Source organism: Momordica charantia, assembly GCF_013281855.1.
Source record: "Momordica charantia cultivar OHB3-1 chromosome 1 unlocalized genomic scaffold, Mcharantia_2.0 BLBB01000001.1, whole genome shotgun sequence".
Taxonomy (NCBI): Eukaryota; Viridiplantae; Streptophyta; class Magnoliopsida; order Cucurbitales; family Cucurbitaceae; genus Momordica; species Momordica charantia.
In genome coordinates, this window is record NW_028275157.1 from 4,722,185 (window position 1) to 4,866,363 (window position 144,179).

General features: G+C 38.7%; 5 protein-coding genes, 1 long non-coding RNA gene and 1 other non-coding gene across 20 annotated transcripts; 4 read left to right on the forward strand and 3 right to left on the reverse strand.

Annotated features, from left to right (window-relative positions):
- Positions 1-8,997: 8,997 nt before the first annotated feature.
- On the forward strand, positions 8,998-9,915 carry LOC148213142 (uncharacterized). Its single transcript, XM_088123301.1, has 2 exons — positions 8,998-9,130; positions 9,203-9,915. The coding sequence occupies exons 1-2, from the start codon at positions 8,998-9,000 to the stop codon at positions 9,913-9,915; spliced, it is 846 nt and encodes a 281-aa protein (XP_087979427.1).
- Positions 9,916-35,224: 25,309 nt separating this feature from the next.
- LOC148213143 (small nucleolar RNA R71) lies at positions 35,225-35,331 on the reverse strand. Its single transcript, XR_015793076.1, has one exon. It is a non-coding gene; the product is annotated as a small nucleolar RNA R71 (small nucleolar RNA).
- Positions 35,332-57,970: 22,639 nt separating this feature from the next.
- LOC148213144 (uncharacterized) lies at positions 57,971-58,381 on the forward strand. Its single transcript, XM_088123307.1, has one exon. The coding sequence runs from the start codon at positions 57,971-57,973 to the stop codon at positions 58,379-58,381; it is 411 nt and encodes a 136-aa protein (XP_087979433.1).
- Positions 58,382-62,120: 3,739 nt separating this feature from the next.
- Positions 62,121-103,301, reverse strand: LOC111025049 (uncharacterized). 13 transcript variants are annotated; one of them, XM_088125190.1, is made up of 8 exons: positions 103,160-103,301; positions 102,841-103,048; positions 100,273-100,297; positions 89,131-89,364; positions 73,780-73,845; positions 63,713-63,901; positions 63,091-63,638; positions 62,121-63,008 (listed from the first exon to the last, which is right to left on the reverse strand). In XM_088125190.1, the coding sequence occupies exons 4-8, from the start codon at positions 89,345-89,347 to the stop codon at positions 62,295-62,297; spliced, it is 1,734 nt and encodes a 577-aa protein (XP_087981316.1). In that variant the 5' UTR covers positions 89,348-89,364; positions 100,273-100,297; positions 102,841-103,048; positions 103,160-103,301; the 3' UTR covers positions 62,121-62,294. The 13 variants fall into 13 exon arrangements, 6 of the variants coding, with proteins under 6 accessions (XP_087981316.1, XP_087981325.1, XP_087981319.1 ...); XM_088125199.1 differs by having other exon boundaries at positions 103,118-103,259; XM_088125193.1 differs by lacking the exon at positions 100,273-100,297.
- An 8,269-nt stretch (positions 103,302-111,570) lies between these two features.
- LOC111025052 (uncharacterized) lies at positions 111,571-113,932 on the reverse strand. Of its 2 annotated transcripts, XR_002603445.2 has the most exons (5): positions 113,653-113,928; positions 113,188-113,465; positions 112,866-112,941; positions 112,080-112,146; positions 111,571-111,945 (listed from the first exon to the last, which is right to left on the reverse strand). It is a non-coding gene; the product is annotated as an uncharacterized LOC111025052 (long non-coding RNA). The 2 variants fall into 2 exon arrangements; XR_015789028.1 differs by having other exon boundaries at positions 112,080-112,941; positions 113,653-113,932.
- A 2,176-nt stretch (positions 113,933-116,108) lies between these two features.
- On the forward strand, positions 116,109-119,214 carry LOC111025051 (transcription termination factor MTEF18, mitochondrial). Its single transcript, XM_088119461.1, has one exon. It carries the CDS (start codon positions 116,483-116,485, stop codon positions 118,262-118,264), a length of 1,782 nt encoding a protein of 593 aa, XP_087975587.1. The 5' UTR covers positions 116,109-116,482; the 3' UTR covers positions 118,265-119,214.
- Positions 119,215-134,201: 14,987 nt separating this feature from the next.
- On the forward strand, positions 134,202-141,735 carry LOC148213145 (zinc finger CCCH domain-containing protein 52-like). Its single transcript, XM_088120916.1, is given in 4 exon segments — positions 134,202-134,372; positions 137,270-137,327; positions 140,794-141,411; positions 141,413-141,735. Coding segments are annotated over 4 exon segments (891 nt in total). The 5' UTR covers positions 134,202-134,299; the 3' UTR covers positions 141,555-141,735.
- Positions 141,736-144,179: the final 2,444 nt, after the last annotated feature.

Here is a 144,179-nt window from a genome sequence, read left to right on the forward strand (position 1 = left end):
ACAACATAGGGTTTGCATGTAACTTTTCATTATAGACTTTAATTTCTATTCGCCAAACTTTTATAACACTTATAAATTTAAAGAAATTAAAACTGTAATCATGCATCAATGACATATATAAATAATACAATTATACTTACTAAAGTAATGTCATGTTCAATGCAACTTTATTTTCATCTAATGAATACAACACTTATATTAATCAATTATGAAAATAAATGATGCTATCATACATTACAATTATTATGTACATATTGATGCATAAACATGCTTAACCTATGGTGTGAGTTATAGCTATATCACATACTCTTATGCAACATATATTTAACTAAACATACATTCACAATGCCTAATAATTAAATAGCAAAATAGACCGATTTTTGACATCCCATAGGAAATGGAAAAAAAAAACCCAAAAACAAAAACAAAATTTTGTTATCTCGAAGCCTAGGTAGTTGCTAGGTGCCGGGACCCATAAAACACGGTCCTAGATATAGGCATTTAGAGGCTTGCTCGCGGTCGAACAGATGGCACGTAGGTGGTCTGGACTTGGGGGCAGCCTTGGAACTTAGAATGTTATCATAAGCTAGGGAATGCGTCCGAGTGGGAGTCTTGGCTGGCTCCTCTACTCAGGAAAGAGCCTTGGGAACATTAGGTCTTCAGAAGCTTGCTCGCAGCCGAGCAGATGCTGTGTAGGCGGTCTAGAATCAAGGGCAGCCTTGGAATTTTGAGTATTCCTGAAAGGCTAGGAATCTGGGAGCTTAGCCGGAGCTCCACTACATGGGAAAGGGCCCTGCGAATATCAAGTCTTGATAGGCTTGCTTGCGACCGAATAGATGCCACGTAGGTGGTCTGGACTAGGGGGCAGCCATGAAAGTTAGAGTGTTCATGCAAGCTAAGGAATGTGTCAGAGTGGGAGCGTTGGCCAGCTCCTCTACCAGGAAAGAGCCTTGGAACATCAGGTCTCTACAAGCTTGCTCGCGACTGAGCAGATGTTGCATAGGTGGTTTAGACTTGAGGGCAGCCTTGGAATCAACGAACATGGTTGGATTTGTAGCAGTCATCTCACTGAAGGACAAAGCAGCCAAGGCCTTGGGGATCTCCTCGACCTTATAACTGTGATCAAACTCTTCTCACATTGTACAACATAATGGTTAAATTAGCTATAAATTTGGCATTGCATAGTTGGTTCCTTGATGTTTGAGTCCCTAATGTGATGTTGAGCTTCTCTATTGGTACGATAACTTTGAGGAGACTGATTATGTTAAGGTTTGATTATTGTGGAGAGTTTCTTGCAGAGTAGCATTCTCTTCATCTCATATCATGGTTTTTTCCTCGTCCCACAATTCGTTCACTTTGAACATAGAAGACTTGGTTTAGATTTCATTTCGATTAGATTTTTCTTCCTTTGTTGCCTCTGCTACGAGTTCATGCTGTAGTCCATGATGTTTAAGGGCATCATGAATTGATTGTAGGTTGCATAAGAAGTCTTTGAAAGCATAGAAAAATGGAAGACTTTGGTGGTGTCATCAAGTGACTTCTCTCGTGGAAGCCAACTTGTAACGGCCCGAATTTTTGGGACTCAAATTTCAAAGGGAAGTTACTTGCACGCTTTCAATATTTAAAAAAAAAATCTTTTAAAAAATTATAATAATAAACAAAACAAGACACATTTTCATAATATAACTTTATAAAATAATAATAAAAAAAAAACCTTATTTCGGATTCCATATAAAGTGTTACATAAAACATAATATTAAAATAAATAACTCTTTTATTACAGTAAAAGAATAATGTAAACTAATGTGGAAGTGGAAACCCATGACATAGACTACAGACATCTTCGTCATACACCTTGTACATCTTTGTTATTCCCTAAAAAAAATAAGGGGAAATGGACGAGTATTAAAAATACTTAGTAAGTAACCCAACTAACGAGGTTAGACATGCGTACACATACATAATATGTAAGCGGCCAAGTGGGACCTAATTAAATCTTTATTAAGTCAAAATCTTTTCCTTTTTCTTTCATTTTGGGTAATGTGAGCAATTAACTCAACACTACACAGACGATACTAAATCCATTATACATAGGTGGGTTTCTTGGGAGACTCTACCCTAACTGATGGTAGTTGGCACCCAAGTGAAGTCCCACCCAACTAGGTCCTCAATTTCAGTCTAGTACGTGCATTATAGATGGGTAATTGCCACAAACTTTATAAATATATATATATATATAAAAATATATTTTCACATTCACGATCATGGATGAAGTCCCATAATTAAACATTCTCTAATGTAGTACAACAATTCCACATAACATTCAATTTACAAACAACATCCATCATATAGCCATTCAAAACATCATATAAATTTTTCAACCTGACCCTAAGATATTCTGAAAGCCACTTACCTTCATAGTGATCCAAAATAAATGTTGGCTCAATCTATAAAATTTACTGACCCGACCTAAATCAATTTCTAAAAAAATAACTAAAATTAAAAACAATAAAATTTAATTAAATAAATTTAACACTTGGTACGAGGATCACCAAACAAAAAAAATTATTCGTGGCTTACTGCTAAAGCATAATTGATTAACGTTGAATGCGTGTGCATGAGGGAGGAGAAAAGAAAAGAGTTTTGCGACACGGAAAATTGAGATAGATCATGTAATGACCCCAATTTTTATATGTCATTAATAATATAAGATTGAGATAATTACTCATAAAACATAATTTCATTAAAATAAAATAAGATAAAAACTTGTATTTTTCATCTAAAAATGAAAACGATAACTTAATAAGACTTAACTTATAAATCTTTAGCAGAGGAAATCACAAAGTTATTATCCTTAAATAAAACAAGTAAAAATGTGGTATAGTCATAATTAAAAGTATAGATTATAAATAAAATTCAACTGTGTCTCATATCTCCTCCTCGTCAATGCCCAGGTCATTCTCGACGTTATTCTCGTCAACTATATAACTATCTGTAATAAAAATTGAAACAACATGGAATGAGTATAAAAAAATACCCAGTAAGTAGTTCCCATCATAAGGAACCTTTCATGCTCAAACACACACATCATGCTTATATGCATGCATACCTCAACCTAACATATAAACCAACGAACAACTTAACTTAACATACTTGTGCTTGCTAGCATAAACTTACATATCTAAATCCTTAATTTGGTGCCATGCTATACAGAAATACCTCATACCATAACCGTCAATTCCGCATGTAATATTTATAGGGTAATTACCCCCATAAATACCATTAACATGAACTAATTTGTTTCCTAGGGCTCAACTTTTAGCAGAAACCAGACATGTCATATCATACATCTAGCTGCATAACATAACTGCTTAATTTGGGTATTTCATGCATAACATTAATCTTACCTAAATCCATGACACATAAGACTACTAACTTCACTACGAATGCAATGCATCACACATTATGTCATGCTTACCTAAACATGATTTGCTATTAAACATACTTAAAATGACATGAGAACGCCATAGAATCGTAACATGCTTTGTAATACATAAAATTTAACCACAATCACCATTCAATAACAAAATATATTTGAGCAACATGAATAACATAATTCAATAACAAAACAATGCAACACATAACATAATTCACTTAGAATCAAACAATAATACAACAAAACATACAAGGCGGTAACTTATGATAGAATCCACTTACCTGAACTTCGTAAACTAAAGAAAATTCCTTAAAGCTTCCTAATAACAATTAACACAACTAAAATTAGGACTCAATTACCTAAACTTAGTTTTCTCCAATAAGTTCTCATATCTAGATATGTTCACTATTCTACTAGTAGAAATCCCCTTAATAATTAACCTAGTCCATAATAATCATAAAATATATATATACATTTGTGAAAAGTAATTTTAAATCTTCATATTAGCCTCTGATTTATATACTATAATATCGATAAAAATAATTTACTGATTTTGTAAATTTACAAAAAAACTAGAGAAAACACATAGCACTAGTTTTCACAATTTTAAACCGTAGGTAAAACTAATCATAAAAATCAATTTTAATGCATTCAAATACATTTTAGGTTAGTTTAAAGGTGCTGGTCATGGTCTCAAAAATTCAGAATTAACAATCCAAAATTTGATACTAAACAAGCTAAAACTACGAAAATAACATAAACCGTTAAAAACCGTTATGAAGCAATTTTATGAACATTTTTAGGACCTTTTAAATTCAGATTTTCAGATCTCAAATCAACAAAAATAAGGCCTAAACAGTACCTATGTTATCTTAATAATGAACCCTTAAAATAATTTACACAAGGAAGAATGATGCTTACCGTTGGTGCGTTTTCCTCTCTACCGTAAAGAATAAAAAGAGAATATTTCCAGCAACTAAAAGAGCTTGAAATGATGATGTAAACCTTAGAAAATGGATATGAACATGCTTAGGTTCTATAAAAATTATTAGGAAAAATCTACTTACAAAACTAGACTAAAAGAAACCGTTCTTACCGAAAAGACAAAACCGCAATGAACGATCCTTGAAGGGACTTGGAAAAGCAACCACATCTCCTCTAAGGTGTGATTTAAAACATAGGATAGATGATTGAGAGGAAATTTTTTAGATTTGTTTAGAAATGTTGTTGGAGGAAAATGAATGAAACAAACATAGCTAACTTAAGGAGAATGGCTTGGAAGATGAAACAAACATGAATCTTGGAAGATGGAACAAACTTCTTCTCTCTCCTCATGCATGGCCAATTACTTAATGAGATTGTTAGTGTTTTTTGGTCTTCCTAACTAACTTAATTATTACATGTGTCTCTTGGGTGGAAGGTGGGTTATATTGCGTAATCATGGTTAGTGGAAGGTGACTTATATTGTCTAATCATGGTTATGAGTTAAGTACAACTTTCTATATTCCCCCAATTAAGTTAATTTAATTAATGTAGAAAAATAAAGAGTAAAATAAAGGTAATATGGGGCTTTACTTGGTTAATTACCTTATAATAAAACTTTGGATAAAATGTATGAAACTTTATAAATACTCAAATAATGCTACCATGACAATTACCATAATTCACAACATTTATCTAATCACTAAAGTAGTATTGTTAATTTTGTTACTTAAATACAATTATAATCTCGCTAATCTTATTAATCTCTTATGCATATTTATTTTTGATTAACATACATAATTAATTAAACATTGATAAGATGAATCACTAAATTTTGTTGTAAATTTCTTTTTAATAAGTAAATAAAATTAACTTGAGCTTAATTAATTAGAGTATTAGAAGCCTACAATTATTAACTAGGATTGATTAAAGTTTATTGGCATAAAGCTAATTAGATTTGACTAACTTACCTAAAAAAACAATAATAATATAAAGTCATGAAAATACTCTTATAGGTAATGCGGGGCATTACAGATCATGATAGGGAATAACGTGTGATAGCTTAACAACATAACATAGGGTTTGCGATATTCTTTTTTTAACTAATTCGAAACCCTAGCCATCTTTACTTAATTTTTTTTATTTCTTTTATCTTTCTTTCCTTTTATGTTTTTTCTTAATCTACTTTTTCTAATTGAGAATTACCTAATAAACATTATCTTTTTTTTAGGAAAGATAAGAACAAAGAACAAAAAGACTAAATTAGAAAAAGCTCTATTATAAAGTGTTGACAGTGAATTTCGGTAGAGCGCCACGTGGTGCTCGAACGAGCATTCCTTCTCGAAAGCCAGCGGACTTGAAACCAAGATACTCGATGCCGGTGTGGTGTCCCATCTAAAATACTATGACGATCAAATGAGTGATCAGAATAGAAATTGGAATAAGAAATCGGAGGTATTAGTGACAGATTTTTCACTTGCTTGGTGAAGGTGAAGGTCCCTCATTTTATAATCTCTTGGGCCGATCGGGAAGGACGACGATTAGAAGTGGCAAGAACAACTTCTGTTGTACGTTTGGTCAGAGGGGCATGCGCTTCTAGCAGGTGCAGGGTGGCACCGCCACCTACAACTTTGGGTATGTCAACCGCGGATGTGGAATGTGTATGTCGTACCGACAGCATGCGTTCCGAGCTATGACTGTATGAGATGTAACCACCTATGGTCCCTACTCCTTCTGGGGAGATATCCGTCCTGCTCAGCGATGTGCTCCGGAAGGAGATAACCGTCAGTGGTCCCTTGCCTGCGTAGGAACGGACGCGTGTCCTGCTCGAGTTTTACTCATAACATAAAGAAAAATTAAAAAAAATAGTTCTCTTATATATGGATTTAAACTACTAAAATATCATATAAAAACATACAGGGCATTACAATCTACCCATCTTAAAGAACTTTCATCCAATAATGTAACGCCCCGAGTTCCTCAGGTTAGTTAGTCTCGAATCAAGAGATTTTTCATTTAATTTTAAATTGATTGTTAATTAAATTTATTGATCGTTAATTAAATTTATCTTTACTATCGGGCTATAAACTCCAACTTAAATTAATAATTACCGGACTCAGTGTGGTGGGTCTTGTTTTAAGGGGGATGGACTTCTTTCCTCTTGGGCTTGAACGCGTTGAGCCTCCATTGAGGTAATTTGGTTTTTTAAAACAGAACAAAAGGAAAAGAAAACCCTAGCCCAAAGCTCATTTTCTTTCTTCTTCTTTTTCTTCTACCCTAGCCATTTCCCCTGACTTCTTCTTCGTTCCCAATCCCGCCGCCCCTCCTCTCGTTTTCCGGCAGCTTCGCCTCGACGCAGCACGGTGCTGCTAGCCCACTCCGAACGGGATGACGACCCGTAGCAGCGGCGGACGAAGACACCACGAGCGGCGGCCACGACCAGCCTGTAGCAGCAGCGGCGGCGGCGCGACCCCGACGTTCCGGCGATCTGCAGCAGCGGCGGCGCTCCTCCGAGTTCTGCAGCAGATTCGGATACCCAGCGACGGCGGCGCGTTTCCCTGGCGATCTGCAACGAACCAGCGTGGCCTCCTCCTCGCTGCGGCGCACAGCGGACGGGCGGTACAGCAGCAGAGCGGCAGCGACTTACTGCCACGGGCCGACGAACAACAACTCCAGCGGCGGGATTTGTACGTTACAGCGGTGTTTAGGACGTTTGGCGGTGACCCACATCCATTCGAAACTCGATTTAGGCTACCCACACCTTGGCGAGTTAGATCTAGGTGACCCACATCTATACAAAGTCGGTTTTGGTGGTAATGCGTCATTCGAACCCTTTTAGAGTTAATTTCGAAGGATAAATAGCGTACGTAACGTGCTGTATTTTCTGTTTTGGTGTGCTTAGGGTGAGGTCGACGCAAAACTTAAGGGCACGGTTGTGGGTAAGTAGACAAGGGGCATGTGCGTGTGTTAATGTATGCTCGGTGGTCTCTAACGTGCTGATTTTGTGACGTTTAATGCTAATTTTGTGATGTCATTGTGCTAAATAATTTTCGTTGTGGTAGTCGATATACTTGGAATGGTGTTGGGTATTTGTCGATGAAAAATGGTGAGTCTTCTGCTTTGCAAAATTGTGAGTATTGCTGTAGTAATGTTTGTTGCCTGGATATGTTTGTTTTGTTCGGCGTATTTAGCGAGCTATTATTCTTAGTAATACTTGTTAAATAATGATGTTGGATATTGAGCATGATTGAATTGTTATTTCGTTATTAGAAAGTTGATAAAGTTGTGAAAGCATGCTGAAATGTACTTGTGAGTTGAAAGATGCAGGGTTAGTGGTAAAAGAAAGTATATAGTAAGACTCTGGTGAAGGTTCGATTTTTGGAAGGAATGAAAGAGTGGGTGTCAGGGCCTCGGGTATAAATGGTCGGGGGCTGATACGTCACTAACGGAGTATCGAGGCCTCGGGTATAAATGGTCGAGGGTCGATACGAGGAGTCCTTTGGAGGGAAGACTATTGGGGCCTTGGGTATAAATGGTCAAGGGCCAATAGATAGTGAAGTCATCAGGGCCTCGGGTATAAATGGTCGAGGGTCGATGCAGCAGGGTTGGGGCTCTGGGTATAAATGGTCAGGGGCCGACTTTACTCGAAGGAGATAGCTATGGAAGAGTAGGATAACTGTGATAAGCGTAGAGGTACTTGTGAGTTCCCCAGGTGAATCCCCAAGTGGCGTTGCTAGCTGAGGCATTGCAAGTATTGCTGGATAATGCGAATGGAGCCGGTGGAGCTCAGATGCAGCAGCCTCGCAGGGCACAAATTCAGCAAGAGGAGGTTCAGTTTATCAGGGATTTCAAACGCTTTGGGCCACCTGTTTTCAACGGGGTGAGTGAGAGGCTTACCGCGGCCGAAGAATGGGTCAGGGAGTTGGAAGCCCTTTATGTGTATTTGGGATGCTCCGACGAATTCAAGGTTCGGGGAGCAGTGTTTATGCTTCGGGGAGAAGCAGTAAATTGGTGGGAGTCGGTGGCGGCAGCGGAGGATCACGCCAACGTACCCATCACATGGGCAAGGTTTAAGGATCTATTCTATGAATACTATTTCCCCGTGACTGTCAGGAATGAAAAACGGGCAGAGTTTCTCCGTCTCACTCAAGGAAGCCTAACTGTGGCCCAATACGAGAGGAAGTTCACTGATCTGTCCCGTTTTGGAATGCAGTACATTCCTACTGAGCAATTAAAGATTGACAAGTTCATTGACGGTTTGCGTAGGGAGATCAAGGGGCAACTTGTTCTCAAGGAACCAACTACTTTATGCAGCGGCAGTCAAGTGTGCGTTGGTTATGGACAAATGTCTCGAGGAGCCTCAGTCTCAACAGGTGATGGGCTCCAGCTCGAGGGTTAAGAGGAAATTTGCATCGTTCTCCTCCAGTCAACCCACAAGAGGACACCAGCATCTTGTGCAAAGGCAGACTGCTTCTCCGGTGTGCCCCTCTTGTAAGAAAAGCCATGCTGCGCCATGTTGGGCGGGAAAAAGAATATGTTACAGGTGTCAGAAGAAAGGACATTTCGCAAGGGAGTGTCAGATGACCGGCTCGAATACCCAAGCTTTAGGCCAGAGGATCCCTGCGACGGCGACAGCTCAAGGTGGGACCCATAGGGCGCGCGTCTTTGCCCTCACCAGGGGGGATGTTGAGCATGCCGAGGCGGTGGTCACAGGTACCTTCTCTTTGCGAGTCTTGAGCTGTATGTTTATGCTTGTGTTTTATTGCATGCGTGTTACTTTTGCAGGGACTGTGTTAGTGCTAAGTATGCCTGCTTACGCATTATTTGACTCTGGGTCTAGTCATTCTTTCATTGCTTCCACCTTTGTTCGACATGCGGACCTAGAGCTAGAATCGTTAGGCTTTTTTTTGTCGGTATCCACACCGTCAGGATCTGTGTTGGTCACCAGTCAAGTGGTGAAAAGAGGCCAGCTCTCTTTCGAGGGTCAGACCTTAGAGGTGAAGCTAATCCAACTGGATATGCAGGATTTCGATGTGATACTAGGCATGGATTGGTTAGCTACTAACCGGGCTAATATTGATTGCTCGAAGAAGGAAGTTAGCTTTCGCCTGCCCTCCGGACAAAACTTTACCTTTAAAGGAGTCAAAGCCGGGGTCCCGAGGGTGGTGTCGGCATTGAAGGCCAGCCGTCTTCTCCAGCGTGGTGCCTGGGCCTATTTGGCTAGCGTTGTGGATGCAAGGAAGGTTGTGCCTAGCATTGAGGCGGTTCGTGTGGTTAATGAGTTCACTGACGTGTTCCCTGAGGACCTCCCCGGCTTGCCTCCGTCTCGCGAAGTGGACTTTTGTATAGAGTTGCTGCCAGGGACGGCTCCCATCTCGAAAGCACCTTATCGCTCCGACAGAGTTGAAAGAGCTGAAGCTACAGTTGGAAGAATTACTCGACAAGGGTTTCATCTGCCCAAGCGTGTCCCCTTGGGGTGCGCCCGTGCTCTTTGTTAAGAAGAAAGACGGCTCTACGCGACTTTGTATAGATTACAGGGAACTAAACAAGGTTACGGTTAAGAATAAGTATCCCCTACCACGCATTGATGACCTTTTTGATCAGCTTCAGGGAGCGAAAGTGTTCTCGAAGATAGACTTGGGTTCGGGGTACCACCAGTTAAGGATCGGGGAGGCCGACATTCCAAAGACAGCGTTCAGAACTAGGTTTGGGCACTATGTGTAACGCCCCGCGTTCTTTGACTCGTTTATTTTAAGAGATAAATAGTGTCTTTGGATTTTTCCCTAAGTTGATAACTTTAATTCTTGGATCTTCTAACTTCGAAATTAAGTTTAATTTCATTGGATTAAGATAATTTAAGTTCTCGATCGTGTAGGAGATTTTTAGTTAAATCTTAAATTCAGGGGTTTTAGGATTTTCCTTCATAAATTCTACTCTTCCTTGAATTATTATTCTTGGGTTTTAGAGTTTAAGTTAACTATTTTATTTCGGATTGTCATGGGTTTTATTTGATTTCTAAAGTGAAATTTTGGGCTTGTTGTTTTGGGCCATTGTGTCATCTATTTGGGGCCTTCTTTGAGAATTGGGGTTTGGGCTATAAGTGTTAAAACAAATTAAAGATAAAGGAATTAAAACCAATTAAAAGAAAACCCTAAATCATTTATTTTTCCCCTTCCTTCTTCTTCTTCTTCCTCCCCTCTTTTCGTGATGCCTTAGCCGCCACACCCCACCCCTTTGCCAGCCACCTCTCTCTACGCCGACCCCATACCCACGACGGTGGAAGTAGCGGCACACCCGTTCTCAAAGACCAACGACTCTCGCCGGCGGCCCGACTAAAGACCCGCGAATAGCAGCGCACGAATCCCGGTGGCGTGACTCGAACCTGCGGCGAGTTCCGTGCGACAGCGTGACGAGCAGCGGTGTTGAATCGCGATTCCGGCGCCATCAGCAACGTTCTCCACGGCGGTGCGGCGTTTCCCCCACGAATTTGTAGCAGTGTGACGTCTCGTCCACAATCGCACGACCCACGGCGTGGTGGCTCTCCGATGACCCTCCACGACCGGCCGGCACGCTCCACAAACCACGAACGGCGGCGGAACTGAACAGCCACCAGAATCCGATGCCCTGCAGCATTCCCTTCGACGTGAACAGTAGCCTTCTGGTGAAGTTCGACGCTGACTCACACGCAATCGAAGCCCAATCTATTTACCCACACTTGTTCGAGCATAGATAGGTGTTACCCACCCATCCTAGTGTCGGACCAGCGAGTTTGAGCCTTTTCGAACTTAGTTTTGAAGTGCCGAGCTCATTTGACATCGACCCACTCTCAACCCAAGTGGTCTTAGTGTGAGTTAGTAGGAAGTCTTCGACAAGCTTAAGAGCCTTAGGACATTTGTTTGTAAGTAGTTCTTACTTGGGGGATGTTTGTTGATTGAATATGTATGAATTGTGTGGTGCTTTCGGTTTGTTTATTATTTATTAATATGTAAGTTAATTGTGTCTTATGAATATTGGCTAGTGGTTGTAAGTAGTTTCTTACTGGAGGGATTGGTTGTTGTGTGCTGATATGTTATGGTTGTTTGCTCGTGTACCCATGTGTGATATTTGCATGTTGCTTGTCGTTGATATCATTTAGTAAACGTCATTGTTGATAAAGTTGTTGATATATCTTGGGAAAATTATGTGGTTGTGTGAATAAATTGTAGCCAAGTAATCTTGGATGACTATGATTGAATTGTTGTTATGTTCTAATTGGTTTGCATGATGAATTTGTATACCGGTACTATAATTTGTTGTTTCGAAAGCATATTGAATATTTATGAGAAGTCGGTTGTGTTTGATGTATGCTGGGTATCTATCAATTATATTTTGGTTAAGTTGTTGGTTGTGCCTTTTCTGTGAACGATGCCTGTTGGAGCTGTTGGATCATGCTGGACTATTTTAAATTGATTGGTCTTTACATATGATCATTTCGTGTATCGCATATTGGACTGTTATGAGATTGTTGATGCATGAGGCATGACGTAGTAGCAAGTAGGACTCTTGTGAGAGTTTTGAGACACAACAAAGTAAGTAGACAAGGGGCGTGTGCGTGCGTTAATGTAGGCTAAATGGTCTCTAACATGCTGATTTTGTGGCGTTTAATGCTAATTATGTTACGTCATTGTGCTAAATAATTCTCGATGTGTTAGTCGATATACTTGGAGTAGTGTTGGATATTTGTCGATGAAAATGGTGAGTTTTCTGCTTTGCTAAACTGTTGAGTATTGCTGTGGTAATGTTTGTTGTATGCATGAATTGTTCGGCGTGTTTTGTGAGCTATTATCCTTAGTAATGCTTGTTAAATAATGATGTTGGATATTAAGCATGATTGGGTTGTTATCTCATTATTAGAAAGTTGTCTATGTTGTGGAAGCATGTTGAATTGTATTTGGGAGTTGGAAGATGCAGAGGTAGTGGCTTAAGAAAGTATATAGTAAGACTCTGGCGAGAGTTGGATTCTTGGAGAAAGTGAATGGGTGAGTGTCAGTGCCTCGGCTATAAATGGTCGGGGACTGATACGTCACTAATTGGGTATCGAGGCCTCGGGTAAAAACGGTCAAGGGTCGATACACCAATATTGGATAAGGATGAGTGTCGAGGCCTCGGGTATAAATGGTCGAGGGTCGATGCGATGAGTCTTTTGAAAGGAACACTATTGGGGCCTTGGGTATAAATGGTCAAGGGCCAATAGATGGTGAAGTCATCGGGGCCTCGGGTATAAATGGTCGAGGGCCGATGCAGCAGTGTCAGGGCTCTGGGTGAAAATGGTCAGGGGCCGACTCTACTCGAAGGAGTTAATTGTGGAAGGCTAGGGTAGCTGTGATAAGCGTAGAGGTACTTGAGATGTTAGGGAGACTAGAGGTTGGTATTTAATGTGTTCCTGGTTGTGGTTGTCACCGAATTTTATAGAATGTGTCTATGTTTGAATGCATAATGTGATGAAAAGCATACTATGAATGTTTCATGATTTGGTTGAACATGATGTGTGTGTGTTTGATTCTTTAATAAGCATGACACGTTGTTCCTTGATAAGTATGCTGTTTGTGCGTGACCCTTCAGATAAGGGCTGCTTACTGAGTACTGTGGTTGTACTCATCCCCTCTTTTTCACCTCCAGTTTGTAGGTATCAAGCTAGCTCTTGGGATGGTGATGGTGAGGAGGAGGCTTGATCGGAAAGACCATTAGCTATGCCGCGTGCAATCAATTTCTTTTAGTTAGGGTAGTGTGACTATTTAATCTTGTAGTTGAGTTTTTAGTGGTTGGTTTTGTTTAGTTTTATTGTCTAAAGGATGTTGTAAGGTTGTCGATTCATCATTCTTTTTAGAGCATTAATTTTGTTAGCTTCTTGAATTACGGGATTGTAACCTACTTAGGATATTTATGAATACATTTGTTTAAGTTGAATGTACTTGAATTAGTTTTTACTTCATTGCCATTCGAGATGTTAATATTCATTTAGTGGATGGTTTATAGTTGGTAAAGGTTTCCTTGCAGGGTTTGTTTAATGTGAAGTCGGCATTAAATGGTTTGTCTGTATAGGATGTGACTTTCTCTTAAATCTTTAGTGTTGTTGTCCTAATTGTTCAAGCTCTCGTGAGTGTTGAAAATCAGAGTGGCGCAAGAGAAGCGTGGTAGCTTTATTGCTTAGTATTGTTGTGATGATAATTCTCTGGTTTATGTGAAAAATTATAGGTAGTTTTAGTAACGGTCCCTGTTTGGAAATGGTGAAATTCCTGGGGCGTTACACTATGAGTTTATCGTGATGTCATTTGGACTCACAAATGCTCCGGCAGCTTTTATGGAGCTAATGAATCGAGTCTTTAAGGATTATTTGGATTCATTCGTCATTGTGTTTATCGATGACATCCTGATATACTCCAAGACTGAGCAGTGTCATGAGGAGCATCTCAGACAAATTTTGACCATACTATGAGGAAACAAGTTGTATGCAAAGTTTTCAAAGTGTGAGTTCTGGCTGGACAAAGTGGCTTTCCTAGGTCACATAGTCACCAGGGAGGGTATTGCAGTAGACCCCGCCAAGGTGGAGGCAGTTAGCAATTGGCCAAGACCTAGTTCAGTTACGGAGATTCGTAGTTTCCTCGGCTTGGCTGGCTACTATAGGAAGTTCATCCAGAATTTCTCTCGGATAGCGGCACCGTTGACGTAGTTGACTCGTAAGAATGCTACCTTCACTTGGAGTAGCGAGTGTGAGGAGACCTTTCAAGAACTAAAGAAGCCTTTGGTGTCTGCATCGGTGTTAACTGTTCCCGATGGGACGGGAGGCTTGGTGGTTTATAGCGACGCCTCGCGAAAGGGCTTGGGATGTGTGCTGATGCAACATGGGAAAGTTATAGCCTATGCCTCCCGACAACTGAAGGTACATGAGCTTAACTACCCCACTCATGACTTAGAACTAGCAGCAGTGGTCTTCGCCTTAAAGTTGTGGAGGCACCACCTTTACGGAGAAAGAATTCAGGTCTTCACAGATCATCAGAGTTTGAAGTACCTTTTCACCCAGAAGGAGCTTAATTTGAGACAGAGACGGTGGCTAGAGTAGAAGAGGGCGCAGACCTGGTTCCAGAGGACGATCTTCTGTTGAACCTCTTTGAGGTGGCAACATTTGCCTCCCCTTCTTGTCCCTTACATTTCATAAGAGACTGGTAGGTTTGCAGCTCGTTTAGGAGCGTGGTAAGAGTGTACTCCAGCTTATTCATAACCGCATTGCTGCGGAATGGAAATAAACTCTTCGGAAGAGATTCCAGAATAAAGCTGACCTTACTCTGCTCGTCTATGACAGCCCCGTTCGACTCAGCCACGCTGAAGTAGACCATCAGGTTGAGAACGTGTTCTCGCACTGATGAACCCTCCTTCATACGGGAGTTGTAAATGAACTTAAGGGCTTCATGTCGAGCCTGTGAGGACGGTTGTCCAAACATGCTCTGTAGCGAGTCCATGATCTCCTTAGAGGTGACCGTGTCCTCATGCTTCTTGGCAAGCACATCAGATATGCTCGCCAAGATGTAGACCTTGGCCTTGTCATTGGCCTTGATCCACCTGTTATAGGCGTTGCGCACCGCCACAGTGGCGTTAGGCACAGGAGCTTCAGGACAATCCTCTTGCAAGACGAATCTAAGATCATCTATCACGAGAATAGTGTTTAGGTTTGACTTCCATTGTTTGTAATTTTCACCATTAAGTCTTTGCGCGGCTAAGAGTGCAATAATAGAAGTAGACATGCTGAAAGTAAAAACAAAATCTATATTAGTTTCATGCATTAGCCTTTTAAACCCAATCAAAATTTAGCAAAAGTAATTAAGCACCCTAACAAAATGGTTTTGCAACGACGCTTCAGTGATTTAGAGCAACAGCCACCGTAGGGCGGACAGGTACTCCTTCACCGAATTGAGACATTCTCAACTAAATTTTACACCAAAATAACTCTTATTCCTATAAATTTTAGTCATCGTTTATTTGGTTAGGAAATTGCTAACTAACTTAACAACTCCTCGTAAGTGTGACCCAACATTTTCGAACCTCAGAGATCCACCCCAATAATCCTGTCGTAGGGAAGGAAAAGATTGGAGCAAAACCTAAGAGACTCCTATCCATTTCTGGAGTTTGCCTTGATTTTGATTTCCATACAATGAACCCTCCGTAGGGATGGTCGCTCCAGGACGACATGCAGGTCATGTATGAAACCTCACAGTGCAAACCAATGGCGGAGACCACAGGATGTGTTGTCACACGCCCTTCTCCCACTTACTATGAACACCAGCTCCATTCACCTCTATATTGAACCATGCAAACACCTTCCGTAGGGAGGCCGCGCCCAGGGCGACACGAGGCCGAGCATGGAACTCACAGCGTGAATTTAACGGAGAGCATGAGAGAGAGAGTAAAGTATGTTATATATCCTTTGTATATCAAATATATACGCTGTATATTACATATTCTCTTTTGCTCCCACTTAGTATTCTAAGACTAGGGTATATTACTTAGATAAATCCCGACTAAGTGAAATTAATTAAGTGTATTTTTGTCGGCCCAATATAACTATTATATCGGAAGTTGTACAATAATGTTTTAGTTCGTTAAACACTTTAATAAACCAACGACATTATTGCTTGTATATAAAATATTGACTAATTCAACCCCCAGGTTGGTTCCCAGGTAGAGGTGTTTCCTTACGGTCAGCTTAAATACCTCAACCTAGACAGAACCTTCCTTAAACAGGGTTCCCTTATAGACAACATTTTATATTTAGTCTTTTATTATTTCATTTTAAACCTAGTTAAAACAAAATAAAAGACTACCCCCTAATCACATTAGAAGATATATCCTAAGGTCTAATTAATTTTAAACCCCTTTAAAAATTAATTAACTTAGACCTTATGTTTGCATGCAACTCTTTATTATAGATTTTAATTTCTATCTACCACATTTTATAACTCTTATAAAATTTAAGAAATTAAAACTATAAACATGCATTGAAAGCATACATTAATATAACAATTATATTATCCAAAATAATGTCATGCTCAATGCAACTTTATTTTCATCTAATTAATACAACACTTATATTAATTATGAAAATAAAACATGCATACATACATTATAACATTTATAACTATATGATGCATGACCATACATACATATTATACATCAAACATACATATTATGCATGTAACCTATGGTGGGATTTTAAAACTATATGTCACACAATATGCTATATGATTTTAATGAAAATATACATTCATAATGCATAAAATAATTAAATAGCAAAGTTGGAACGGTTTTTGGCACCCTAAGAAAACGAAATAATAAAAAATAAGAAAACTGACTGCATCTGCACTCGAACCGCGAACCAGAGCCTCGGAACCGCGTCGAAAACACCCGGGACAGCATCCGGCGCCTAAGGGCAGCGCCACGGTGCTGCTGTAGCAGCAGCGCCGCGGCGCTACAGTGCAGCGCCGTGGCACTCTGTGCTGTCCCGCAACGCCATGGCGCTGTCTGCACAGTCTGCTTCGTCTTCTTCGCTGTTTTCTGCAATTTTCGCCCAATCCGACGCCACGAACGACTTTCGAGCGACCCAGACTTACAAAAACAATACAGAAACTAAATGCCCAAAACACCGGGCCCTTACATGATCAAATCACGAAGTAAAACACTATCTAGGTGCCAAAAACCAGAAATTTTCCAACCCGCAAACCCATATTTCGAAAATATGAAATCACCCACCAAACTTAACGATTTTGATCCCAAAAAAAATCAGAACTGCAACCTGGCTCTGATACCAATTGAAAGGATGTGAATCCCGGAGCGGAAACGGATTTTCGTTGTTGATTTTCGGGATACAAAACCGAATTTTACAGAAGAAAAATACAGAGAAAACTTTACCTTTGAAGAACGTTTCTTCAACTAGTTTTCCTCGAACACCACCACTATTTCTTCCTCGCTATCCTCTTGGGTCTCGGGATCGTGCTGGTGGGAGCAAAAATTTGGAACGAGAGGGAGAGATCTAGGGATGCCTATTTTTTCACTATTATTGTTCTGTTTTCTTCAACCATTGAAGAATAAGAACAATGACGTGGGGTAACTCCCAACGTCATAGCAACCCCCCCCCCCCACTCCCCTGCAATTTTGCACGGGAGTTAATATTAATAATAATATTTTAATAATATTAATATTAATATTAAAATATATATATATATATATATATTTATAATATATAATAATAATTAAAAAATATATATAATAATATATATATATATATATAATTAATTAATATAATTAATTATTAATCTAATTAATAATTAATAAATATATATATACATAAATAATTAACACTTAATTATTTATTATAAAATTAGAATCATATTCTAAAACATTACTCTCGTATAAGCTATAGTTTTAATGTACATCTTATGCACATTATTTTAACCTATAGTTTTTATGAATCTTATTCATATTAATTTTATTTGAATCTCATTCAAATAATATCTCTCATAATATATAGTTTTAATTCACAATTAACTATATTTATAATGTATCAATATACATATAATCCCTTAAGTAATTTGAACAATTCAAATTCTTCCAAAAACTTGATCCTCGTTTTACCCGTTATGAGCTAGCAAGGGGACCTAATGGACCTACAGATCTGAAGCTCCAACGATGCAAGATTAATCGGTCAAACTCATTGACCGAGTTAATCTAGATTCGTTAACTACGGGTCATTCCACTAAAGACCCGCAGTTGCACTCTTCTCACTGCAAAATGTTTTCGTGTCCATGGATATATGACCATTAATGACGAGTCAATCCTTCACGAGTGTTCGTAACTCAAGTTGGGTCAAATTACCGTTTTACCCCTGAGTTACATCTTACTCCTTAAACCCCACTGCTCCTCTAATGAACAACCCGGTTATGGTCCAACCAATAACCGGAAGTCCCTCTCGGCCAATGAGAGGGTGGGGCCCCTTGTTCAAGTCCCGGAGTCAGCATCTAAGGAAACACTCATCTACTCCCCTAAAGTCGGGGAGGAGTGAATTCCATCTTGTGAAGTTATGTTCCCAGCTCCCCACTCGGTCTCGTCCCCAAAATGGTAGGAATATTGAGTCGGCGACTCGGGCCACTCTCACCCATACAGATCAAAGGACGAGCCCTCCGGGCAGGAGTCCATAACTCACTCAGGATTGAGAATGGGTTGCCTGGTCATCCTAAGAAATAGCAATCTATTAGTTAACGGTGTTACACCTAAAGATTGCCTATTTCGCGGTCCGGTCTTATACAAACTCATTGTACAGGATACCCCCACTCGCATGTCTCCACACGAACGACCTGGATCGAGTCGTCTGTAACCTTTACAGAGTGAGTCGTATCCATAGTGTTGCCAGGATAAGGTACCCAGCCTTATCCATATACTATAGACCCTTTAGGTTATTCACGGGATATTATCCATTCATATATCAGGGGTATATCAAATATATACCCCGTATCAACTATATACCAGTATATATACTGTCTCGATTACATTAAAAATAACCTTGGATGTTTAGTTTATTGGATTTTGGACAATGCAAAGCTATGATTCAACAACAAATTATTGAATAAAACTTTATTAAATAGACATTTGTTTTTACAAAATACAAACTACGAGTTTAGGGCAACACACCCCCAACAAAAAGAACCACAATACGAGAGAGTTTATGCTGTTTTTTGCCAAAGTTCTCAAGACTAAGGATATTAGCTAAGAATTTGCAATTAAACACTATTCATGCTAGTTATGACCTAAAACCGACACAATTGACATTTTAATGCACATTTTCACCCAAATAATCACCAAAATAACTCTCGTTTGGAGAGCTATCAGGAGGCCATAATGAAAATAAATTAGAAGAGTTCAGCAAGATCTAACTTAAAAAAAATCAATATGTGGGTGATAAAAGTTTTGATCTAGAAGAAAAAATTGCTAGGATTAATTGAATAATTGATATTGAAAATAAGAAAAGGAAGATAAGGGTTAAGGAGAATGATGATATTTGTGTCAAGATAGCGGACTAAATGAAAAATGCCAAAGATTTATGGACAATTCAATAAAATTGAGTGGAGAAATTGAAACAGCATTAGATGATATGAATAATCGCTATAGGTTGGGTTTCCCTCAAAACAACCCCGTATCTGAATCTTTAGAGTTGTATATCCCTCCTATCCTTCCAATATTGTTGCTATGGATGTAGACGACCAAGAAAAGGTTAGTGGTGATTTTGAGTACGACACAAAGCGATTGGAGCATTCTGATTCTGCCACGGTCGATATTCATTGCGAAATTACACCTGGCGCAATTTTGGAAAGCACTCCAACAACCACTCTACAAGATATGTCGTCTCCAAATTTTCCAGATCTTTGTTTTACTAAAAACCCTTTGGTTTTTTTATGATTTATAATAGGAAATGACAACGTAAAAAATGGCCGAAATTTTGGTGACCTTGAACAAATCAATGGGAAAGATCCATTGGAGAATGATGGAAACAGTAGGGAAGCTCAAGAGAGATTGAGTTTTGATGGAGAAGATGAAGATCTTTGAGATTTACCTCTAAAAGTCCATGGGGAAGAATGTGAGGACGAAGAAGGAAACGACGATATCTCTTCGTTTGAAGTGCGAATACATACTCTAGTGCATGAGTCACACCAAGATGAGGAGGACGCCCCTGTTTAAGTGCAAGAAGGAGCATCCGAGCGTCCCAAATGAGGCCACAGAGTAATCATCTTCATCTTTTTCAAAAGATATGACGCATTTTTTTTAGTATGAACATTTCTAACCCAAGTTTCATTGCTGTTGTAGAGAACTCAGAGGAAGAAGTCTGTTTGGCCAAAGTGGCGAAGAAAGCAAATAAAAAGAAAACTCGAGTCGTTGTAGCATGTTTGGTGACCAAAAAGAAGCTGAGGTTGGTCCATATAAAAAAGCCAAGAGGCGTAGGGCACTTGGAGAGGCAGAAGATCATCATGAAGAGGTTAATAAAGAGGAGCACACTAATAACGAGCCACAACCATCAAAAGCCAAAAGGGTGAGGTTGGAAGTGTAAATGGCCAATTTCACAGCCCATGGTATATTGGTTGAAAGGGGTTTTTGACGATGAGCAAGAGCTCATACCAAAGTATGTCAAGCGACAACTTGTAAAGAATGGTTGGGAGACATTGTTTGCCCTACCTATACCTGTGTCAGAGACCTTGGTGAAAGAATTTTATGCTGCCATCCACCCAAGCCGAGGAGATATTGTGAGAGTAAGAGGTAAAGTGGTAAGCTTTTCTCCTTCGGTTATTAACACTCACTATGGATTGTCAAATCTGTTTGATGCAGTAGGTAACAAAGTATTGGTGCATCCGATGGACGAACAATTGGAGGATGCACGTAAGCTCATCTGTAGGCCATACAAGTCATGGACAGTCTCGACAATGGGGAAGCGTTCCATAAAACCCCTGGCTATCAATGAGCAAGGCACGGTCTGGACGTATGTGGTGAAGAATTGGTTTATCCCATGATGCCTCCATCAAGCGCAATAGGGTGATGATGGTCTACATTTTGATGAAGAGTGTTGAGTCCAACATTGGTGAACTCATAAGGAATGAGATTTGGGTGTGCGCCGAGAAAATGGTAGGTCAACTTGTTTTTCCTGATGTTGAAGATATGGTGACGCCCAAGAAGTCGACCACATCCATAAGGATAGTTTGGGGATACTCAATCGTTCATGAGGAAGATTCTCCCACTACCGCTACGGGAGACTCGAGGTATGGTTACTAGAGAACAATACGACGAGTTGAGACACAAATATATATATGACTTTTCTTGACTGGAGCTTTTTTTTTTTTTTTTTTCAAGACGCCAGTGTGAGTTTTGGAGTTCTAGTTTATGGAGATGGTGCAATTTCTCTTCCTGATGAGCTCAAGGCCGACTTGCCTTCTTCTTCAGGACGTACCGGCAATGATTCTTCGGATGATGATTAGGGGAGTATATCTCTTTTTGCTTTGATACTGGATGTTTTGGATCTTGCTCCTGTGTGTTAGTTTGCTTTTTGTGCCTTTGGTTTGATAGGTTGTTTAGGTTAGTTTTGGTTTTAGGATAGCTTTTGTAATGCCCCGTATTTTTGTAATTTTTATATATAGGAAAATTGGTAATTTGATTACTTTTTAATTGGCTATAAAAATCTTTTATTAATTAAATTAGTAATACTTAAAACTATTTGGTTTAAAATTTATTTTTAAAGTAAGCAAAATATACTTTAAGATATTTCATAATTCAAAAAGAAATAAAAGAAAGAGATAAATAGAATATTTTTTTTAATTTGTATTGGAATTTGAATTTACATCCTATTCAAATAAAGGTTTCACATTTCTATAAATAGGATGCTCAAACCAAACCTAAATCGTATCACATCATTGTCCCCAAATATTTTCCTTTTTCTTATAGCAACTTTTCTTATACTTTATGGGAAATTGATTTAGATCGAGCAAGTAAATTTCGTAGATTGAACCAACATTTGTTTTGGATTGCTATTGAGGTAAGTGACACTGCTTCCGGAATGCCTTAGTGCAGGTTGGAATTTTAATGTTGATGTTTGTAATGGCTATATGATGATTGTTGTTTGTGAATTGAATGATATATGAAATCGTTGTGCTATATTACAAAATGTTTAATTATGAGACCCATGCATGATCTTGAATGTGAAACTGTTTATATATATACATACATATATAAAAGTTGTGGCAACTATCCTACTGTAATGGACAGGCTAGACTGAAATTGAGGACCTAGCTGGGTGAGACTTGACACTACTGACTGGGTGCCTACTACCATCAGTTTGAGTACAGTATCTCAGGAAATCCACCTATGTACCATAATGGAGTTGGTACCGTCTGTGTAGGGTTGGGTTAATTTGCTCGCTTTGACGAGAAGGAAAGGAAAGGAAAAGGAAAAGGAAAAGGAAAAGGAAAAGAATTTAACTGAATAAATATTTAGGTGCCACATGTTCATGTTGTATATGTCTGCATATCTGACCTTGTTAGCTGAGTTACTTACTAGGTATTTTTAATACTCACCCATTTTCCCCACATTTTTTTAGGGATTAATAAAGACATACAAGGTGTGTGACCAGGATGTCTGCAGGCAGTGCCATGGCTTTTTCGCTTCTGCATTAGTTTCATGTTTTTATTTATTTTTTATTGGATTAAGAGTCATTTATCTTAATATTATGTTTTATATAATTTTTTATGGGATCCCAAATAAAGTTTTTATTTTATTTTATAAGGTTACGTTATGAGATTATATTTTGTTTTATTTATTATCACTTATTTATTTAAAAATTGGGTCACTCCATGTCAGGTAATGACTAAAGTTTGTCCTATTGTCGAGTCTACTTACGTAAAGTTGACTGGTTCGCCTTATATCAATTGTAGTGTTGTCCTAATGTTGATTTATAGCAATGTGTCCTTCCCTGCCATATTTAAAACAATCTCTAGTTCGTAACAAACAACGCCCCCAATGACGTTTACCGCAAGTACTGCATACCAATTTTTAATAGTTTGAGCCTTGCTGTCAATTAGGCAGCTGTCTCGGACCATGAACTTGGTTCAGCATGGCACAATTATCCTAAAGTTGCTGTAGATTACAAGATGCTTGGTCAAAATTTCTTTTCTATCCTAAGGAAGATCCTAGTCTCGAAAGAACTTAGGGCTCACTTGCTGAACGATTATTAATCAATGTAGTTGCTCGAAGTGTCGTAGCATAATCTAGTGGGGAGAGAGCTGCCACGAAACCTTGAATATCATCCTTCAAGTCCATGATGAATTGTTCGGACTTCTTTACCTCCGTGTCTACTAGCTTAAGGGTAAGTCGAGACAGTTTTTTTAATTTTCTCTCATATTCCTCCATTAATTTGTTACCTTGCTTCAGGTTTAGAAACTCCCCTTTGATCGTTGGGTAATACTGTAGGAAGAAGGCCTCCTTAAACTACAACTATGTGATCATGCCTCCACTAACATGGATAGACCCCTCTGCAGACTCCCACCATAAAAAGGCGTCATCTTTTAGCATGAAGACAGCACATTGCACTTTTTGTTCATTTGGACACCTCATATAACAAAATATAGTTTTTATCGATGACAACCAAGCCTCTGCCAACGTTGGATCTATAGATAGTCCATCTAAAGGGCGAGGGTCGTACTCATTAAAATGTGGCAGATATTTAGCTTCTATTGCTCCCTCGATCTTTAGTTATTGATCCATTTTATTAGAGACAGCTGTTTGAACAAGTATCTATAAGGTCTCCGTCATCAAGGATGCGATAGTATGCTCTACCTGGCTAGAAGTTTGATCTACTAGTGGATTCTCCGTCTGACCGGTGGTTTGAACCACTGGAGGATTCTCTGTTTGTCCAGGAGTTTGACCCACTGGTGGAATCTCTATCTAACCATTAGGTTGATTGATTACCGTTGGCTTTCTTGTCTCAGGGTTTGCACCTCTACCTAATCCTCCTTGCCTCGCAGAACCCCGTCTACGTAGAGCCATAATCTAATAACCACAACATAGTTCATCTTGGTCTATCATCACAACCATCAAATGTAAAACATATTATTCACCACAATACAACATAATCATACCTGTTATTTATGCATACTATAATTTTTTAATAAATAAAAAAACATTGTTAAAACAAAAGGCATTCCTGATAATGACAAGATATATGCGTAACTGGCCATGGTGAACACATTAATGCTTAGGATTTAAGCAAGTCAAAAAAACCATGTAAATGGCTCTGATACCAACTACAACGACTCGACTTTTTGGGACCCAAAATTCTTGCGGAAGTTACTACATTCATGCTTTTAATACTTAAAAAACGTTTAAAAAATTATAATAATAAACAAAACAAAATACATTTTCATCATATAACTTTATAAAATAAAAAAAAAACGAATCCCATTTAAAGTTTTACATAAAACATAATATTGAAATAAATAACTCTTATTACAATAATATAATAGTGTGAAACTAATGTGAAAGTGAAAACTCATGGCACAGCCTATAGACATCTTCGTCATACACCTCGTACATCTTTCTTATTCCTTAAAAAAATAAGGTGAAATGGGTAAATATAAAAAAATACTTAGGTAACCCAACTAATGGGGTCAGACATGCATACATGTACATAACATGTATCATTAACAAGCGAGACCTAGTTAAATCTTTATTCAATAAAATTCTTTTCTTTTTCATTTTCCTTTCCTCTTAGCCAATGAGAGCAATTAACCAAATCCTACACAGATGATACCAACTCCATTATCGTAAATAGGTGGGTTTCCTGAGATACTCAATCCGAACTGAAGGTAGTTGGCACCCAGTCAACAGCGCCAAGTCACACCCAACTAGGTCCTCAATTTTAGTATAATATGTGCATTGCATAAGGGTAGTTGCCACAAACTTTTTATATTAGAAAAAACATTTTTACATTCTTGATCAGGCATGCGGTCCCATAATTATACATTATGTAATGCAGCACAACGATTTCACATAACATTCAATTAACAAACAGCATTCATCATATAGCTCCTCCAAGCTACTTCTAACCCATCACACTATGTTATTCCTCCAAGTCTAACTCTCTGAATCGTATCGGCCCTTGACCTTTTGTACCCAAGGCCCCAACACTTCTCTAAAGAAGCTTGGCATTTGACTTGGCCTTTATACCCAAGGCCTCGAACCGTGGATCGACCCTTGACCATTTGTACCCAAGGCCTCGACGTCTACTAGGCATGTTAGTCCTTGACCGCCACCACGTCAAGACCCAACACTGCTTATCAGGTAGACTCATCGTGCCGACCCCCAACCTTTTGTACCCGATGCCTCGACATTTATCTCTACCAAGACTGGCCTATTGAACCCCGACCTTTTGCACCCGAAACCTCGACACCTAGTACTGACGTAATAGCCTCGACCATTTGCCCACGAAGACATTAAACTCGTCTACCCACCTTTCATTACACGGTAGACCACAATTTTCAATCATGGTTCTCTGCTAAGATTCAATCACATCATTCTCAAGTCACCCACAATATCCACTCCGAACAACCAAACAACTAGTTGCATTATCACTATAGGCAAATCACAAAACAACAAGCCACTTGACCGTTCCATCACTTCAGATCATCCCAACCAATCCTTCTTAGGCGTCAACAAGCATTCACACTTCTAATCCCAACACAAGTATCCAACATGCTTTTCATCGTACAAAACAAAGAAAATAAGCCAATAACTTTCAATTAACAAACATATACTAAATAACATAGACTAACACGTGCATTTTAATCTCAAGACATGCTTTCTAACATCGAAGCTTAATCACTTCCAACAATACAAATCAGTAAATTCCCGAAGTTACAGACAGCAGTCATGGATACAAGTCATATACATATCCAATAAACAAAAACAAAAAGTTACAATAACAGTATCGACCTTATAACTATGTCCAACAATTAAAATAGCAAGAGAAACACACTTATAATAAAAATCAGTAAGAACAATTTCCATCACCACACATCAATGCACACACCCACCCCTGGTACTACTTACACACTGCTACGCTCTTAAATCTTGAATCGATTCACCGCCTATGCATAAAGCGATAAAAGACAGCAAGTCAACACCAACTTTTAGTTATGGAAAACAATTCTAAGGAGGTTCGAAGGTCCCATTACCACGTAATTGAATTCAGTTAAGAGCGGGCCTTGAATGGAAGTGAGAAATCGCCGAACACCAAGAAATATGCTTTTTTTTTCATTTTTATAGCAACAAAACACAACGCTGTCCGCCTGCTACGCTACCGTGGGGAGAAGAGAAGTTGTCGCTGAATGTCGGAGAAGGGTTGTGTTGCCACAAATTTAAGCTCGTTGGAAAACGCCTGCGCCGCCAATTGCATGTAGCCGCGAGATCTTGTCGTGAGCCACGTCATGGTGTTTCCCTATGAGCGGCGTCACCGTTCCGCCCGCCAGAGGACACCGCGCTGCTGCCGTCGTGTTGTCAAATGGATACTGCCGCCGAAGAAGAAAACTTAGGGGGGGGGGGGCTGCACAAAGAAGGAGAGGAAGGTGATAGAAAAACTTAGGGTTCCTTTGTTTTGTTTTTCTTTTAATTTCCCCGTTTTCCTTCTTTTCTTTCCATTATTTACTAACCTTGTTTTAAAACCAATAACCTAAGGTCTCAAATTTTAAAAGAGGTCCAACTAAATAAAACTAACAGCCCAAAACAATAAGTCCAAAATTACATTTTAGTAATTAAAGTAAACCCAGTAACTACCCAAAATAACATAATTAACTTTAACTCTAAAACTCAAGAATAAAATCCAAAAAGTAAAAATGATGAACTTAATTCTAATTTACCAAAAATTAGAACTTCAAAAATGAGAAAATCCGAGAATTAAAATTATCAGCTTTGGGAACAATCCAAAGACACTACTGAAAACGCAACCCAAACCTCTGCGTGAAGTGTCACTGTACACCACCAAACTTTCTGTCCCATCAGGTACCGTTAGCAAAGGGGCTGTGACCAGTCGCTCCATCAATTCTCGAAAACTTTTCTCGTACCCGTCGCTCCACACAAAAGTGGCGTTCTTAAAGGTCAACTGAGTCAACGGTGATACTATACGAGAAAAATCTTGGACGAACCTTCTGTAATAGCCCGCTAGCCCGAGGAAACTACAGATTTCTGTCACTATGCTGGGCCTTGGCCAACTACTGACTACCTCTAGTTTCGCTAGGTCCATAGCACTACCCTCCCTAGTGATTATGTGACCAAGGAAAGCCACCTTATCCAACCAAAACTCGCATTTCGAGAACTTTACATACATATTTTTTCCCCTCAAAGCGGTCAAAACTTGTCTTAGGTGCCTTTCGTGCTGCTCTGCTATCCTGGAGTAAATCAAAATGTCGGCAATGAACACGATCACGAACAAGTCCAAGAACTCATTAAAAACCTGATTCATGAGATTCATAAACGCCGCAGGGGCATTAGTTAGTCTAAAAGACATCACCGTAAACTTGTAGTGCCCATACCGGGTCCTAAAGGTTGTCTGCAGTATGTCGGCTTCCTTGATGGTACCCCGATCTTAGGTCTTTGAGAACACCCTTGCTCTTTTTAGTTGATCAAAGAGATCATCGATGCGAGGAAGGGGATACTTATTCTTTATCGTCACCTTGTTCAACTCCCGATTGTCAACACAAAGCCGTATAGATCCATCCTTCTTTTTCACAAAAAGCACTAGGGCACCTCAATGGGACACATTTGGGCAATTAAACCCTTGTCTAATAACTCTTCCAGTTGTGCCTTGAGCTCCTTAAGTTCCATTGGGGCTATACGGTAAGGTGTTTTTGAAATGGGGTCGTCCAAGTGACAAGTCAATGCAAAAGTCCAACTCACGAATTGGGGGCAGGTCTGGAAGGTCTTCATGGAACACGTCGGAGAATTCATTGGCCACGTGGATGGAGTCAATGCTGGGTGTACCCTTACTAGTGTCGACGACACTTGTAAAGTAACCCCAAGCACCATGCTGTCAGAGGTGCCTGACCTTTAGTGCTAAAACTACCTTCAGAAATTCCCCGTAACTCCTTTAAATGTAAATCTCTGGGCAGAAGGCAGCTGGAAGGAGACTTTCCTCTTTGAGCAGTTAATGGTGGCTTGGTTGGTAACGAGCCAATCCATGCCTAATATGACGTCAAAATCCTGCATGTCCAGTTGAATGAACCTTGCCCCTAAGGTCTGATCGTTGAAGGATAACTTGCCCCTAAGGTCTGATCGTTATGGTTCTAGCACAAGATGCGCTTGATCAACAAGCACAGTGGAAATAAAAGTGTGACTTGACTCCGAATCAAACAATGTAAAAGCAGGCACATTATGTACTAAGATAGTACCTGAAAGATAAAGTAAGAGTAAAGACATAACCCGCACACATAACCCAAGAACTCATAAATAGATAGGAATACCTGTTACAACAGCTTCGACATTCGCCACTTCCTCACGGGTAAGTGCAAAAACATGAGCCTGACCTAGCCTTTCCTTGTTCGAGCCCATCATAGGACATTCCCTTGCAAAGTGTCCTTCTTTACCGCAGTTGTAACAGACGGTTGTTCCAGTCCAACAAGGCTGAACTTGTCTTCTCTTGCAAGAGGAACACACCGGAAGCATACTATGCTGTTGAGTCTATGTTGGGGTGCTTTGACGACTGGCCAGTAAAATAAAGTGGGGCCTTCATTTTCACACCTGAAGATGAACCGACTTCCTTTAGAAGTTGGGCCTTAATAGAGACATCCTTATCCATAATTAAGGCGCCCCTAACTGTCTCCGCGTGCGTGGCTAATCGCTGAAGGTCAACTCGTCCTCTGATTCCCTTGCACAATCCTTTAACAAACCTTTTGATTTTTAAAGCCTCGGTAGGAATTATGTATGGAGCAAAAAGGGAGAGTTCTGTGAACTTCCTTTTCATATTGCGCCATCGTCATAGTGTCTTGAGTGAGAAGGAGAAACTCTGCCTCCTTTACATCTTCACGGTCTCCGGAAAGTAGTAATCATACAATAAGTCCTTTAATCTCGCTCAAGTAACCGACACATTAGCATGGTCTTCTGCCGCTGCTACTGAATCCCACCAATTCAGTGCCTCGCCTCTCAACATAAAAACCACACCCTTGACCTTGAACTGGTCGTTGCAGCCTAAGTACGCGTATAGGGCTTCTAGCTCCCTGACCCGCTCTTCTGCTGCTATAGCTTTCTCGTTTTTTCCGTCAAAGGTAGGGGCCCGTAACGCTTGAAATCTTTCATGAATTGGGCCTCACTGTGAAGAGCTTGAAGATGTCGGGGTGGCTAAGGTTGTGCAACACCGACCCCAGTTGTGTTAGTGATCAGTGCCTGTAACGCCTCCACAAGCAAGGCCATCTGAGGTTTTACCTAGAGAACTGCCGGAGGGTCTGGGGGTACTACTCTCCCTAGAGCCACTGCTGGAGAAATTGGAGAAACTACTCCTGCCTGAACACCTGCTGAAGTGATGGTGGGTCCATCGCATTCTCACCTCTGAGGGTTGGATCAACGTTCATACGCAATCTCATACTGCATCGGGGAGGCATCGTGTGGAATGGAAGAGCACAAAGGTCACCAACAAATCGTTAACATTTTACTCTAAGCATAGACTCAAATGAAGGTGACAATCAAAACTTCCACAGAAACGTAGGATCGAGCACAATCTAACTAGCCCACTTAGTATGCACCCTAGGCCAAACAAAGCAGGGCCACAATGACAACTTATGGAAAATAAACATACAAATAATTCAAACATGGTAGACTTATAAGTTTCACAAAACAACCAACCATAAAGCGTACCTGGTCCTGACAAAGAGGCCGACCAGAGCCACTACTCCTAAACACCCTAGTTACCAGGTCAGTCTACAGGAACGATTCGACTCTGGTACCAACTGTAACACGCCCGAATTTGAACGACACTCTCGGGGTAACATTAACAAACTCCCAGTTCAACCCTCTCCTAGAAGGAATTCATAAGACAATAGGTAAAAGATAAACCACATGGATACCTATACATCAATTCAACCTTATACGTAAAAAGTCTGCCCTCAGCGGGCTAATCAATTCAAAAAGACAAGAAACTTCTATTTGACCAACAAATCAAAGATAAATGGGAAATCCAAACAAGTGACGACATGGGTTCAACTGAAAATGAAACAAAATTATATAACGCGTAAAAAAAACAATAACTAATCCACTACTACAAATAACTCCCTACGGCCACAACAATCAACCTACAAATCAGTGATCCTAGGTAAGATTAACGCAGCCTAAATAGTCCTGCCTCGGTCAAGCCTCCTTCTCGTAATCACCATGGCTAAGGACTCGGCCTGCACCTGAAAAAAATAATTGTAGAGGGGATGAGTATATAAAATACTCCGTAAGTAGCCCTTACTAACTAAACACAGACAACATGCTCGACATTGCAATAAACATCACAATACTACAAAATAGTAATCATCATCAATAAGGAAAAACATAAATCAATACACATACACTAATTCCAAGCATAAAGTCTCACAGCATTTCGATCGCAGAGCCCGTTGACCTCTAGCTTACCCAAACTAATTCTAGCCCATCATGTTATGTTAGTCCTCCAAGTCTAACTCTTCGATTCGTATCGACCCTTGACCTTTTGTACCCAAGGCCCCTACACTTCTTTACAGAAGCTTGGCGTTCGACTTTGACCCTTAATCCTAAGTCTCGAATTGTGAATCGACCCTCGACCTTTTGTACCCAAAGCCTCGACGACTACTCAACGTATTGGTCCTTGACCGCCACCACTTCAAGACCCGATACTCATCATCAAAAGACTCATCATGCCAACCCCTGAGCTTTTGTACTCGGAGCCTCAACACTCATCTCTACCCAGACTGGCCTATCGACTCCCAACCTTTTGTACCCGGAGCCTCGACACCCAATAGTGACGTAACATCCTCGACCACTCTCCCGAAAACTGGTCCACTCGTATATCTACCTCTCATGACACGACAGACCCCACATTCAAGTCACGGTCATCTGTTAAAATCCTATCATACTATTCCAATCCCCACACAGCATGCTTCCACGTCAAAGTCATCCAACAGGACAGTAAATGCATTACAAAACACAATGGCACACACTTTAACCTTGTTCAACTCATTTCCACAAAAAGTACTCCAACACAATCGCCCAAGCCAAGAGATAACATGAGTTACATAGTCACAAGTCACAACAACAAGATCCTAACATTTCCTACGCCATATATGCAAAACAATGGTACTAACTCTCGTGATGCAGAATGCTCTTACACTTCGAACTATGAGAAGAACGCCTAACTAATCCAGTCCAACTATTCCCACACTTTCTACTATATACGATCACAACGAGAGTGTCAAACATAACTAAAAAATAAGTTTCAGCATTTTATATCATGGAGGACTACGTCATGACAGTTCAAACATATCACAACAAATTTTCCAGCACATAACAACATGAAAAGCCACTTCAAGAATATCCCAACATCACATAACAATTATTTTCCAACACCTAATATAAAAAATAGAATAGACATCATTTATCCTTAAAACAAACTTTCATAAAAAAACGTAACCCATCAATAGCATCTACAAGCCCTCAACCATGACCAACAATTTTTACATACATGAGACGCACAAAAATAAGATAGTTCAATAAGAGACCATGTCAAAAGCACCTACTAACGCACACACTCGCCCCTTGGTACTACTTACCAACTGCTACACTTCTAACGTCGCGTTGATTCAACACCTAGGCAAATAAAAGACAACAAGGCAGCAGCCAAAACAAAATTTCAGCCATTAAATAAGTTACAATGGGGTTTTGAAAGGTCCGTTACCGAAAAATCAACTTCGTTGAGGTGTGGGTAACTTTGATGAAGCTGGAATGGGTGTCGGTCGTGTAAATCGTGCTTCAAACGGTTATGGGTAAGTGCCGAACACCACAAAAAAATCGCTGTAAGCATTTCTGCAATATGGAAAACACACCAACCGAAAACGATGTTGCTGTGCGCCTTGAGGAATCCATACTCGAGGTCGCCGGCCTCAACAAAAAGCCGAACACAGCTGCTAAGAAACCGTCCCGCTGAAACGACACCACTAAATGCTGCGAAACGCAGCAGAAATGGCGCCTGCCGCCGCCACAAACTGAAACGCGACCGACTGCTGCTATCACCGAAGATGGGGACACGCCGTGGTGGAAGGAAGTCGCCAGTCATCGGGTAGAGGCATGGTACGACTGGGTGATGGGGAGAAGGAGAAATTTCTAGGGCTTATTTTATTTTTCCTCTAGGTTTTGAACTAAAATCCCACTCACCAAACTTTTTTTTAAAAGAAGGCCCATGGGATAAAAGAATTAGAATTTTCTAGTTTCCCGATAATACTAAGCTTAAACGTCACCAATAACAGAGATAAACAAACAAGTCCAACGACCCATGACAAAAACTGAAAACACATATTTCATTAATAGAAACTGATATGAACCAAAGAGCTCCCTTTGTCATGCCTCATTGACCGATTACAAGATCAAGAGCTAGCAAACTTCAACGATTCACATTTTTAAGTGTTTTTAAGGTAAGTTAAAGTCAACTTGGTGAAGGTCAAAGTCAAATCTATCAAGACAAGTCAAAGTCAACTCATTCAATTCAAAAACCAAGTCAAACACTCACATCCCTCATTATGGACGGGGTTGCACTTATTTTGGTTGGATTTCCATGTTCTTAACCTTTTCATTTGCTTGTCTTTCCAGTTATTGAAGTTATGTCTTTTCATTTGCAAGCCTTTTTCATTTCTTGTAAGTTACGTCATTTCATTGACAAGTCTTTTCATTTCTTGTAAGTTACAAGTTTTTTCATTTGCTCAAGACTTTTCATATGGCTTGCTAGGATGGCGATATATAGCCTGGAGATGTCTCGTTGTAAACACAATTTGAAGTTTAATGAAAAGTGAGTTTTCTCATCAGCTTGGTTGAGAGCTTTATCTCCCATTTCTTGTGCAATTTCTTGTGTCTTTAGAATTTGCATGTTATGATCATTCAAGCGGTGTTGATCATAACTCTTGTGGAGTGATTCGCATTGTTAACTCCATAAATGACCTCATTGACCGATTACAGAATTGCGCCCGGCGCATTTTTGGAGGGCAATTTGTCAAAACGCACGTTTTCATTAATGAAGGGCAAGGAGGACATTTCCCACATGTTAAAAACCGTGAGTCCAAGTCCAAGTGAGGTGGTTAGGTGAATCTCAACTTTTTTCCACCTAAAATGGAGGGGAGTTTCAACCAACCTACGGTGCTATAAAAGGAAGCCATCCATCCCTCAGCAAATCATCCCTTCCAAGCTTCATTTCATCTTCTTTTAGATGCTCTCTAGTTGTAGAACACGTTTTTAAGGTTTATGTTCATGTTCTAGTTGTTCATTTCTTCGTTTTTCACGCTTTTACCTTTCGTACTGCTTTTAATTCAAGTTCTTACTTCCGTTATTTGTTCACTCTGTTATTTTAAAGTTCTTTAGCGAGTTTCAACTTCCCTCACACTCGAGAGAGAAGAGGGTCAAGCTATAATCCTTGTACGACTTATTTATTCATTTAAATTCAATGAAAAATACTTTGTTTATGTTTTCGTGCATTTACTTTCATTTAATTATGTTCTAAATTAGTTATCAACCTCCTTGTGGAATGCCTTAGTCAAATGATTTGATTTTCAACATGCTTAGGATTATGGCCATATTGCGCCTGGCACTTTTTTGGGTTCGTTTCTAAAAACTTCTCTTTATGTCTTTTTTCCATTTGGGCAGTGGGAACTTGATTTATACACCAAAGTCCAACCTTGGGAAAGGTGAGTTAGGTAAAATAATAGGAAACCAATATGGGATGTGACTTAGGAATAAGCGCATAAATCATAGTCCTAGGCATAGGCCCTCTGACCCATAATGCAAATGAGTTGGTAGATATTCTCTAGGATTGTAATCACACATAGAAATATGATTGTAGGTTACCCTAGCCTCTGTAGCAACCAAAAGCGGTAGTGAAAGAGTAGAACTCAAATCCGAAGAAAAGTCAGAAGTGCGTCTGGTGCATTTTCCCAACATAGTGTGTTTACCATGTTTTGCATCAAAACCAAGGTAGGAGACAAGGAGGTTGAGTTTCATTAAATTGCTTGTTCGTTAAAACCCCAAACAACAACATTTCACCACTATTTTCTTCCTAAATCACAATTGCATATTTCAACCGTTTCACTGCATTACTTGATTTTGAAAAGCAACAAGTCCCTGAGGATTCGACCTTTGGATTACTTTCGAGTATTACTTGTGACCGTGTGCGCTTGCACGAGTCTCTAATCTTTTTAAAGGTAGAGAAAGTCCCAACAAGTTTTTGGCGTAGCTGCCGAGGACTTAAGTTTTCAAATCATAATCTTTTCAAGTGAATTGTTTCATTGTGTGATTGTTGCATACCTCTGCCATTGGACTTAATTGTTATATCTAACATTTAAGGATGTTGTGTATAAGCACAGGGTTTGGTTGGTTGACCTTTGATCCAGAAATTTAAAGAACTCTTAAGAGGATAAGGCGTGAGCAGAGGTTGAGAAAAGATCATGAAAATAAAAAAGAGAAAGAAGTAGAAATTGAAGAAGAGACCAAAGAGATTAATAGAAATCCACAAGATCCTCCACCGCCACAAAATACACCTGTGAATGGAGGTGTGGGAGGTGAAGGAGCAGCAAACCGAGCAAGAGAAATTCCTAATCTGATTCTTCTAGCAGATAATCGAGATGTAGCTATGCGAAATTATGTCACTCATGCATTTCATAACCTAAATTCAAGGATAAATAATCGTTTACCCCAAGCCGCACAGTTCGAGCTCAAGCAAGTCATGTTTCAGATGTTACAGACGATGAGCCAGTTCGGAGGATTGACTAACGAAGATCCTTACTCCAATCTCAAATCCTTTATTGAAATAGCTAATGCATTTCAACTTCCTGGTGTCTCTGAGGATGCACTAAGATTAAAAATGTTTCCTTTTTCTCTCAGGGATGGTGCAAGGACTTGGCTAAACGTGTTAGAACCAAATTCTATCAACACATGGGCAGAACTGACAGAGAATTTTTGAAAAGTACCACACTTTGACCAGGGAACGCAGACCTTCGAGAAATCATTGTGTCTTTTAGACAGAAGGAGAACGAATCAGTTCAAGAAGCTTGGGAGCGTTTTAAGGAGTTACTTAGAAGATGTCTGAACCATGGATTGCCCGCATGTGTGCAGATTGAACAATTCTATAGACGATTAGATCGTTCATCAAGGATGATGTTAAAAACTACAGCCAATGGCCCATTGTTAGAGAAGTCGGTAAATGAGATCATTGATATCTTGAATAAGATGACAGACATTAATGACCAAGGGGAAATAGGAAGGTCATTACCAAAGAAGCAAGTATCAGCCGGAGTTTTTGAGTTAGACACAGTAGCTTCAATGCAAGCCCAAATGGCAGCTATGACCTAGATGTTAAAGCAGTTGACAATGGAGAAGGAAACCAAAACTGCCACTTCGGCGATACCTGAACTCTCCCCTATTTTACAAATTTCGGATATATCTTGTGTCTATTGTGGTGATAACCACTTGTATGAGAATAGTCCAGCTAATCCGGCATTTATTTTCTATGTAGGTCAAGGTGCCCAGTGGAATTTCAACCCGTATTCAAACACTGACAACCCTGGATGGAGGCACCATCCAAACTTTTCCTGGAGTAGCTAGTAGCAGTGCGCAAGCACCCGCTCAACAATACAAGCAAAACTACACTCCTCCTAGTTTTCCAACTCAACCGGCATCGCAGCCTCAACAATACAATCAGCAAAGAGGGCAAAATAGTACTCAGCAAAGTGGTAGCAATGCAAGTTTGGGGGCAATGATGAAAGAGTTCATGACAAGAACTGATGCTGCGATAAGAAGCTTGGAGATGCAAGTAGGGCAGATTGCAAATGACCAAAAATCTAGACCCCAAGGTACATTGCCTGGATACACAGAAAACCTGATGCGAGATCGTGAGGGAAAGGAGCACTGTAAGGCGATTATCACAAGAAGCGGATTAAATTATAATGGACCCTCACTTCCAGACAAAGGAACTGATGTAGTTACACCTGTTCTTGCATCCACCTCCAATCCACAACAAGATGAGAAAGCAGAACCCGTAAGTTCAGAAGAAAAAGGTAAGAAGACGGAAAAAGGTAAGTAAGTAGTGCCCATCACTACTCCACAGGTAGGTAATATGAAGATTCATCCACCTTTCCCCCAAAGGCTAGTTAAAAAGACTCATGATAGTCATTTTAAGAAGTTCTTTGAGATTCTAAAACAGTTGCATATAAATATTCCTCTTATAGATGCTTTAGAACAAATGCCTAACTACACTAAGTTTTTAAAAGACATCATATCTAGGCGTAAGAAGTTAGGTGAGCATGAGACGGTAGCCTTAACAAAGTGTAGTAGTGATGCTCTAGGGAATCCATTGCCTGTTAAATGTAAGGACCCAGGTAGTTTCACTATTCCTTGGTCAATAGGAGGTAAGAACCTAGGAAGTGCATTGTGTGACTTAGGAGCAAGCATTAATATTATGCCTCTTTCTGTCTTGAAAGAGATAAATATAGGAGAAGCTCGTCCCACTACTATTGGGATGTTGTGCTATTAGGAATGAGTATGAGTTGTGTTTCTGCATATGATATAAGTTCAACGTTTGCATACTTCCGTGTTCTAGCTACTAGTTTGCCCTTTGCTTATTCAATGAATCTTTTCTAAACTCTCAACATGTTCATCTGTTTAATGAAAAGCTTTCCTTTGTTCTTTGTTTTTGTATCATGTCAATGAGGATATTTAAGGGTATGAATAGGTTAGATTTCTTAGTTTTATGATCAAGTCATAAGTCATTTTCCACTTTTTGTTTTGGTTATAAAACAATGTTCTGCTTCATTTTGTTTTGAAACCTAAGCTTTTTCACTGCTTCAGAAGTGCTTGTCCTTTTTGTGCCAAAATTTTGCATCTCTCAAAATTTCTTTCTCGAGTGAGGACACTGTTTCCCTTATGTTTTAGAAAGAAAATGCTTTTACGTTTCGAAAAAGAGTTAGAAAGAACATGCAAGCAATGAAAAAAAGTCTTATGTAAAAATAGTCTATGTATGAAAATTTATTCGAAAAATTAATATGAAAAAGAGTTCAAAAGAAGAAAAATCAAGTTAAAAAAAAAGAGTCTTGAGAGAAAATAAGAGTGGGGGAAGAAAAGAAAAATAAAAGTGAGAGTAACACAAGAGTGGTAAGAAACATGAGCAGCAAGAAAATGCATTTACTATTTCGCGAGTCCCCATTATAGACACTCATTTATCTTTAAATGGGTGGCATTAACATCTTGAGGGTAGTAGCCTACATATTAAGGTGACTTACTGAAAACCATTGTTGACACCATTTTATGCCGGGTTGCTACCTAACGAGTTTCTATGAGTGGCTGTGGTTGGAAACTGTTGTTAGTGTGTGGAAAACCTCAAGGGCTAGTAGCCGGTCGACTAGTCTTCTTGATGTGAACTTTTTGAATCAAAACGAAAGTGTGCATATTCCTTGGTTTTGTAAAAAGTTTTGTGTTTTAGAAAAGATGAGGATTTAGAATCATTTTTATTTTCAAAACAAAGGATGGTTTATGGTATATTGGCTTGAGATTAAAGTTAGGATGTTTAGCTTGTGAAGCCTTTCCTGGGACAAAAATGATTCATTAGCTTAGAATATTTGAATTGTTGCTCATTTATCTTTCTAACCTGTTGATTGTTTTAGATTTGTTGTAGTTGTTTTTGCTTAAGGACGAGTAAATGGCTAAGTTTGAGGTTGTGTAAGGGTTGACTTTTTACTGCAGAAATATGTATCGGTAGGCCTGTTTGACCACGATTTTAAACTCTTTCCCATCATTATTTGCCAAAAAGGATTACATCTTAAAGCAGAACATCCATAGAACATTTCTGGATAAATTGCAAGAAATTGCACCGAGCACAATTTGGGAGCATTTTTTTCAACTTTGCCAAAACCTGCGTTTTGTATAATGAAGGGCAACGGAGACATTTCCAACATGTTTGAATCAAGCTACAACCGTGAGTTAAAGTCAAAAAGAGGTTGTTAGGTGAATCTCATCCCATTTCTACCTAAAAAGATGGGGAGTTCAACCAACTCAAGGGCCTATAAAAGGGAGCCTCTCATTCAGCTTCAAATCATCCTTTCCAAACTCGTTTTCAGCTTCATTTCATTCCTTCTTAGTTGTAGAACTCGTTATTATGCTTTAGATTTCAATTTTAGTTGTTATTTCCTTGTACTTTCATACTTTTGCTTATCGTATTACTTTTAATTCAAAGTTCTACATTTTGTTCTTCATTTATTTTGTTCTTCTTAAGTTCTTTAGTGAGTATACACTCTTCTCACGCTCAAAAGAGAAGAGGGTCAAGGTAGAACTTCTTGCACGACTTAGTTATTTGTTTTAACTCAATGGAACTTACTTCCTTTATGTTTTCGTGTGTTTTCCTTCCTTTAATTATGCACTAGATTAGTTATCAACCTTTTTGTGGAATGCCTTAGTCAAAATGATTTGATTTTCAACACGCTCGGGATTTTGTCCAAATTACGCTTGACACTTTTTTGGGTTGGTTTCTAAAAACTTCTCTTTACGCCTTTTTTCCATTGGCCGGTGGGATTTTGATTTATATACTAAAGCCCAACTCTGAGAATGGTGGGTTAGGTAAAATAATAGGAAACCAATATGGGATGTGACTTAGACATAAGATCATGAAATACAGTCCTAGACATAGGCCCTCTGACCCATAATGCAAATGAGTTGATAAATATTCTCTACGATTATAATCACACATAGAAATATGATTGTAGGTTAGCCTAGCCTCTACAACAACCAAAAGCGGTACAGAAAGAGTAGAACTCAATGTCCCAAGAAAAGCTAGAATTGCGCTTGGTGCATTTTCCGAAAAGTGTGTATCTTCCATATTTTACATCGAAACTAAGGTAGGAAGCAAAGAGGTTAAGTTTTATAAAATTGCTTGACATTTGAAATGCCAAACAACATTTCTTACTGCCATTTTCTCCATAAACCACAATTGCATATTTGAATCATTCACTTCTTAAAAACTGTTTTGAAAGCGACAAGTCCGTAAGGATTCGACCTTGGATTACTCTCAAGTATTACTTGTCACCGTGTGCGCTTTCACGAGTCTCTAATCTTTTTAAAGCTAGAGAAAGTCCCTACACTTTTGTATAAAAGAAGAGGATTTAGAATTTTTTGTTTTTTCAAAACAAAGAATGGTTTATGGTATATTGGCTTGAGATTAAAGTTAGAATGTTTAGCTTGTGGAGTCCTTCCTGAGACGAATATGATTCATTTACTTAGAATCTTTGGATTGTTGTTCATTCATCTTTCTAGCATGTTGATTGTAAAGCCTCGCGTTCCCTGGTTATTTTATTTTAAGATTTAGATTGTGGCATTGGACTTCTGCATTTTGGATAAATTAAATTGTTGGATTTTCTAATTTCAGAGTTATAATTTTGGGTAAATTAGAACTTAAAGTTTAATTTCGTTAAATTAAAATGAACTGTGTTTTCAAAATTTGAAAGAGACTTTTATTTAAATCTTAATTCAAAGTTTTGGAAATTTAATTTTCCCTTCTAGATTGTATTCTTGGTTTTAAAATTAAGTTAATCTATTAGATAAATTTCTCATACCTTTTTAAAATGAGTTTTTATTTTTGGAAATGGATTAAGAAAATCCCCTTTATTTTTTAGAGCCTTAAACCAATTATTTTGTAATTTTATTTTGGGTTATTTTATTTGGTAAAAAGAAAAACAAAACAAAAGGAAAAAAAAAAAAAGAAACCCTAGTCCTCCCTTCTCCCTCTAACCGCCCAACACCACTTCCTCCCCGCCTGTTTTCCGGCGGCTCTCAACCCACTTCCGACGACCTCAGACGTCCGACGATAGCACAAGACGTGAGCAGAAGCAACGTTTCATTCCAGCGGTAGCCGACAGTGGTGCAACTCGAGAACCAGCAACGTGTTCTTCAAATTCTAGCGTGCAGTGGCCGTTTTCTACAACGACGACTTGTTCTCCAGCAAGTTGCGAGCATATCTGACAAGTTCTGCTTCAGATGTAATGAACCCGTAGAGGCACAGCGGTTAGACCTGCAACCAACGACGATTCAGGGCGTTCCTCCTTCCTCCACGGTGGCGTAACAGAGGCGGTGGCTCCTTCATGTTTCTACACCAGGTCTGGCATTTTGGCGATGTTCTCCAGCTATGAGGACCTCGAACAACTCTGTTCCATGAATCCCAGTGGGTTTCGCGACATTTTTCGGCCTTCTAGCGACGTTCGGCACATATTCACATCCATTCAAAGCCGATTTGCGAAACCCACCCCCTTCGGTGTTGATTCGGCTTTGACCCACGTCTTTTAGGACTCAAACTAGCATTACTCATCGCTTTTAGACATTGGACCAGTAAGCCTAAGGCCATTCGAACTCGGATTTGGGAACCCGAACCTCCTCGGCATTAACCCACTCTTAACCCAAGAGGTTTTATGTGAGTTAGTAGGTAACGACTCACCTAAAATTAGTTTCAATTCGATTAAGGTATTTTTGAGCTGGTTTCTAACCTAAGTTTGGTTATTTTTGGAATTAGGAACCCTTCGGCGAACTTAGTAGCGCGGTAGGACTTTGTTTGCAAGTAGTTTCTTACTTGAGGGGATTGGTTGTTGTATGCTTATATGAATTAGTTGTTTGCTTGTGTGCCTATGTGTGATATTTGAATGATTGCTTATGGTTGTTATCATTTAGTAAACGCCATTGCTAATATAATTGTTGATATATCCTATCAATACATGTGATTGTGTGAATAAATTGTAAACATGTAATGTTGGATGACTATGTTGAATTTGTTGTTTTGTTCTTATTGGGTTACGTGATGCAAATTGTGTTTGTTGTTCTCGTACTATATTTTGTTATTTCGGAAGCATACTGAATATTTGTGAGAAACTTGTTGTGTTGAAGTATGCTGGGTATCTGTTGAATATATATTGATTAAGTTGTTGGTTGTACCTCTTTTGTGAACTATACATAATTGTAGTTGTTGGATCATGTTGGGCTAGTTTAAATTGATTGGTATTTATGTATGTTTTCTGTATATTGCAGACTGTTATGAGATGATTGATGCATGGGTCATGGCTGAGTAGCATGTAGACTATGGTGAGAGCATAAGTTCTGTTATGAAGTGAATGGGTGAGTATCAGGGCCAGAGGGCTGATACGTCACTAGTTGGGTATCGAGGCTCCGGGTACAAAGGTCGGAGGTCAAAACGCCAATTCTGAATAAAGATGAGTGTCAATGCCTTAGCTATACGTGGTTAGGGATCGGCGCAGTAAGTCTTAGTAGAAGGCAAGTATTGAGGTCTTTAGAAGAAAGGACAAGGGTCAATATGTTGCAAAGTCATCGATGCCTTAGCTATGCGTGGTTAGGGGCCAATGCAACAGTTCGCGGCCTTGGCTATGCGTGGTCAAGAGTCGAACGCCAAGCACTGTAGAAAGTGTCGATGCCTTGGCTATGCGTGGTCAGGGGTCAGTACGAGTCGAAAGAGTAAGTTTTGGAGGTAAAGAAAAGAGAACTACTCAGTTTACAAAATTGTCGATGCCTTGGCTATGCATGTTCAGGGGTTGATACGACTCAAAGGAGTAGGTCTTGAAGGAACAAGAAAGAGAACTAGTGAGTTTAGAGAAGTGTCAATGTCTTGGCTATGCGTAGTCAAGGGTCGCTACGACTCGAAAGAGTAAGCATTTGAGAAATAGGAAAGCAAACTAGTGAGTTGAGGTGCGAGGATGAGTTTCGCATGTAGGTTGCATGTTTAGATATGTATATATTTTTATTATCTAAAGCATGACATTAATGATAAGCATGATGTTTGTTGTTTTTTGTGAGTGACCCTTCAGGTATGTACTGCTTACTGGGTACCGTGGTTGTACTCACTCCTCTTTTTCTATCCAGATTTTGTAGGTAACGGGGTCACTCTCGGGAATGGTGATGGCAAAGAGGAGACTTGATCGGAAAGACCATTAGCAGCGCTACTTTCATTTAATTTCATTTAGTTAGAATAGTTGCAGTTATTACATCTTGTAGTTGAGTTATTAGTAGGTTGTTCTGTTTAGTTTCTTGTTTAAAAGATGTCTTAAGATTGTCAGTTCATTACTCTTTGAGGTCATTAGTTTTGTTTAGCTTTGTTGAACTGTGTGGTTGTAATCTGTTAAGAATAACTATTAATACATTCGGTTCATATTGAAATTAAATTAGCTTTTGCCTTGTTGCCATTTGAGATGTTAATATTTGTTTAGTGGATGATTAATGGTTAAGGTTTCTTTGAGAATTTTGGATAAGGTGAACTTGGTATTAAATGGATTATCTGTAAATGATTTGAGTTTTGGTTAAATCTTTAGTGTTGTTTTTTTTGTTTGTTCAAGCTCTCGTGAGTGTTGAAATCGAAGTAGCGTAGAGGAAGCATGGTGGTTTTATTGTTTAGTCTTGGTTGTTGAAGTTAATTCTCTTGCTTAAGTGGAATTTTTAGGTAGTCTTAGTAACAGTCCCCGTTTCGAAATGTTGAAAATCCTGCGGCGTTATACTGATTGTGTTGGATTTGTTGCTGTTGTTTTTGCTTGAGGACAAGCAAATGGCTAAGTTTTAGGGTGTGTTAGGGTTGACTTTTTACTACAGAAATGTGCGTCGGTAGGCCTATTTGACAATAAAAATAAGTCATTTCCCATCATTATTGGTTAAAAAGGTTTACATATTCTTAAAGTAGAACATGCATGAAACATTTCTGGATAATTTGCAATATATGGTACTTTAGGAAAAATGTGAGAAAAATGCGGTCAAAGTTAGAAGAAAATCAGAGAATTCTGTTTGGCCTGAAAAGCGTCAGGCGCTTTTTGGCATGGTCAAACCTCCAAAACGTGCGTTTCACTTAATGAAGGGCAAGGGAGTTATTTCCAACATGTTTACATAAAGCCAAAATTGTGAGCCCAAGTCAATGATGAAGGGATAAAAACCCAAGCAGAAGCGGTTTACCGCTTGTGATTATACTCGAATTAAATAATAAACGTTACCGATTTTCTAAAAACAGAACATTTCTATTAAAGAAGAGGTTAAGCCTCAGGGGAAGAAGAAAATAGCTTACGTTTGTAGACCGTTGACCAGATCTTCTTCCTCGAATCCGGTTTTTGCTTGACACGAACGAATGTTCCCATGCACACGAACCAAGTGTTGGACACTACCATGTAGTTACCTCACTATTACTCTATGAATAGGAACGAGATTTGTGGGATCTTGGTTCTTTAGAAGGAAAGCAAAATGGGAATACTTAATTGTGAGAGAGAGAGAGCCTTTTAGTTCTTCAGCAAAACCTTGAACCAAAACACAGAGAAATCTCTGTGTTTTGAAGGCATGATGGACGAGAGAGAGTGGGAGTAACCTCTCACTCTCCACCTCACCATTTCCCAACAATTTTGCTCGGAAGTGGTGGTTGTTAATTATGGTTAATACCATAATTAACAAAATATATATATATATATATATATTTATTTATTTATTTATTTTAATAAATTAATTAAATTAAAATAAGTTTTAATTTAATTAACAATTAATTAAATCTGATTTAATTAATTAATTAAATAAGCATAATTTAATTAAATCAAATTTAATTAAATTAATATTTGAAGCATATTCAAATATACCTATCCCTCATGACCTATGGTATTTAATATGAATCTAATTCACATTAAACCTTAACCTATTGTATTTGATACAAATCTAATTCACATCAAACTTTAACCTATAATTTTAATATGAATCCAATTCATATTATTCTCTCGTAGTATATAGTTTTATAATATATCATCATACATTACATTAAATTATGTCATACACAATTAACTCAAATTCTCTTTAATTAAATTTGAACAATTCAAATTCCTTCCAAGACTTAATGTTCTTAATTACCCTTTACGAGTTAGCAAGGGGGCCTAATGGACCTATAGATCAGAAGCTTCAACGTTACAAGATTAATCGGTTAAACTCATTAACCACCTTAATCAACATACGTTAACTATTGTTACTCCAGTAGAAACCCGAGAACTCTTCTCACTATAGAATATTTCTATATCCACAGATATCGACCATTAATGACAAGTCAATCCTTCACGAGTGTTCGTAACCACAAATGGGTCAAATTCTCGTTTTACCCCTCTGTTATATCTTTTACCTTAAGTATCGCTGATCCTCTAATGAACAACCCGATTATGGTTCGACCAATAATCGGAAGTCCCTCTCGGGCCAGTGAGAGGGTGGGGCCCCCTGTTCAAGTCTCGGAGTCAGCATTTAAGAGAACACTCATCTACTCCCAAAAAGTCGGGAGGAGTGAATTTCATCTCGTGAAGTTATGTTCCCAGCTCCCTGACTGGTGTTATGCTGAACGCACGCACTAAGCGTGGTAACAATTCTATAGATGCAAGCGCACACCTGTCAGAGTAATATAAAATGGATGGAGTATCCAAGTATCGATCCTCAAGGACTTCTAAATAATTTCCAAACTCTGAAGTTTTAATGAATAGTGAACGTTGAAATGAGTGATTCTTGTAAAATGGGAAGTGGTCACAAATAATGGTTTTGGATTTGGGATTTGGTCTTATAATGGTAAAACCTAGCCCGAATTACTTCAAGTTAGCCAACAAAGAATCAAGGATACGCTAAGGACGATATGCATTTTACTTTAGGAATCAACGACTACGCTTTTCACTTGACTTATGTCTAAGCAAGTTCAAAGTCCTAAGACATTCCCTAATATGTCTATTATGAGAGATATCTTAGTTTTAGGATGGAAATAGTCGCAACCTTGGGTTAAGGTCCTATGTCTAGGCTACTTAACCGGAATCCTTATGTCTAAGGCGCTCCTCTCCTCGGTTTAACCACTCAACAATGCAAATAAGCAACCTTTTCAGTATTGACTTGTTAAGACTTACAGTGGCCTTCTCTAAATCCTAACTTTTTGGGAAAACATGTTGAGCAATGAGTGGAAAGCAAAAACACTACTTCTTAGCAACCCTTTTTAGAAATAAAAGGCTAACTATCCATAACCGAGCTAGAGACGGGAATTTAGAAAGACATATTGAAGAAAATATAGCAAGTAAAATGGTTGAAATTGGAATGCATGTGTGAAAAACAAAAGTTAACTAACGGAGAGTTTTTCTCGGGATTGAGAGCTTCGCCCTTTTCTGTCAAGCAAGGGGGAGTGTCACGTGCTCTTTCCTCCAAAAACACAACTCTCTTAACTAAAAATAAAGTAAAGGCAAAGGGAAGATAAGCAAAGTGCTGGATTTTTATATATATGAATAAGTAGAAAATAACTAAGTACAAACGGAAACAAAACAAAGCTCAATAAAGGAATGTAAAGTGCTCGGGATTTAAAAACTAAAAGCAACTAATGAAAGCAATTCAAAAGTACTTAGGAAGCAACAAAGAAACACTAAAAATGATCAAGAGAAGGAAGCAAGGCTTGATCCATTTGGTGGAGAAGCTGCTGGAATTTATAGCTGTGCAGAATTGGTTAGGTAGGTCCTAAAACGATGGTGAATCACCCATTTCCAACTCCTTTGACTGACTAAATCGTGCTCAAACTGATAGTGGAACACTTCTTCTACACGTATGAATCGGTTGGAACCACCAAAACGTATTGGAATACGCGTTTCATTAAGGGCAAAGTTGGAAGAAAAACAGTTTTCTGCAGCCTTCCCAGGCGTCTGGCGCCTCCCATCATGTTTTTCCGTCTTTTTGCTTCTTTTGATTAATTTGCACTCCCAAATGGTCCTAAAATGTCATAAATACAATATAAACCAACCACAAACCATCATATATGAATTTTGCATGAATTGGAACTCAAACGACCGAGAAAAAGTCCGAAACAAAGTTAAAACATAGTAAAAACAACATCTAAAACCTTCTTTTTACGCATGTAAACAAGCGTAATCACACCCCCAAACTTAACTTTTTGCTTGTCCTCAAGCAAAACTTAGCAACTTTAATCAGCTTTCTAACACATGGACAAGGTAAAGCAAAAGCAAACCGAGATGTTCAATCATAAATTGTCTCAGGGAAAAGATGTCAAAGCCTACCATTCTATTGCCTTTGTAAGCTTAGTCACTATAAAACCAAGTTTGAAATGATAAAAACTTTCTCTTTCAAAATCCTTTTTCCTTTCAAAAACAGAAAACGTTTTCAAATACCCCTAAGGAATCTGCACACTCCCTTTTTACATTGAGATTTTTACATCTGAAAGACCGGCTACTAGCCCCTGAGGTTTCCACACACTAACATCGGTTTCAACCACAGCTACTCGTAGAAAGACTTTGAAACTAACAGCTAGGTCATAAGACGACGACAATGAGAAACACGAAGTCACTTATCACCATCCTTACTGCTATTTTCAAAGTCAACACCTAAAACTAAATGGGTGTCTACAGTAGGACTCGGAAATCATAAATACATTTTCTTTAACTCTCATTGTTTTTACCACTCTTTTCTTTCTAACACAAGTATTTTCCCCACTCTTATTTTCTCTCAACAAGACTCTTTTTACTCTTTTGCAACTTTTGTCTTTTTTTTTTTTAAGCTAAGTGTTTTTCAACACTTTCTTTCTTTCCAACTGACTCTTTTTCAAAAGAAAATAGCATGATTTTTCAAATATAAATAACACTTTATCTTTCTGAAACAATGACTGACACAACGACTGTCCCCCCCAAACTTAAGAGAGACAGTGTCCTCACTGGGAAAAGACTTTTGCATCTGATGAAAAAGGCTTAACAGTAAAAAGGACAAGGACTTCCTATATAGGGGCAAAGAAAAAGCTTAAAGTTTGTAAAGATCAAAAAGACATAAAAGAAAATGAGTTTAGCACATAAACGAAGGAAATAGCTCAAAGCTTAGTCAGGCATAGAACAGAAAACTCAACAATCTCTTAGAATCATCATGGACATGAAATCACATGCACAGCACAGATGCTTCAAAGTAGGCATGTGAAAAGCTAAACTAAGGTTAAGTGAAGGCATACTTTAAGTGATCAGAAGATAAACAATACTAATTTATACATGCTTCAACTGAGCTCGAAACATAATCAATACAAGAAAACATGCGTAGTAAGGCTAGAATATGCAAATGACATCATTAACCAAAAGAATAAAACACAAAAGATAGCAAAGAAGGAACCTCCCCTTCATGAAGTTGGAGGTTGTGGACTGATTACGCTTGTTTACATGCGTAAAAAGAAGGTTTTAGATGCTGTTTTTACTATGTTTCAGCTTTGTTTCGGATTTTTCTCGATCGTTTGAGTTCCAATTCATGCAAAATTCATATACTATGGTTTGTCGATGGCTTATATTGTATTTATGACATTTTAGGACCATTTGGGAGTGCAAATTAATCAAAAGAAGCAAAAAGACGAAAAAGTTACATGGGAGGTGCCAGGCGCCTGGGATGCCGGGGACTTTAGTTTTAAAATTATTTTCAAATTCTTTTAGTTTTTATTTTTTGTGAATTGTTGTTGGGTGTAATTTCCATCCACCGTTTTTGTTCTATATTTTTGGTCGTTTATCTCACAAGGGTAAGTTAAAGTGCATGAGCACAAGATCTTTTCTTCTACCCCTTGACCCTGAGATTGAGCGGACCCTTCGAAAAACTCGAAAGGAGCAAAGACTTCGAAAACAACTAGAAAAGCAAAAAGAGAAAGAAGGTGAAATCAGTCCTGAAAGTGAGGTAGAGAGTACAAGCACATCAATGGCAGATATTCCACCTCGTGATCCGGTTGATCCACCTGCTGTTAACGGTAATATGAGGGATCATGCGAGAATGATAATTCAACCATATCAACGATGGCGGACAACAGAGACGTGGCAATGCGAGAATATGCCGCCACGCTTTTCAGACTTTGATTCAGGGATAGTCAACCCTATTCCAGCCCACGCAAACTTTGAGCTTAAACCAATGATGTTCCAAATGTTGCAGACAATTGGACATTTTGGAGGGCAGGAACATGAGGATCCACATGATCATCTGAAATCATTCATTCAAATAGCAAATGCATTTCGATTACCTGGTATAACAGACGATGCTCTGAGACTAACATTTTTTTCCATTTTCTTTGAAGGACCAAGCTAGAGCATGGCTCAATGCATTTCCACCGGGATCCATCACCACATGGGGGTCGTTAGTGGAGAAGTTCTTAACAAAATTCTTCCCACCTACTCGCCACGCTGATATCAGAGAGGAGATCATCTCCTTTAGACAATATCGTGAACCTGTTCACGAGGCGTGGAGAGATTTAAAGAACTAATCAGGAAATGTCCGAACCATGGCTTGCCGCATGCATCCAGATAGAACATTTCTTTAGAGGTTTAGATCATCCTACTAAGATGATGCTAAACAATGCTGCCAATGGAGCCTTTACAAAGAAGACATTCAACGAGATAGTTGACATCCTAAATGACTTAGCTTCACATAACGAACTATGGTGTTCGCAAAGATCTAGGGCAGCACCAAAGAAGCAAGATCCAGCTGGAGTTTTGGCTCTGGACATTGCGACCTCGATGCAAAAAGATGGTTACAATGAACCAGAGGCTGAAAGAGATGGCATTGGGAATAAAATCCATTAGCCACGCCGATACAACCTGTGCAGTCGGATTATTGCACTCCTGCCCCTGTTTGCCAAGTCAACGATCTCATTTGTTCATTTTGCAGTGAAAACCATATTTATGATAATTCCACATAACCCTGCTTCTGTTTTTATGTAGGACATGGGAACAATAGGAACTTTAACCCATATTCGAACACCTACAACCCAGGTTGGAGGCATCACCCTAATTTCTCATGGGGAGGACAAGGAGGTTCGAGCGGTTTTAATCAAGGGCAGAGCCAACAGAACAAGCAGCTCTATGTTCCACCTACACAGCAATACATCCCACCACCACAACAGCAGTACAATCAGAGAACACAGACTCCACCAGTTCAAAATAAACTCAAATCTTGAGAATATGATGAAGGAGTACATGGCCCGAACTAACGCAGTGATACAATCCCAAGCGGCATCAATGAGGAATTTCGAGACCCAATTGGGACAGCTCGCCAATGAATTGAAGAATAGACCACAAGGTTCTTTTCCAGGCCATACTGAATTACCAAAACGAGAAGGGAAAGAACAGTGCAAAGTTGTCACCCTTAGGAGTGGACTGGCATATGATGGACCAACAATGCCAAAAAGTTGTACAGATTCCGTCCACTGAACCAATTGTAAAGATACCAGAAAATCCAACAACACCAGAAAAAGAAAATATTAGAAAAGGTAATGAGGACCCCCGAGTGTTCCTCCACAGGTACAGCCTTCTTTACTCCTACTCCCCCGTTTCCACAAAGATTAGTTAAGAAAATAATGATTCCCAGTTTAGAAAATTTTTAGATATTTTAAAACAACTGCATATAAATATACCATTAGTAGATGCTCTAGAACAGATGCCAAATTATGCTAAGTTTTTGAAAGATATAGTTTCTAGGAAGAAAAAAATAGGAGAGCATGAACTGGTAGCCATGACAAATGTAGTAGTGAAGCTGTAGGCAGCCCGCTACCCATGAAATGTAATGATCCTGGCAGTTTTACCATTCCATGTTCCATAGGAGGAAAAACTTAGGTAGGGCATTATGTGATCTAGGCGCTAGCATTAATCTTATGCCATTATCAGTTTTCAAATCTTTAGGCATAGGAGAAGCTAGACCTACTACGGTTACCCTCCAACTAGCAGATAGATCTATCATAAGACCTGAGGGAAAGATAGAAGATGTTTTAGTCCAGGTGGACAAATTCATTTTCCCTGCGGACTTTATCATTCTAGATTGCGAGGCAGACTTAGACGTTCCCATTATTTGGGAAGACCATTTCTAGCCACTGGGGATACAGTTTTTAATGTAAGGAAGGGAGAAATTACAATGAGGGTAAATAATGAAGAAGTTAAATTTAACGTTCTAGACACCATGAAATTACCAGGAGACTTTGAAGAGTGCTCTGCTATAAATAGCTTGAATCCTATTATGTTTGATGAGTTTTATGACTTATTAGTTACAGAGATTGAAGAAGAGCTTGATAAGATAGCAGAGGGACCAGAAGATGTGGCTAATCCTATTGAAAAAATACAAAAAGAAGAATGCAAGTCGTTACTTCCGTCCATAGTGGAACCACCCACGTTGGAGCAAAAGCCATTGTCGTCGCATTTGAAATATGTGTATCTAGGGGATAACGACACTTTACCAGTTATTATAGCTTCCAATTTATCACCTACTAATGAATATTCTTTATTGCAGATTTTGGAGAAGCACAAAAAGGCCATTGGATGGACGATGCGATATCCGAGGGATAAGAGCCTTTTGCATGCACAAAATTCTATTGGAAGACTAACTATTGAAGTGAAAGACAGGAACTGAAGATGAATTATTGAAGAGATCAAATAGCTGTTGAACCCGAAGATGAAAAGGTTTAAGGAAAGAATTTCTTAAATGGCTTGACGCCGGTGTTATATACCCAATATCCGACAGCAGCTGGGTAAGCCAGTACAGTGTGTACCAAGAAAGGGGGTATAACCGTGGTGGCCAACGAGGAGAATGAGCTCATCTCAACCCGAACTGTGAGCGGGTGGAGAGTTTGCATTGACTATCGCAAACTCAACAAGGTAACAAAGAAGACCATTTTCCTCTCCCGTTTATTGACCAGATGCTCGACCGTCTGGCAGGTAAGGATTTCTATTGTTTTTTAGATGGATATTCGGGTTTAATCAAATTACTATTGCTATTGCCAGAAGACCAGGAGAAGACAACATTTACGTGTCCGTATGGTACGTTCGCTTTTAGGCGAATGCCCTTTGGACTATGCAATGCACCCGCGACTTTTCAGAGGTGTATGATGGCCATCTTCTTTGACATGGTAGAAAATATTCTAGAAGTTTTTATGGATGACTTTTCTGTTTTTGGAAATTCTTTCGACGCTTGTTTAGTTAATTTGGAGAGAGTATTGGAGAGATGTGAACAAACAAACCTAGTCCTAAATTGGGAGAAGTGTCATTTCATGGTACAAGAGGGTATTGTTTTGGGTCACAAAATTTCCAAGCAAGGAATAGAGGTAGACCACGCTAAGATAGACATCATTTCAAAGCTACCTTCTCCTACAATGTCAAAGGATTAGAAGTTTTTTAGGGCATGGGGGATTTTACCGCCGCTTTATAAAAGACTTTGCTAAAATTTCTAAACCCTTGTGTCAATTGCTAGAACATGATAGACCATTTGTTTTTGATGATGACTGTTTAAAATCATTTGAAATGTTGAAAGTTGCTCTAATGTTCAGCTCCTATAATTATCGAACCTAATTGGGATTTACCTTTTGAGCTCATGTGTGATGCTAGTGATTATGCAATAGAAGCTATGTTAGGACAACGTAAAAACAAGATCTTGCATCCTTGTATTATGCTAGTAAGACTCTGACCGTGCACAACTCAATTACACTACTACTGAAAAGGAACTGTTAGCAGTTGTGTTCGCCTTTGATAAGTTTAGGTCTTACTTGATAGGCACAAAAGTCATTGTTTTACTGACCATTCTGCTTTAAAATATTTTTTGCTAAAAAAGATGCTAAACCACGTTGATACGGTGGATTTTGTTACTTCAAGAGTTTGATATTGAAGTTAGGGACAGGAAGGGTACTGAAAACCAAGTTGCTGATCACCTGTCTAGATTGGAATCCCCGCTCTGTGACAATGGAACTGTTATACGTGAACAGTTTATTGGCGAGCAACTCTTGCGAGTTGATTCAGTTCCGTGGTATGCCGATATAGCAAATTATTTGGTAAGTCGAATAGTTCCTTATGAGTTCAACAAGCAACAGGTAAAGAATTTCTAAATGAAGTTCGATGTTATCGTTGGGATGAGCCTTTTCTATATAGCTAGGACCTGACAATATCTTACGCAGGTGTGTCCGCAGAAGAAGAGCACGAGGATATTAGACGTTGTCATATGTCTCCATATGGAGGACATTTTGCAGGACACAAAACCGCAGCCAAAGTTTTGCAAAGTGGGTTCTTTTGGCCCACTCTGTTCAAAGATGCACATAAGTTTGCCCAGGTTTGTGACAAATGCCAACGGACAGGTAAGGATATCTAAACGCCACGAAATGCCTCAAACCCCGATCCTGGAGATTGAAATATTTGATGTGTGGGGTATAGATTTTATGGGTCCATTTCCATCTTCGAATGGTAAGCTTTATATATTGTTAGCAGTAGATTATGTTTCGAAATGGATAGAAGCCATTGCAACTGCTACCAATGATTCCAAAGTTGTCATTCGTTTTCTGCAAAAGCACATTTTTACGCGTTATGGAACCCCGCGTTGTCTGATAGCGATGGGGGGGCTCATTTTGTGAATGAATAGGTCTATGCAAAAGTTGCTGACTAAATACAATGTGCGTCATAGGGTTGCAACAGCATATCATCCTCAGTCGAATGGGTTAGCTGAAATATCTAATAGGGAGATAAAAACATTTTAGAAAAAACTGTAAATCTTAACCGTAGGGATTGTCTTTTAAAGCTTGATGATTCACTTTGAGCATATAGGACAGCATTTAAAGACTCCCCTCGGCATGTCCCCCTATAGGCTAGTTTTTGGAAAAGCATGTCATTTGCCTCTTGAGCTAGAATATAAAGCTTTTGGGCTACTAAGAAAATTAAATTTGATTTGTTGGCTGCAGGTGAAGCGAGGAAGTTACAATTGTTGGAATTAGAAGAACACAGGCACTTTTCTTATGAGAATGCTAAGTGTGTTAAGGAAAAAAACTAAACAGTGGCATGATAGGCATCTTCGGCCGAACAGTCTTCAAGAAGAGATCTGGTTCTGTTATTCAACTCTAGGTTGAAACTTTTCCACTTTTCCCTGAAAACTTAAGTCTAGATGGTCTGGTCCCTTTCAATTTTTTAAAGTCTACCCATATGGGCAGTGGATCTAGTTGACTCTAAAGAAAATGTTTTTAAAGTAAATGGGCAGAGACTTAAGCCGTATTTTGGAGAACCAGTGGATAGGAAAACCTCTATTCAACTTTCAGGTCAATAAATTTTTGCGAAAAATGTTTTGTCCTTCTTATCCTTTTTGAAAGAACAAAAGTGAAGGAAGGAAGTCTTTGTATCTTGTATTTTTTTCTCTTTGTTTCATTATAAAGTTTTTCTCATTAAGAGAATGTTTTTGAAAACGTTAAAAAAAAAAAGAACAAAAAAAAGAAAGAAAAAAATGTTTGAAAAAAAAAAAAAAAAAAATTAAAATCCCTGGCGCCTGCCCTGTTTTTCCAGCATTTCGAAAACTCTCAGGTTCGAGAGTCGTGCAACATATCTACAACTTAAGGGCTTCATTGGATTTTGCGGTTTTACCTTCATGGCCTCCAGTGCTAGCTGCTATCCTTGGTCATCCATCTCCCAGTATTGACACTGATCCTAGTCCACAACCTCCGACTTCATGAAGGGGAGGTTTCTTCTTTGCTATTTTTTGTGTTTTATTCTTTTGGTTAATGACGTAGTTTGCATATTCTAGCATTACTACGCATGTTTTTTTTGTATTGATTATGTTTCGAGCTCAGTTGAAGCATGAATAAATTAGTATCGTTTATCTTCTGATCACTTAAAGTATGCCTTCACTTAACCTTTTAGCTTTTTCATTTCACATGCCTATTCTGAAGCATCTGTGCTGTGCATGTGATTTCATGTCGATGATGATTATAGAGATTGTTGAGTTTTCTGTTCTATGCCTGACTAAGCTTTGAGCTATTTCCTTTGTTTATGTGATAAACTCATTTTCTTTTATGTCTTTTTGATCTTTACAAACTTTAAGCTTTTTCTTTGCCCCTATATAGGAAGTCCTTGTCCTTTTTATTGTTAAGCCTTTTTCATCCGATGCAAAAGTCTTTTCCCAGTGAGGACACTGTCTCTCTTAAGTTTGGGGGGGACAGTCGTTGTGTGAGTCGTTGTTTCAGAAAGATAAAGTGTTATTTATATTTGAAAAATCATGCTATTTCTTTTGAAAAAGAGTCAGTTGGAAAAACAAATGCTATTAAAAAAAAGAAAGTGTTGAAAAAAAAAAAACAAAAAAAAAAAAAAAAAAAAAAAAAAAAAAATTTTGCAAAGAGTAAAAAGAGTCTTGTTGAAAGAAAATAAGAGTGGGGGAAAGACTTGTGTTAGAAAGAAAAGTGGTAAAAACAATGAGAGTTAAAGAAAATGTAGTTTATTTATGATTTCCGAGTCCTACTGTAGACACCCATTTAGTTTTAGGTTGGGTGTTGACTTTGAAAATAGCAGTAAGGATGGTGATAAGTGACTTCGTGTTTCTCATTGTCGTCATTTTATGACCTAGCTGTTAGTTTCAAAGTCTTCTCTACGAGTAGCTGTGGTTGAAACCGATGTTAGTGTGTGGAAACCTCAGGGGCTAGTAGCCGGTCTTTCAGATGTAGAAAGTCTTAGTGTAAGAAGGGAGTGTGCAGATTCCTTAAGGGTATTTGAAAACGTTTTCTGTTTTTGAAAGAGAAAAAAGATTTTGAAAGAAAAAGTTTTATCATTTCAAACTTGGTTTATAGTGACTAAGTTTACAAAGGCAATAGAATGGTAGGCTTTGACATCTTTTCCCCGAGACATTTATGATTGAACATCTCGGTTGCTTTTTGCTTTTCCTTATCCATGTGTTAGAAAGCTGATTAAGTGTTGCTAAGTTTTGGCTTGAGGACAAGCAAAAAGTTAAGTTTGGGGGTGTGATTACGCTTGTTTACATGCGTAAAAAGAAGGTTTTAGATGCTGTTTTTACTATGTTTCAGCTTTGTTTTGGATTTTTCTCGATCGTTGGTTTGAGTTTCATTCAATTCATGCACTTCATATACTATGGTTTGTCGATGGCTTATATTGTATTTATGACATTTTAGGACCATTTTGGGAGTGCAAATTAATCAAAATAAGCAAAAAGACGAAAAAAGTTACATGGAGGCGCCATGGCGCCAGGCGCTGGGATGCCTGCAGAAAACAAGGTTTTCTTCCAACTTTGCCCTTAATGAAACGCGTCTTCCAATGCGTTTTGGTGGTTCCAACCGATGCATACGTGTAGAGAAGTGTTTCCACTATCAGTTTGAGCACGATTTGGTCAGTCAAAAGAGTTGGAAATGGGTGATTCACCATCGTTTTAGGACCTATTCTACCACGCACATTGCAGCATATAAATTCCAGCAGCTTCTCCACCAAATGGATCAAGCCTTGCTTCCTTCTCTTGATCATTCTTAGTGTTTCTCGTGTTTCTTCGTTGCTTTCTAAGTACTTTTGAATTGCTTTCATTATTGCTTTTAGTTTTTAAATCCCGAGCACTTTACATTCCTTTATTGAGCTTTGTTTTGTTTCCGTTTGTACTTAGTTATTTTCTACTTATTCATATATATAAAAATCCAGCACTTTGCTTATCTTCCTTTGCCTTTACTTACTTTATTTTTATTAAGAGAGTTGTGTTTTTGGAGGAAAGAGCACTGGACACTCCCCCTTTGCTTGACAGAAAAGGGCGAAGCTCTCAATCCGAGAAAAACTCTCCGTTAGTTAACTTTGGTTTTTCACACACATGCATTCCAATTTCAACAACCATTTTACTTGCTATATTTTCTTCAATATGTCTTTCTAAATTCCCGTCTCTAGCTCGGTTATGGATAGTTACCTTTTATTTCTAAAAAGGGTTGCTAAGAAGTAGTGTTTTTGCTTTCCACTCATTGCTCAACATGTTTTCCCAAAAAGTTAGGATTTGAGAAGGCCACTGTAAGTCTTAACAAGTCAATACTGAAAAGGTTGCTTATTTGCATTGTTGAGTGGTTAAAACCGAGGAGAGGAGCGCCTTAGACATAAGGGTTCCGCTTAAGTAGCCTAGACATAGGACCTTAACCCGAGGTTGCGCTATTTCCATCCTAAAACTAAGATATATCTCATAATAGACATATTAGGGAATATCTTAGGACTTTGAACTTGCTTAGACATAAGTCAAGTGAGAAGCGTAGTCGTTGGTTCCTAAAGTGAAATGCATATCGTCCTTAGCATATCCTTGATTCTTTGTTGGCTAACTTGAAGTAATTCGGGCTAGGTTTTATCATTCTAAGTCCAAATCCCAAATCCAAAACCATTAATTGTGACCACTTCCCATTTTACAAGAATCACTCATTTCAACATTCACTATTCTTTAAAACTTCAGAGTTTGGAAATTATTTAGAAGTCCTTGAGGATCGATACTTGGATACTCCATCCATTTTATATTACTCTGACAGGTATGCGCTTGCATCTATATAATTGTTACCACGCTTAGTGCGTGCGTTCAGCAAAAACATCCCAGTCATGGACTAGGATCAGTGTCGGTACTGGAAGATGGATGACCAAGGATAGCAGCTAGCGCTGGAGGCCATGAAGGTAAAACCGCAAAATCCAATGAAGCCCTCAAGTTATAGATATGTTGCACGACTTCTCGAACTTGATCTCGCAGCTGTTGGTTCTCCTCTCGAAGTCGACGGATCTCCGATGTAGGAGACGTCCCAGTACCTTCCCTTCTTTGTAGCGCATGAGCGATAATTCTCCGAATATTCTTCTCTTCCACAATTGGGGCATCTCTCTTAATTTGATCCTCAGGGAGCTGCACACCTTGTCGCAAGCATAAAGAAGTGACCAAGCATGGGTGATAAAGCTTACCACGTGTCTGGTGGGCACACTCATGGATACTGGTATTGATCAATTCTCCATAATTTACATTTATGCCCTTTAGCATGGCATAAACCAGCAGTGCCCTATCCTGAGTGACATGCTCATCATGCTCCGTTGGCAGAATTCTGTTTTTGACTATATATAACCATCCTGCAGCAGCTAGTGAAACATCCTCGGGTCTTAGTCGTACCTTGCCATGAGTAGTCAAATCCCAAGTGGCAGAGGGCTTCCCAACACATTCTAGAGCCTCACCGAGCTGTTATAGAGTCGGAGTCACTAACATCTTATTGCCCACAGCATCTCTGATATTCTTAATGTTGAAGGTGTAGTTGATCTGAGTGGCATCAAACTGTATTTCCTCCTCTAGCAGCCGAGCTGATTATCGAAGGTCGGATAGCAGTCACAATCGAAGTCGACCTTACGAACGTTATACTCCAACCACCATCCCCATCTCTGAGATACTTACAAACATCGAGGAAAGTGGGATGGAAAAGCTCCTCAAGCGACCTGAGAAGCTCCGAGGAGACCCAGAAAAGCGCAATAAGGATAAATATTGTCGTTTTCATCGCGATCACGGCCATAATACATCAAATTGCTGGGAATTGAAGCGCCAAATTGAAGACCTCATTCAAGATGGCTACTTCAAAAAATTTGTTGGAAAACCGAGGTCCAACTCAAGGAGAAGAAAGAAGAGAGGAAGTGTTCAAGGACACCACCTCGTCGAGATGATCGACCTACGGTCATCAACACTATTTTCGGGGGCCCTAGTGGGGGCCAGTCTGGAAACAAAAGGAAATAGCTAGCTCGGGAGGCCAGGCGCGAGGTATTCATCGTTAGGGAGCAGAAACCGACTTGCTCCCTTACCTTCGACGATACCGATCTGGAGGGGGTCCACTTGCCTCATAATGATGCACTTGTGATCGCCCCCTTTATCGATCATGTCCTGGTCACAAGAGTATTGGTAGATGGAGGCGCGTATGCCAACATCTTGTCCCTCCCGACATATATGGCCTTGGGATGGACCAGGTCTCAGTTGAAGAAAAGTCCAACACCCTTTGTTGAATTCTCTGGAGAATCGGTCTCTCCAGAAGGGTGTATCGACTTGCCGGTTACGATTGGGCAAGATAGTACACAAGTAACTCAGATGACCGAGTTCGTGGTGATTAACGGCAGATCGGCCTACAATGCCATCTTCGGGAGACCCATCATCCATTCGTTCCGGGCCGTTCCCTCAACACTTCATCAAGTCCTGAAGTACTCAACTCCTAATAGAGTGGGCACGGTCCGAGGAGAGCAGAAAACTTCAAGGGAGTGCTACGCCTCCGCGCTCAAAGGGTCATCAGTATACGTCCTGGAGGAACAAGTTAGCTGGGACGAGTTGCCAAAGCCCGAGACCGACCTATCAAAAACCAGGTGAAAGGGAATTCTCAGTACCGACAGAAGAGCTCGAGCTTGTTCCCTTGCTTAGCCCTGAAAGACAAGTAAGCATAGGAACCAAGCTGGGGACCACTGATAGGGAGGAGCTGATCAACTTCCTCAGGTCCAACTCGGACGTTTTCGCATGGTCCCATGAGGACATTCCAGGCATCGACCCGAAGATTATGGTGCATCGCCTCAACATAGACCCATCATTCCGACCTATAAAACAGAAAAGAAGACCTGTAAATAAGGAGAGAAGTGATGTAATTGTTGAGGAAGTAAACAAACTATTAAAAGCTGAATATATAAGAGAAATTATGTATCCCGAGTGGCTCTCTAATGTTGTATTAGTTAAAAAATCCAACGGGAAGTGGAGAATGTATGTAGACATTACAAATTAAACAAGGCATGCCCAAAAGATTGATTCCCACTGCCGAGGATCGACCAGCTCGTGGACGCAACGGCCGGGCACGAGCTGCTCACTTTCATGGATGCCTACTTCAGATACAACCAAATCAAAATGCATGTGCCAGACCAAGATCATACCGCGTTTATAACAGACCAAGGTCTGTACTGCTACAAGGTTATGCCCTTCGGCCTAAAGAACGCGGGGGCGACCTACCAAAGAATGGTGAACAAAATGTCGCCAAGCAGATCGGCCAGAATATGGAAGTGTATGTGGACTACATGCTTGTCAACAGCAAGCAGTCAAAGTCGCATCTTTCCGATCTGGCTGAAGCCTTTGGAGTTCTGCGGAAGTATCCAATGAAGCTCAACCCCAGCCAAGTGTGCCTTTGGGGTCTCATCGGGGAAGTTCTTTGGTTTTATGGTAAACAACCGTGGGATTGAGGCCAACCCAGAGAAGATAAAGGCTGTGCTCGAGATGGAAGCGCCCAAAACCCTGAAACAGCTTCAGTGCCTCAATGGAAGGATTGCAGCTTTGAACAAGTTTGTCTCAAGTTCAACAGATAAGTGCCTTCCTTTCTTTGAAGTCTTGAGAAAGAAGGGGCCTTTCGAATGGACGACAGAGTGCGAGCAAGCATTGGAACAATTGAAAAACTATCTCTGCTCGGCACCTCTACATGCCAAGCCATTGCCAGGAGACAAGCTCCACTTGTACCTGGCAGTGTCCGACAGCGCCGTCAGCTCGGCCCTAATCAAGCAGGAGGGAGTACGCCAAAGTCCCATTTATTATACAAATAAAGCCATGATCGAGGCCGATACTAGGTACCCCCAAATGGAAAAGCTGGCCCTCGCCTTAGTCACTGCGGCACGGAGACTTAGGTCGTACTTCCAAGCGCATACCGTTGTAGTACTTACCAACTTGCCCCTGAAGAACATCTTCCATAAGCCAGAAACATCAGGACGCCTGATGAAGTGGGCAATGGAGTTGAGTGAATACTACATCCAATTCAAACCCCGAACTGCGTTAAAGGGGCAAGTAGTGGCAGACTTCATCGCGGAGCTCACCCCACAATCTCAGTCGATCGAGTCTGACCTCCCGTGGACAATCTACGTTGATGGATCTTCCAATGAGAGGGGGTGCGGGGCAAAAATCCTCTTGCTCGCACCAGGTGGCGAGCGATTCGAGTATGCTCTACGGTTCAACTTTCGAACTTCAAATAATGAGGCTGAATACGAAGCACTTCTGGCAGGCCTACGCGTTGCTAAAGAACTGGGGGCCATCCACATCAAGGTATTTAATGACTCCCAGTTGGTCGTAAATCAGATTAAGGAGGAGTATCAAACAAAAGACCCCCGAATGGAAAAATATCTAAGCAAAGTCAGATCGCACCTCGCCCAATTCGAGACTTACGAGGTGAATCAAGTTCCAAGATCAGAAAATTCCAATGCAGGTGCTTTAGCTAAATTGGCATCAGCATATGAGACCTACCTGGCCAGATCAGTCTCGGTCGAGATCTTGGACAATCCTTCAATCTTGGAGCCAGATGTGATGGAGGTTGACACTCCAGCACCCTCATGGATGGACCCAATCGTGGAGTTCATCAAAGGAAATCTGCCGCAAGACTCGAAGGAGCAAAAGAAGATGGCGCGAAAAGCAGCTCGGTTCATACTCCGAGATAGAGCATTGTACCGACGTGGCTTCTCTCTGCCTCTGCTTAAGTGTGTAACTCCTGAAGAAGGCCTTTACATCCTTAGAGAAATCCATGAAGGAGTATGTGGAAACCACTCTAGCGCTAGGTCATTATCGGCCGAAGTGGTTCGACAGGGGTATTATTGGCCCACCGTCGAGCAGGATGCAAAGCAGTTTGTGAAAACCTGCGACAATTGCCAGCGCTTTGCAAATATTATCCATCAGCCTCCCGAGCTGCTCACCCCCATCTCGGCCCCATGGCCACTTGCACAATGGGGAATTGACATCATAGGTCCTTTTCCCCTAGGCAAAGGACAAACCAAGTTCGCCGTTGTCGCTGTGGACTACTTCACCAAGTGGGTCGAGGCCGAGGCGCGCTCACTCATATTATAGAGCCTAGAGTCACATCGTTCGTATGAACGAACATTGTATGCCGTTTCGGTATACCAAATGCTATTGTGACAGACAATGGAAAACAATTCGACAATGCAAAGTTTAAGGACTTCTGCACGAAGCTAGGTATAAGTCATCTCAGTTCGTCCCCTGCACATCCAAAAGCAAATGGGCAGGTTGAGGCAATAAACAAAATTATAAAACGGGGACTCAAACTGAGATTGGACTCCAAAAAAGGAAGATGGGCCGAAGAGCTGCCAGAAGTATTATGGTCATATCGGACCACCTCGAGAGAGTCAACTGGCGAAACCTCGTTCTCACTGGCTTTTGGCTCTGAAGCTGTTGTTCCAGTTGAGATCGGCATGCCAACAGACAAGGTAAAGCAGTACGAGCCAACAAAGAACGAGGACGAGCTACTCCTTAATCTTGATTTATTAAAAGAAAAAAGGGAAACGGCTGAGCTGCGCCTAGCAGAGTATCAGAACAGAATGGCCAGACATTACAACACCCGAGTTCCACCTCGAAGCTTTCAAGTTGGACATTTGGTCTTAAGAAAGATTCAGAGTCATGTGGGCACTCTTAACCCAAGTTGGGAAGGACCGTTCGAGGTTAAAGGCATAGTCCGACCTGGAACGTACATGCTGGCCGATTTGGAGGGAAATTTGCTTGCACATCCATGGAATGCAGAGCACCTAAGCGCTATTACCCTTGAAATGTCAAAATGGTCCTAAAATGGACTTGTAAAAATTTTCAAGGGAAGGAATTGAGTGGTGAATAAACAGAGTTATTTAATTTCATGACTCTGAGTTCGATCAGAAATTAAATGGGGGCCACGGATTCCCATAAGACTTGTAAACCGGTAAGGTAAATGTAGAAAGTTCAAGAAATCCAATCCTCCAAACCCACGGGTTCGAGGTGCGGTGCGTAGATTAATTATGGACTCAAAATTCAATCCTTTGATAGCTTAGGTTAAAGGTGCGATGTAGAAAGTTCAAATTGGTTTAATATTGCCTATTAGACTTCCGAGTTCGAGGAGAAATATTAAAGTCCAGTAAAAGAAACTCTCAAATTCAAACCTTAAGAAAAAGGTGCGATGTAAAAAGAGTTCATCCCACACTCAATCCTTTAAACCTACGAGTTAGAGGTGCGAGATGATATTATTCATGTACCAGTTCAAAATTGCAAAAGCAGGTTCAAAAGCATAAGGAAAAAGCAATGAAAGAACGAGACAGAGTTTGATGCGCAAAAATGAAGGAATAGAGATTTCACTGATTAAAGGACAGAGCCAAGGCTTATATACCTTGCAGCTCTGCCCAAAAACTTACAAAAAATAAAAAAATAATAATAATATATAAAAAAAGAAGCCTCAGCTACTTCCGAGGTGGGAGGACAGCTCGCCCTGGGAGCCCAGAAGGTTCATCTCCTAAGATCTGCCTTGTTGTGAGGGGACTTCCTCTTGCGTGGTTCCAACATCAGCGGGCTCTTGACTTGGAGCGTCTTCATCCTCTGTGTCGGAGTAGTCAAAGTCCAGCTCCCTAGCGTACTTGTCCACCAGGGACTGGGGGCCAGGAGTACCGTCAAGTCCGGAGGCCCATTTCTTAGCATACCTTTTCTTCAGATCGCCGAGGTCGATCTGGAGGTGGGGCATGTCAGCAGCAATGCCTTTCATCAGAAATTTGAAGCCTGCATCGCTGAAGTCCTTGGCAAACCCATCAAAGTCAGGGTGCTGTCTTAACGCTTCCTCCAGAAGAACTCCGTTGGCGATGCGTTCTTTCTCCACCTTGAGGTCGGCAGTGAGGCGCCCTATCACATCGTCCTTCGCCTCGAAGGCCTGGAGCATTTTGTCCTTCTCCTTTAGGAGTTGGAACTTCTCCTTCTCCAGCCCTTTAGTGATAGCGTGGGCAGCTCGGAGGTGGGTCTTATGCCTCTCATCCTCCCTCTTCAGTAGCTCGGCCTTGGCTTCCACCTCAACCTTCAAGATATCCACCTCGCTCCGGGCCTTCAGCAGTTCGCCCTTCAGCATGGTGGCAGCCTCTAAGGCAGCAGAGGAGTTCTCCCTCTCCTTTGCTGCCAAAGCTTCTCTTCCATCCAGTTTGGCCTTGATCATAACCGCTGAATGGATGGAAGCAGTGAACGCCTGTAATGCACAGAGAGCAAACAAAGGTCAGACTAAGTTACAAGTTGGGAATAATAAAACCAAGTGTAGGAGTAGGTCTTACCTCGACGGCATGGTCAATGGTCCTTTGCAGCACGGACCCTGGATCGCTTACAAACTTGGACGCTCTCCTGAGACAGCGGTCCAAGCATGCAGCCGAGATGCGGGACACCTGGTCCTTCACCCCGGAGCTTGACGGTTCAATTCTGAACCGCATCTTCAAATCGGACGTCCCCCCCATCCGAGCTTCGAGGTCGTCCACCAAGTCGACATGACTCGCGGGCAGGGGCCCACGAGGTCCAACCTCCGAGGAAGAGGTGGTTTTCTTCTTCTTCTTTTTTCTCCTCAAGGGAGACTCTTCCCTCACCTCTCGCAGAGGTGACACGTCCAGCGCCTCAGACTCATCCCTTGGGCGCTCCTCTCTGGAGTGCTCCCCAGCAGATTCCAGCTCGATCACTGGATTTGGGACTGCGGAAGATGGCCCAGCCTTATCCTGAGCCGCAAGCTGAGCCACAGCGGGGGTCGTTGGCTCCGTGATTTGAACAGCCTTGAGGGCGTGGGCACGGCCCTTGGATTTGCGTTTCACACTGCTGGAGAATCCACACACCATTGCTGCAAGGCAAGTAAAAAAAAAGTCAGAAATGAAAGTTAAAATAAAAATCGAAGTAAGGCCGAGTTCGACTTACCGAGCTCGGAGTTTGGCCTTGAAGCTTCAACCGGACGCACCAAGGGATTGTAATCTAACAACCCAGACTCAAGGAGCAGTTTGTCAGTCACCAAGGTTCCGATCTTCCGACCCCTTGGGAAGTGATCCTTGTTGTACTTGAGGGTATCAAAGGTGGCTTGAGTGAGCTCGAGAATTGGTTTGATTGATACTGCACAAAGCAAACGAAGGTTCGGGTTAGATGTGAGAAACAAAAAGTTTAAAAGATTAGAAGTTACAAAATAAAAGAAAAAGAAGCAAGAACGACTCCATACCTAAGTTCTCAAACCTAGTGGGAACGTCAAAGAAGGCACGACCTAACTCATCCTTTGCCAGCCATTCCCCAGAGGCAAAGAACCAGTTCCCTACCTATCCTTTGATGGAGGTCGGCCCCTTGACTATACCACCAGTGCCTTTCCTTGCGCACATATAATACCGACCTGGCTTCTTAGCTATCCTTTTGGCCTCAAAGCACCCAAGAAGCTGGTCAACATTTAGAAGTTTGGCCCCGTCCTCATCCCGAGCTCGCAACCAAAAAAGAATGGCTAAGGCAAAAATGACACCCCATCCATGGGGGCCACTTGAGCAGGCAGCCAGAGCAGTTCGGTTTAAAAACTACTGGGCAAAGGGTGAAGATGAAGTCTGAGGCCGTACTTAAACATTTTCAAGTAAAGAGTGACCCACCCCCTTGGGGGGTTGTCAGCTCTTTCCCCTTCCTCTAGAACCCTGAGGAGGATGTCATTTGGAATTTTAAACCTCCTACGGAGGGGTCCAAGATAGTGCTCGGGCATTTTTGAAGGGTATTCCAAACCCTAGCTCGAGGTGGAGGTGTCACTATCTTCCCCATTGTCCGAAAACCTAAAGTTCTCAATCTCTTCCAGCTCGGACTCCAACCTAAGAGCTAAGTCCTCTCCAGAATCACTTGGTTTGGGGAGCAAACTGCTTATAGTCCGACCTGCGCTACCTAGGCTATTACTACTGGAAGGGGAAGACAAGAAAGCTACCATATTTGAAAAAGAAGAGTAAAACGAGAATGACTGACCTACAGAAGGTTCGAGCTGGTTTCAGATCGAACTCCAAGAATTCAGGGAATGTAAGGTTTGATCTGAAGTTTCGGAGCTATTTATAGTCAATCGGAAAAACCTCTACGCTGTACACGTGTAATGAACGAGTGGCTAGGATCATCTCGAAATCCGTAACGACGGAATACTTGAGTACTCCGACAACCTGGTAGATCGAAACATCTTCCACAACGGTCATATTCTCTTTATGAATTAAAAGTCGCCACGTGTCCAAAATCGAATCGGATCAACTTCTCTGCCAGGTCGAGATCGAACCTGACAGAAAGGCGGCCAATGTTTAAGGGTAAAAATACCTCGGACACGTGGAGGACGCTTACTGGTGTTCAAGGATTAAAATATCCCAGGTCCACCTTGAACCTACCGAAGAGGTCGGGTTCACCCATTGGGAAAAGGCCAAGTATACATGCCGACGTCTGATCTGATTAGGGTTCGATCTACTCGGAACCCGACAGGTCCGACATGAGAAAAAACATGTAACCGTCGGTCATGAATACTGTCGGATCCCCTACCTATAAATAGAGGGCCTCATTTCACACTCAGGTATTGAATCTCACCTCGAACTAAATACGAAGTCCGACCTATACTGACTTGAGCGTCGGAGTGTTTACCCTCTTGTGCAGGTCTACTTTTGTGTTCAGGTCGAGCCGGGGTCCGGGTTCGAGCTAGGTTCGTAAAGTGTCGTTGTGCAAAGCTTTGCATAAACAGTAGGAATATTGAGTCGGCAATTCGGACCACTCTCACCCATACAAATCAAAGGACAAGCCCTCACAGACAGGAGTCTATAACTCACTTAGGATTGAGAATGAGTTGTCTGGTCAATCTATGAAATAGTAATCTGTTAGTCAACGGCATTACATCTAAAGATCGACTATTTTGTAGTCTGGGTCTGGTCTTATACAAACTCATTGTATAGGATACCCCTAGTCGCATGTCTCCACACCAACGACCTGGATCAGGTCGTCTGTAACATTTACGAAGTGGTCGTATCCATAGTGTTGTCAGGATAAGGTACCGAGTCTTATACATATACTACAGAACCCTTTAGGTTATTCCCGAGACATTATCCATTTGTATATCGAGGGTATATCAAATATATACCCGGTATATATACTGTCCCAGTTACATTATAATTGATGGAAAAAATACATACATGCACAGCGGAAGTGAGCAAGAATCGAAATAACAATCTATATGCATAATACAACCTAGGATTAAACATGCATGATCATACATTATGATGCTTAGAGATAAGTAGAGAAAAATACAAACCTTCGTAGCTTTTCAAAAATCTTCAAATAGCTCCAATGAAGGACCACCAAGAGATCTTCCTAGCTATTCTCAAGGCTTGGAATAGAGTAGTGGGACTCTTTTTAGTGAAAGAAAAAATTAGAGAAAAGTGGAGCTAAAAGGAGTTATGTAAGCTTTTGGAAAACACATCAAATGGCCCTAGGTTCCAAGAGACTTTGATGTTTGAACAAAAGCCTTCTTAAATAGGCAAATTACATGCAACTCTTGCATGTCAAGTTCACCAAAAGCTTACAACACATATTCCACTCATGCATGGCATGACTAAGTGTCAAAATGCATGTCTAAGTTCACCAAAAGCTTACAACACACATTCCACTCATGCATGGCATGGCTAAGTGTCAAAATGCATGTCTAAGTTCACCAAAAGCTTACAACACACATTTCACTCATGCATGGCATGGCTAAGTGTCAAAATGCATGTTTAAGTTCACAAAAAACTTACAACACACATTCCATTTATGCATGCATGGCTAAGTGTCAAAAAGTGGATTTTTGAGATTATTTAAATGTTCCACTCAAATAGTTAGTGGAATTTTCCACCAACTTGGTTAAAAACATTATTTTAATCTACTTTAGTCAACCTTTGACTTTGTCTGGTCAAAGTCAACTATTTGACTTTTTCCAGAATCCGATGTTTGATGAAATCCATGCCTCCGATTATGAATCCGCATTCATAATTTTAATATTTAAATCCTATTTAAATATTTTGTCCAAATTTCTAAAATTGATATCATATATCAATTACTTAATCATATCTCATATGATTAACCTAATTCGTACGATTTGAATTATTCCTTCAAATTATTCCAAGTTTATTCCTATATGAGCTAGCCAGGGGACCTTATGGACCTACAGATCATGAGCTCCAACGATCCGAGAATAACCGGTTAAACTCTTTAACCTAGTTAACCAACAATCGTTAACTACGCGGTCACTCCACTAAAGCTCGTAGCTGCATTCTCCTCACTGTAGATATATTATGTCCATTTGATATAACCATGATTGGTAAGTCGACCCTTCACAGGTTGTTCGTAATTACAGCTGGGTCAAAATACCGCTTTACCCCTGTAATTACCTCTTGTTCCTTAAGTCCCACTAATCCTCTGATGAACAATGATTTGTAGTCCAACTATCAAATCAAAAAATCCTCTCAAACCTTTTGATGAGGGTGGCGCCAATTGTTCAAGACCTAGATTCAGCCCTTAAGAGAACAACCTCTCTACTATCCCAAAATTGGGTAGAAGTGAATTCCTTTTTGCACCCTATGTCCCTAGCTATCTACCGGGTCTTACCCTTGAAATGGGAGGCTTATTGAGCCAGCGCTGTTGAGCTGCTCTCACCCATGCAGATCTAAGGATAATCCCGAGTAAACAGAAGTTCATAGTTAGCTCAGGATTAAGATCGAGTTACCTAGGCCATCCAAGTTGAGATAGTCAGTTTCAAACAGTAAACGGTGTTATAAAGTAAAAGTGACTATCTCATGGACTGGTCTTATGCAAACTCTTTGCACGGGACACCCCACTCGCATGTCTTCACATGAACGAATTAGGATCACATCGTTTGTACTAGCTACAAAGTGGGCCGCATCCATAGTGTCCCCAGAATGAGGCGCCCAACCTTATTCCTATACTATAGACCATTTAGACTGTTAACTCAAACTTGATCCAGATTTATGTCTCTTACATAGAGTTTGAGTCTCAGGTAATAGTCTAGGATCCTTTATTTTATTGGATTTAGATATAGTAAGAACATTTTATTGGATCAATAACTACTTATTGATTAAAACCTTCAATAACAACTTTATTGAATGATAAAAGTATATCTGTCATTTTCAAACTATGAGTTTTAGGACATAAAACCCAACAATAATAACCTTGGATGTTTAGTTTATTGGATTTAGATAATGCAATACTATGAATTCAACAACAAATTGATTGAATAAAATTTTCTTGAATATAAATTTGTTTTTACGTAAATACAAACTACGAGTTTAGGGCAACACACCTAACAAACTCCTACTTGAACTAAACTCGAGTGGGGTGTACATTATCATAAAGTAAAGGAAAAATACAAGAAACTAGGGCATAAACTATACCTATTACATTTCTCCCACTTGCCCTAGACCAATCGTACAATGCTCGTAGACCTAGACTTTCTAGATGGTCCTCAAACACTTTAGCGGTGAGTGCCTTCATGAAAGGATTGCAATGTTGTGCTCTGAAGCGATCTTTGTGAGGATCACATCCCCCCGTTGCACTATCTCCCGTATGAGATGGTACTTCCTTTCTTTGTGCTTGTCTCTCTTGTGACTTCGAGATTCTTTTGAATTTGCCACAGCACCACTGTTATCACAGTAAAGTGTGATGGGCAAGTTCATATTTGGAACAATTTCCAAATCGGTCAAGAACTTCCTAAGCCAAACCGCTTTTTTTGCTGCTTCACAAGCTACAACGTACTCAGCCTCCATCTTGGAGTCTGCTATGCATCCTTGTTTGATGCTTCGCCAAACTAACGCTCCTCCGTTAAGAGTGAATACTGACTCCGAAGTGGATTTCCTTAAATCCTTGTCTGTTTGGAAGTCAGAGTTAGTGTATCCTATAAGGATCTTACAGCCATACACGAGTTTGTAGTCCCTCGTTCTCCTTAGATTCTTCAGGATTCCCTTAACAACAGTAGTCCAGTGATCATATCCTTGGTTGGATTAATACCTACTAACCATCCTTACTGCATAGCAAATGTCAGGCCTAGTGCACAGCATAGCGTACATCAGGTTGCCCACTGCTAAAGCATAGGGTAAACGTCTCATATCCTGAACTTCTTGAGGTGTCTTAAGACATTGTTTCTTAGACAGATGAATTCCATGTCTGAAGGGCAATAAGCCTTTTTTGGAATTCTGTATCGAATATTGAACAAGCATCTTGTCAATATAAGTTGCTTGAGACAAGGCTAGCGTTTTGTTCTTGCGATCCCTTAGAATTTGGATGCTAAGGACATACTGAGCTTCCCCCAATTCTTTCATTTGGAACTCAATAGCTAGCAACTTTTTTATGTTGGTGAGGTATCCTACATCATTCTCAATTAGTAGGATATCATCCACATACAATACTAAGAAGGCTATTGTGTTGTTGACGATCTTCTTGTATACACAAGGCTCATCAACATTTTCGTCAAAGCCATAAGATTTGATCGCAATATCAAACCTTATGTTCCAAGATCGAGATGCTTGTTTCAATCTGTATATGGACCATTTAAGCTTGCATACCTTTTGCTCTTGACCTTGAGCTATGAACCTCTCGGGTTGAGACATATAAATACTTTCTTCAAGATTGTCATTTAGAAAGGCAGTCTTGACGTCCATTTGTCAAATCTCATAGTCATAATATGTAGCAATGGACAAAAGTATTCATATGGACTTGAGCATAGCTACAGGGGAGAAGGTTTCTTCATAATCCACCTCGTCCCTTTGTGTGTAGCCTTTTGCCACAAGTCTCACCTTGTAGGTCTGTACCTTTCCTTCGGCGTCTCGTTTTCTCTTGTAGATCCATTTGCACCCTATGGGTCTTACCCCATCAGGTTGGTCTACAAGTTCCCAAATGGAATTGAAGTACATAGACTCAACAACTCTCACAACTTTCCCACTACGTTGAGGCACCCTCAATTCTTGAGGTGGATGTGACTGACGTAACGTGCTGGCTTCATCAACAACTCTTGTTGAAGTGCCAACTTGATCAACAACTCTTATTGACTTATTTGTAGCCTCTTCATAAATCTCGTTTAAAACTACCTTACTTCATGGTTCATGATCTCGAACGTGGTCTTCTTCCAAGAAGGTGGCGTTTGTCGATACAAACACTCTGTTATCTTGAGGGTCGAAGAAGAGACCACCTCTCGTCTCTTTAGGGTAACCTACGAATAGGCATACTTTTGAATGAGGTTCCAATTTCTTTGTGTTAGTCATGAGCACGTCTGTCGAACATCCCAAAATACGGAAGTGATGTAAACTAGCTTTACGACCCTTCCATAGTTCAAAGGGTGTTTCAGAAACACTTTTTGATGGAACTACGTTCAAAAATGTAAACCGCAGTCTCCACCTTTAGATTTCTCCTTTCTGATACACCTTTCTGTTGTGGTGTACCAGGGGCTGAAAGTTGGGACGTGATTCCATGTTCTATCATATAGTCCTGGAATCTCAAGTCCATATACTCTCCACCCCGATCAGATCAAAGTGTTTTAATGATTTTACCTAATTGATTTTCAACTTCGGTCTTGTACTCCTTAAACTTTTCAAGGACTTCGGACTTGTGTTGCATCAGGTATAGAAAACCATACCTTGAATAATCATCTATAAAAGAGATGAAGTATTCGTACCCTCCTCGAGCTTTAACATTCATCGGACCACAAAGGTTTGAATGTATAAGTTATATGGCTCTATAACCTTTTCAAGTAAAAGATCTTTTAGTCATCTTGCTTTCAAGACAAGATTCACAAGGTGGTAAAGGGTTGTTTTCTAACTCGCTTAGAAGACCATTCTTAACCAACCTCTCAATTCTATTGAGATTAATGTGACCTAATCTTAAGTGCCAAAGATAGGTATTTTTTTTTAGAAGAAACATTTTGCCTTTTATTTTTGAGTTTTAAAATTTTTAAACAACTCGGTATTTAAAACTGATTTAGTTATGGTTGGTCTTAGCACATACAAGTTGTTTTCAAGCTTAGCATAACAAATATTTACACCATTTCTAGAAATGAACGCTTCATTTAATTTAAAGGACATAGAATACAAATGTTCTAACAAACAAGAAATTGAAATTAAGTTCCTTTTGATTTTTAGAACTACGTACACATTATCTAATAATATATACAAATTCTTGCTTGTAAACAACTTAAGCTCCCCTATCACCACAGCTGAGACGACCTCTCCCGTTCCGACCTTGAGAGTCATCTCTCCGGCTTCAAGCTGCCTCCAAGAACTAATTTCCGAAACAAGGAACAAACGTGATTAGTGGCTCCTGAATCTAATATCTAAGTAGAGTCATCATTTTCCACTAAGCATGTTTCCAAAACAAGTAAATCATATTTACCTTCGTTGGCTTTCTTCTTCTCGGTCAGGTATTTCGGGCGATTGCGCTTCCAATGCCCGTCCACGTTGCAGTGGAAACACTTTCATTTGTCTGCAACATTGGTCTTGCCTTTCTTGGCAGCAGCAGCAGTGGAGTCAGGTTTAGACCCCTTACCAGCAACCTTCTTCTTCTTGAAAGACTTACTTCCAGAAGAATAGTGCACAAACTTGGTTCCAGAGGACGAACCTCGGTGGAACCTCTTTGAGGTGGCAACATTTGCCTCCCTTTCTTGTCCCTTACTTTTCATAAGAGACTGGTAGGTCTGCAACTCGTTTAAGAGCGTGGAAAGAGTGTACTCCAGCTTATTCATAACTGCATTGCTGCGGAATGCCAGGAAACTCTTTGGAAGAGATTCCAGAATGAAACTGACCTGACTCTACTCATCTATAACGGTCGCGTTCGACTCTGCCACGTTGAAGTGGACCATCAGGTTGAGAACATGTTCTCACACTAAGGAGTCCTCCTTGATGCGGAAGTGGACCATCAGTGATTTAGAGCAACAGCTACCGTAGGGCAGACAGCTACTCCTTCACTGAATTGAGACATTCTCAACTAAATATTACACCAGAATAACTCTTATTCCTATAACCTTTAGTCCTCGTTTATCCGGTCAGGGAATTGCTAACTAGCTTAACAACTTCCTGTAAGTGTGACCCACCATTTTCGGACCTCAGAGGTCCGCCCCAATAATTCCGCTGTAGGGAAGGAAAATATTGGAGCAAAATCTAAGAAACCTTTATCCATTTCTGAAGTTTGCCTTGATTTCGATTCCATACAATGGACCCTCGTAGGGGATGATTGCACCAAGACGACATGCAGGTCATCTATGAAATCTCACAGTGAAAACCAATGGTTGAGACTGAAGGATGTATTGTCACACGTCCTTTTCCCACTTACTATGAATACTTTCACCTCGATATTAAGTCATGCAAACACCTTCCGTAGGGAAGCCACGCCTAGGACGACACAAGATCGAGCATAGAACTCATAGTGTGAACATTAAGGAGAGACGTGAGAGAAAAAAAGTATGTCATATATACCTTGTATATCAAAAATATACGTGGTATATAACACAATCTCCTTTGCTCCCACTTAGTATTCTAAGACTAGGTATATAACTTAGTTAAATACCAGCTAAGTGAAATTAATTAAGTGAATTTTTAGTCGGCCCAATATATCTATTTATATTGGAAGTTGTACAATAATGTTTTAGTTTATCAAACGTTTTAATAAACTAATGACATTATTGCATGCATAAAATATTGATTAATTCAACCCCCTGGTCGGTTCCCAGGTAGTCAGCTTAAATACCTCAACCTAGACAGAACCTTCCTTAGACAAGGTTCCCTTATAGTCAATATTTTATATTTAGTCTTTTATCGTTTCATTTTAAACCTAGTTAAAACAAAATAAAAGACTACCTCTAATCATATTAGAAGATATAACCTAAGGTCTAATTAATTTTAAATCCCTTTAAAATTAATTAACTTAGACCCTATGTTTTCATGCAATTCTTTATTATAGATTTTAATTTCTATCTACCAAATTTTATAACTCTTATGAAATTTAAGAAATTAAAACTATAAACATGCATTGCAATCATACATTAATATAACAATTATATTAACTAAAGTAATGACATGCTCAATGCAACTTTATTTTCATCGAATTAATATAACATTTACATTAATCAATTATGAAAATACACATGTTATCATACATTATAACTATTATATACATATGATGATTGATTATGCTTAACCTATGGTGATATTTTAAAACTATATGACATACTTTATGCAACATATAATTCATAAAATAATTACATTCATAATGCAATAAAATAAATAGCTAAGTAGACCAGTTTTTGGCATCCTAAGTTTTTTGGCATCCTAAGTTACAATTAAGTTAACATAATCTAATTTATATTAATTTAAATAAACAATAAAATGCATGTGGAGCCTCGAACACACGAACAGGAGGTCGAAAAAACACCCGAGACAGCGTCGCGGCGTGATAGGGCTGCGTCGTGGCACTGCTGCAGCAAATTCCAGCATTGCAGGATTGCACCATGGCGCTGCTGTCACGGACCTACTGCTCTACTCTCTATTCCAACAGCGAAAATGCTCCAAAAAACCTCGAAACCCAGCCTTTCTTCGCAGCAACTCTTTTCCATGAACGACCCGGACTATACAGACTCGATTTACAACAAAACGCCCAAAACAACGGGCCCTTACATTGATCGAATCAACATAATTTGTAAATTTAAATGCCAAAAACTGAAACCGCCTACTAGCAAAACAACATACATCAAATGCATGAAATTAACCCATCATAAACCAGTGTCGTTTTGTCCAAAACAAAATTGAATCGCGATTGGGCTCTGATACCAATTGAAGGGATAAAAACCCAAGCGGAAGCAGTTTATTGCTTATGATTCTACTCGAATTAGAAATTAAACGTTATCGATTTTCTAAAAATAGAACATTTCTATTAAATTAGAAGAGGTTAAGCCTCACGAGAATAAGAAAATAGCTTACGTTTGTAGACCGTTGACGTGATCTTCTTCCTCGAATTCGATTTTTGCTTGACACGAACGAATGTTCCTGTGCACACGAACCAAGTGTTAGACACTACCACGTAGTTACCTCACTATTACTCTAGGAATAAGAACGAGATTGTGGGATCTTGGTTGTTTAGAAGGAAAGCAAAATGGGAATCCTTAATTGTGTGAGAGAGCCTTTTAGTTGTTTAGTAAAACCTTGAACCAAAACACAGAGAAATCTCTATGTTTCGAAGGCATGAGGTAAAGGAGGGAGAATGGGACTAACCTCCCACTCTCCACCTCACCATTTCCCAACAATTTTGCTGCGAAGTGGTGGTTATATATATATATTTATTTATTTATTTTATTTTATTTTATTTTATTTAATTATATTTAATTTAATAAATAAATTAAAAAATTAATTTAATTAAAACCTATTTTAATTTAATTAATAAATAATTGAATCTTATTTAGTTAATTAATTAATTAAACATAATTTAATTAAATCACATTTAATTAATATTTGAATCAATATAACTGTCCCTCATAACCTATGGTATTTAATATGAATTTAATTCACATTAAACTTTAACCTATAGTTTAAATCTAATTCATATTATTCTCTCATAATATATCGTTTTATAATGTATCATCATACATTATATTTTAAATTGTGTATGTATCATCATATATTATATTAAATTGTGTCGTACACAATTAACTCAAAATCCCTTTAATTAAATTTGAACAATTCAAATTCCTTCCAAGACTTAATGTTCTTAATTACCCTTTACGAGCTAGTAAGGAGACCTAATAGACCTATAGATTAGAAGTTCCAACGTTACGATATTAATCGATTAAACTCATTAACCACCCTAATTAACATACGTTAACTACTGGTTACTCCACTAAAAACCCACAGTTGAACTCTTCTCACGATAGAATATTTCTATGTCCACGGATATCGACCATTAATGACAAGTCAATCCTTCACGAGTGTTCGTAACCACAGATGGGTCAAATTACCATTTTACCCATTTGTTACATCTTTTACCTTAAGTACCGCCAATCCTCTAATGAACAATCCGATTATGGTCCGACCAATAATCGGAAGTCCCTCTTAGGACAGTGTGAGGGTGGGCCCCTTGTTCAAGTCGAGTCAACATTTAAGAGAACATTCATCTACTCCTCGAAAGTTGGAGAGAAGTGAATTCCATCACTCGAAGTTATGTTCCCAGCTCACAACTGGATCTCGTCCCCAAAATGGTAGGAATATTGAGTCGGGAACTCGGACCACTCTCACCCATACAGATCAAAGGACGAGCCCTCACGGGCAGGAGTCCATAACTCATTCAAGATTGAGAATAAGTTGTCTGGTCATTCTATGAAATAGCAATCTGTTAGTCAACAGCGTTACATCTAAAGATCGACTATTTCGTGGTCTGGTCTTATACAAACTCATTGTATATGATACCCTCACTCGCATGTCTCCACACGAACGACCTGGATCAGGTCGTTTGTAACATTTACAAAGTAGGTTGTATCCATAGTGTTGCCAGGATAAGGTACTCAGCCTTATCCATATACTATAGACCCTTTAGATTATTCTCAGGACATTATCCACATGTATATCGAGGATATGTCAAATATATACCTGGTATATATACTATCCCGGTTACATTATAATAACCTTGGATGTTTAGTTTATTAGATTTAAACAATGCAATGCTATGAATTCAACAACAAATTGATTGAATAAAACTTTATTGAATATAAATTTGTTTTTACATAATACAAACTACGAGTTTAGGACACACACCCAACAAATGAGGGTTTGTTTAGAGAATCTCAACTCATTTCCCCCTAAAATTGTGGGAAGTTCAACCAACTTCAGGGTCTATAAAAGGGAGCCTCTCTCCCAGTAGCAAATCATCTCTTTCCATCCTATTTTCATCTTCATTTATTCCATTCTTAGCTGTAATTTTCATTCATAAGCTTTTGCGTTAGGTTTTACTTATCGTATTGCTTTGAATTAAAGTTCGTACTTCCATTCTTCATCTATTATGTTCTTTCAAAGTTCTTAAGTGAGTTTACACTCCCCTCACACTCGAAAGAGGAGAGGGTTAAGCTATAACTCCTCGTACGCCGTTGTTATTCATTTAAATCAATGAAAATTCCTTCTTTTATGTTTTTGTACGTTTTCTTTCCTTTAATTATGCACTAATTTATTTATCAACCTCTCTGTGGAATGCCTTAGCCAAAATGATTTGATTTTCAACATCGTCGGGATTCACCCAGATTGCACCTGGCGTAATCTTGGATTGGTTTCTAAAAAGTTCTATTTACGTCTTTTTTCTATTTGACCATGGGGAAATTGATTTATGCACTATAGCCCAATTCTGAGAAGGATGAATTAGGTAAAATAATAGGAAACAAATATGGGATGTGATTTAGACATAAGCGCATAAAACACGATCCTAGACATAGGCCCTTTGATCATAAATGACAATGAGTTGATAAATACTTTCTAGGATTGTAATCACACATAGAAATATGATTGTAGATTACCCTAGCCTCTATAGTAACCAAAACCAGTTCGTGAAAGAGTAGAACTCATATTCCAAAGTTTAGCCAGATTGTGGCTGGCGCAATTTCCCCAAAGTATCTTCCATATTTTCCATCAACACTCAGGTAGGAAGCATAAAGGTTATGTTTTATAAAATTACTTGATAATTGAAACACCAAACAACAACTTCTGTCACCATTTGTGGCATAAACTACAATTGCATATTTGAACTATTTCTGTAACGCCCCGTATTACTCAGGTTAGATTACCCTCGAGTCTCAGGGTTCTTTTCATAGAAATTATTTTAATTTACTTTAATTGTTCTATTTCATTTTATTTTGAGCTGCTATGATGTTTGTTGTGGGTTTATTGGCTTTTATGTATTTATTTATTTATGTTTAACAAAGAGTTTGTTTTCTTTGGCAATTGTCATGGGTCGTTGGGCCGATTGTTTACTCCTATTATTGGAGATAATTAAGTTTAGTGATGTTGGGAACTAGAATTCTAATTTTTTTGTCCATGGGCCTTGTTTGGTTTTAACAAAAAAAATAATTGGGTAAGTGGGCCTTCAAGTTTAAAACAAAGGAGAAAACAAGGGAAACCCTAACCCTCCTGCTTCTTTTTTGTCATGAACCACCAGCCCCCCCCCCCTTTGTTTCTTTTTTTTTTCTCTTTTCTTCTCGTATCTCCCTCCTTCCCGTCGAAACCAGCCACCCACATCTCCCCGACTCATACCCAACGACTGACAACCCTTGACGTAGCGGTGCACCACCTCCGGCGAACGGCAACAGGCGGCACGGCGTCGAGCGGCAGCAGGCGATGCGGCTTCCGGCAACAGCAGGCTGTGGCACGGCTGCATGTCAGGATTTCGGTGTGTTTTTCCAGCGACGCAGCTCCCTCGCGGTTGGGTTCGATCTCCCGTGGTGGTCGGCAATCTCGGGTGCAGGTCTTCGCTGCACACAGCGTTGTGGGTATCGATTGGTGAGTTTTTATTGATGCAAAAGCACTAACAGCAGCAGTTTGCGGCTTTCGACATCTACCCATAACCATTAGAATCTCGACATACGCAACCCAAATCCATTCGAGTTAGGCTGGAGTTACCCGCACCTAAACAAAGTCAATTTTGCCGTAATAGACGTTGCAAGACCCCTTATAATGGATTTCGATGGCTGGAATTTTTGTTTTAATTATTTTTGTTTGTCTATTGATGCTTAGGTGTTGAATCAACGCAAGATTTAGGAGCGTAGCAGTGAGTAAGTAGCACCAAGGGGTGGGTGCGTGCGTTATGGAGTGTTAATGGAATGGTTGCATGCTGATTTTTATTATGTTAATTTATCTCATGAATAAAGTAATTGTGAGGCTTGGTTTGTGAACTACTAGTGGATGTTGTTGGGTTGCATGTTGCTGTTTTTTTTTATATACATTATGAAAACGTATCGCTTTTGATTGTTGGATATGACTGGAACGTTTTTTATTAGTATGGTTGGGAGTGATTAATCTCTGACGCTTGAAAACATGTTTGAGATGAAACACATGTGTAGATTTATATTATTTAGTTGTATGGTTGCTTAGTTGGAAGCTGTTGGGTTATTGCTTTTGCTTTGTACAATGAAAACCATGCTGGAAAAATTGTGTTGTGACTAGAAGGGTGAATGGCTTATAGATGTCTTGGAGGGATTAGTTGGAGTTGTCTAGAGTGGTGGAACGAACTAGTTGCTTGTTGTTCTGTGATATGTCTGAAGTGAAAATGCATATTTGTCGTTTGGTTATTCAAAGCCCTTACAGTGGGTGACCTGGGGTTTATGTGATAGAATCCTAGTGGAGGATTATGATTCAAATGTGTGGTCTATCGTGTGATGAAAAGTGGATATACGAGTTTCATGGCCTCGTGGACAATGGCCGTGGCGGTTACGTCACTTCGGGGTGTCGAGGCTCCGGGAGCAAAAGGCCGGGGGTTGACAGACTAGTCTTGGTAGAGATGAGTGTCGAGACTCCAGGTACAAAAGATCGAGGGTCGGCATGATGAGTCTAATTGATGATGAGTATTGGGTCTTGACGTGGTGGCGGTCAAGGACCAATACGTTGAGTAGTCGTCGGGCCCTTGGGGATAAATGTCAAGGGTCGATGCACAGTTCAAGGCCTTGGGGATAATGGCAATGTCGAACACCAAGTTTCTGTAGGGTCGATACGACTCGAAGAGTTAGACTTGGAGGACTAACATAGTGTGATGGTTATGAGCAACAGTTCAAGACCTTGGGGATAAATGCCAAGGTCGAACGCCAAGCTTCTGTAGAGGGATGTCGGTACCCTGGGGATAAATGTCAAGGGCTGATATGCCTCGAAGAGTTAGGATTAAAGTACTAACTCAGGGTGTTGGACGATATGCAACTCGAGGGAGCTAGAGACTAGTGGGATGGTGACCGAAGCCAAGAGAGTTCTGGCGTTTAGATGTTTGTGTGGAAATGTTAATTTACTGTTATTATTCCTCGATGTTTTATTCTCTAGTTATTGTGTTGGATGTTGCTGTGATTACGAGCATGCTGTTTTGTGAATAGTTAGTGAGGATACTTACGGAGTATTTTATATACTCACCCCCCTCTACCTTAATTGTTTCAGGTGTAAACACGACTTTTGACCGAGGTGATGACGTGGAGGAGGTTCGACCAAGGGAGGACCACTAGCTGCGTTTTTGTCTAGGATAGTTGAATTGTAGTTTCATTGCTAGGGGCGTTAGGGACTTATTGAAGTGGTGTACTAGATATTGGTTTTGACTCACGGAACGTTTTCTTCTTTTTGGCGAACCGTTGCTTTGTTTTTTCATTATTTGAGTCTCTGGTGTATTTTGGGTTTGTTGGACAAATTGATTGTTCCTTTTCTCTTATTGGATTACTAGCCACTGAGGCAGACAGGCATTCTTTAGGAATTGGTTGTGGTATGAACCCCACGGTTGTTCTTAAAATAATTGCTTTATGTCTTTTTGTTGGGGAGGGGTTGAACAGGGAAGGTGATAGCATTACCTCGAAATTTCATGTCAAAAATTTCGGGGACATTATACTTTATGTTCCTTTAATGGAAAGGGAAGAATAGGTAATATGTTAACATTACCTCATTTTTCATAGTGAAATTCAGGGGCGTTACAATTTCACTTCATTACTTAATTTTGAAAGCACAAGTCCTTGAGGATTCAACCTTGGATTACTTCCAAGTACTACTTGTGGCTGTGCATGCTTGCACATGTCTTTTATCTTTAATGGTAGAGAAAGTCCCAGCACATTCACTTGGTATTAAACCATGCAAATACCTTCCGTAGGAAAGCCGCGCCCAGGACGACACGAGGCCGAGCATGGAACTCACGGTGTGAACTTATAAGGAGAACATGAGGGAAAGAATGTATATATATACCAGACATACCTCATATACTTGGTATATTTTATATATACATTAATCCTCCCACTTAGTATTTTAAAACTTGGTTTTATTACTTAGGTCAAATCCGACTAAATGATATTATCTAAGTTTATAAGTTTGCCCAATATAACTTTTATATTGTATTTGTTTAACAATAGTGTTTTAGTTCATTGAACACTTTAACGAACAAACTACATTATTGCATGCTATAAAATATTGACTAATTCAACCCTTAGGTCAGTTTCCAGGTAGAGGTGTTCCCTTACGGTGAGCTTAAATACCTCCACCTAGATAAAATCTTCCTTAGAATGGTGGAGAACCTCCTTTTTATAAGGGAGGAAGAGTGGTGGGGAAGTCACTATTTCCCCACTCACCATTCTCCCACTAATGGTGGGAAGTGGGAAAACCTCCTCTAATGGTGGAAAGTGGGAGGTTTTCCTCCCACTTTTCTTTTTTTTCCTTTTATTTTAACTAAAACAATTTTAATTAAAATAATAATTAATTAAATCTAATTTAATTAATTACAAAAAAGAATTACTAATTCAATTTAATTAAATCTAATTTACTTTAACCAAATTAACATATCACATTAATTTAATTAAATCATATTTAATTAAATTAAACTTAAATTAATCAACTATATTAGAATCAAATTTTAATATCCATGTCTCTCATAATTTTGAATCAAATTCAAAATTAACTTTATATTATAATGTATCAACATACATATTATTAATTGCATCTCATACAATTAACTGTCTGTCACTCCACTAAAGACTCATAGTTACATTCTTCTCACTGTAGAATATCTTGCATCCATGGATTTCGACCATTAACGGTAAGTCAAACCTTCACGAGTGTTCGTAACCACAGCTGGGTCAAATTACCGTTTTACCCATGTGTTACATCTTGTATCTTTAAGTACAGCCGATCCTCTAATGAACAACCCGGTTATGGTTCAACCAATTACCGAAAGTCTCTTTCGGGCCAGTGAGAGGGTGGGGCCCCTTGTTCAAGTCTCGAAGTCAGCACTTAAGAGAACACTCATCTACTTACCCTAAAGTCAGGAATGAGTGAATTTCATCTTGTGTAGTTATGTTTCCAGCTCCCCACTAGATCTCGTCCCCAAAATGGTAGGAATATTGAGTCGGCGACTCGGGCCACTCTCACTCATACAAATCAAAGGATGAGCCCTAACAGGCAAGAGTCCATAACTCACTCAGGATTGAGATCGAGTTACCTGATCATCCTATTGAAATATTAATCTATTAGCTAATGGTGCTACAACTAAAGATTAATTATTTCGCGGTCCGATCTTATACAAACTCATTGTATAGGATACCCCCACTCACATGTCTCCACACGAACGACCTGGATCAAGTCATTTGTAACTATTACAAAGTGGGTCATATCCATAGTGTTACCAGGATAAGGTACCCAACCTTATCTATATACAATAGACCCTTTAGGTTACTACTAGAACATTATCCACTTGTATATCGAATATATACTGTATATCAAATACATACGCTTTATATTAAATATATACTGTATATCTGTTATATACTGTTCCAGTTACATGACATGACCTCGGATGTTAATTTATTTGATTTGGGTTAATGTAATTTTATCAATAACTACTTTATTGAATGAATATTTGTTTTATGTTTACAAACCACTAGTTTAGGGGCATAAAACCCAACAAACTCTCACTTGAACTAAACTCTAGTGAGGTGTACAAAAGTTAAAGGCAATAGTGGGTTGTACAATAAAGTACAAATATAATAAACTAGGGCATACACTATACCCTTTACAAGTCTCTCACTTGCGCTAAACTATATTGTACATATCTCGCAGGTCTAAACCTTCTAGATGGCTCTTTAACACTTTAGCAGTAGGAACCTTTGTAAAAGGATGTCGCGTAGGTGGTCTAGACTCAAGGACAACCTTGGAATTTTGAGTATTCGCGAAAAGGCTAGGAATCGTCTGAGTGAGAGCCTAGCTGGAGCTCCTTTACTTGGGAAAAGGCCCTAGGAATATCAGGTCCCCACAGGCTTGCTCGCGGCCGAACAGATTCCACGTAGGTGGTCTGTACTCGGAAGCAACCATGGAATTTAGAGTGTTCATGCAAACCAAGGAATGCGTCCGAGTGGGAGCCCTGGCCAGCTCCTCTATTAGGAAAGAGCCATGGGAACATCACGTCTCTAGAAGCTTGCTCGCGGCCGAGAAGATTCCGCGTCAGCGGTCTAGACTCGAGGGCAGTCTTGGAATTTTGAGTATGCTCGAAATGCTAGGAATCGTCTGAGTGGAAGCCCTAACCGGAGCTCCTCTACTTGCGAAAGAGCCTAGGGAGAGAGTACTGGATGTCGTACCCACTCAGCTTAATCGTCCACTTCATGATTTTCTCGGAGGCTTCCGGATTTTGGAGTATTTGCCGAAGGGGATGTTCAGTCAGAACTATGATCCGATGTGCTTGGAAGTAGGGGCGTAGCCTCCAAGTCGAGACAACCAGCACTTAGGCAATCTTCTCAACTTGAGTACATCAGGTCTCTGCCCCTATCATGGCATTGTTGGTGTAGTACAATGGGGACAACCTTCTACCTTCTTCCTTCACAAGCACCGAACTGACTACGCTATCCGACACAGCCAAGTGGAGGTACAGGTCGTCCCCCAAGTTCGTTTTTACGAGGAGGGGCGTCGATGCTAGATACTCCTTTAGCTACACAAAGGCTCTCTTTAGCTCGCCCGTCCACTTGTCTTCCTTCCTCAATGTTTTGAAAAATGGTAAGCACTTGTCCGTGGACTTAGAGACAAACTTGTTTAGACCGGCGATCTTCCCATTCAGAATTTGTAGTTGTTTTACATTGGCTGGGGACTTCATATCGAGGACAGTTTGGATCTTCTCAGGGTTTGCTTCGATTCCTCATTGACGGACTATGAAGCTGAGGGACTTACCAAACTTAACCCCGAAAGCGCATTTCGCCGAATTGAGTTTCATACCATGATTGCGCATGGCTTGGAAGGCCTTGGATAGGTCCTCCTCCTGTTGCTCGGTAGTGTAGCTTTTAACGAGCAGTTCGTCAACATGGACCTCCATGCTCCTCCTGATTCAAGAGGTGAACATCTTGGTAACCATCATCTAGTAGGTCGCCCCAGCATTCTTTACTCCGAACGACATGACCTTATAGTATAACAACCCTTGTTCGAAGATGAACAAGGTATGTTCTTGATCCACATGATGCATCTTGATCTGGTTGTATCCCAAGTATACGTCCATGAAGGTCAGCAGCTCGTGTTTGCTAGTGGCGTCCATTAGTTGGTCGATCCGCAGCAATGGGAACCTATCTTTGGGGCAGCCTTTGTTTAGGTTGGTAAAGTCAACGCACATTCACCACTTTCCGTTAGCCTTTTTGACAAAAACCACGTTGGATAGCTAGTCCGGTACTGAACTTCTCGGATGAAGCCAGCTTTGAGCAACTTGTCGACCTCTTCCGCCGTTGGCAGAATTATAAGTGACGTTTATGGCTCTCTTCTTTTGTCTGACTGGCTTAGCCTCGGGATCAACGTTTAACCGATGTTGGTGATGGCATGGTTAATCCCGAGCATGTCCTCGTGGGACTAGGCGAAGAAGTCGAGATTCCTTTGGAAGAATCCGACCAGGCACTCATTTCTATCATCTGACAGTCATATCCCTACGTTAGTGGTCTTCTCGGATCCTAAGATGTGAACGAACTCTAGCTTCTCAGCCAACGGGATGCTCTTCCCCATCCATCGGTGTTTGCCTCTAGCGCCTTCTCTGTTGCCCCAACACCTGGGTCTCCTATTTGGGGTGATTCCTCTGTGTCGGCTCTTTGCGGGTTAGTCAACTACTCATCCTGTTGGTCGGGGTTGGTGGATTCACCCAAGGTGGTCAGACATTACTAGCCTGAGTTGGCCCTGATCATACATACGACCTTGGGCTCCTACATGGCCGTCGCGTAGCACTCCTAGGAGGTTCACTGTTCTCCAACCACGGACCCATCCCGTATGGGGTGGGCAACTTTATTACTTGGTGGTAGGTAGACGGGACAACCTTGAAGTTGTGTATGGCGGCCTTTCCAGGATGGCGTTGTATGCTGAGAGACCGTCCACTACTACGAACTTTTCGACCATAGTGACAACCTTATTTCCCTCTCGTTAGGTTAGCGGCAGTTTGATGCTACCTTCGAGGTAAACCTTCTCGACTTAGAAGTCAGCCAGCTGGGAGGGGCACCTTTTTAGCTTGGTGTAGTCTCACCTGAGGGTCCGTAGCACCGCTAGTGTATGTACGTTGGCTAACCTTCCGCCGTCTACCAACACTCGATGTGTGGGCACGTGGTTGATGTCTGCCATAACCACGAGCGCGTTGTTGTGTGGTTGAACCTGAATGTTGCCTTCTCCATCCTAGAAGGTAATCGACGGCCGGGCTCAGTTGCTCTCGCAGTGAAGACTTCGCGAGCCGCTGGGTTGTTCCGGGCCTGACGGGCCAAGGCTTTCCATTTGTTTTCAGAATAGCCTCTCACGGGCCCCCTACAGATGGTTAGGATGGCTTGAGGTTGTTCGTTCTTCTTAGGTGACTTTGGTTTTTGTTGATTACGTTTGCCATTATACTTCATGGTACGACGGTTTGACATAGAACCCTCACCGACAAACTCATTTAGGTACCCTCTCTGGACCAGAGATTCAACTTGATCGTTGAGGTCACGACAGTCGGCGGTATCGTGTTCATGGTCCTTGTGGAACTTACAGTATTTGCTCTTGTCCCTCTTGGAAGAGTCGCCCTAGGTTCATTCTGGCCACTGAAGCAAGCTGTCGATGGGTGTTTCGTCAATCTGCACTAATATTTGATGCAGGTAATGCGAGTTAGAGGTATACTTCTCGTACCTAAACGGCCAGTCTACTTTAAATTCAAGGCGGGACGGATCAGGTTCCTTCCTGGTGAATGCGGACCGGTCAAACGACTTGCCTTTGTCTTTTTGGGATGACTCTGTGCACTTCTTGTTCAAGGACTTGGTCTCGGGCAACTCCTCCCTAACTATGCGTCGTTGGATCTAGGCCATGAGGTCGACCATGGACTAGACTGGGAATTCTCTCAAATAACGGACAAGTCTCCTATCTTTGATTCCATTAGGGAGTGCCCAAAGGACCATGTTTTCTTAGTAATTAGGCACACGCAGTCATTCAATGGTAAAACAAGCCACGTATGCCTTATGATCTTCATCGGGCTTCTGTTTGACAAACATGAGGTGGGTCTCCATCCGTCGATTGACGTAGGAGTAATGGAACTAGTCGACGAACTTACAGGCCAAGTCTTGATAACTCACGATTTAGTACTGGGGGAGATTCTGGAACCAGTGCCGGGCAGGGCCTACGAGGGTTCCTAAGAAGCCCTGGCACTACTCAGTGTCACTATATCCAGCCTGCCATGTGGCATCGTAGTAAGAGGTGGCGTGATCTACAGAATCCGCGGATCCATCATATTTGTCGATCTATATGCCCTTGAACCCTTTTGGGAGCTCTACGGCTAGGATTCCAAGAGCGAACGCCTCGATCTTTGAGGGTTTGTAGTGAATGGTGGGTCCTCGAATGCTGTACCGAGCTCGATCTTTACTCGGTTAAAAATTTCTTCCTTTACTCGGTCCAGCTTGATTACGCTTGTTTACATGCGTAAAAAGAAGGTTTTAGATGCTGTTTTTACAATGTTTCAGCTTTGTTTCGGATTTTTCTCGATCGTTTGAGTTCCAATTCATGCAAAATTCATATATTATGGTTTGTGTTGGCTTATATTGTATTTATGACATTTTAGGACCATTTGGGAGTGCAAATTAATCAAAAGAAGCAAAAAGACGAAAAAAGCTTCATGGGAGGCGCCAGGCGCCTGCGTGCATGCAGAAAAACAGTTTTTCTTCCAACTTTGCCCTTAATGAAACGCGTCTTCCAATGCGTTTTGGTGGTTCCAACCGATGCATACGTGTAGAAGAAGTGTTCCACTATCAGTTTGAGCACGATTTGGTCAATCAAAAGAGTTGGAAATGGGTGATTCACCATCGTTTTAGGACCTACCTAACCAATTCTGCACAGCTATAAATTCCAGCAACTTCTCCACCAAAATCATCAAGCCTTGCTTCCTTCTCTTGATCATTTTTAGTGCTTCTTTGTTGCTTTCTAAGTACTTTTGAGTTGCTTTCATTAGTTGCTTTTCGTTTTTAAATCCCGAGCACTTTACATTCTTTTATTGAGCTTTGTTTTGTTTCCATTTGTACTTAGTTATTTTCTACTTATTCAAATCTATAAAAATCTAGCACTTTGCTTATCTTCCCTTTGCCTTTACTTTATTTTTAGTTAAGAGAGTTGTGTTTTTGGAGGAAAGAGCACGTGACACTCTCCCTTGCTTGAAAGAGAAGGGCGAAGCTCTCAATCCCGATAAAAACTCTCTGTTAGTTAACTTTTGTTTTTCACCCATGCATTCCACATTCAATCGTTTTACTTGCTGTATTTTCTTCAATATGTCTTTCTAAATTCCCGTCTCTAGCCCGGTTATGGATAGTTAGCCTTTTATGTCTAAAAAGGGTTGCTAAGAAGTAGTGTTTTTGCTTTCCATTCATTGCTCAACATGTTTTCCCAAAAAGTTAGGATTTAGAGAAGGCCACTGTAAGTCTTAACAAGTCAATACTGAAAAGGTTGCTTATTTGTATTGTTGAGTGGTTAAACCGAGGAGAGGAGCGCCTTAGACATAAGGGTTCCGCTTAAGTAGCCTAGACATAGGACCTTAACCCGAGGTTGCGACTATTTCCATCCTAAAACTAAGATATATCTCATAATAGACATATTAGGGAATGTCTTAGGACTTTGAACTTGCTTAGACATAAGTCAAGTGAGAAGCGTAGTCGTTGGTTTCTAAAGTAAAATGCATATTGTCCTTAGCATGTCCTTGATTCTTTGTTGGCTAACTTGAAGTAGTTCGGGCTAGGTTTTATCATTCTAAGTCCAAATCCCAAATCCAAACCATTATTTGTGACCACTTCCCATTTTACAAGAATCACTCATTCCAACATTCACTATTCTTTAAAACTTTAGAGTTTGGAAATTGTTTAGAAGTCCTTGAGGATCGATACTTGGATACTCCATCCATTTTATATTACTCTGACAGGTGTGCGCTTGCATCTATATAATTGTTACCACGCTTAGCGCGTGCGTTCAGCATAAACACCCAGTCACAGCTCCTCTAAGTCGATCCCCACGAGGGATCCACTCGGGTGACTGGACGTCTAAGTGCTGGTCTGAGACTTTACGTTGGAGCCAATCGCTCCACAGCTAGGCCGACGTTTGTTAAGCTTGTCCCGGAGGTCACGGAAGTCCTCTGGGAGTCTGACGTTGCAAGGGGGTCGACATTTGTGAATACCTCTCTTGACAGGGTTGGAGCTCCCCCTCGGCCACTTTTCCTTCGACCGTGTTTTGTTCGAAAGATGGAGAGTACCCCGGGTCCAGTCAGTCTGGAAGACATTAGTTAACCTTCCAATTTTTGAGGTCATGTGGGTATTGTTGGCCCGCATTTCTTACCAAAACCCGAAGGTTTTACGGTGGGGGTGCCCCACTTTCTGCTTGCTGAGGTCGCCCAAAGGACGAAGGGTGTTGACAGCGTCCCGAGCTCCCCTGACCTTTTGAGGAGTCGAGGCAGCTTTGTCAACCGGCTTGTCACGTTGATGCTCCTCGTCAACAGACTGTTCATGCGACGATTCTTTGACATAATACATTCCGAAAGTGTTTTAGTATGGCGAAATAGTTTTCGTCTGGCTTGAAAACATCGTCTACACAGACGGCGCCAACTGTTGACGACGAATTTCGGAGAGGTCCACATGTCCTTTGAATGGGACACTTCACTAAAGAACAAATGAACCTACAACCAGAAAACTCGACGCTGATGCAGTGTCCCGTCTAATGACCTCAAACGCTCAAGTCAGTTTGTTTGGGGGTAAAAATACTTGGGACACGTGGAGGACGCTCATTGGTATTCAAGGAATAAAGTATCCCAGGTCCACCTCGAACCTGCCGAGGAGACTGGGTTCGCCCATCGTGGGGGTAAGTGTAAAAATGACAAAGGTAACCGCCGGTCGTGAGTACTGTCGGACCCGCCACCTATAAATAGAGGGCATCATTTCACGCTCAGGTATCGAATCTCTCCTCGAACTAAATATTGAATCTGACCTATACTAACTTGAGCTTCGGAATGCTTATCCTCCTGTGCAGGTTCGCTCGTTAGTTGAGGTCGAGTCAGGGATCGGGTTCGAGCTTGGTTCGTTAAGCAGTGTAGTGCAATTCTTTGCATAAACATTTGGCGCCATATGTGGGAAACGGACAGTCTAAGTCATCCCGATCTAAGAAATGCGGACAAAGATGGTTCAACCAGCAAACTCAACTAACACGGCCGACCGAAGAGCTCTGGCTGCCAATGATGGCCATCAGAGGGAGGTCGGGGCAGAAGTGGTAGAGGGACAAATTCATGAAGGTCTTGGGACCGAGCCTTTCCGTAGGTTGGCACGCATCACCACGCCCGTCCTGCCACCGACACATCCAAAACCGTCTAAAGCCAATCACTGCCGAGGTGGTGCCTCGAGGAGAACCACTTGAGGACCAGCCCCAGCTCCTACTAGGGAGAATTTCGATGCACTCCAGAAAGAAATGGAGACAATGCGCACTAAGGAAGAGATGTACAACGAGATGGTGCAAGCCGCAGGTGCTGGGTCTCGATCTGAAAACCGGACGGCACGCGACGAGGTGCGCGAGCAAAGAGGTCTTCACCTCGGTCCAGTCGAGGAAGAGCGCCCTGAAGGAAATGAAGATGAAGAGTACACTCATCAGAGAGGCGATGCACCATGATCTTCAATCACGTCCTAGTCCGAAGAGTACTGGTAGATGGAGGCGCATCTGCCAACATCTCGTCCCTTCCAACATATCTTGCCTAGGGATGGACCAGGTCACAACTGAAGAAGAGTCCGACACCCTTGGTTGGATTCTCTGGAGAATCGGTCTCTTCAGAAGGGTGTATTGACTTGCCGGTCACGATTAGGCAAGATGATGATACACAAGTAACTCAGATGGCCGAGTTCGTCGTGATCGACGGCAGGTCGGCCTACAACGCCATCTGCGGGAGACCCATCATCCATTCGTTCTGGGCCGTTCCCTCAACACTTCATCGAATCCTGAAGTACTCAACTCCCAATGGAGTGGGCACGGTTCGAGGAGAGCAGAAGACTTCAAGAGAGTGTTATGCCTCCGCACTCAAAGGGTCGTCAGTGTGCGCCCTGGAAGGACAAAACAACCGGGACGAGCTGGAAAAATACGAGGCCGACCTACCTAGAGAAGGCAAAAGGGAGTCTTCTGCGCCAACAGAGGAGCTCGAACTTGTTCCTTTGCTTAGCCCTGAAAAACAAGTAAGCATAGGAACCAAGCTGGGGGCCACCGATAGGGAAGAGCTGATCAACTTCCTCAGGTCCAACTCGGACGTTTTCGCGTGGTCCCACGAGGATATGCTAGGCATCGACCCGGAGATCATGGTGCATCGCCTCAACATAGACCCATCATTCCGACCTGTGAAGCAAAAAAGACGACCTGTAAACAAGGAAATGAGTGATGTAATTGTTGAGGAAGTTAACAAACTTTTAAAAGCTGAATATATAAGAGAAATTTTGTATCCCAAGTGGCTCTTTAATGTCGTACTAGTGAAAAAATCCAACGGGAAGTGGAGAATGTGTGTAGACTTTACAATTTTAAACAAGGCATGCCCAAAAGACTGCTTCCCCCTACCGAGGATCGACCAGCTCGTAGACACAACGGCCGGGCACGAGCTGCTCACCTTCATGGATGCCTAATCCGAATACAACCAAATCAAAATGCATGTCCCAGATCAGGATCATACCGCATTCATAACAGATCAAGGTCTGTATTGCTATAAGGTTATGCCCTTCGGCCTAAAGAATGCGGGGGCGACCTACCAAAGAATGGTGAACAAAATGTTCGCCAAACAGATCGGCCGGAATATGGAAGTGTATGTGGACGACATGCTTGTCAAGAGCAAGCAGTCAAAGTCGCATCTTTCCTATCTGGCCGAAGCGTTTGAAGTTCTTCGGAAGTATCAAATGAAGCTCAATCCAGCCAAGTATGCCTTTGAAGTCTGCTCGGGGAACTTCCTTGGTTTTATGGTACATAACCGGGGGATCGAAGCCAACCCAGAGAAGATAAAGGTCGTGCTCGACATGGAGGCACCCAAGACTCTGAAGCAGCTTTAGTGCCTCAATGGCAGGATTGCAGCTCTAAATAGATTCGTTTCGAGGTCAACAGATAAGTGTCTTCCTTTCTTCAAAGTCCTAAGAAAGAAGGGATCATTTGAATGGACGGCAGAGTGCAAGCAAGCACTGGAGCAGTTGAAAAACTACCTCTGCTCGGTACCTCTGCTCGCCAAGCCATTGCCAGGAGACGAGCTCCACTTGTACCTGGCAGTGTCCGACAGCGCTGTCAGCTCGGCCTTAATTAAGCAAGAAGGAGTATGTCAAAGTCCCATTTATTATACAAGCAAAGCCATGACCGAGGCCGAGACCAGATATCCCCAAATGGAGAAGGTGGCCCTTGCCCTAGTCACCTCGGCCCGAAGACTTAGGTCGTACTTCCAAGCACACACCGTCGTAGTGCTTACCAACTTGCCCTTGAATAATATCTTCCATAAGCCGGAGACATCAGGGCGCCTGATGAAGTGGGCAATGGAGTTGAGCGAATACGACATCCAGTTCGAACCCAGAACTGCGTTGAAAGGGCAAGCAATGGCAGATTTCATCGCGGAGCTCACCCCACCACTTCAATCGGCCAAGTCCGACCTCCCGTGGACGATCTACGTTGACGAATCTTCCAATGAGAGAGGGTGCGGGGCAGGAATCCTCTTGCTCGCACCAAGTGGCGAGCGATTCGAGTATGCCCTGCGGTTCAATTTTCGGACATCAAATAATGAGGCTGAGTATGAAGCGCTTCTGGCAGGGCTGCGCGTTGCCAGAGGATTGGGGGCCATCCACATCAAGGTCTTCAGTGACTCCCAGCTGGTCGTAAATCAGATAAAAGAGAAGTATCAAACGAAAGACTCCCGGATGGAAAAGTCTAAGCAAAGTCAGATCGTACCTCGCTCATATCAAGACTTACGAGGTGAATCAAGTTCCAAGATCAGAAAATTCCAACGCAGATGCCTTAGCCAAACTGGCATCAGTGTATGAAACTGACCTGGCCAGATCGGTCCCTGTCGAGATCCTGGATAATCCTTCAATCTTGGAGCCAAATTTGATGGTGGTTGACACTCCAGAACCCTCGTGGATGGATCCAATCATGGAATTTATCAAAAGGAAATCCACCGCAAGATTCAAAGGCACATAAGAAGATGGTGCAAAAAGTAGCTCGGTTCATACTCCGAGATGGAGCATTGTATCGACGAGGATTTTCCCTGCCTCTCCTTAAGTGTGTAACTTTAGAAGATGGGAATTACATCATCAGAGAAATTCACGAAGGAGTATGTGGCAACCATTCAGGAGCCAGGTCGCTATCGGTCGAGGTGGTCCGACAAGGGTATTATTGGCCCACCGTTGATCAGGATGCCAAGCAGTTTGCGAAAGCTTGAGATAACTGCAAGCATTTTGCAAACATTATCCATCAGCCTCCCGAGCTGCTCACCCCCATCTCGGCCCCATGGCCATTCGCACAATGGGGAGTGGATATCATAGGTCATTTTCCTCTTGGCAAAGTGCAAACCAAGTTCGCCGTTGTCGCTGTGGATTACTTCACCAAGTGGGCCGAAGCTGAGGCGCTCTCTCACATCACGGAGTCCAGAATCACATCTTTCATATGGACAAACATTGTATGCAGTTTCGGTCTACCAAACGCTATTGTGACGGACAATGGAAAGCAGTTCGACAATGCAAAGTTCAAAGACTTTTGCAGGAAGCTAGGCATAAGCCATCTCAGTTCGTCCCCTGCACATCTGGAAGCAAATGGGCAGGTTGAAACGATAAATAAAATAATAAAACGAGGGCTCAAGATGAGATTGGACTCCAGGAAGGGGAGATGGGCCGAAGAGCTACCCGAGGTAATGTGGTCATATCGAACCACCCCAAGAGAATCAACTGGCGAAACCCCATTCTCACTGGCCTTTGGCTCTGAAGCTGTCGTTCCGATTGAGATCGGCATGCCAACCGACAGGGTAGAGCAGTACGAACTACTCAGAAACGAGGCTGAACTACTCCTCAACCTCGACCTACTAGAAGAAAAAAGGGAAATGGCTCAGCTACGCTTAGCGGAGTATCAGAAAACAGAATGGCCAAACATTACAACGCTCGAGTTCGACCTCGAAGCTTCCAAGTAGGACATTTGGTCTTAAGGAAGATTCAGAGTCATGTGGGCACCCTTGACCCAAGTTGGGAAGGACCGTTCGAGGTTAAAGGCATAGTCCGACCTGGAACGTACATGCTAGCCGACCTGGAAGGAAATGTGCTTGCGCATCCGTGGAACACAGAGCACTTAAAGCGCTATTACCCTTGAAATGTCAAAATGGTCCTAAAATGGACTTGTAAAAATTTTCAAGAGGAGAAACTTTTAATAAACGGAGTTATTTAATTTCATGACTCTGAGTTCGATCAGAAATTAAATGGGGGTCACGGACTCCCATAAGACTTAAAACCGGTAAGGTAATAGTATTAATTGATTAAATTCAAACCTCAAAACTCACGGGTTCGAGGTGCGATGTCAAAATCAATTATGAACCAAAATTCAATCCTTTGAACGCTCAAGTTAAAGGGGCGATGTGGAAGGTTCAAGAAATTCAATCCTCCAAACCCACGGGTTCGAGGTGCGATGTGAATATTAATTATGGACTCAAAATTCAATCCTTTGAATGATGTAGAAAAGTCCAAATTGTTTAATACTATCCTTTAAACCTCCAAGTTTGAAGAGAAATATTAAAGACCAGTAAAAGAAACTCTCAAATTCGAACCTTTTAAATAAGCATAAGTAAAAGGTGCGATGTGAAAAAAGTTCATCCCACTCTCAATCGTTTAAACCTACGAGTTAGAGGTGCAAGATGGAATTATTCATGTATGAGTTCAAATTTACAAAAGCAAGTTCAAAAGTTTAAGGAAAAAGCAATAAAGAACAGATAGAGCTCGATGTGCAGAAGTGAAGAAACCAAGATTTCATTGATTAAAGGATAGAGCCAAGGCTTATATACCTTGCAGCTCTGCCCAAATACTTACACAAAAAAAAAAAACAAAATAAGACAGGCCTCAGCTGCTCCCAAGGTGAGAGGACATCTCGCCCTAAGAGCCCAGAAGGTTCATCTCCAGGGAGCCACCCCGCTGTGAAGAGACTTCCTCTTGGGTAGTGCCGACCTCGACCTACTCCTGGCTGTCAGCTCATTCATCTTCCATGTCGAGTCAGAGTCCAGCTCCCTGACATACTTCTCCACCAAAGACTGGGGGCCCGGAGTGCTGTTAGGCCCAGAGGCCCACTTTTCAGTGTACTTCTTCTTAAGATCGCTGAAGTCGATCTGAAGGTCAGGCATGTCGGCAGCAATGCCCTTCATCAGGAACTTGAAGCCCGCATCACTGAAGTCCTTGGCGAACCCGTCGAAGTCTGGGTGCTTCCTGAACGCTTCCTTCAAAAGAACTTCGTCGGTAAGGCGTTCTTTCACCTCCTGGAGCTCGGCGGTAAGGCGCCCTAGCGAAGCGTCCTTCTCCTCAAGGAGCTAGAACTTTTCCTTCTCCAGCCCCTTGGTGATGGCGTGGGCAGCTCAGAGGTGGGCCTTGTGTTTTTCTTCCTCTTTCTTTAGCAACAGAGCCTTGGCCTCCACCTCGGCCTTCAGAATTTCCACTTCGGAGCGAGCCTTCAATAGCTCGCCCTTCATAGTGATGGCAGCTTCCAAGGCAGCAGAGGAATCTCCTTCTCCCTGGCGGCTAAAATTTCTCTTCCGTCCAGCTCGGCCTTCATCACCATGGCCGAATGAATGGAAGCGATAAACGCCTGCGAACACAAAGCATACAAAGGTCAGACCAAGCCACAAGTTGGGGAAAACAAAAGTAGTGAGGGAAGCAGGTCTTACCTCAGCCACGTGGTCAATGGTATTTGCAGCACGGACCCAGGATCGCTTACAAACTTGGATGCCTTGCGAAGGCAACGATCCAAGCATGATGCCGAGATGCGGGACACCTGGTCCTTCACCCCGGAGCTCGACGGTTCAACCCGAAACCGCATTGGCACATCGAACGTCCCCCCCATCCTAGCTTCGGGGTCGTCCACCAAATCAGCATGGCTCATGGGCAGGGCCCCACGAGATCCGACCTCCGAGAAGGAGGTGGTCTTCTTCTTCTTCCTTCTCCTCTTCAAAGGAGACTCTCCCCTCACCTCGTTCAGGGGAGATACGTCCAGCGCCTCGGACTCATTCCTTGGGCGCTTCTCTTTAGAGTGCTCCCCAGCAGAGTCCAGCTCGGTCACCGGAGTGGGAAGCTCAGCAGATTACCCAGCATTGTCCTGAGCTGAAGGTTGGGCGCCAGTAGGAGTTGTGGGCTCCGTGCTTAGGACAACCTTGAGGGCGTGAGCACGGCCCTTAGACTTACGCTTCACGCTGCCGGAAATCCGCACACTATTGCTACCAAACAAACAAGTAAAAGATCATAAATCGAGGTCGGAAAACGAAATTCAAAATTGAGGTTGAGCACGACTTACCGAGTTCGGAGTTTGGCCTTGAAGCTTCGATCGGACGCACCAAGGGGTTGTAATCTAACAACCAGAAGTCAAGAAGCAGTTTGTTGGTCACCAGGGTTCCGATCTTCCTGCCCTTTGGAAAGCTATCCTTGTAATACTTAAGAGTATCAAAGGATGCTTGAGTGAGCTCGGGAATTGGTCTGATTGACACTACACGAGACAAAGAAGAGTTCGAGTTAGATATGAGAAGCAAGAGAGTTAAAGAACTTAAAACTACGAAAAGAAAACACGAACGACCTCATACCTAAATTCCCAAACCTAACGGGAACGTCAAAGAATAGATGACCAGACTCGTCCTTTGCCAGCCATTCTCTAGAGGCAAAGAACCACTTCCTCACCCATCCTTTGATGGAGGTCAGCCTCTTAACTATTCCACCTGTGCCTTTCATTGCGCACATAAGAAGCTGTTCAATGTTCAGCAACTCGGCCTCGTCCTCGTCCCGAGCACGTAACCAGAAGAGGATGGCCAAGCAAAAATGACACCCCATCCATTGGGGGCCACTTGAGCAGGAGCCAGTCCAGATCGGTTTAGGAACTCCTGGGCAAAAGGGTGAAGAGGAAGTCTGAGGCCGAGTGACCCACCCCTCTTGAGGGTTGTCAGATCTTTCCCTTCCTCCGGAATTCTAAGGAGGATGTCATCCGGAATTTTAAACCCCCTACGGAGGGGTCCGAGATAGTGCTCGGGCATTTTTGAAGGGTATTCCAAACCCTAGCCCGAGGTGGAAGCGTCACTGTCTTCTCCATCGTCGGAAAACCTAAAATTCTCAACCTTTTCCAGTTCGGACTCTAACATACGAGCTAAGTCCTCCCCAGAATAACTTGGCTGAGTGGGCGAACTGCTTATAGTCCGACCTGCGCTACCTAAGCTACCACTATTGGAAGAAAACGACATGAAAACTACCATAGTTGAAGATAAGAATTAAAGCAAGGAAAACTACTGACCTACAGAGGGTTCGAACTAATTTCAGGTCGAACTCTGGAAATTCAGGAAGCATAAGGTCTGACTTGAAGACTGGGAGCTATTTATAGCAAATCGGGAAAGTCTCTGCACCGTACACATGTAACAAATGAGCGGCTGGGATCGTCTCGGAATTTCTAACGTCGGAATACTTGAGTGCTCCAACAGCCTGTCAGGCCGGAACGTATTCCGCTTCCACAACGGTCATATTCGCACCGCGAACCAGAAGTCGCCACGTGTCCTAATTTGAACCAAATAACTTCTCTGGCAGATCGAGATCGAACCTGGCAGAGAGGGGGCCAATGTTTGGGGGAAAAATGCTATGGACACGTGGAGGACGCTCAGTGGTGTTCAAAAATAAGTAAAAGAATATTCTATGTCCACCTCGAACCTGTCGAGGGGACCGAGTTCGTCCATGAAAAAGGCTAAGTGTAGAGGCCGAGGTTCGACCTGATTGGGGTTCGATCTACTTGGAACCCGACAGGTTCGACATGAGAAAAGACAGATAACCGCCGGTCGTGAGTACTGTCGGACCCACCACCCATAAATAGAGGGTCTCATTTCATGCTCAGGTATCGAATCTCACATCAAACCTAATATTGAGTTCGACCTATACTGACTTGAGCGTCGGAGAGTTTGCCCTCTTGTGCAGGTTCACTCCTGAGTTCAGGTCGAGCCGGAGAATGGGTTCGAGCCTGGTTTGTTAAACGGTGCTGTGCGATCCTCTGCATAAACAGTACCATAGTTTGACTTTTATGCAGAAATGTCATGTGTATGTTCTACTTTAAGAATATGTAATTCTTTTTGGCAAATAATAATGGGAAAATGGTCAAAATCATGGTCAAACAGGCTTACCGACACATGTTTCTACAGTAAAAAGTCAACCCTAACAATCTGTCTTGGAATTTGTTGATTCGTTCGTTCTGGGTCCTACCTTAGAAATTATCGATTTGCTTTTCCCTCGGGCTACCTCAAGTAGGGGCAGCCCCCGAGTCGTATGGCATTCGTCGTCAGAGAGTTGTCATCAGCCTTTATAATCCATGTCGATTTATTTCTCCCAAGATCTCCTTGGATCCGAGCAATTCTCGTTCAATTCGTTATCAATCATTTCACTTTTAGATCTTAATCATTCCCACAGACAGCGTCAATTGTTGATGCAAAAATTTGGCCTCCGTAGATTTTGCCAAGTTCACACCAATCTTCTATGTTGGAGGCGAATCCTAGCCTGCCACGTGTCATGATTGAAAAGGTGGATTGGATGAACGCGCAGACGAAACATGGAAATTGACTCCGAATTACTCAGGTCGGAGGATAGGGTAGGACCTATAGTGTCGAGCCGAGGTGAGATGGAGTCCGTAACAATGTCTCTTCCGTACCCGACAACACGCCGCGATTTTATGGTGTGTTAGAATTCCTGTCGGGCCCAGTTTCTATAAATAGAAACTCTTGCCTTAAATGCAAGGTACGCAATCTTAAGTAGACTCGGCAAGTTAGCTCGGACTAGAACTAACTTGCCCGTCGGAGTGCTAACTTTGTTTTGCAGGTCTCAGGAACTGTTCAATGGAGGTGCGGGACTGTTGGCTATAGCTCGTCCTGAGAACACCGATCTAAATCGTGTCCGAGCTCAATCAATTTCGGGCTCAAACATTCTAGAATTAAAGGGATCAACGAGACCTGCAAAATAGAAAAGCACTAAAAACCGATGTGGCTCTTGCCACATTTTTTCTCGTATTTCTGCTAACCATAAACATTGACTTCTCATAATTGATCAACTGTCCCCAGATGCTTTCTCATAAGAAGACAAAATTATTTTTATCGTTTGGTAGTCTCTTGTTATTGCTTTAAAGAAAAGTAAGCTAATATCTGCAAAAAGAGATGCGTTATGGATGGACAATAACTATTAATTCGTAAGTCATAAAAGTTATGTAAGAGTTCTCCCCTGTTGAACATAGCCGAGAGACCTTCTTCACAAATTAGGAACAAATAAGAAGACAATGAACCATATAATTTAAATTTCAAATATAAATATAATGTTGTAACCATTACAATTTTTTTTTATAACCATAAATCATGAATGTACAATCAATTTGTAACTTCCCATATAAATTATTTTAAGAAATTCAATTTGTAACTTCCACATTAACAATTATTATTATCATGATAAAAAAATAATGATTTAATTAAATTCAATTATTACCACACTTTATTGTCCACCAGTATAAATGAATTTTCAATTCTACTTCTCCAAATGTTTCAATTCTACTAAAGTTTTATTAAGAAACACATTCTTCCATCCAACCATAAGGTACATAATCTTCATCTCTTTTATTTTCTTTTGAAAGTTTTTTTTTTTTTTTGAGATTAGTTACGTTTGATTCAAATGCTAAAAAAATTTGGATTTGAATTTCAGATATAATTTCCTTTTAACAACATGGTAGGAAAAAAAACCAAAAGTGATATATCATTATCATATCTAAGAAGTTCATGTTTAGATATCTAATATATTTAAAATTATAAAACAATTCTGAGGTCATATACATATTGTTACAAATCAAATTTAATCATAAAATACCAAAAAAAAAAGTTACATAATAGAAGAAAATATTTTTTTATTTTAATTACAAACCGTAGGAAATTGAATTACAAAATGTGTAAGAATCTTCAAACCCACAAAGTGAGGATTACTTTTTTTATTATTTATAAGCATGCGTAGTATTTTAGAATTGCAAATATACTTTACTTTTGTTGTATAAAATATAATCTCTATTTATGAAAAATACGTAAAGGTAGATAAATATTCTTCATCAAATACTGAAATAAATCTATAAGTACTCAAACAAAACTACAGTTATATATTATTCTATTTATTTTATTTCCATATTTGGTTCTCAGATTTTTATTATAAAAATTACCCTAGATTGTGTATATTCTATATAAATAAAACAGGACAAAAGAAAAAACAAAAATTACCTATATGAAACAAGTACATACTTCTTCCTCACAAATTCCCAAACAAGTTGAAAACTAAAATTGCATATTTTAATTTATTATATTCATTCAAATAAAACTTAAGTTATGTTATGTATTATTCTATTTATTTTATTTCCATATTTGGTTGATGATTTTTTATTTTAAAAGTTACCCTTAAAATGTGTGTATAATTTTAGAAATAAAATAGTATGAAATAAAAGGAAACAACAAAAATTAACTATATGAAACAAGTAGACACTTCTTCCACACAAACTCCCAAATAGCGATGTTCATGGGACGGGGCGGGGATGGAGAGGCCTCCCATTTAATTCCCCATCCCCACGAAATTTGCGGGGATTGGGGTGGGGATTCCCCACAGGGAGTTCAAGGGGATCGGGTTCCCCACGGGGAATTTTTCCCTATTTCTTATTTTATGTTTTAAATTATTTGTCAATAAATATTTTTTTCTTAAAGAAAATTTATTTAGTTGCTTAATTTATAAGGTCTAATTCTCTCAAATATATATATTAGGTGGTTGGGTAGAGAACAATACATGATTTTTTTTACATATATATTTAAAGAGAATAATATAATTATTTTACTGTATATATATATATATATAATATTTAAAAAATGATCTAGGGCGGGGAATTCCCCATCCCCATCCCCATTTAGATAGTGGGGAAAATTTTTCCCCATCCCCACCCCGTAGGGAATTTAAACGGGGATTTCCCACCCCATTTAGGCGGGTCCCCGCGGAGACTAATTTAAACAGGGATTTCCCACCCCATTTAGGCGGGTCCCCGTCCACGGGGACCCGTGGGGAAAATGAACCTCCCTGCCCCAAACAAGTAAAAAAGTAAAATTGCATATTATATTTTAGTTTATTACGGTCATTCAAATTGCATATTTTAACTTATTATATTCATTCAAATTAAGTCTTACATAAACTTGAAACTTCTCAAGTGTTTGATTCATAAATATTAGAAGAAAACTGTATGTATATGAACTTTTTTTTTTTAGTGCGTGCGACTTATTATATTTTGAATACGTAAATAAAGATATCAAAACATTCAAAAATTATAACAAATTTGTTAAAATAATACTTTAATATTGTAAACTATTGAAATATCATACAAACATACATCTCCCTTCAAAATATTGATCGCAGCAGTTACCCAGACCATGTAGAAAATTATTATCTTAAAATGAAACATTTAAAATGTCATTAAACAAATATAAAAGAGATTTAAAAAATAAATGAAGAGTGAGGAAGATAGATAGTACTTTTTCCCTTTCTAAAAAATATATTTGGATAATTATACTCTTATTTTTTGATTAATTACAAATAGTTCTTTTCCTACGCTGCCGGCCAATGCCCTTAATTACAATTAAATTTTTTTAGTACATTAACTATAATGAATTGTATTTTTATAATTCGACATTAATTACAGTGACCTTTCAATTTATTTTATGTTATTAATAGGTTAGGTTAAAATTCCAATTGTTATCAAAGAGGGAAAAAAAATTATAAACATTCAAAATCTAAACCAAATTTTATAAAATAACAAAATAAGAATATTTGTAAACTTACCTATGTAAATATAGTCTCCCTTAAAAATATTGGTGGCGGTTTGCCCACATTGAAAATAATTATCTTGAAATAAAACATTTAAAATGTCATTAATTATAATAATAGACATTAAAAAGGTAATGCAGTCTCAATGAACAAAAACATTCAACGTATAAAGAACAAAATGGTTAATGCACGATTAATGTACCTTTAACGGTGCTTAAGGAAGACAGCTTGGTAGCAGCAGTGGAGCCCACATAGAGAAAGAAGAGAAAGGGGAAAGCACGAATTGTTTGAGAAAATAATGGTAGAGAAAGAAAGTGGAAAAGAACCTGAAGGGACAAATTCTTGAGAAAAGAATGGTAAAGAGTAAAGGAGGACTGAAAGAGGATAATGCAAAAATTAAGGCAACACTAGAGTAATGAAGAAATATAAATATATTTGTAAAATAAAAAACCCTAATGGAGGCCGGTGATTCGAACAATGCTTGCAACGATCAAAGTCTTGAAAATTTTCCACAGGGGTGCACAAAAAATCTAGGCCAGTGGGGCAAGATGTTCAATAAAAATTTTCAGCAACAGATACACCGAATTCGTTCGACCTTATCGAACATCTATTTTAGCCCTTCTCCTTGGGATTTTAATCTTATCCAAAGGTGGGAAAAGGAATTGGATAATTTGTTGGAAATAGAGGAGATTTTCTGAAAGCAACGTTCACGTGAAAGTTGGCTAAAGTGGGGATAGAAATACTAAATGGTTTCACAAGCGGGCAACTATGAGAAGACAAAAAAAACTTGATTCGGGGTATCACACTTGAAAACAATGAATGGATAGAGGATATGACTCTGGTTGAAAATTGCTTCATAAATTATTTTGTTGAGCTTTTTTCCTCTTCTGATCCTACCGATGAAAACATGTACAAAATTTTGCAACATATCCCCCAGATGGTTACAGCTGAGATGAATAAGAGGTTGCTCGCTCCTTTTAAAAGATCGGAGGTTGAATGTGCTCTGAAACAAATGCACCCAACTAAAGCACTGGGCCGGATGGTTTACCCGCCCTCTTTTATCAACGTTACTGGAAGATTGTGGGGAATAAAACTCTGGCAAATTGTCTCGATATTTTGAATGGGCGGAAGTCAGTAAGGGAATGGAACTCAACTCTTATTGCTCTTATTCCAAAAACAATAGGCACGCTTGGTGTCTGAATACCGTCCAATCAGCCTTTGTAATGTCTCTTACAAGATAATTACAAAGGTTATAGCAAACAGATTGAAACAAGTTTTGGATTCGATTATTTTGGAGAACCAGTCGACTTTTGTTCCAGGGAGAGTAATTTCTGATAACATTGTGATAGGCCATGAGTGGATTCACGCCATGAAGAAGAAACGCACAGGTTCAGGGGGTATGGTAGCATTGAAGCTCGATATGGGCAAGGCCTATGATAGAATGGAGTGGATTTTTCTTGAAAAGATGAGGCTGAAAATGAGTTTTCACATGAGGTGGGTGGAGCTTATTATGGAAACTGCACATTACTTTTCGAACCTGATAAATGGGGAGACTAAAAGCCATATTGTCCCCAACTTCGCCCAGGGGATCCTTTGTCCCCTTATTTGTTTCTTATTTGCGCAGAAGGTTTGTCTGCTACTATTCAAGGTGCCCACGAGTCTAACCAGATCTCAAGGCGTCGGGCTAGAAAATAAATTTTGAAAAATCATCCTTGTGGTTTTCTCCAAATGTTCATGGGGGGTTTCATAAATTATGACTATGGAGATGCAATTAGTCCCTACCTTGGGTGAGTATCTTGGGCTCCCTTCAAACCTTTCTCGAAGCAAGAGTAGGGACTGTACTAAGATCAAGAAGTGGCTTTGGAAAGTGGTCCAAGGGTGGAAATCAATTTTTTTCTCAACAGGCTGCAAATAGGTGCTTATTAGAGCAATGCTCAAGCCATCCCGACATATGCTATGAGTTGTTTCAAGCTTCCTTCTTCTTTTTGTGAGGATCTTTTCTCGCGCAATGGCTAGGTTCTAGTGGGGCTCAAACGAAACAAAAAAGCAAATTCACTGGATGAGTTGGAATCAAATGTGTTGGTCTAAGGAATTTGGTGGTCTAAATTTTCATGATTTGGAACTTTTCAATAAGGTGCTTCTTGCAAAACAACTCTGGTGGCTCATCCATCCACCCAATCTCTTAGTTGCAAAAGTTATGGTATTTATGGCACTGAGTGCTCCCTACTGGAAACAAACTATGGGGCTCATTCTTCTTATTTTTGGCGGAGTATGGTTTGGTGCAGAGATTTGCTCAAATTGGGGCTGTGGAATGTGGTGGGGAGTGGAACAGCCCTTGAGTTTTTTGAAGACCCATGGATCCTGAAAGAATCTACTTTTAGGCTGATATCTACTAATCGGAATCCTACATGGAAGCCTCGGGTGGTGGATTTCATCACCCTTCAAAAGCAATAGGACATGGTAAAATTAAGGGAGATTTTTTTAGGAAGATGTGGAAGTAATTTCAGAAATTCCCCTAAGCAATTTGGGAGCGGTGGACAGATGGATATGGCATTATAACAAGTATGGCTTATACTTAGTTAGGAGTGGCTACAAAATGGCGATGAGACACAAGTTGTTCGTACAATCTACAAGTGATAATAATGAGGAATGCTGGCAATTTTTCTGGAAAATCAATTTACCACCAAAGGTAAAGATGTTCATATGGAGGGTGTGTCAAAATATAATTCCAGTTATGTCAAATTTGAGGAAAAAGGTACGGAGGTGTTACCTATTTGTCCGGTGTGCTTGCAAAAGGAGGAATCTGTGGATCACGCTTTGGTGGGTTGCAACGATCTAGACTAATTTGGAATAAGTTGCTCCCCAACCATTGAGATGGGATGAAATTTCAACGGATGTTTCTTCGAGCGATGGTAAGCATGGATGCAAATTCTATCCCAAGCCGAATTAACTCTCGTAGGTCTCACTTGTTGGGCAATCTGGAATGATAGAAACGCTATTCAAAATAAAAAAAATAAAAAAAAAAAATCGGGACTTGTGTAAATTACAACTCAGGCATAGGGGTTCTAATCTGAGACGATAGATCGAACATTGTTGTAGCAATGATAGATGTTCACGCAGGAAGGAGTCCTCAGCTGGTGGAAATCCGTGCAATTCGTGAAAGGATGAAATTAGCTCTACACTTAGGGCTGAAGCAGGTGCTGATTGAATCAGATTCTATGGAAACCGCCAATTTGATATGTGAAGTCACTAAAAGGGAAGATGATGTTGCAAATTGGATTGTGGATATCAGAACCCTTTCTCGATTGTTTTCCAAAATCTCTTTCCAGCATGTCTTTAGGGAATCCAATGAAGGGCCCATGCGTTGACAAGAGAGGCGCTTCGTCTCGGACATAGTGTCTATGGCTAATTGATTTTTCTTTTTTTCCCTATCAGCGTGTTGAAGCTGACCATCAAAATTATGTAGCCTCAATGCGTTTAAGTTCTTTTAATAAAAAGTCTTTGTTGAAAAAAAAGAACCAATTTGAAAACTTCCGTGTGCACACACCGTTTTAAGAAATAACCGCCTAATTTGAAAATTTGTAGGTGCATACCACTGGTTTTAGAAGATTTATTTAAATAGAAAAAAAAAACAAAATTTAAAATATATATGATAAAGAAAATTTAAAGGTCGATTTCGTTAACTCTAACTATCACCCCGTAAAATCATAAGTTAATATATATTATACAAAATGTTTATTAATCTTTATTTATATATAATCTTAATTGATTTTTGAAGGGGCACTTGCAAATATGGCAAAAAAATTTAGTAAAATAAGCACTGATATATATCTCTGATATACCACTGATATAATAATGATATACAATTGATTTACTTCTGGTATAACCATGATATCTACTCAACTTCTAACATGTCTTACTACTGGTATACGTATGATAACAATTGATTTACCATGCTGATACAATACATATATATGTGATATGTATCTAATTTATCATTGGTATACAAATTATATACCACTGATATAACTATGGTATCTACTGATATAACTTCTTATATGATTATATAATTTACCACTAATATAACACTGATATATATTTGATATATACTTAATATGCTTCTAATTTATCACTTATATAACTCTGATATAACCATTATATCTACTTAATATGCTTCTAATTTACCACTAATATAACTATGATACATGTGTGTTGATATAATACTATTATATCCAATATTTTTTTCCGATGAATTCAATGGTGCAAAATTTTTTATTTTTATTTTTGAAATATAAAGTTATTATATAAAAGGTTTACATGAACCATCACATCTGAAAAGACAAGTTTATAAATTTAAACAATTGATATCTCTTATATTTAATATCTAATTAATATTAATATTGAATAAGTAGTAGTGATATAGTAATCAACATTGTTGATAATATTAGTATATTAATCAACAAATTGAAATGGTAAACTAGAATTTAAATAGCTGATATACCACTAAAAATAAAACATTTGATATACCTTATATTTAGTATATCAGTTGGAAATATATTTAGTATATCATAAATTATATATATATATATATATTATATGTATAATACATAAATTTGAGGTATCAGTGGTATATCTAATAATGTATATCATGGGTATATCTGATACGATACTATATATTAGGGGTACATTGAATGTATATCGGAAGTATATCAGAGTTACATCGGATGTACATTAGATACAGATTGGATGTGTATCATATACAAATTTACATCGAATATATATCAGATATAGATTTGATGTATGATATACATCAAATGTATATCAGATATAAATTTGATGTATATCAGATATAGATATACATCATATATCATATGGGACAAAATTGAAATAATAAAAATTCCAAAAATAAAAATTCAAATAATTTGCTATATTTGAAATTTTGAAAAGTTGGTGACGTTTTTCAAAACCCATAAAATATTTTTGCTACCCATTACGATTACCCATTTTTAAAATTGTTATTTTTTCCTTCCGTAACTAGTGGACAAAAATAACATTAAATAAATATATATTCTTTTATAAAAACAATCTTAATTGATTTAAGATTGAACAAATCTTTATCAATAAATCTTAAAATATAATAGTGTTCTTTTTTTTTAAAACAATTTGAAAATAGAAAATTAAAGTAACAAGTTTAATTCATGCAGTAATTTTTTAAAAAAAATTGTAATTTTAGTTCAAGATCTTTAATATCTATTTTATTATAATCTATATATTATTTAAAAAATTTTGCATATGTTTTTAAAATATTAAAATAAGATAGATTAAACTAAAAAAAATAAAGTAAATAACTAAAGAGAACCAAAATATTAATTTAAATTTAAAAATGGGTCTAAATTATAATAATTTATGCATTAAGGGTAATTAAAGAATATTAAAACTGTTTCGCTATATTGATTATTTATTTTTTTCTAACCAAAATAAAAGTATATTCAAATTTTGATATATTCAATCTTGGTAATTTAAAAGTTAAGAATTGTTTTTGTTAAAATTATGTACTTAAAATTAAATCATGCCATAATTTTAGCCATCACATTAACTAAGTGCCTAATATAGCACCACATGTATTTTTATTTCAAAATATAAGGCGTCGATTCGTCAAAAGTCTCGGGTCCAGTGGCTTTCTATAGGTGACCAGAATTCTGCTTTCTTCCATCGGAGTGTTCGAGGCAGGGTTGTTCGGAATGAGTTAGCTTCGTTGATCGATGTTGTAGGCCAATAGGTTACTGCTCATTCTAAGATTGCTCGGATGGTGGTTCGCTTTTATCGTGATCTACTGGGGTCTGATCCTGTGGGCTATCGTGATTTGACTGATCGGCTCGCTAAGATCCTTGATTTTGTTTGGCTGGCTGAGTGTAGCGCTAACTTGTGTCGTCCAGTGACCGCATTGGAGATTAAGGAGGTCTTATTTTCTATGAGCAGTGGGAAGGCTCTTAACCCTGATAGATTTTCAGTGGGGTCTTTTTTAAAGCTGCTTGGAGTGTTGTGGGGAATGGTTCTTACCGGGCTGTGATGCACTTTTTTGACACCTCGTGCTTGCCTCCTAATGTGAATGCAACGTCAATCACGCTTATGAAGGGATCGAATCCCAAGCGAAAGCAGTCAATCTCTTATGATTCGACTCGGTTTAAAAACATTACATAACTGGTTTTAAAAACAGAACCTATTCTATTCTTAGATGAAGGTTAAGACTTACGGGAGGAAGATAACTTACATTTGAAGACCGTTGGGAATTCTTCTTCCTCGAACCCGGATTTTGGTTTGGCACGTACAAACGAATACAATCGCACGAACAATAAAACACCACCACGAGATTTCCTTGCTATGACTCTAGCAACAAGAATCGGATTGTGAGATCCTCCTTGGAAAGAAAACGAAAGGGAACTTCCTGATTTTTGCAAGATTATGAGAAAGATTGTTGTTTGCAGTATGATTTTGATTTTTTCCAGGGGAAAACCAACTCAAAACACAAAACTCTTGTGTTTTTTTTTTTTTACAACAAGAGGGAGGAGAGAGGAGGGGAAGCAACCTCCCACTCTCCACCTCACCACTTCCCAAAAAAATGCTCGTAAGTGATAGTTTTGTTAATTATGATAAAAACATCATTAACAAAACTAATATATATTTAATTTAATAAATCAATTTAAATAATTAATTAAATTAAATTAAAATTATCCCTTCCAAGCTCGTTTTCAGCTTCATTTACTTTCTCTTTCGTCGTAGACACCAACACCACCATAAAGTCTTCCTCACTATCCTCAGGTTGTTAAGAACTCGGTTTGTGGGAACCGTCTTATAATTGAAAGGGAAATTGAGAAATCAAGAGAGAAATTTTCTCGTTAGAGTTTCGGAAACTCTATCAACCGACGTTCCGACAACCCGAAAAGAAACGGGAGAACCTCCCTTTTATAGGGAAGGAGGAGGGGGAAGTCACCACTTCCTCACTCACTTCCCCACTTCCCACGCCATTAAAGGTGGGAAGTGAGAAAACCTCCCCACTTTTCACTCGGGGAGGTTTCCTCCCATTTTCTTTTTCTTTCTTTTTTTCCTTTTATTTTCTTTTATTTTAATAAAACAATTTTAATTAATTAAATCTAATTTAATTAATTAAAAAAAATTATTAATTGAATTGAATTTAATCTAATTTAATTTAACCAAATTAATATATCACATTAATTTAATTAAATCATATTTAATTCAATTAAACTTAAATTAATCAACTAGATTAGAATCAAAAAATTCTAATATTTATCTCTCTCATCATTTTGAATCCAATTCAAAATTAACTTTATATTATAATGTATCAACATACATTATATTAATGGCATCTCATACAATTAACCTTAATTTCCTTTAATGAAATTGAACAATTCAAATTTTTTTCAAAACTAAATGTTCTAACTATCCTTTACGAGTTAGCAAGGGGACCTAATGGACATACAAATTAGAAGCTCCAACGATACGAGATTAATTGATTAAACTCATTAACCAAATTAATCAACATTCGTTAACTGTCGGTCACTTCACTAACAACACACAGCTGCACAGTTCTCACTGTAGAATATTTTGCAGCCATGGATTTGACCATTGACGATAAGTCAATCCTTCACGAGTGTTCATAACCACAGCTGGGTCAAATTACCGTTTTACCCCTATGTTATATCTTGTACCTTAAGTACCGCTGATCCTCTAATGAACAACCTAGTTATGGTCCAACTAATAACCGGAAGTCCCTCTCGAGCCAGTGAAAGGGTGAGGCCTCTTGTTCAAGTCTTGGAGTAGTTAAGAGAAAACTCATCTACTTACCCACAAGTTGGGAAAGAGTGAATTCCATCTTGTGTAGTTATGTTCTCAACTTCACACTTGGTCTCGTCCCCAAAATGGTAGGAATATTAAGTCGACCACTCGGGCCACTCTCGTCCAAACAAATCAAAGGATGAGCCCTAACAGACAGGAGTTCATAACTCACTCAGGATTGAGATCGAGTTACCCAGTCATCCTATTGAAATATTAATCTATTAGCTAACTGTGTTACAGCTAAAGATTAATTATTTCATGGTTCGGTCTCATATAAACTAATTGTATAGGATACCCTCACTCGCATGTCTCCACACGAACGACTTGGATCAAGTTATTTGTAACTATTACAAAGTGGGTCATAACCATAGTGTTACCAGGATAAGGTACCCAACCTTATCCATATACTATAGACTCTTTATGTTACTATTGGAATATTATCCACCTGTATATCGAATATATACTGTATATATATACATTATATATCGAATATATACATTGTATATCAAATATTGATCCCCGTTTTACCCTTTGTGAGCTAGCAAGGGGACTTAATGGACCTACAGATCAGAAGCTTCAACGATACGAGATTAATCAATCAAACTCATTAACCGAGTTAATCAATATCCGTTAACTGCGGGTCACTCCACTAAAGACTTGTAGCTGCATTCTTCTCACTACAAAATATTTTCGTGTCCACGGATGTACGACCATTAACAGCAAGTCGATCCTTCACGAGTGCTCGTAACTCTAGCTGGGTCAAATTACCGTTTTACCCCTGAGTTACATCTTGTTCCTTAAATACTACTGCTCCTCTAATGAAAAACTCAGTTATGGTCCAACCAATAATCGAAATTCCCTCTCGGACCAGTAGGGGTGAACATTCATCACCTAAAAACCACCCCGACCGACCAAAACCGACCGAACCAACATTGATCGGTTGGTTTTAGCCATAGTACATTCGGCGCGGTCGGTCGGAGAATGGGAAATAAGCTACCTGACCGAAACCGACCAACTATTCATATATTATAAAAAAAAAAAGTCATTAAATACTTGTCAATTCATGCACTGCCACACGCCACTACCATTAATATGCACTACTTTTCATGCACTACCATATGTACTTTGGGTTGTTTTGAGAAAATCGTATGCCGGTTTTCTCAAAACCACCCAATATTTTTTTTTGTTCAATATTGTGTCTTCCTCTCTCTTCACTTTCATTTTCCATCATCCTTCTCTGTTCCCTTCTCTTTTTCTACATTGCAATCATCTTTCTTCTCAAGGTTGTTTTGTCCTCCCGTTCTCCACCATCTTTCTCTTCTCCCCTCCCTTCTTCCCATCTTTTCTCTCAGAAGTACAAGGAACCAATTTTTTCCTTTCGTCGGCGTCCCTATATTGCCGCAACCAAGGATCTCGCCCCCGCTCAGTTCACGTAGCAGCCCCACCCACATGCCACACTCATCGATCATCCATGTCGTTGCAGTAGTCCTACTCAATTGTCGGTTTAATTTGTCGGAAACCGACCAACCAAAGCGTCTGTTAGTCGGTCGGTGGGAAAGCAACTTTGATGGTCGGTCGATTTCCGTTTCTGATAATCGACAATGTGTTGGTCGGCGTCGATTTAGCCCTAAAAATCAATCCGACCGACTGATGAACACCCCTATGGGCTAGTGAGAGGGTGGGCCCCTTGTTCAAGTCTCGGAGTCAGCATGTAAGGGAACACTCATCTACTTCCCTAAAGTCAGGAAGGAGTGATTTTCATCTTATGTAGTTATGTTCTCAGCTCCTCACTTGATCTCGTCCCCAAAATGATAGGATTATTGAGTCAGCAACCCAGGTCACTCTCACCCATACAAATCAAAGGACGATTCCTTATAGGCAGGAGTCCATAACTCACTCAAGATTAAGATCAAGTTACCTAGTCATCCTATGAGATAACAATCTATTGACTAACGGTGTTAAAACCAATAATTAATTATTTTGCGGTCTGATCTTATACAAACTCATTGTATAGGATACCCCCACTCACATGTCTCTACATGAACGACCTAGATAAAGTCTTTTGTAGCTATTACAAAGTGGGTCGTATCCATAGTGTTACCAGGATAAGGTATCCAACGTTATTCATATAATATAGACTATTTAGGTTATTACTAGAACATTATCCACTTGTATATCGAATATATACCGTATATCAAAAATATACATTGGATATTAAATATATACTATGTATCAAATATATACCTTGTATATTAAATATATATTGTATAACAAATATATACTGTATATATTAAATATATAATGTATATCAAATATATACATTGTATATTAAATATATTATGTATATCAAATATATATTGTTCCAGTTATACTAAATAACCTTGGAGGTTAGTTTATTGGAATACGATAGTTTATTGGATTACAAGTCATGCAAAGAAATAATAAAATAACTCTTTATTGAATAAATAATTTATTCATAAATTATAAATACACGAGCTAAGAGCACCAAACCCAACAATCTCCCACTTGTCCGAAAACGAGTGGGATGTACAAGTATTACAATGAATTAAGGCATACAATATACCTAATAACATCTCCCACTTGCCCTAGACTAAATGACACATGTCTCGTAAACCTAGACTTTCTAGATGACCCTCAAACACTTTAGTTGTGAGAGCCTTTGTAAACGAATCAGCAATGTTGTGCGCTCCCAAATCTTTCATTTGAAATTGTGTTGCCAGCTAGTTTTTTAATGTCGATGAGAAAACTTACATCATTCCCAATGAGTAGGATGCCATCAACGTATAAAACTAGGAAAGTCACAATACTGTTGACGCTTGTTTCAATCATAAATAGATCTCTTAAGCTTGCAAATTTTTTCCTCTTGACTCTGTTTTATGAATCCTTCTAGTTGAGCCATGTAAATGCTCTCATCAAGATAGTCATTCAAAAAAACTGTCTTGACGTCCATTTCTCACGTCTCATAGTCATAATATGTAGCAATGGCTAAGAGAATGCAGATAAACTTCAACATGACAACGGTGGAGAAAGTTTCTTCATAATCAACTCCCTCATGCTAGGTATAACCCTTTGCCACGAGTCAAGCCTTAAAGTCTGAAGCTTTCCATTGGCATCTCTCTTCTCACTACAACAAAACTGGTCTTTAATGTCAGTTTTGAACTGACATCAGATATATATGATGTCGATTTGACAATCGACATCGAATCAAGTGTCATCGTAGCCAACGATGTCGGTTTTTCGATGATGTCAGTTGTTAACCGACATTGTAGTTATTTTAATGTCGGTTCACAACTGACATGGAATCACGTGTCATCGTAGAGTATGATGTCGGTTGATGTACGATAGCGGTTCCCAACTGACCCGACATTGCAATAACCGACATTGTTACTTCGTAACTGATATTGTTTATATTAAATATTAATGTATACTTACAAAAACTTGCATAAAAAATATTAATTAAATTTTGTATATACTATATCAAAATATCTGCAAAACCTATATCAAAATATTTCTAGCAAAAAAAAATCGTACAATATAATCAATAGATCAACTACATAATTGAGTCATCCAACACCAATACTTTTATAAGCTCCAACACAATCTAACCACCAAAACACACACAACGTACATCAATCATTCTCTATTATCTAATTCATTAAGTAATAATTTAATTCATTAAGAAGTGTTAAAATAATGAACAAACTGAGCGAAATGTAGCCCACTGATACAACCAATGGATATGAAGATACATAAATGGTTCAGGACTTTACATATTAAAAGCTAAAGTAATAAAATTATATTTATATTTACTATCTCTATCCAACTAAACGTAGTTCACAATGAATCCAACCCACTCATCCCGTACCTCATCAAGTTCGGCTTGGGTATACACCTTTTTTGGATTGAACCACATGTAAAAGCTAACCTTGTTGATTGTATAAGGGTAAAACCAACATCCATAGTTGCCACTCAAATGACTTCTGAACTTCTCTTCATTCATCTTGACATAAACAAAAAAGCATACATATATGTTAGATAGAGAATCCAATATGAGAAAATGGGAAAAAAAATACTGAACTACAGCAGTTAAATAGTTATAAAGCATATCAAAAGAATTTAAATCAGAAAATTTACCTCAAACACTAATAATCTGGGCGAGGATTCAAATTTCTGGTAAGAATGTACGATCCTACTAAAAAATCTTTAAAATATATATTACAAAAAGTAACAAAATATGTGAATAATCAAGAACAACTAAAAATTTATAACAAACCAGGTCATCATACTTTTTATGCTCTCTCGTTTAAAAAATTGTTATATTGAAGACATGAAATAAAAAAAAATGAGGAAAAATACACGAGAAACAAATCTCAAACTGAATAAACAATGTAACTGTGAATGTAAACTAATCTTTTGGTTCATGACTTGGGCCGCATCTTGGTACAAGGTTTATACCAATAAAATGTTCAACAAATTAGAAAAATCCTCCTGATAGCATGTTTTTCCTTCTTAGATTCATTTCTAGATAAGCTTCAATTATTTTTCTCTTGTCCAGGGACTTTGTACTATTATTTTGGAGAAGAATTTTTACTTTCACTCATAACTTCATTTCACGAAGTTAAAATTTTCAAAAGGTGCATAGTAGTAAACAATATGATATAAAGAATCTTCATTCCTAATAGAAATTAGAAAAACTAAAATCGTTAATCAAGAACTCTATGTAACCACAACTCTGAAAAAATAAAAGTACCGTTTAAAATGTTAACCAAGCATAAGTTTACAGGATGCTTAGCCTTAGTTATTAGATAAAATAAGAGACAATGAGAGAAACATCTGTTATAACCCTTCCCAAACAAACTTTTCAAACCTCTTAATTAATTAATTGAGAAAGAATTGATGGAGAAAGAAATTAATACTCACTAGTAGGGAAGCAATGACAAGGCCTTCAAGATATCACTTTCGTTTATAGATTTTAACAACTATCCACCCCAACCACCTAATTAAAAAAAAAAAAAAAGATAAATAGTGAATTATCTTCAACAAAGGGCAAATTAGATGACACAATATTTGACAAATTTGCAAACATAAGGGAAGGAGTAAAAACACTAAACAAGTTTGTAGTAGTAGTGCACCCACATGAACAATATAGGTATCAATCGAATATCAGTAGAAATTGTAGCTTAATTAAACAATAAGAACATAAAGCAAAAAGAAAAAAAAAACTGCAGGGTAAGTGACTTACTGCAACTGCATTAGTGATCAAATTCTCGTTCTGAGGGAGATTCTTGGTTTTAGAACATGGTTAACGTTTCCATCAGATTCCTCTCTAAATCAAACCAAAACAAGCTGCGGTGAGATTACATCCTCGAATTCCCTCGTAAACGAAATTAAAGGAGAACGATGAGAGAAAGTATTGAAAGCAAAGAGCGATCTGGGCAGGAATTTATTGGAATCTAAGGAGTTTGGAGGTGACAGAGCCTTCCTAGCTCCAAGCCCCTGGAAAAGAGTCGCCATATCGATCTGCACAGCACAGATAGGGAGAGAAGCCGAATTTGAATGAAACAAAGAGCGAAATGGGTGCAGAGAACTGAGGAACGAAGATAACGAATTCGAATTCGCTAATGATACCTCTAAATCAAGTAGAGTTATTACAACAATCCATGACCGAACAACAAAAGCGAAGAAAATGTTTAAATTAGAACATAACCTCATGAGCAACGGACGGCGAGGAGCCACTGGAGTTGCGCCCGTCATCAAGAAGTCGTTGGGGTTCGTCTAATTGGGTCGTGCGCACTTGTAAAGTCGCTGCCGCAGCCATGGGTCACCGAAGATTAGCTGCGCTGCTGCTGCCGTTGGCGTGGGTGCTAGGTCGCTGTAGAAGGGAGGAAGGGTGACCGCTTTGGGTTTCACGAAAGGAGGGGAGAGGGAATGAGATGGGGGCTCAGGGTTTTTTTTTTTTGTTTTTTTATCTTTTATTTTTCTTTCTTTTTCTCTTGTTTCCCAAAATTCCAAAACATCTCCTCTCTTTAATGACTGGATTTAATGAATTTTTCTTTCAAATCCTATCATTAAAAAAATAAAAAATCAAACATTTTTGTTTGTTTTGTTTTTTTTCACCACTGGTCAGAAAAAGGCACGTAGAATCTTGTAGTTCTAAATTAAAGTAAAACAAATAGTGTTTTTTAAGTTTATAATATTATCATTTTAAAGAAAGAAAGTGATTATATATAAATATAAATTCAAGGTATGATATTGTTGTAATAAAAGAAAATGTTGAAAGATTAGCATGGAAAGTAAGTACAAATTTGAAGTGTAAGAAAGATGAAAAAGCACCAACGTGCAAGTTTTTTTTTAATGAATGAACGTTCTTAATTTACCTCTAATTTTCTTGATTATAAATTATCATATTACATTTTATCTTTGTTAAATTGTGTGACGTTAAATCATTGAGTTTGTTCATTCTAGAATGAAAAAGAAAGGTAAGAGTGAGAGAAAGAGTAAACCCTAAAAGGTCCAACCTGATGATATTGAGAGGGATAAAAAAAAAAATTTTGCCCTAACTTTGTAAAAATAATTACAACATTTCACATATATAAATCAAAAGCATCACTTTAAAAAAATAAATAAAAATCAAACTAATAAGCATTCTTATTATCCAAATTATGAGAATGATCGAATTTTGTTTTATCTCGATTCCATCGACCACCATCTCGACACATCGTACTCTAGAATTTCTTTCAATCTGAACAATGATAAATTTGTGGAAAGTGAACCGATGCCATCAACTCAGCTTTAATTTGGTTTCTCTTCACTATCAATTCTCCTCTCGATCACCCATATGTGCATTGTTGTTGTCGTTGCTAAAGCAAGAGAGTAATCTTCATACCTTCACACCACTTGGAAATTTTCCACTTTGTTTCATCCACCACCTCTTGATTTTTGGTTGGCATGAGAAAGAGAGGACACATATTTATATATGGATTGGAAGGGGGTTAGGAAGATGAAAGGATTGCGAGAGAGTATGTGGTAGATGAAAGGAGTGAAAAAAAAATCAATGAGAAAGATAAAAATAATGAAAGAATAATTAAGAGAGAGAAGATTAGTGAGAGAAAATAGGGGAATTTAGAGGGGTGGGATCATGACGGAGAGAAGAGATAAATTGAGAGAAGGAAAGTTTGTATTTAAATGATACAGTTGCGATCAAAAGAAAAGTGAAAAGAGTTATAATGAGAGGGCAAAAATTGTATATAGAGTTAATTATATAGAAGAGGGAGAGAGGAGAGAAAAACACTTCAAATTCTATGAGTAAAAAATAAATTAAATAGATGATAAAACTTTTCCTATTCTAAACATTTTAAATACAATATTAAGTGAAATTAGAATTTTAAAAGAAAAAAAAAGATAAATGGTTATTTGGGTAGGTTAATTTGAGTAATGCATTTGGATGGTAGAGAAAAAATGAATGGAGAGTAAATGTGAAAGAAATAAGAGAATTAAGATAAATGAATGTAAGAAGGACATAAAATATTTTCAAATAAAAAAAAACAGAGATAAATGGGAGAAGTGGGCATGGGAATGAGAGAGGGAAAGAAAGTAGGGGAGGTAAATGACAAATTTGCCATCAAACTTTTATAAAAATGAGTTAGGAAAGAAGGGTAAAATTGACCTAAAAAATTTCTCCTCATCCCACCTTTTATATATACTATAGATATAGATATAGATATAGATTTGATGTCGCTTCTCATATACATTGTATACAGATATTCCGCGACGATTAAGAACCAACATTAAATAGCCTGTATTTCCCATCACGACACTGATTAAAGCATTTGATAGGCTAGCAACGATGTGATCTTTTAATTGATTTCTAAATTTGATTGCAATGATTGGAGGTATGTAATCTTTAAATGTTATCTTACAAGAATATAATAAGTACTATTTCTCATTTTTAAAATACTGCAGGTCCACTATATTATTTTATTTATATAATAATGTCATATATCACATTAATGAAAATAGAGAAGATTTTCATAGGACTAGAAAATTTTTCCCAATCATAACTTTAGCTTGAACTCAACCGGTCAAGGCACGATCCAATAGTAGCGAGTTCAAATTCCCTTGGGGTAAAAATAAAATTGAAAAAACAAAATCTCCACCCAAGTGCCGTAAAGCCCTTGGTCAAACCAAAGAAAAAGGAACCCTAAAGAAAATAAAATTTCCACTCTCTCAGTTGTCCACGCCGTTCGTGAAACCAGCACTCTCTACAATCCCTCCTCCGGCGACGCCTTGCGCCGGCAGTGGGCCTCCTCTGACGGCGAGCGACGACCAGACTCAACGACCTGCAGCAGATCCGCAGCACCCTCCCTCCGGTGCTGACCCAAATTCTATCCCCCGGGCGCCCCTTTCATTTTTCCGCTCAATCTTCACTAAATCATCAGACTTCAATCTCAACTGCTGAATTTCATTTTCAAGAGGTACCCCTTCGAAATTTCATTTTTTGATTCTGTAATGAGCTTGACCTGCGTGCACCGTGTATCATGTCCTACTTGCAAAAACTCAGAACACTTTCCATGGTTTCTTCAATTATTGCTGATAACAAGTTTAACTTAGTTCGAATCTTGTCTTCGCAAATTGGGTCTTCCCCGGCCGCCCGGAACCCTAGATTTTACCGAACTAAAAGGGCTCACCAAGCTGGAGAATGTGAAAATTTCGGGGGGGTTCCGACTAGGAGTGGCCGAAACGGCCATCGGATTTCTCGGGCCACCAGGAAGGAAGCCCAGGCTGCGTTATTGGAGTATTTGCATTCTACTAGGGGCGTTCAGTTTATGGATGCAGAGAATATGAGTAAAAACTCACCTCTCTTTCTTGAAAAACTTTTGGGAAAAGTGGAGAATGACGGCGACATTGGGCGGTCGATTACTCGGTTTTTGCGTTACCATCCGATTAACGAATTTGAGCCTTTCTTTGAGAGTGCGGGTTTGCATCCTGCAGAATATAATGCCTTTCTTCCGCGGGAATTGATGTTTTTGAATGATGATGGTTTGTTGCTCGAGAACTACCGTGTTTTGTGTAACTATGGTGTTGAACAAAATAAGATAGGGAAGATTTATAAGGAGGCAACTCAGATATTTCGGTATGACTATGGTGTTTTGCTGTCGAAGTTAAGAGCGTATGAGGAACTTGATCTCAGCCAAGCTACCGTTGTTAAATTTGTTGTATGTAGCCCCTATCTATTGGTTGGAGGTGTTAATGAGGGGTTTGTGAAGGTTTTAGACAAATTGAAGAACATTGGATTTGAATCTAGCTGGGTTGAAGAACAGCTGATAGATGGTAATTCCTATAACTGGAAGCAAATTCTTGGGCTTCTTTTCTGGTTTCAGAAGATGGGCTGCAGTAATGAGAAATTGGGTGATTTAATCAGCCAACATCCAGATTTTTTGTTTGAGGATTCAGGAAGTAAATCACTTTCCTTAATCGGGTTCTTACTGAAAATGGGATCCTCAATGATCCAGATATGTTCTATGTTCATGCAATTCCCTCAAATCCGAGTTGGTAAGTTCGTTTCAAATATAAGGCGATGCCTTTCGTTCTTCAATGAAATAGACATGGGCGTGGAAGAGATAGGATACCTTGTCCGGTCTCAACCCTTGCTATTGGGATCATATACTCTGAAAAAGACTAACAGCTTGCTTGCTAACTTGAATGTTGGGAAGAAACGGCTTTGTCAATTTATCTTAGAGAATCCAGAAGAATTGAAGAACTGGAAGCTTGGTACAAGAGTTACACCACTACCGGTCGCCGGAGAGCTTAAAAGATCGAAGCAACAGAAAACTCAGTTCTTGTTGAAATTAGGACTGGAAGAGAACTCGAGTAAGATGAAAGAAGCACTCAAGGTGTTTCGAGGGAAGGGAGCAGAGCTCCAAGAGCGTTTCGATTGTATTATTAAAGCTGGCATTGATGAGAAGGATGTTTACAAAATGATTGAAGTTTCTCCGCAAATTCTTAACCAAACTAAAGATAAAATAGAAGAAAAGATTGATTTTCTTCTAAATGATTTGGGGTACCCTGTGTCATCGTTAGTAAATTTCCCTTCCTATCTTTCCTATACGACTCAAAGGGTCACCCTAAGGTTCTCAATGTATACTTGGCTCAAGGAGCAAGGAACAGCAGACCCAACATTGGCGTTGAGCACTATTATAGCGTGTTCAGAAAATACATTTCTAAGACAGTATGTGAATCATCATCCCCAGGGCGTCGAATTTTGGCAGAAATTGAAGAGAGAAATATATTCAGATTCTTTGTCATGTCTCACTCATTAGACTAGTTTCACTCTAAAATATTCTTTGTACCAATCGATGTCTGGAATTCATCGAATTAACGGCTAAATGTGCTGCAAAGATGAGAAATTTTGGCCTTTTTATGATGGAAAAGTTTGATGTTTCTATTTAACTTGAGCTGCTTTTCCATATTCAAAGAAATGACATCAAATTTTGAAGTGTTGTATCATCTTCACAAAGTAAGTCTAACATGATAAATGTTTTTTGTTGCAGCCTTTGAAAATTCTTTCCCACTTCAGTTATTTCCATCTGACCTTTATTTGGTTCAACTTTTGCTGGTTTTGGTAGTCCTCTTAGGGCATTGTAACACAACATTGTTTTGTCCGCTACCGATCCCAACTTCATTTAACGTAATATTTACTAATCATGGCAATTTGATACATATTCTTCATGCTCTGGATCAGAAATCCTCTGTAGAGGTATATCTTGTGCGCTTTATCGAAACCGTGTTGCTGATCAAATCATTAGTATTTTGGGTAGTTTTTATGTTGATACATCTTGAGGATGGTACCAGTGTCTGCTGCCTTTAACATATTTCAAATACATGTCTAAATGTCCATAAACATGTTCTGTAGTATTCAAGTATCTCTCTTCATGCACAACTTTGGAACTGTTTATTTAACTTAGGAAGACAAAGAGTAGGAGCTTTTAGAATATATTACTGCAGAGTTTCGTAATTGCCCATGCGAGTGTAGTTTCGGTTGTCAAGTTGAGACGAAGAAATAGCAGTCCTTTGAACTTTTGCTGTTAGGAGAATACATCTTGGGACTGGCCCGTCGGAAGTATTGTTTGTATATATACTGTGGTGATTCATATCATACTAGAAATCTAATGTATTTACTTTGGAATAAACGCCATTTATGTTGGCAATTGATTTTTTTGACGATTGTATAGAGTATTTGGTTGGAAAGAAACTGGAGAATTATTTCGAATATCGATGGGTCATTGAGGGGGTGTGGACCAGGCTCGGGTACATTTTGCCCTTTTATTTCTTTTGTTCTAGTCTTTTCCGTTGATTGGGTCGTATAATTATACATATTTTGTACTTCCATTGAATGTCTTATTTTCATTCCTCTTAATGAAAATTAGTTCATTCTATCTGCATGCATATATATATATACATACATATCTAGATTCATACATATATACATACATACATATATATATCAAGATACATGCATATATATATATACACATATACATATATATACACGTGTGTGTGTGTGTGTACACACACACACACACATATACATATATATATATATATATATATATACACACACACACACACACGCACACGTATATATGTATCTATACATACATATATTGATGTATACATCTATCTATATATATATATATATATTTTTGCATTGGGCACATATAATTCTAAGAGTTATTGTTTTCCCCTTCTTCAGTGTAACATATAACAAAAGTTTTAAAAATTGACTAGTTAGGTTATATTCTTTTAGATTGGAAGTCTTTTCTTAACTAGGGCTTTTCTGTTGGACTTTTTTTTTTATGTATGCCCGTGCTTTTGCTCTATTTTTTATTTATCTTAATGAAAAGTGCAGTTTCCTATCAGAAAAATTGAGTAATAGGCTTGTACATATATGTGTACGTAATATAGTCTAATTCTTGATTATCGCTTCATACAAATTTCTTGATCGGTTGTCATGAGTTAAATTGGGGTTAGTTTAGAAACGGGAAGGAGAGAGTATGATTTTTAGAGGGGCGGAGAGATGTTTGGAGGAGGCGTGAGCTCTTGCTCGGTTTTACGTTTCTCTTAGGCCATCAGTGTCCAATGTTTTTTGTAATTATTTCTTAGGACTGATCTTGGCTAGATTGGAGCTTGGTTTTTTAGTTTTGCTTCTTTGTTGGGTTTTTTTTGTATGTATTTTTGTTTTTTTTTTCTTTTCATTTTTCTAAATGAAAACGTGACTTTTCATCCCAACAAAAAAAGTTTTGGACCTATTACAATTTGATAGAACTCGAACTAGAAATGTATTGAAATATAACAAAATATAAGAACTGCAAATAACTACCAAGTAATTTGAGGTACTTGGATCTTCCCTCTAAAGTATTCTTACTCAAACTTAAATCATACTACCAATTGCCTACCTTCACCCTTTATCCCTCTCTATTTATAACCAAACCTCCTAATCCAATTACCAATATACCCGTAATACCCTAACAATATCCCTAGCTAACCTATCATTACTCTACCTCCAAAACACACCTTGTCTTCAAGGTATGATTAAACTATTTTTTTTTCTTCAAAGACATGATCAAAAGAAATTAAAACCTAGCCTTCAACAACAAGAAGAGAAACCCTAGCTGGATCGACTACTATGGTGGAGCATCCGTGGGAGGTCGATGGCCAATGGTGTGTGATTGATGATGGTAGAGACGTGGGCGATGGTGTGAGGCAGACGGTGGCAGAGATACGGGCAGTGGTGTGTAGCAGATGACAGTGGCTCATAGCCGGCGGCTAATGGTTGGCGACCCACTGGTGGTGACAGCAGCAATCGCAGGATGATGTCGTATGGGTGGTATAGTGCGGCGGTTAGGGCTACTTTTTGCCCGTGGAGATGCCCACTCAGGCCAGCTTCGGGGTTAGGCCTAGAGGACAACTCTACCCAAAACCCACCTAATCCCTCGAAGCCCGCTCCATAAAGAAAATGAACCGTAATACAATTAAATTCCAGCCCTCTCAATCTAAGCCCACTTGCTTTTTTTTTCCTCTTTCAGTTTTGGGCCCATCTCTTTTCTAGAATCTGGGCAGTTTCTCCCAACTTTCTTTCGTGACGTTACCCCTTGAACGGTAACAGCCCTCTCCTGAAGCTTCCAACGGCGCCTCCACCAAGTCTCCTTCTTCGACCACATCTGAAATTGTCGTCGGCAATGGTCCCCGTTTTCCTTTTCTCTAGTTTTCTTTCCCTTTTCTTCATTATGTCTCCTCTGTTTTTGTCGTGCTTTCACTTTCTTCGATAATGACCCTTGATCTTGTTCCAGAAACCCAACCTTCACTTTGTTTGACGTCTTTCCAGGCTTCTCGTACAAGTTTTTCAAGCAATGGTTGATCATCGGTCTACCTCCTCTCAATCTTAAACCAGCGTTCTTCATTGGTTTCTCAGTCTCACCTTTTTTCTCATTCCTATTATCTTTGATCTTCTTATATGATAATTATGGTGATACTTCCATCTCTGTGATTTCACTCTCATGATCCTTCTTTTGATGGATAAGATCAAGACGCTCGTTTCTATTGCTAATCTCTTCCTTTCTATCTTTGTGTCACAAGGCTAAATTCCTCATAAACTTTTTCCTTGTGTGTCCTAAGGACACTGCCTTAGTACAGCCTAACACCTTTATACTCAGGATTCGAACATAATAGAAGAATGCGGAATACATCCAAAGAGCAACATAACACACATAATTGGAGGGGGCAACACCCCAAAGAGCCACATCCTTAAATATGGCTCGTTTCTATTGCTAATCTCTTCCTTTCTATCTGTGTCACAAGGCTAAATTCCCGATAAACTTTTTCCGACCTAAGGACACTGTCTTAGTACAGCCTAACACCTTTATACTCAGGATTCAGACATAATAGAAGAATGCTGAATACATCTAAAGAGCAACGTAACACATAATTGGAGGGGGCAACACCCCAAAGAGCCACATCCTTAAATATGGCTCGTTTCTATTGCTAATCTCTTCCTTTCTATCTTTGTGTCACAATGCTAAATTCCCCATAAAAATTTTCCCTGTGTGGCCTAAGGACATTGCTTTAGTACAGCCTAACACCTTTATACTCAAGATCCGGACATAAAAGAAGAATGCGGAATACATCCAAAGAGCAACATAACACACATAATTGGAAGGGGCAACGCCCCAAAGAGCCACATCCTTAAATATGGTGGATGGTGGACTTTGTGGGAGAGTGCTTCCTAAGAGCTATCCCTTATATATGCAACAGGGGGTGCTAAATTTTGACATCCTAAATTTAACCTTACTTGGAGTCCACTACAAGACTTGACTAACCTCACACTACTTTGGAGGTTGGAGAGAATCATGGAGCCATTACTCCACTCACTCTCCCAAAGATAGAATTGACTAAATTTAGAAATTCCTAAATTTAGCAATCATGTTCTAGCCCAATGTAGGAATCACTCTCCCACTAGGTCCACCATCTACCCTATTGAAGGATGTGGCCCTATCCTCATGGAAGACTCCTTCACGCCTTGCACAAAACGCTCCATTGTCCCGCGTCCGCCTACGCAAGTTTGTGCCTACCTATGCGTGCGCGTGCGCAAGCACCCACCGTGTGCGAGCGGGCGCGTCTTCTTGGCCGCTCACCACCCGCGTGCGCCCAGTCGCTTGCATCATCTAGGGCGTGATCACATCTACGCACGCCTACTGTGTCATGCTTGCAGGGCGCGCGCCCTACTGCATGCACCTGCCCACTTGCACGCTCGCCTGCGTGTCCGGCCTAACGTGCGTCCTCCTACGCTCGTCCGCCCGCTTGTGTGCGTCATCGCTTCGAGCAACCGTATGCGCCCGCCTACGCGCCCGCCTACGCGCATCGACCATTTGGCCATCCGTTTGACTCCATGTTGTTCGCATGTCTTGGGCTGTTAGCCATCCTCCAATGCCCGTCTGCATATTGCACATGTTGTCTTGATGTCAGCACATGATCTTCTGTGCTCCACGACCCGCTCACCATCGACGTCAGTCTCCCATATGCGAAGTGGACCAACTGCACATACTTGACAACGAGTTATGAGATTTGTCTAAATGTTCACCTACGCCCAGTGTCTGCAACTTGTACCTGCAGGCAACCTTGGCTCCAATCACCAATTCCGTCACATGCTGATCGATCACCACTGTTGTTGCTCATGACCTTGGTCTGGTCCACCAAGTTACTTTTATTCCGAAATTCGCCTTTGTAACAAACTTCCCCTGCTTAAGCCTCTTGACGTCCTCGTCGAGGTCAATTCCATTCTCATTCTATTTATTTGATTATAATCTCTTACCCAAAGTTTCAATAAATAAATAAAAAAAATTCAATCTCTTATTGTTCTAGAGATTTGACCAAATATCCATAAACTCTTGGTTTCCTTTCTTTAAAAAAGAAGCCTGCTGACTTTTATTCATTGTCAAACTTTGTTGCAAAATCATGATTTCCACCCTCCATTGCTCCAAATGTTAAATTCGTTTTCTTGTATCCGACCTTCTTGTCAGTTACAAGGCTGAGTTTATGAAGCAGTTTAATCAAGCAAGATATACAATGCTATGAATTACTTTTGATAGTTTTCTAAACTGTTACATGAGATACATCTAAAAAAAGAAACCCCCACCAAACCTGACATGGTTGAGAAATTACCTTGATGTATATATCTCTTATCAAGTAAAGACATTCATTAAAAAAAAGCAAAAGAAAAGAAAAAAAAAAGATTTGATAGGTTTCCTCCAATGTCGACGTTATTGTTTTTCATTGCTAAATAATTACTGATAAGATGGATGAGAGTAGACAAAAGATAACATCTTTGTGAAATATGGAAAAATTTCTTGTATTCTCAACCATATTTTCACAAATAATGCATTCACAAAAAAAAATCATTTCTATATCACATTTAAATTTTGAAAATATGAATATCATGGATTCATCTAGCACTAGCATATGCACTATGCATTTGGAGTTACGTTCATTAGTTGTGCCAAAGAAATATAAATATCGTGCATAAAATATGCATTGTGCATTCATAGTCACATTTCATTGTTTGAGCAAAAACAAAATGAATGTCATGCATATATGCTGCAACCATCTAGCTTGTAGAAGGTGTATACATTATTGCATCATTATATCATGCATTCACAGTCAAATAATTGGTTTAAACCAAAAGCAAAATAGAGTATATATATATTGTCAATTGCATGGTTTTATCATGCATTCAAAGTCAAAAGCCAAAGCAAAATAAGAGTATATGTTCTATACATTGTCAATTGCATTCTCACTCTGCAAAGTTAATTAAGAAAAATCATCTCTGCTTATCATTCATGACATTGGAGCAATGCACATTTGTACATGCACCCATCATTCTTGTAAACATCATTTACGATAAGTACTGCATACTACCATTGGAAGTTCGCATTCGCATGAAGACGTGGTTTTCGTTAGTCTTATCGTAATGCGTCAAGTGCGCATCTCATGCATTTAGGCAAGTTTAGGAGGATTTCTAATCCTTCAAAAGTGGGAAATTCCATTTTAGTATGTTGGAGGTAGTTTTCTACCTCACACGTGGCACATCCTTATTGGAAGAGAAAAATACGCATGACTTTAAGTCTGTGAATCCAAGTTTTTATCACCTAGATATTTCAACTGTCTATCAAGCGAGACCCGTTATGGTCGAGCCGACAAGATCTCCTTTGGTCTCGTTCCCATTCTTTGTTTGAACCAACCTAAATGTGTCTTACTCGGCCTCATATTCCAACAAACTTCACGACAGCACACTGTGATTCGCACTTACCTTAAAAGTCGTTGAAACCTTGTCAGGAATCCTGTCAGAGACCTTGCCTATATATGAAAATCATTTTCCTCTATCCCAGGTACGCGAACACTGTATTTTCTCTTGAATATAACTTAAATTCTTCTTGACTTAGGCGTTAGAGTATTTTCTCTTGCAGGTCTCCTACTCAGCACGTTTCAGCTCATCCTCAAGGTCATCCTTTCGTCCGAGCTGAGTTCGCAAACTTGGTCATTTTTCTGATCAAACATTTATCTTTAGTTAAATCGAACCCGATACAAGTTGAGGTCGAAGCTTGTGTTAAAGCCACATCCGTTGCATTTTCTCTTTCGGTTAAATCGAACTCGATCCAAGTCGAGGTCGAAGCTTGTGTTAAAGCCAGGTCCGTTGCATTATATCTTTCGGTTAAATCGAACCCAATCCAAGTTGAGGTCGAAACCTGTGTTAAAACCAAGTCTGTTGCATTTTTATAATTCGCTTAAATCAAACTCGTTCCAAGTCGAGGTCGAAGCTTGTGTTAAAGTCAGGTCCGTTGCATTTTATCATTCGGTTAAATCGAACTCGATCTAAGTTGAGGTCGAAGCCTGTGTTAAAGTCAGATCCTTTGCATTTTATCTTTCGGTTAAATTGAACCCGATCCAAGTCGAGGTCGAAGCCTGTATTAAAGTCAGGTCCATTGCATTTTATCATTCGGTTAAATCGAACATGGTCCAAGTCGAGGTCGAAGTCTGTGTTAAAGCCAGGTCCGTTACATTTTTATTTTTCGGTTAAATCTAACCCGATCCAAGTCGAGGTCGAAGCCTATGTTGAAGCCAGGTCTGTTACATTTTATCTTTCAGTTAAATTGAACCTCATCCAAGTCGAGGTCGAAGCCTATGTTAAAGATAGGTTCGTTGCATTTTATCATTTGGTTAAATCGAATCGGATCCAAGTCAAGGTCGAAGCCCGTGTTAAAGCCAAGTCCATTGCATTTTATCATTCGATTAAATCGAACCCGATCCAAGTCGAGATCGAAGCTTATGTTAAAGTCAGGTCCGTTGCATTTTATCTTTCGGTTAAATCGAACCCGATCCAAGTCGAGGTCGAAACCTGTGTTGAAGCTAGGTCCATTACATTTTATCTTTCGGTTAAATCGAACCCGATCCAAGTCGAGGTCGAAGCCTGTGTTAAAGCTAAGTCCGTTGCATTTTATCATTTAGTTAAATCGAACCCGATCCAAGTCGAAGTCGAAGCCTGTGTTAATGTCAGGTCCGTTGCATCTTATCTTTGGTTAAATCGAACCCGATCGAAGAACGAGGTCGAAGCCTGTGTCAAGTAGTCTTTCATGTCGAGATCTCACCTAGTTTCAAGCTGGGTTCATCTATATCATGCTTTCTTTGAATAAAATTTCCGTCTTCCCAATACTTTGTCATGGGATTTCAGCCTAAGCTTTTGGAAGTTCATTTTCATTGGCTAAGTTGTTGCCTCATTTCACTATGCATTAATTCAATTGAAAGATATTAATGCTTTAATAACAAAATTCTCTCCTTTACCCAGAAAATTGTATTTTTTAAACTAATTAGTTATTCGTGTGGATTGTTAGTAATGACTGGTTCTCATTCAAAGATGAAAGTTTTCATGTTAAATTTAAAATTTGCTAAATTTAATTTTCTCATTTTTAACTTTACTAATTTTTAAAATCCACCCAAAGTAACCTCTTGTTTTTATATAAATAGAGATTTGTTTTTTGTTTTATAAATGATTTCATTTCCCATCTCTTATGTTGTTTCTGGGTAGGTATAGTATCTGTTTCAACACCTAGCCACGAGTGCATGTGTATTGGAGTTGTGTTAACTTTGGGGGGCGAACAGTTGAATCTCGATTGCACCACGGTCAAACAAGAATTTTGATTTCAAGATAATGGTATTTCCACGATACAGTTTATTTCAATTGTAACACTGTTTATTTCAATTCAAGTTTTTCCTAAAACATGGAGCTGAAATTTGTAAGAAAGATGTATCCAGATCTACAACTTCATGCTACATCAATGTAATACATGACAAATAGAGCAATTTTGGCTACAATGAATGATCATGTTGATTTATTTGGATAAACTTTTGATAAATATCTTTTTAAAGAGAGGTTACAACTTTCAAAAGCTTTGACAAGGCAATGGATGATGCAAACAATGTTCGAAATATTGATGTCGACGGATTTTTCGAGAAAAGTTTTGGAAATCATGAAAATTTATGGAAACTTTTTGAATTAGCTAATGAAACTATAATTGTGATATGTAATATGTAGGGGTAAAAGAATCTGAACCGAACTGAATCGATAGAGTTCGATTCGGTTATGTTAATTTTGTGTTGGCTTAGTTCGGGTCTGACCAACCAATTCTTTTAAATAGATTTACCCTACTTTTTCTCCCCCTTCTTTTCCTTCCCGTCGCTTTCCTCCCCTTCTCCTTTCTCTCCCTTCTTTTTCCTTCTAGCCGCTTCCCTCCCCTTCTCCTCTCTCTCCCTTCACCGCTTCCCTTCCCTTCCCTACTCCCCCTCCCTCAAGGCATCAATGTGGCAATGAGCAGCGATTTACAGCAGCGATATAGTTTTCTTCATCGATGATTGACATCAGCGGCAAAAGAAATCCATGGCAACGACGAGGGAGACACGAACTCCCTTTTCTTTTGTCTCTTTTTTTTTTTAATTTTGAAGATGGGTTTGATGGAGATCTCTATTTTTTATTTTGGTGGGTTCGATTTTGAGTTGGGTTTGATGTATTTTGGAGGTGGGTTTGATTTTGAAGTTGATTTTTGATGTATTTTGAAGGGGGTTGTTTTGATGTTGGGTTTGGATGTATTTTTGAAGTTGGAGTTTGATTTATTTTGAAGGTGGGTTTTGATGGAAGTCTCAATTTTTTATTTTGAATGTGGGGTGGGTGTTTTGAAAGTTTGAAGGTGGGTTTTGAGAGGGGGAGAAAGATGAGGAAAAATCAAATTCTGCCCAAAATTTGCTTGATTTGTAATTGAAACTTTCAATTTGAAAGAACCAAGAAAAACAATCTAAAAATCTGTTGAACTTCTCTCTATTTTGTAAAAAACCGAATGAAGTTTTCTTTTTTTTGGTGATGTCTTGGCTTATGAGGTTTTCAAGGGTGTTAATGATAATGATTTAAAAAAAAAAATTCGACACCCAACTCGACCCAAATAGAATCGAAAGTTTTCGGGTCAGATCGGTTTTGGCGGGAAACCGACCCGAACCGACCAATTTACACCCTTGGTGATATGATTAGGTTATAATTGACCATTTTAAATCATCTTACATAAAGATAATAGTAATATTTATATGAAAATATCGACGTCGACAAAAAAATTGTATAAAATGATGACAAATATATAAAATTTGATGAAAATTATTCAAAATAGTTAATATAAATTTTATTCTTTTATGGTCAAATTGATATTTATAATTATCATATTTAAATAAATATGAAATATTAATTTTAGATTTTTATAAAATATGAAATATAGATGTAGGAAAAAAACATAAAAAAAAACATCTCATTTTAATTAATATACCTAAATAAAATTATTTTTAAAACATATATAACTTAAATTAAAAAATAAAAGATGAGAGGAAACTGAATTTACGAAAGAAGAGTGAAGAGAGATAAGGATAGAGAAGGTAGGAGAGAGAAGAATAGGAAGTAAATTTGCTGAAATTAAAAAGTTTAAATTAAAAAGAAAGCTGTAAAAAAATCGCCAAAAGCTGGAATGTTTCCACATCGAAAATAGTTGAGAGAGAGAGGGGAGGCACCATCTATAACATCGCTCCTGCCTTCCCAAACCTTCTCACTCGTAATTCATAATAAGATCGAAGTTTCTTCGACATTTCGACGACATTTTTTTATATCTTCGACAAGGGGAAAAAATCGACTTTTCCCTCTTGAATATATGTCGAGGTAATCAACAACATGTCGATGTGTCGACCGATATTTTGTTCTCTGTATACAAATACTCCGAAAAGAGTTTTTAAATTCTTTGCTACCAATTGAAATACTTCCACGTAAGTTTATATTAAAGGTTATTTGCCTATAATGTTATTGAAAATTTTAGACCTATCAAATGGATTGGGCATTGGAACACAAATGATATATCGATCATTTGGAAGAAACATTATAAATGCTATGACAACATGTAGGGAAACAAGTCTTCATTCCATGAATTCCATTAAGTTCACCTAACGATGAAGGGTATCCATTAAAGTTCAAAATGAAGCAATTTCGTGTACGATTATGTTTTGTCATAATAATTAACAAAACACAATGACAAACTGAATATTAAAATATATCTTCCTCAACATGTATTTTCATCACATAGACAACTCTATGTTGCATTATCAAGAGAAGTATCAATGTTGACAACAAAAGTTTTTATTAAATCACCTAATGATCAAAAGTTGTACGATAGGTCATTGTTTGGTCTTTTGCAAAAAAGACGTTATTTATAAAAAGTGTCATTTTAGTCGAGCTTCAATTTATTATATACTTCTTTACTTTCTCTTTTAAAATTTAACTTATAGAATTATTATTCAATATATTTTTTTCATTTTCTTCAGAAATCAAACTATTCACAACAGACCACAGAATTACCAATCAAGTAATAATTTTACTTCATTTGAATGACATGATAGGTAATTCAATTTTAATCATATATATTCTTGATCACTTCCCTTTAAAAAAAATCATAATAAAAATATTTAATATTTAAACTCAATGAAAAAGTATATTGATTCAAATTTGAAATTTCACAAAAAAAATAATAATAATAATGTTTCAAAAGTTTTAAACCACGTGGAACGCATGTGATTCTAACTGGTTTATATTAAAAGCCTAAATAAGTCAACTTTTTATTTTTATTTTTTCTTTCCAACGAAGATTTAAATAAAGAAATTTAATTAGATTCATTTCAAACAATTCTCATTCTAAATAAGATAAAGAATTTCGAGTCATTTCTCGGATTTCAAATCATAGTCTAAAATTATTTCTTGAATTTCTTGATGAGGATTATAGAAAGAAGGCAAATCTTAAGATTTTTTTTCTCCCAAATTCTCTATTTAGGTAAATTGTACCCCAAGTTTTTTTCTTGTTACAAGTCTAGCGTTTGGTGATATGACATGGACATGAAGTAAACTTTGAAATTATTTATACCAATTTCTTCTTTCCTTTCTCTTTCTTTCTTTCTTTCTTTTTTTTTTTTTTTGAAGATATCGTAAACTTTGAAATTACTTTTCTAAACATTCTACTATTTTTCTCCCTTAGGTACAAATTTCACGTACGAAAAATATATAGAAAATTAAAATAGAATAAGCTTAGCCAAATCCAAAACTTTTTAGAACTTACGAATTTGGATTTATTGATTTCGATTTTCTAATAGACAACTCGAAATAAACCAAAAAAAAAAAAACTACGATTTGAATTCCCTTTATTTAAGAATTTAAAAGAAGAGAATATCTTGATCGTCTTAAGATTTTTCTAAATTTAAGAGAAGAAATACTGAATTTAAAAGAAGAGAATGTACTGATCCTCCTAAGATTTTCCTAAATTCAGGAGAAGAAATACTCTATGTTTTTCCCTCTATAAATAAAAGGAAAATACTCATACGTTACAAAACTTTACTCTTTGTTACATTTCACATAAAACTCAAATTGTGAAATAAACAATGGAGTGTGTGTGGCTAGCATGACACGGTGTAGTTTTTTTTATTTAATTTTGTCGATCCCTTTTATTCTAGAAGATTGGTCCAAATTTGGTCATCTGGGCCAAATTTATCAGTAAATTCTAGCCAAAATTTCTATAAATTTATGTTTAAAGGATAAATATCATATTTAAATGATTTTAGCTGTATTTTGGTTATTGAACTAGAGAATTCTCAACACTAATAAATATGAATTTAATCCATTGAATCAAATGCAACAATAATATCCTCCAAATATTTTTCCCTTACAAAAGAGAATAAAAATTTGGAAAGAATGTCGCTTTTAATTTCCAAACAAGCTACAAAACATGAATAATATTTTGCTCTTTATTGTCGGCAAATCACACTTCTACCAAGATTTTAAAAATTATGAAAATATTTCTAAAAATAAAAAATAAAAAGTTCATAATAAAATTAACAAAATGAACCCTTCATTTTTAAAATAAGTTAGAATTTATTATTATTATTATTATTATCTCTGTATTAGTGATATTTTATTAATAATATTTTATAATTTTTTTTGTTATAGTATTAAAACATCTCTCATGTGATGTAAAAACAAAATTCACCTCTCATCTTTGATGTCAAATTCAAGGACATATGAAAATGCTGACAAAGTTTTTAATACTCTAAAGTTAGAAAAAGGTAACACACCAGGCTTAGGATTCGGCACCTAATTGCCCCAACATTCTCCTGCATCTCCTGCGACCTAGATCTAGCTGCATTATAGACTATCCCTACAGACCAATACGATATCTTTCTGCATGCTTTGTTCTCACTCATATGCTTTCCCTAGTAAAGCAACTAGGAGGTTATCCAACCAAAAATTGCTCCAAGTCGAGTACACTTAACTTTGGAGTTCTTACGATTGAATTACGGAAAAAAAAAGGTGCACCTTGTTAGTATATGTAGAAACTATCGATTCTTTTAAGTCTTTTATTAGCCATGCTTCCACGGTCTCAGGATCCCTCTCATATGTACCTCTCTTCTCTACTCGGACGTCACACAAACGCTGCAACAATTCTCTCCTATAGCAAAGGTATGACCTGGGTTCGACCATAGGCACCCGACAAATATGATCTTTGGGACGACACTAATAATCGCTTGTAGGATGACCTGTCAGATCCACAACCTATAAATAGGGGGCATTAGTACTTCTGCATCAAACTTCATATTACACTTGAACTTAAATTGATTTGAATATCGGAGTATTTGCCTCTTTTGTGCAATTATTTCCTTGTCTAAGACGTTCAAACTCTTCAATTTGTCATACATTAACTAGATTTGACTTTAATCAATTTTGTTGCACAAACATGTTGTAACCAAAGTTGAATGCACAAAAATTATTCAAATTTAATTGATTGATTATTTTTTAATTTTACCCTTAAAATAAAAATCAAACAAATCAACATATATTGTTCCAACTGATCAAACCATCCTAGCTTGATTGATTTCATCGAGTTTCTCAAACATTAATTTCAAATAGGTATAACATCATTAGCTTTAATCTAGATTTTAAGTATATGAAAACTTTGAAGTTTCTATTTTGATGAAATATTAACAAAAATACCAATAAAATATCGACGTGATGGATATATAAAAAATCATAAAAATCAAGAAATTTATAAAAAAGATACCTGGATTAATAAATAAACATTTGACACTTTTTAAATAAGAAAAATTCTTACTATTAATATTTTGTTGATACTTTTTTATATTCTATGGATGGTAGAATAGAAATATTGGTTTATTCCTTATATCAATGTTAAACTCATGAACCTTATTAAAAGAAAAAAAAAGAAAAACTCATGAACATGTACAACTATAAATATTGACATATCACGAAAAAAATTAATATCCTATGTTGGAGGTGAATTATCACCTGCCACGTTTCAACATTAGAATTTGTTTTAAGTAAGTAGACAAATCAATTGAGACTTTAAGGCCTCGTTTACCTACCTGCAATCGTAATGAAAATCAATCGAAATGAGAATGTCATTTATTTGATGTTGTTTACCATAAATTTTCTAGAATCGTAATCGTAATTCCTTTGATGTTGTTTACTAAAACTGTCTGGTATCGGAATCGGAATAAGATATATAACATTACTAGTATACCCATTTTTTCTTTTTAGCTTATTACAAATACATTATTGTGCTAATCTTTTTAATTACAATAATAATAAAAAATTTAATTTAATTTATTACTATATTATTGATAGTAAATATTTTTATTATAACAATTTATTAATATTAATAAATAATGAATGATTAAAATAAAATTACATCAATAAATAATGAATAATTAAAATAAAATTACATCAAATAATTTTTTTATTTGAACAACCATAATTTAATATAAAATACTATTAAATTTTTATTATTCTATATTTAAAAATAATAATTTTTATTTTAAAAAATCTATTGATATTGATATTGATATAAATTCATAATATTATATAATAAAATACATAAACTAAATAAAAATGAAGTATAAATGGAGAAGAAATTATAAAAGTATGAAAGAAATTAATTAAAATTGTATGAGTCTCGTTATAATAGATGAAAGAGAAATGATAAAAGCTGTAAATTAATTATAATAAATATGTGGGCCCCACTGAATAAGGAATGAGAGATGGAGTTGTAGGAGTATAATGGGAATACACCCTTCAAGGGAATGAGATTACAAAGTTTGAGATGAATCCTACTATTTGAATCCATTCATATAATTTGGTAGACACTATCAAAGGGAATGAAAGTTTTCATTACGATTTCTTGGTTATGATTGCGGATAAGTAAACGAGCTTATGATTGGTTCAAGTCCTGGGAGCTAGATAGGTGGAAGCCTAGTTAAGCGACAAATCACCATTTGGCTGAAGCGACAAATCACCATTTGGCTGACTTTCACCAAGTACGAGCGGACTTTGAAGAGCATTAACGCCTCAAAGGCAAAGAAGATATTCTCCAACAATATGCCGCATTTTTTCTGGTGGTCAGAAAGCTGTTAAAGTGCTATTGAAAGCCATGTTGGGAACTCCTCTATAAATAGAGATCCTCACGTCCCACGTAAGGTACGCGAATATATTCTCTCTTGAATATAGATCGAATTGTGTACTAACTCTACTTCGTAGGTCCTTTGTACATCAGTGCACCTTATCCAAACTTCACAAAGCCAAGCTTGATTAATTTTACGATAAAACACCCTAGCTTCTCTAAATGCAAAATGATATTTGCTCAAAAGGAAAAATAAAAGGAAGCAAAATTTCATTTCGCGCGAAAATCAAGAGGAATTTTTGGAAGCCGGGAAAAAGAGGAGGGATTCTTATTTTCGATGACGTCAACAAGCACGTGCAGCCACGTGCGGCTATTTTGTTAGTTTTTTTTTTTTTTGGTAAGATTATAGCGCGCGGAACCCAACGGCAAGAGTTAGCTGATTTGAAACTTTAATTTCAAAATCCGCCAACAAATATTTTGACCTTTATTAATAATAAAAAAATAATATCCAGCCTTCTCCGCCAAATTGCCATTCCCCAATCTCTATTTTCTCCATAGCTTCTTCTAAGGGCTCATTCCTACGCATAGCCCTCCGCCTCTAGGGTTAGGTTAGGGTTTTCTTCATCTTCTTCCTCTTCACTCCTCACCCTCTTGCTTCGCTTCTGTAAATCTGGGTTATCCCTCTTTTTTTCTTCTGTAATTTCTGCAAGTGTTCCAGTTGGTTGCTCTGTTTTCGATTTCCTTTCTCGATCTCGATCTGTGCTTCACTGTTATGGATATGCGCAAGCGTGGGAGGCCCGAAGCTGGCTTCAATTCTAATGGCGGCTTTAAGAAGCATAAGCAAGGTTAGTTTCTTGAAGTTCTAGTTTGGTGCTTCGTTTCTTTCCCTTCTGCAACTCGTTTGGAGCTTCGTTTCTTCATGTGCTTAGCAAGTGTTTTTGTTTTGTTTTGTTTTATTGGGTGTTTGAAATCGTTTCATTTCTGAAGTTAGAAATGTCGCTTTTGCTGTATAAGTTTGCTTTAGAAGAATTAGTGGCCATGTGTTCGAGCTCCGTGATCTACCCGTCTATTTGCGTCTCACTTAGGCTGCAGACTGATACTCGCGACGTAGTTAGAACCATAATCCAGTTTGTGATTATTGTTTCTTTAACTAAGGATGACTAGAGTTTAATGATTTAAGACAGTTCTTATTTGTATGTTATGATATTTAAGGGTTAGATAAAAATGGTGATTAAATAGGAAAGGGAGGAATTGGAGGATTTTTTTGAACAAAAGAGTGCCTGTTGGTGGTGAGATTTGGGACCATGTCAGGGTTTTGGTCTCTCTTTGTCATCATTTGACAAAGCATCCATACGGTTCATTTTTTCAGTATCGTTTAGTATTACTATGGGTAACTGTAGAGTATTTTTCTTAATCTCCTGAGTTGGTTAGGGATGGTCATCAAGCCATCAAGTCATAGTCTCTTTCTCTTTTCTGTCTCATCTTTTACACATGAAAAGGATTTTTTATTTTAAATCTATAATGACTATAATCCTTAATCTAAGGCCAAAGGAGTCTACAAAAAAGCACCTCAATTGGAATTAATTAAGAACCTTTTATAATGGTAGATGTTTGACGCTATAGTTATGTTGGCTATTACTTGGTGTAAATTGGCCCCAACTTTCCATTTCTATAGCTTTATTTCTCCCAATTGAAGAAGTTTTTTTTTGTAACGCTCTTGGATTAAAGTCCTTTCTCCCTTTTGAATTTCATTCTTCAATGAAACAAAAACAAAATGGCAGAAGAGTTTTCAAGAACATAAAAGAGAGTATATAACTCCCGATATCCATAATCCTGTCGTCAAGAAGCTTTCCTATTTCCATTTAGGCAAGTTATAAGATAGCTGTTGCCACACTTCCCATACTAACAAATAAATTCCTAGATGGAATGGCTGCAATTATGTTAGACATGCCTGGGGAAAGAGGCATTTGCAAGCATCTCTTGTGAAATCTGTTGGTTGTATTTAGTATCCTTGGCAAGGGACCGGAAGAGAACTTTAATTTTCGGAAATTGCAAGAGAACAACCTCAATTGTTCCAAAGTCCATCATTTGATGATCATATTGAATATTTCAATAAACAAAGTTTAATTTCCAGATAAGGTTAGGTTAATCGTTAATTTCTCTGTATCAAGTTCCTCTTAGGATGGTATTCCATTCCTGGATGGAGTGGTCAAATTTCAACCCTCATTGACTGTAAGATCTTTGGACAACATAGTTTGGTAGAGATTTGGGTATTACCCTCTAGAGGTTCATTGGAGAGCCAGCTACTATCTTAAAAAATTGTCTGATTACCCTTGAAATGAGTGTAAGTTTATGAATCTGTTGCACACTTGCATTTAGCTATTCCTGCATTTTGATTTAGACACCCTTCAAGGGGGAAGCTTAAGTAACCACATCGACATTTAGCTGCATGGCCTAAAGTTGAGTAGCTTGACCATGCTGTGGTTCTCCATCAATTTTTATTTAAGAAATGATTAACTTAGTTATTAACATCCAGGTCTGGAACTAACTCACTAAAATGTGTGAGTAATTGCAATCATATTATCTAGATTCCCTTCTTTGGCAGAAAATGGAAATATCGTCACGTACTTGTTCTCTCCACTCTAAACACCTCATAACAGACCTTTTACTGCTTTACTCAGTATGTTGAGAAGGTTGAGGAAAAAAAGAAACTGGGGAAAGTGGATCCCTTGCCTAAAACTTCTTGATGCAACTCTTTTATATGGGTTTCTTCATGAATATATTCTAAGTTTCCCATTAAAAAAACACCTCTTGATGCAACGATTCTCCTCCTTGGACTTCCATTTTAGAAACAGAGAACCTAAAATTGCTAATGCAACTTTGAGTCAAATTTATCCATTCATTGAGCATTCTACGTGTCATAAAATTCCAATTGATTTAATCATAAAACTTTATCTCCCCCTTTTTGTTTTTTTTATGTTCTGTTGAAATCCTTGTTCACTATTACGGAGCTTTTAAGTCTGCTGATATGATATTTTATCTCTTATTCTTGATTACAACTTTCAAGCCTTCTAATTAGAAAACAGAATGTAGTTTTTAAAGCTCTAGGGTTGTTATAACTTATAAGTACGGATCACCATTTGGTCACTATTATGGAGCTTTTAAGTTTGGTGATTGCTAGCTACCCAGTCATTAGGTGTCTAGCTTCCTCAGCCTTCTGGCATAGTTGAGTGGTATCCACTTTTTAGGGAATATTGGTCGAATGTGGAAAAGGTCTGTATAAAGAACTATGAGAGCAGTTTGTAAATATCTTGTTCATTGCTACAAAAATTTTTCTTTGAGCAACAAGTCAGGGAAATTATATTTATATATCTATGGGCAAGGTGCACTTTGGATCAAGACAAAAATTAACATTGCTATAGCAATAGGTTTATTGTATCCTTTTAGGTCAGTCATCAGTGCTGTGAAGGAGGCTTGGAGGCTAAATGTTCTCTCTTATGAGATTCAGTTCTAGGTGGTGTGTTTTTTTGTTTGGTCTTGCACCTTACTGTGTTGGTAAACCCAGGTAGCCTCACAATTCAATGTGAAACTTTTGAAATTACCAAATTCATATAGAAAGCTACAAACTATTTAGTAATTGTTTTAGTTGCCTAAAGAATTAAGTGTAGAGATGTATTAAAGTATTAGAGTAAAAATCTTAACAAACTGTAACTGAGAAAAAATAATTAATGTTTTGCAACAGAAATGGAGTCCTTATCAACTGTAGGGAGCAAATCGAAGCCATGCACCAAGTTTTTCAGGTTCATATCTTACCTACCTAAATAAATATTTGAACTGCATATTATCTCTCCTAATGATTTAAACTTGTTGTAAGAATTTAGATTTTAGATAAAGCTGAGTAATTGCACTTCTGAAAACTGGGAATACAGGTATAAATTATTACTTCAAGCCTTTAACCAAGTAAATAATTGATTTAAAAACTTTAATTAATTTTAGAACGTTAAAATTTTTCTCCATTATTATTAATCTCTGAAGTCTGCGACTCTGCATTGAGTCCCATCCCCCTCTCCTTTTGTTTAGATTTTGCACTGAACATGAATACAATCTCATTATCATTGGACAAAACTTAGTTTGATCCATTTTCTTTTCCAATTTTACTTTATTATTATTTCCTTGTGGTCCACTTATATTCTACTAGTTTGAATCCATTGTTGCATTATATTTGTAATGAGGTTTTCAGTTGAGCCCTAATTTTTTACCATAAATCTCTTATCTGAAAGGAGATTACTTATCTTCCTTTCTCCTTGTGAATCTCTTCGTGATGGAGAGCCCCTCCACCATGCCCCCCTCACCACACAAAAAAAAAAAAAAAAAGGAAGAAAGAATGCCTGCTGGAAATATTATTGCAGTTTCCTTTGCAACCTTTGCCCTTCTAGCCAGCTTATTCAACTAGCGTGCCATTTCTTTGATTTAAATACCTTGATAGTTAATATTCTTCGGTGCATAGATGGCTCGTATTAGTACTAGTACGGGTGGAGGCTTACAAGTTTCTTTCTAGTTTGTGATCTGTGTTTCAATTTGCTACATTGTGTCCCATTGGTGTTGAGTTTGTTACCAGCTAAGAGTTTCTAATGCATAATTATTGGATCATGCTGATGCCTTCTTTTTTTTTTTTTTTTTTAAATATCTTGGTAATCTTTTGGCAAGCCATATGCTCCATTCTTTCACCTCTATAAACTATTGTAAACATGCAACTGTATACAGTATACTTCTAAAAAGGAGATCAGCCATAATTATATATTGTCAGTTTAAATTTATTTTCTAATTGTTTTTGAACTTCTTGAATGGGTTAGACCACTCAAGAATGTACTTAATGTCTGCTCATTTCATGACTATACTGTTAAAGGTCAAGCTTATCACATATCTTCCTAAGGTTTTAAAACATGTCAAGAATCAAATTTCTTGTAGAACAGTAATGTGCTATTAAGGGCCTCCTTTTTTTTTTTTCTCCTTTCTTTCTTTCTTCTAATTACAAGGTGATTAAGCTTTTATTCAGATGTGAAGACTTTGTTTGGATTACTTGACTTGCTTAAGCTTCTATTGAGGTGTGACAATATGATTTGATTACTTGATTTGCTTTACCTTTTAAACTCTTGCCAAGTTTATGCTTGATAGCCCCTACCTGGGATAAAAAGGTCTTTGGATGTTATGTTAAAAAAAACTTTTGATGTGGGAAACTTTTTGGCAGAATGAATCATAAAAAATAAAGGATGGTAGGAAAAAGAAATAGTATTTTATTGTTTTCATGTGTTTTCTTTCATATTTTTGTTAGATTTACTGTTCACATGATCATTAGTTATCATATAAGTATATGTTGATCTATATTTAGAATCTTAGATTAAGGTTTAAATACTATTTTGGTTCTTGTACTTTCGGTTTTGTTTATTTTTGCCTTTGTACTTTGAAAACATCTATTTTGTCATTTGTTCATATTGGTTCATATACTTTCAAAACGGATCCCTAATACTTAAAAAAACAATGCCATTTTGGTCCTTATTTGAAAAATTTCAACATAAATTTTATACACAATGGAAACCCTTAACGCAACTTTATGGCTACATTTCAAAAATCTTGTGGGTTAAGTATTATGATAGAAAAAATTGGATAAAAATGAAAATAAAAGCATCAACATGGTCGCTTTTTAAAAGAACAGGACCTAAAATGGATGTTTTGATAGTACATGGACTAAAATGAACTAAATTTAAAAGTTTAGGACCTAAAATGGATGTTTTGATAGTACATGGACTAAAATGAACTAAATTTAAAAGTTTAGAGCCAAAATGGACGTCTTGAAAGTACATGGAACAAAATGAACCAAAGTTGAAAGTATAGGGACTAAAATCAGTATTTAAACCTTAAATTAATTTGGAGAAGAAATGAGTGAAAAACCAAGGATAAAAATATCTATTTAAAATCTTTTTTTTAAATAAAAAATAGAAAATAGTATTATAATGTTAATCTAGAAAATAATTTCTAAAAATATTTTGGAGAATACACACCTAAACAGTGCTTTGGAAGAGGGACTGTTTGGAATCCGTTTCTATAAAAAAAATTGTTTATTTTAGAACCAAAAAGAAAGATTTAATTATACATTTAAAATTGGGTGGTAGTATTGATTTTCTTTTTAATTTTTAATTTTTTTAATTATTATTAATTTTCTTGTACTGTTGTATGGCCTTCTGAAGAACAATTGAAGTTATTCTTCCACATTGCCCTTGTGAATAGTGTACGCAACAATCTTAACTTTTATAAACCATCAAATTGATTTTGATAACATGGTGAGAGCAGTTTTTATTGTTTCAAAGTGAGGTGATAGAGGAGGAAAACAGAGAGTAGGTTGAAAGATCTGGTGATGCTTTAAGTGAAAACTGAGGAAGATATGGATATGGTGGAGATGAAAGCTTGTTAGATTATTTGAAAAAATTAGGGGTAAGCGTGAGATTATGACCAATTCTTAATGGGAAGAAAAAGAAGAAAGCCATAGGATGGCAAATTACGAAAAATAAAAAAAATGTCTTTGGTTGTGCTTCAAAAGGAATTTTAAGGCTGAGGCTTGTTTGGTAACGTACCTGTTTTTTATTTCTGTTTCTTTATTTTTAATAAAGAAAAATGAATTGCAGAATCTTAACATCCATGAATTCAAGTATGATAAAGCAATCTTTTTATTTATGTTTTGGAACAAATTGGAAATGAAAACCAGAGAGATTTATTTTGGTTTCCAAAATTTTTATAATTTTGAGAATGTTCCCAAGAAAGAGAAGAAACAAGTTAGTTGTAAAATGTTTAGGTTTAGAAAATTGGAAACGAGAAACAAGAAACATGAATGTTACCAAACGAACTCCCGGGGTTTTCTTGATAAATTTGCTTGTTTGTTTCTAGCGGGGCAAATGGTTGAATCTTTTTTCTGCTGTTTTCTACTAAAAGATTGTTCCAAAACACCAGTTGAAAGCTATTTTTCCAAACAGCCCCAAATATCTGCATTTCTGAAGAAAAGGGGGAAAACATAAAATACCTTACAGAAAAAGTATGCTTGCGGCTCGGTTCATTCATATGTAGTTTGATTTCTGTTATTTGTAGTGTTTGTACTGTCTACTGAATAATATTTAGATCTATGGATCCCTGAGGATTTTACATTTGTACGTGTTTTGCGGTTTGGTTCGATTGATTTTACAGGAGTGTGTTTTTTTTTATCTTTTTGGATTTCAGTACTGCTGGCTGTCCATTTGGTGAAAGCTGTCATTTCTTGCATCACGTTCCTGGTGGTTATAATGTTGTGGCCCAAATGATGAACCTTGCGCCTGCTGGTTCTCAACCATCTAGAAATATGGCAGCCCCGCCTTCTGTTACCAATGGCGGGTCCTCCGCCCCTCCTCTAGTCAAAAATCGCATGTGCAACAAGTATAACACGGCAGAAGGCTGCAAGTTTGGTGATAAATGCAACTTTGCTCATGGAGAGTGGGAACTCGGGAGGCCTGGCGCTCAATCTCATGATAATCCCCGAGCTATGGGAGGACATATGGTTGGTCGTATGGGTGGGCGAATGGACCCGGCACCCCCAGGTCCTGCTGCAAGCTTTGGTGCTTCAGCTACTGCGAAGATCAGCATAGATGCCTCCCTTGCAGGAGCGATCATTGGCAAGGGCGGGATCAACTCCAAACAGATTTGTCGCCAAACGGGTGCCAAACTCTCCATCAGGGACCACGAGTCAGATCCAAATCTCAGAAACATAGAACTCGAGGGGACTTTTGAGCAAATTAATGAAGCGAGTGCAATGGTTAGGGAGCTTATTATAACAGTTTCGATGTCAGGACCTGGAAAAAAACTCCGGCGTAGCAGGAGGTCCTGCTCCTTCAGGAAGCAACTATAAAACAAAGCTGTGTGATAATTTTGCGAAAGGTTCTTGTACTTTTGGCGAGAGATGTCATTTTGCGCACGGGGCTGCTGAGTTACGCAAGTCTGGAGTATGATCGAACCATGACAGTTTTTCCCCATTTTGTGTAGTTTTAATTAATGGGAGATTTTGTTTTCAAAGCTTGCGATCGACACAAGAAAGTTGGGGTGTGTCTGGTTCTTATGTTGTAGTTTTATGAGTTTCTTGATATTCCTTGCTTAGAAGATAATTAAGTTATTATTTTTTATGATTGCTAATCATTTTCAGTGCCCACAGTTTTTATGATTGCAAAAACACAATTTGATATTTGTTGTCCAAGTGATTAATAATATAAGGCCAACGGTATAAAATATGGGATCAGTGGCTTCTAAAAATTGTTGGGGCTGATATCCTTTCAAATATAGCCCATGTGGCATATTTTTCCTTTCCAAAAGAAAAAAAAGGTCATTTTTTTTCCTCTTTTTGGTAGTAGAATTAATGAATACAATTGATTGGTGGAACCACCTCCAATTTAGAAATCCTCGAGGGAATCTCATCTCTAGGTTGGTTCATGATGGAGGAGTTTTCAAAAAGGTCAAATGAAATTTTATTTTCTCCTCTCTTTGAAGTATGCCATTAAAAAAGAAAAAAAAAAGGAGAAAAGTCAAGTACCTTCAATTTGTTTCTCCTTCATTTTTCTTATTTATTTTTGTTCTTTTTTCAAAATCAAGTAAATCTTTGTATCGTGAATTTCCAACTTTGCTCTTATGCGTATTTTTTTTCTGTCCCTTCTCATTTGACACTACTTGCCACGAATTTGAACCAACTTAAGATTTACTAGATTTGATTTTATATTTCTACCCATTAAAATTTTAGTCCTTAATTAGTAACGTTCTCCTATGCAACGACTAATTGATTTCATTGACAATATTGCTAAGGTGGACAATATCTCATTCTTCCAAGCTCTCCCCTGAAATTAGGGGTGTTCACGGTTCGGTTTGATGAATCAACCGAAACCGAAACCGATTGTTAAAAAAGAAAATTTCTAGGACCGAGCCGAACCGAGGTGCATAGCTTAACCGAACCGACAATTCGGTTTAGTTCAGTTCGGTTCCTGCGGTTTGGGCTCTTGATCATAGGAGGTTGATTTAACCTTTGAAGTTCAAGTGTTAGTGGCAGTGGCGGTCCGGCAAAGGTAGCTGCTGTCCGACGAAGGTAGTGACGTAGGTGGATGGTGGCAAGCGGCGAACGACGGTAGAACTGGATGACAATATAGCCAATGTTGTGGTGAAATTTGAGATTTGAATAGAGAAAGAAAGTTAGATATGAGATTGGAAGAGAAGAGGGAGAGAATGGAAGAGAAGAAGACAAGTTACAACCCTAATTTCAAATTCAATAGTTTATCCTTTGTAAAAATAAAATATAAATATAAACAAATCATAATTTATTTTATAAAAGAAAGAAAAAACAAATAAAAAGATAAAAGAATTAACGAATGAAATTAAAATTTGAAATATTATTTAAAATTAAACAAGTATTATAAAAAAATTGATAATTGGCTAAGAGCCTTTAGAATTCGAATCGATCGGTGCCCCTATCTTTGAAAGGAGTCCCTCATGTTCAGCAGTCACATCATAGGGCTAGTTTTTTTCTTTTTTAATCTTTAATTATATATGTAACTAAATATATAAAATTAAATGAAATAATGGATGCAGTTTGGTTCGATTTACTACTCGGTTTTACTTATTAAAACCGAAACCGAATCGAAAAATTCAATTCACTATTTCACTTAACTGAACCAAACCGTTAAACCGCCAAACCGAAAATTTAGCTAGGTTTCGGTTCGATTTTTCGGTTTTGTCGGTTTCATCGGTTTCGTTGTGCACCCTTACCTGCAATAGTGAATTCTATACTAATACATTTCTATACAATGGTAATTGAGACTAAAACAATGTCTATAATGATTTCAAAGTCAGTCAAGTCATAACGACTCTATCTCATCTCATCTAATCCAATACATTCTTAGAAATATTCATTTACCTGAAAAAAAGAAAGTTGCATGCCTCTCGTTGTACATGAATGGTGTAAACAAGTCTGTTATTATTAGGCTATCTGAAGATAGCGATGTGACATGGGTTCTAACGGTTCTGTCGAATGAGTTGGGGAGTGTTGATGCGTCCTTGTGGATACAGCCTCGGTAGATACAGACATTGACCCCAACTATGGTAGTGTGACACCACCACTGTAAGTACTGACATTAACCTCTAAAATGGGAGTGCGACACCACCATTGTAAGTACTGACATTAACCTCTAAAATGGGAGTGCAATACCATTATAGATCACTGTAGATATTAACATTGACCCTTAAAATGAGGGTGCGACACCAGTGTAGACCACTATAGACACTATCATCGACCCCATAAATAGAAGTGCGACACTAGTGCCGACCACAACTCACCATCAACGCAAGGAATTCAAAGTAATGGATCCAATTCACATTCATTATTTTCCATCTAACTTTGCACTAACAAAATATTGTGCTTTGCATAGCAAAGAAGAATTGAAGAAGACAGTTTACTTCATAGCCTTAAAAGTAAGTTTTTAGTTCAAAACTGTAAAATCCAAAAAAAAAAAAGAAAAAAACTGTTGGTATTAAAGTGCCTCCACGAATCATACATTGTACTTTTCCTCGTCTCGCTACAAAAATGGTAAAATTATGGG

What these genes read in the sequence shown, in the direction of transcription:
- LOC148213142 (XM_088123301.1), top strand. Translation starts at nt 8,998, where the DNA reads ATGACCGGCTCGAATACCCAAGCTTTAGGCCAGAGGATCCCTGCGACG. An exon ending in TGCCGAGGCGGTGGTCACAG is followed by an intron (nt 9,131 to 9,202) that starts GTACCTTCTCTT and finishes TTACTTTTGCAG; the next exon opens with GGACTGTGTTAGTGCTAAGT.
- LOC148213144 (XM_088123307.1), top strand. Translation starts at nt 57,971, where the DNA reads ATGGCCTTGGGATGGACCAGGTCTCAGTTGAAGAAAAGTCCAACACCC.
- LOC111025049 (XM_088125188.1), bottom strand. Translation starts at nt 95,051, where the DNA reads ATGGGGTGTCATTTTTGCTTGGCCATCCTCTTCTGGTTACGTGCTCGG. An exon ending in AAGGCCAAACTCCGAGCTCG is followed by an intron (nt 63,639 to 63,712) that starts GTAAGTCGAACT and finishes CTTGCCTTGCAG; the next exon opens with CAATGGTGTGTGGATTCTCC. An exon ending in CCATTGACCATGCCGTCGAG is followed by an intron (nt 63,009 to 63,090) that starts GTAAGACCTACT and finishes TGTGCATTACAG; the next exon opens with GCGTTCACTGCTTCCATCCA.
- LOC111025051 (XM_088119461.1), top strand. Translation starts at nt 116,483, where the DNA reads ATGTCCTACTTGCAAAAACTCAGAACACTTTCCATGGTTTCTTCAATT.